At 33.8% G+C, this 144,179-nt stretch overlaps 6 protein-coding genes across 15 annotated transcripts in view; 4 read left to right on the forward strand and 2 right to left on the reverse strand.

Moving 5' to 3' along the window:
- Positions 1-12,985: 12,985 nt before the first annotated feature.
- Positions 12,986-68,990, forward strand: LOC128165856 (semaphorin-5A-like). 5 transcript variants are annotated; one of them, XM_052830748.1, is made up of 24 exons: positions 12,986-13,235; positions 13,561-13,674; positions 19,435-19,535; positions 37,616-37,806; positions 50,716-50,824; positions 51,109-51,211; positions 53,030-53,128; positions 53,656-53,869; positions 54,032-54,120; positions 54,407-54,439; positions 54,613-54,785; positions 55,030-55,168; positions 55,652-55,782; positions 56,781-56,979; positions 57,192-57,268; positions 57,377-57,513; positions 58,122-58,289; positions 58,695-58,889; positions 59,242-59,421; positions 60,551-60,730; positions 64,725-64,919; positions 65,028-65,201; positions 65,638-65,784; positions 66,398-68,990. In XM_052830748.1, the coding sequence occupies exons 4-24, from the start codon at positions 37,677-37,679 to the stop codon at positions 66,790-66,792; spliced, it is 3,267 nt and encodes a 1,088-aa protein (XP_052686708.1). In that variant the 5' UTR covers positions 12,986-13,235; positions 13,561-13,674; positions 19,435-19,535; positions 37,616-37,676; the 3' UTR covers positions 66,793-68,990. The 5 variants fall into 5 exon arrangements, with proteins under 5 accessions (XP_052686708.1, XP_052686717.1, XP_052686697.1 ...); XM_052830757.1 differs by having other exon boundaries at positions 12,986-13,232; XM_052830737.1 differs by having other exon boundaries at positions 12,986-13,674.
- A 94-nt stretch (positions 68,991-69,084) lies between these two features.
- LOC128165867 (PTB domain-containing engulfment adapter protein 1-like) lies at positions 69,085-93,433 on the reverse strand. 5 transcript variants are annotated; one of them, XM_052830796.1, is made up of 13 exons: positions 93,286-93,433; positions 89,214-89,347; positions 79,279-79,510; positions 76,934-77,005; positions 76,273-76,371; positions 75,519-75,656; positions 75,036-75,152; positions 74,077-74,163; positions 72,606-72,752; positions 71,660-71,789; positions 71,301-71,360; positions 70,822-70,976; positions 69,085-70,388 (listed from the first exon to the last, which is right to left on the reverse strand). In XM_052830796.1, the coding sequence occupies exons 2-13, from the start codon at positions 89,219-89,221 to the stop codon at positions 70,308-70,310; spliced, it is 1,326 nt and encodes a 441-aa protein (XP_052686756.1). In that variant the 5' UTR covers positions 89,222-89,347; positions 93,286-93,433; the 3' UTR covers positions 69,085-70,307. The 5 variants fall into 5 exon arrangements, with proteins under 5 accessions (XP_052686756.1, XP_052686773.1, XP_052686746.1 ...); XM_052830813.1 differs by having other exon boundaries at positions 89,209-89,347; positions 93,286-93,432; XM_052830786.1 differs by lacking the exons at positions 89,214-89,347; positions 93,286-93,433 and adding an exon at positions 84,171-84,378 and having other exon boundaries at positions 72,606-72,749.
- Positions 93,434-113,392: 19,959 nt separating this feature from the next.
- LOC128157767 (contactin-like) lies at positions 113,393-127,237 on the reverse strand. 2 transcript variants are annotated; one of them, XM_052820389.1, is made up of 25 exons: positions 127,018-127,237; positions 125,047-125,146; positions 121,962-122,056; positions 121,718-121,803; positions 121,208-121,353; positions 120,996-121,109; positions 120,478-120,807; positions 120,212-120,307; positions 119,830-120,057; positions 119,619-119,724; positions 119,173-119,357; positions 118,726-118,998; positions 118,188-118,484; positions 117,679-117,848; positions 117,116-117,242; positions 116,688-116,852; positions 116,334-116,486; positions 116,087-116,181; positions 115,825-115,911; positions 115,427-115,610; positions 115,062-115,183; positions 114,669-114,855; positions 114,458-114,573; positions 114,118-114,292; positions 113,393-113,930 (listed from the first exon to the last, which is right to left on the reverse strand). In XM_052820389.1, the coding sequence occupies exons 2-25, from the start codon at positions 125,123-125,125 to the stop codon at positions 113,809-113,811; spliced, it is 3,738 nt and encodes a 1,245-aa protein (XP_052676349.1). In that variant the 5' UTR covers positions 125,126-125,146; positions 127,018-127,237; the 3' UTR covers positions 113,393-113,808. The 2 variants fall into 2 exon arrangements, with proteins under 2 accessions (XP_052676349.1, XP_052676358.1); XM_052820398.1 differs by lacking the exon at positions 127,018-127,237 and adding an exon at positions 125,782-125,876.
- A 1,501-nt stretch (positions 127,238-128,738) lies between these two features.
- LOC128157782 (protein trapped in endoderm-1-like) lies at positions 128,739-130,499 on the forward strand. Its single transcript, XM_052820405.1, has one exon. It carries the CDS (start codon positions 129,410-129,412, stop codon positions 130,337-130,339), a length of 930 nt encoding a protein of 309 aa, XP_052676365.1. The 5' UTR covers positions 128,739-129,409; the 3' UTR covers positions 130,340-130,499.
- Positions 130,500-133,694: 3,195 nt separating this feature from the next.
- On the forward strand, positions 133,695-136,267 carry LOC128158128 (G-protein coupled receptor 4-like). The gene has a single exon (XM_052820875.1). The coding sequence runs from the start codon at positions 134,422-134,424 to the stop codon at positions 135,379-135,381; it is 960 nt and encodes a 319-aa protein (XP_052676835.1). The 5' UTR covers positions 133,695-134,421; the 3' UTR covers positions 135,382-136,267.
- Positions 136,268-141,064: 4,797 nt separating this feature from the next.
- The window catches only part of LOC128174163 (zinc finger protein GLI4-like), a 54,891-nt gene continuing 51,776 nt past the window's right edge, over positions 141,065-144,179 (forward strand). The window contains exons 1-2 of the mRNA XM_052839791.1: positions 141,065-142,406; positions 143,364-143,441. The gene's annotated coding sequence lies outside the window, so the exon portion shown is untranslated. The remainder of the gene's footprint in view (positions 142,407-143,363; positions 143,442-144,179) is intronic.

A 144,179-nucleotide genomic window follows, 5' to 3' on the forward strand; every position in this document is an offset into this window, starting at 1 on the left:
TCAGTTTATTAATTAAATTCGGGATCTGTTCGAATTTAGGATTTTCTAATTTTTTTTTTATTTTACTATTTCCTTTCAATTTTTTGTTGAAATGAGATTGCATTGCAATTGTTTAATGCGAGGAACAGTTGTTTTGGAGTTTTTATCCATAGGTCTAAAAAAAAAATCTACAATTCTTAATTTTTTACTTTTCATAGATATTTTTTCATTAAAATTATAAAGTTTATTTGGACGCATTGATATGTTGTATCGATATTTGTATTGTGCCTAAATTGATACCAATTTAATCTTTATCATTTTCGCAGCCAAAACGATGTTTTCAGTTTTCATTTAAGAATATTTAAAAAAAAATCATGTTAAATAATTGAAGCCGATATCGGTCCCATTTTTTTGACAATCATTTTTTTTAAATGATTCTTTATCGATCAGTCAAATAATGCGCTGGTGTGTCGAGCCGCCTTAAATATACCAGTCAGTATCATGCTAACATTGACCGCTGTATTTGTTTTTTGGGTTTTTTTTCAAATAATTTTATGCATTTTATATTGGAGACTACACATGTCATATACATTTTTTTTTACATCATTCAATCATACAGACGTTGATTTACGTGGATAAATGCCCATTTCAGGTGACTGAAATTTACATTGTCTATTCTTCGTGTTTTAGGTTGAATCTATTTAAGAAATAGGGAATCATTCTTTGGATAACATGAGGTGATCAAATACGTTTGGAGGTGATCAAATCGAGTTACCGGTAAGCCCATATTGCTTTATGATAGATTTGATCACACTCGACCATATTTCTTCACCTCATTATATTTTAAGAATGATTCCTTATTACTAATATTTCTTTAGTTTTCAGCAAGTATACGATTAAATATAAAAATTGTCGTTGATGATATACATTTGACATTACAACATAGATTGGTAGTGATATCACGGACATCAACATTTTGGGGAGTTGATTTGATTTTAATCAACTCCCCTATGCAGTTACTCTGACAAACCGAAAGTGAAACAGTGTTTGTACCTAAGCACAAATCACCGCTGACAAGACTTAGTTCTTGAAAATAATAGAAAAATTCGATGTAATGTATGCTGTAGCATTGTTTTTCAAGGAAACTAATCAATAAACACTTTGTAAATAGTCAGATTTTATATAATACGAACAACTAAGATATTTTCATAGTCTCATGTATCCCTACGCCAGAGTTTAATATAGCCTCGTTCAACCACAGACGCTCGGCTGTCTCCGTAAATCTCCGACAAGGCTCTCTTGCTTGTCGGAGATTATTATTATACCAAAAAAAAAAATTATTATACAAAATTTATAAAGCGCCATATATAATTTATATTAAATTACTCTATAGCGCTGTACATATAAAAAGCTATTGGCATAAAAAGCTAAGAACATAAATGATATACCTAAATACACCAAATTTACAAAAAAAAATACATACTTAAATAACACTAAATTTTGTTTACATGTTAAAATCAATGCTGTGCTGTCGGAGACAGCCGAGCGTCTGGTTGAACGAGAGTAGAGTTCGATATCAATAGTGCTTGGATCCATACAATTTTTAGAACTTACTCATAGTTTGAAATTTATCTTTAAATATTACACAACATGATTCATATGGGGTTTCTCGAAATTCTTGTCGGAAAAGTCTAAAATTCATATAATAAAAAAGTGCGTAATTCAAATACATACTAGAACTAATTGCCACACAAGGTAAGTTGATTTTAAAATAAATGATAATCGATGAAATCCACTCCCGTCAGTACTTCAGGACTTTGATTACAATTACACGTAGAACATGAATTTACAGAACGCTTAACCGATAAAAACGTATTTTGTTATTTTCGGCAGAATTCAAATTTTATTCATTCGATTCCAAGTTATTACACCTTTCTTGAAATGCACTGCAATCAAAAGGTGATAAAGAAGGATCTGCTGCATAACTGTTAAAATCAAGAAAGCCATTTTCTCAGGATCGTTGACCCTCGGTCTGAGAAAACTGTCAAGACAAAGTAACATAGTTGCACGGGTTGACTTTTTTCTTCAGTCAATCATTTCATGAATAGAGCTCAAACTAACAGAGTTTGTGTTAGACTTCAAGTACATTGCAAAATGACGAATACTTGATTTATTAGACAGATGTCCAAACGCTACTGTCCTTTTGTCAATTTAAAGCAATTTGAGTTGGAATTTTTATGTTAAAATTTTTTTACGGAAATGCTTTCTTCTACAAAAAATGACAAAAATATCATGGTTTTTAAAATTTCTTTTTGCCATATTTGTGGGGAAAAGCCATTAAGAGGCCTTAATTGGAGCAAAATTGAATTATTGTCGTCCAGTACAAAAAATGATCTGCGATATATTCCTTAGAGGAGAACTCTTTCTTCTGACAAGGTGAATGATTTTTTCAAATCTTATTTATCATTAAAGTTAAAGTTACATGCAGAATTTATATAATACTAGCATGTTTTGCAGCAAAAAAGCTCTAAAATATACAGCTCACATTGCTTTAAAGTTTTCTCTCGCGCATTATTCAAACCATAGTTCCCACACTTTATAAGTACTTTACTTATTATATAATTCACGTGACCTGGCGTTCGCATTGCTCTTTTATTTCTAAGCAGAATCAAGGAGTGTAAGTGTCTCATGACAACCTTATCGTATCGTTATAGTTGGTTTACCCACATATTTTCTCTCTTTTTGATTTCACCTGAACGGAGATTGAGATTTCCTGCATGATGACCTTTTGTCCAACATCAGTCTGTTCGTAAACTTTTTACATTTTCGACTTCTTATCCAGAATCGCTGAGCAAATTTCAACCAAACTTGGCACAAAGTATAACATGCATCTGATACGTGAAATTTCACTACTTTGCTGTTTGGTGTATTGATCGTTAAACCGTTGCTTATTTTTGTAATACTTTGTTAAACCGTTGGATTTATAATGTTATTCAATACTTATTCATTCGATCTTATTCAGTGATCATTACCCTTTCTTGAATGATGTCGGTGAAATAACACAGAGATCACAAGATGAGAAACTGTAATAACTGGAGAGAGAGAGAGAGAGAGAGAATTAACCTTTATTACTAGATAATGAAAAGGTCTCGGCCTCTATTTTATCTCATAAAGTAGTTGATTAAACATTCTCTACGGTAATGATTACACGTGCCCGGGCTTAAGGAGGCCGACTTTAGCTTGCATTGCGCATGTTTTTGCGCATTCTAATATAATACAGTTGATTTATACTTCTCATGAAATTTTTTCGATATCATTTATAAAATTGAACACAATAAACAAAATTCAGATAAAAATATTTAGATTGTTAAAGGAATTTTTTATTTTTAACACGATTTTTACGTTGTGCGGTAGGGGAGCATTGCCATTGCGCTTTTATGGCGTTATGATAAAATGAAGCTTTGTAGGAGTACGTTATAAGAAATAACATAAAAGAAAAAGTAAAAATTGTACGCTGTTGAAATTTTATGTACAGAAAGATGCTATCCTCGAGGACATTTTCCTGATTTTTGGAATGAATCCATTACACTAATCATCATTCGTGATGATCCAAATATATAGCAAAATTTGGTGCATTTTAATATTTTGAGATGGCCCCCACTAAAAACCAGACGGTAGAATTTTGTGTTTTTAGCTCACCGAGACGAAGTCGGGGGGAGCTTATGCTATACCCTCGGCGTCGGCGTCGGCGTCGGCGTCGGCGTCGGCGTCCGGACCTGGTTAAAGTTTTTGTTGCAGGTCCTGTATCTAACTTATTACTTGTCCTATCTTCACCAAACTTGCATGAATGATGCATCTGGACCTACTAATGGACTTGAGAGACTTGGATGCTGAATCTGGGCCATGAATTTCAGATGCTGGAGGAGGTTAAGGTGTTTGGAGCAGGTTAAAGTTTTTGTTGCAGGTGCCCTTTGATAGCCATTTCTAAGTTACTACTGGTCCAAACTTCACCAAACTTGCATAGATGGTGTGTCTTATGATACTGATGCACCTGACAGGCTTGAATGCTGAATCTGAGCCATAGGTTTCGGATGCTGGATGAGGTTAAGGTTTTTAGAGCTGGTTAAAGTTTTTGGAGCAGGTGCCCTCTGATGATTATATCTTACTTACTACTGGTCCTTACTTCACCAAACTTGCATGGATGGTGTGTCTTATGATACTTTTGCACCTGACAGGCTTGAATGCTGAATCTGAGCGGAAGGTTTCGGATGCTAGATGAAGTTAGGTTTTTCGAGCAGGTTAAAGTTTTTGTTGCAGGTGCCCTTTGATAGCCATTTCTAAGTTACTACTGGTCCCAACTTCACCAAACTTGCATAGATGGTGCGTCTTATGATACTGATGCACCTGACAGGCTTGAATGCTGAATCTGAGCCATAGGTTTCGGATGCTGGATGAGGTTAAGGTTTTAAGAGCTGGTTAAAGTTTTTAGAGCAGGTGCCCTCTGATGATCATATCTTAGTTATTACTGGTCCTAACTTTACCAAACTTACATGGATGGTGTGTCTTATGATACTGATGCACCTGACAGGCTTGAATGCTGAATCTGAGCCATAGGTTTCGGATGCTGGATGAGGTTTAGTTTTTTTGGAACAGGTCACATGTTTAATATATGTAGGTAATAGCACTATTTCAAACTTGCATATATGATCTAACTATAATATAAATGAATGGCAGAGGTAGCTTCAGATGCAGAGCCTGATCTCCATTATCAAGGATGCTAAAAAATATATCTTAGTTATTTCTGGTCCTAACTTCACCAAACTTGCAAGGATGGTGCGTCTTACGATACTGATGCACCTGACAGGCATGAATGCTGAATCTGAGCCATAGGTTTCGGATGCTGGATGAGGTTAAGGTTTTAAGAGCTGGTTAAAGTTTTTAGAGCAGGTGCCCTCTGATGATTATATCTTAGTTATTACTGGTCCTTACATCACCAAACTTGCAGGGATGATGCATCTCATGATACTGATGCATCTGACAGGCTTGAATGCTGAATCTGAGCCATAGGTTTCGGATGCTGGATGAGGTTTAGTTTTTTGGAACAGGTTACATGTTTTATAGATAATAGCTTGCATAATTGATTTAACTATAATATAAATGAATTGCAGAGGTAGCTTCAGATGCAGAGCCTGATCTCCATTATCAAGGATGCTAAAAATTCTCCTACCTCACTCAAACCTGCTTGATAGATGTGTTTGTTGTTAAATGATTTAACATGATTCCTATGATATAGTATTCTATGATATGATACACTATTGTTTTATATGATACAATGTAATATCATACATTATATTGTAAAAAGTTATATGATATGATATGATATTGTATCAATTTTTTTGTACATTATTATATGATATTGTATTATGATATTGTTATGTATAGTATTGTATATTATTATACAATATTGTAGAATATGATATTGTATAATATATTATTTTATCGAATGATATTGTTTCATATTATATTGCAATATATGATATTGTATCATATGATACGATATTGTATATTATAATTATAGCATATCGTATGATACAATATTGTATAATATGATATTGGTTTATATAATATATTGTTATATAATACATGAAATTGTATTATATGATATTATAAGATATCATATAATATGATATTGTATAATATGATATTGTATCATATGATATGATATTGTATAAAATGATATTGTATTATATAATATCGTACTGTATCAGATGATATTGTATCATATGATATGAAACAATGTTTTATCAAATTATATTGTATCATATGATACAATATTGTGTATCAAATATGATACAATATCATACAATACAAAATTATACTATATTATACAATATAATATCATATGTTACAATATTGTGATGTATTATGTGATATGATATAGTATCAAATAATGCTATATTGTATTTATATTAGATATTATGATATTGTATTATGTGATTAAATACAATAATGTATAACACGATACAATGTCATATTATATGTTACAAAATCATATTGCATCAATATTTATTACAGTATTATATTGTATTAAATGATATATATTGTAAGTATCATTGGATGCAATATCATATTTTATATTATTGTATTGATAAACATTGTATCTTATAATAATGTATGAAATGAACATAGGATTATCATACAATTTTTTTACATATGATATACGATATTGTGTCAAAACAGTATCCATGAATATCCAAGATCATTAACTATGATTTTCATATCATATGATAAAGGTGGTTTTAAAGGTGATGCCTCATAAAGTTGATGCCTCGTCTCGGTGAGCTTTGTAATCTGTGATTACCTATGTTTTACATATAAGGTAGGAAATGATATTACTAATCATATATAACAATTTGAGAAAAAAAGCTATTGTAGTATTTTTTTAAAACTGCTTTGATGTGCGGAAAATGAGTTTCCTATATATTCCTATAGTAAATGTACCTCTATTTTGAGATGGTCCCTAAAAAGAACCAGACGGTCGATTTTCATGAACCTTCGCAAATAAACTAGAGTTGGTTTAAATTACATAAAATAAAAAGAGTTATGCTATTGTAGTTTTTCCGCAAAAAAACCCAAATCGCCTCCTTAAATGTAAATATATTTATAATAATTCATCTTGAATTCAGTAGTACGGTTTTAAAAACGTGTCTCTTTGATTTTCTCTACATGTACATGTACTAAATTTTAAATGTACATTCTATGGTTTGGGAGACTGGTTCTGGGGTTTTCTTTCCCGATGAGAACACAGTGAAAACAGCTAAATACTTTAAAAATGTAATCGAGTTTGTTGAATTCTTGAGCGTGGCGGCAAAGTGTGGTCAGACCTCACAGGTTCATATAACATGCATCTGATACGTGCAATTTCACTACTTTGCTTTTTGATGAGAACACAGTGAAAACAGCTAAATACTTTGAAAATGTAATCGAGTTTGTTGAATTCTTGAGCGTGGCGGCAAAGTGTGGTCAGACCTCACAGGTTCATATAACATGCATCTGATACGTGCAATTTCACTACACAGCTAAATACTTTAAATGTTGAATTCTTGAGCGTGGCGGCAAAGTGTGGTCAGACCTCACAGGTTCATATAACATGCATCTGATACGTGCAATTTCACTACTTTGCTTTTTGGCGCATTGATCGTTAAACCGTTGCTTATTTTTGTAATACTTTGTTAAATTGTTGACTTTATAATGGAATTCAATACTTATTCATTCGATCTTATTCAGTGATCATTACCCTTTCTTGAATGATGTCGGTGAAATAACACTGAGATCACAAGATGAGATGGTTCAAACTGTTTTAACTGTTTAACTACCGGTACTCGGTGCATTGATCGTTAAACCGTGACTTATTACTTTAGAATCGAGAGAATACATTTGCAATATCTGCAATGCTGTTTTTAATGAATATAATCATTTATGGATAGATGGAATTAATGAAAAAATTATTAGTTGATTTAACCAGTTTGTTCGTCCAAAGAGAAGTAACTGTGGTAAAAATCGTGGTTATTCCGCTTTGTCAAGTCAATCTCGATCAAAACTTATACATTATATGGTCATGTATCTTTATTATCCACCTTTGACTTATTCGGGGGGGGGGGGGGGGGGGAATGTATAAAATTTCATTCAGTATGTAGCTAGACCGGCACTTAGAAAAGTGTGGAAAAGTTTTTTAATGGGGTGATGTGCGGCCATCTTGTACATTTGAGGATAAGAATGTAAACATTTCTTGAACTGGCTTGTTTCTGCCCGAAACTGGCCAAAAATGTTGCCAAAAGATATATAAGCATTAAATATGAAGTCCTACGTTTTATTTTGTTTGAAAAGTGGGCATAAAAGAACAGGACAATGCTTTTTTAATGACTCAGAACAGCTGTCGAACTGCGCAGCTACAGACTTATTTTGAAGATTTAAAAATCTGAAAAAATATGAAGGAGGTTCATTGGTGTCTACAACAATTTGTTGAGAAAAAGGTTGAATTTTGCTTATTTTAATGGTAACTTTGCCTCAAAATAGGGTACCCTATTTTTATCAGTCGGCATGGTATCTATTTTTAGAACAAGAAAAATCCAGTCTATACTTAGAACTCCTGTGTCTATGGAGATACATTGACGTTATATTTTCATAGAAAAAAAAATTGATATACATGTCCCATGTTTGTTTTATGGGAATTTTTAGTCTATAAGTATAAATTAAAATAAATTCTTTTTAGAAGTGGGATGGGGGTCCAAAAAGCGATTTTTTTTTTAAATTAAAAAAGTATGCATCATATTTCAATGAAAATATTCTTGCAATGTACCTCCATAGACAAAGACAATTTTTTAGACCCATTTTAAGAATAGGGTACCTTACTTTGAGACAAAATTACAACTTATATTAGCAGCAGTTCGACAGCTGTTTTGAGTGATTAAAAAGGCATTGTCCTGTTCTTGTATGCACACTTTTCAAACAAAATGGCATTAGGAAATCATATGTATTGCTTTTATATCTTTTGGCAACATTTTTGGCCAGGTTCGGACAAACACAAGCCAGTTCTCGAAATGTTTACATTCTTATCTTCAAATGTACAAGATGGCCGCACATCCCAAAACTTAAAGGGTACTGTAGTGGTCAGAAGTATTTTATTCAGAAATATACATAGCCAATACTATAGGTCATTCTATATCTCAGCAGTCACTGATCTCAGTTTTTTCAATTTGAACCCCTCACCCTCGCTCATTTCCAAAATTATTACAATTTTTAAACATTTGCCAAGATAAAGCCTAATCTGTATTCCCTCTGAATATTGTACACATACACCTACTATAGTTATAAATTAATAATATGTTTAAATGTGACCATTGAGGGGAGTCCATTGTATGTGCAGTGGAACTCTTTTGTAATGTGAAGGTAAAAAAGCATTGAAAGCATCCGGCTATCAGAGATCAGATTGAAGCTGAAAGTTTGAAAGATGATGCAGTCTGTAAGACGAGCAGTGTCCATCTCTTTATGTTCAGGTAAAAGGTTATCATGTGTTTTTACACCTGAATCAACCATATATGAGACACTCAACTCAACCACTTACTGCCCCAAAGTCACAGGCATAATGGTAAATGGGAAATAGTGACCATTAAAGTTATCTGAAGTTATTGGGACGATGGCAGCGTATAATGGGATATTTTTGATGATATTTGTATAGGCCTAGTAATGAAAACCATATCAAAATCTAATTTCATGATTTTCTTAAGATAGCAGTATTTGTGTGTAATGAATAGGAGAAAATTTTAAACAGTTAAAACTGATAATACTCAACAGAATCCGATTTTTCAATTCTGGTCAATGTTAATTTGCCATTTGTCATCTATTTGATACATTTGTGTTTCTCTGTTGTAAATATTGTTTTCTTAGCATTTTCAAGTCTTTACATATGACATTTCTATTTTTGTTATTTATTTGTGCTGAAGATCGACTTTAAAAATAATATGATATATATGTTTAGAAGATGAATGTAACCAGATCATTAGGCTAACCACATTTGAGGCATTTTAATTAAATTCTTCATTTAATTGTCAGTGTTTGAAGAATTAGACTATGCAGCAAATTTGATACAATTCTTCCGATATTTTATAAAAGCTTCATTTAAGACAAGCCTGAGAATATTTTCAGTTGAGAAGTAAAAAGTGCGGCCCTTTTTTGTTAAAACCTGAGATCATCTTGATAATCCTTTTAAATGTGAACATCCTTTTAATTGCTGGCAAAGATTAGACCAGTGATAAGTTAGACATGGGCTATTCCCACCATCAGTGTGAGGTATGTGTTTTTTTGAACAGGTAAATTTTTGAAAGACTGACATCTAAACCAGCAAGATTTTGCTTATAAATCCTAACCCGCTGTTCAACACCAAGTTTAAAGCCATTCTCTAGACATACAATATCTTTGTTTTTTTCCCTTGCAGGACTAGGGGATCCACACTCAATGTTTCAATATCTGTATAAATATATATGAGTTTTTAATCATCGATGTCTGAGAAAAATAATTTTATTATTACTAGACTTTGATAAAAAATAACTTCATTGATTTATTATTGGCAAATATTTATGTTTACTTAGATAATTAATTCTAATGCGTGAACTGTGTATAACCGTCCTTTTATAAAGCATGTTTCTTTCTGAAATCAAAGTCATTCATTTTTGTTTAAATTTATATGTGGCATGTTGGATAAGAGTATGAGCAAACGTTTACAAAATCAACTAAACCAGATATTTGAAGATCACGAGTATGTTCTTTAGAACGATTTGTACTTTCCTTACTTATTTTTTTTTTTTTTAATTTTCTTAGCAGATTAATGTTTTTTCCTAAAATGTTTATTTGCTCACAGAAAATTAAAATCTAATCTTTTTTTATCAGCTAGCATAAAAGTTTATAAAAAACCACATGTTATAAAGAAATGAAAGTGGTAAAGAATTGGCAACCCTGATGGTTATCAATGTCACACAAGACCCCCAGGAGATTTTGCATGTTATAGGCAGCAGGAATAATGAGAGTTTTTGTTTGAAGATAATTTTAATATTAAACATTATGTAAGTGGGTCTTGTTGGGGTTTTGTAGATCTATAATCAGTTACTGGGGGTGAGAAATTTCCCATGGAGAAACAGAACTTTGCCTCAATGCTGCCATTGGTACTTAATGGCAGAACCGGTTCCTCTATCTTGCTTGATAATATTTCAGACCAAGCCCTATTAGAAGGTGTGCAAAATTGACAAGAGATGGGGTCACCTGTTTAACATTGGTGCTTATAATTTGATGATCAAATTTGACTGGTAACGTATAAAAAAAGAAATGATTTGAAAGAAGTCATTTTGATTATTAAAAAAGTGATTAGATCTTTGACTTTACTAAATGAACTAACCTTATCTAATAAATTACGATATCTGCTTATTTTTCCAATGTACTTTAAGAATTAACCATACCCAATGAAAACAAAGAAATGTGTATATCATATATAGACTTCAGTAAGCAACTCTTTTAATTGTCCATTAATTGATAAATATCAATACATTTGTAAAAGAAAAAGAAAATTGCATGTTGATCAATGATGAAAGTCTTTGGGCAAGGGGGAAGGATGTTAATATTTATTGAGCTATATCAACAATGAAGCTGATTTTTTTTTTAAAACGGCGGTTGATTTATTGTAATAAATAAATAAAAACAGTTAACAACTACGGCCCTGGAGCAGGGGAAGCTGTCTATCCTCACTCCAGTATAACTATATGGTTTCTGGGTGTAGTGAGGTCATTATTTTGTCTGCTGTGCTAATGATGGGCATTACTTGGCCATTTGCTGGATAAGACAGAGATATGGGTAGAAGGATGGATGTGTTAGAGGGGCTGATCGACAGGGTCGGCTTCTACTCCCATTAGCAGGGCCGGTCAGATAAGACATTTTTACATTCCCCACCTATTATCACTCTGATTAACCCTCTGATTAACAAGCTAATTATTACTTGTTTTGTAATTTGTTGTCCATTTTATTATCCCATTAACCCCCAGGGGTGTTCTTACTGAAAATGGGAGGGGAAGGTAGACCTCCATTATGTTTACAATCTGTGATGTTGTGGTTTACCAGTATTGTAGTTTGTGTTGGTAATGTCTACATGTCTTTTTCTTGTTAAACAGGTGTAATATACATAAGTACCGACCGACAGGTAAAGGATAAACACAACTTATTATTAGGATTAACAGGTGCTAAAGAGGGGGTCAGAACTCGAAAGTACATGTAACTGTCCATATATCATCAAAGTTTGCCGATTGGTTGTATCTTCACATGCAAACATTCGGCCACCTACACCGTCTAGACAGAATAATGTGAATACTTGATACCATTTTTCTGTTTTTATAAATACTGGTTTGCATCATCAAATTGCACTAAATTTTTAAAAATGCAGGACCCACTTTTATACATTCTTTCTTTAGCTTACAGAATAACTATATATAAATGTGAATTCTTGAATTGATACCATTTTCTATTTTTATAAATACTGGCTTGCATCATCAAATTGCATTAGATTTTAAAAATTTAGATCCCACTTAAACATTCTCTCTTCAGCCTACAGAATAACTGTATAAATATTGGTGGCCTTTACTGAGCAACAATAATAAAAAAGATTGGGTATATATTATCTGAGGGTTGTCATTTTTAGTTCATTGAATATTTTTGAGGTGTGAAAACCAGTCATAGAGAATAATAGGTCACTGTCATCTATAAGATGTGAGGAATGCAAATTTCTGTCTTTCATGATAAAAAGATTATCTTTTGGGGTTTCATTGATGTTATAGACTATTGCTCAACCTTATTGATATATGCAAACGAAAAGAACTCTACCATGAAGTTGGGTTTTTATGAAAATGAAATGAGAATCATGTTTTTCAAACGTCAAGAATTTCGAGTGAATATACTGGTAGTAAATATGTACTGACGCAAGATTATGGCCCAGTTTCATTTCTTCTAACAGCATTTTTTGTGCCCAGATTTAGATGAATAAAAGAGAAATAATTTTATATTGTACATGAAAAGTGTCAAGAGTTTTACTAAATGATATTTGATCAGGCAAGTTCATTTAAAATGTAAGAATCCAGCCCTTTGTGCCTCAAGAATTCATTTTAGGTAACTTTAGAAAGCATTTGCAAGGGAGCGATAGAAATGTAATCCTAGTAATAAATTGAAGAGTTCATGAAACACACATCTATGAAACAACTTCTCCCTAGAAAGTATTGGGGTATACTCATGCAGAATGGCGTTATTCAGGCAGCTGTTGAAATGTACAACCTTTTTTTGGCAGTTTAAAATGTCTATACTAATTTTCAAATTCCGTATGGATGTTTGCTGCCAAGATATCTTATAGAAGCCCTTTCTAAGAGAAATCAGATTTAATTAGCTGGAATTAATGAGTAAGGTAATTGTGTTGTAGGATTGAAGAAAAAAAATGAAAGAACTGTCAAAGAGAGGTGATTGAGGAGCGAAGGAAGAAGTACACTCCAACTGGAGGGAGCTGTATGTGGCGGGCCGTGACAAAACGTTCATTGAGAATTCACGATGCACAACATCGACCAGATCTGCAAAATAGACCCTCTACCCATTCTCAGTTCAAATCCAGGCACATACTTCCACAGAAAAAAAATAATGGAAAAGAAAATAGACCAACAAACGATGAAACAGTAGTATTATCATGTGTTTATAGTCAAAATTTTATTATTTCAATTTGACAGATTTATCTCAAATGACTTTCTAATAAACAAGTATGGTAGACAATTAAAACTAGGTCAGACTTAAGAATTTGTTACAAGATGAAAAAGAAATGTTGGTATGAATTTTCACGATGTTGTAATTACAATCATAAAAGTGCTATTATATGTGCTATAAATCAGTGGCAATGCAATAAGATTATTAAAAACATATTTGAAGACATCATTCCTTCATAACATACTGGAATACTTGCTATGTTTTTTTTGCAGTCGACTTCGAAATTTTTTTATTTTATTGCAGTGAGTGTGGGTGCATGTCATTTGAAATTCATGGGAAGAACGAGACACTGTGTGATATTTCGTGAATCGATGATCACCAACCCCTAGCTGACCTATTTTCCAACTACCAATAAATGTATGTACATAGAATATAGACATACTTTAACTTTTATACAATTTAGTTTTAATAATATAAGGCTTTCTGTTCTTATGATTGTTATCCCCTGATACCTATATATGATTAAGAATCTTAATATTAATGATAATTAAGTCCGTATGTTCACCAATTTGTATATATCAGTAAGCATGGTTCCTATATTTCTATGCCTTTTCTCTTCTCAAGCCAAGAGAGGGTACAGTATTATTTTATTTCACAATTCAGTTGTCCTTCTAGTGAATTAAGCCAATTGATTCTTGATTAAAAACAGGAAGAAACAGATTGTCATAAACAGATGCAGTACCAGTGAATTTATATTTGTTCCTTTTATTGTGATCCTTTACCGCTATACTTTGCAGTAATGAAACTCTTTTCTTTAGCTGATTAGTTTACCATTTACCTGTAATTATTAATCATATATATTGCTTAAGGAGTTTTAATATGGTGTTAATTTTTGAAGTCACACAAAAAGGGACTGTAAACAGTATAACTTGACTGATTCTTGTCGGCGGTACAGTGTATATGTTCTAGTAGATTTTACTTCATTTGATTTTCTGAAAGTAAATGTTCATGTAAAGATCTTTTTGTGTTAAAGGGAGATGTCTCTCTAACACAGCTTATTTCTATACGTGTCTCTCTTTCATGTACATGCATGTTACTGTTTTACATTCAATGACAAGTTGTCTGTTGCCTAATTAAGGACCCTACTACTGCGTGTCCATCTCTTACAACAGACAGTATGGATGAGTGGGTCATGGTGTCAGCTTAAAGCTCTACTAGTATAGATATAATCGTAATCTTAATCCCTCTGATTTGATCATAATCTTATGTGACATTTCAATTAAATCTGTGTTAATTGAGCTTGACAATTAATTTCTGCATTAATTCATGTGTGCTTTACCTCTTTGATAGTTAGCTTAAAACATTTTTCAAATTTGAAATGCCCGTTAAACCATGCATTCATATCTGAACTTTTTTAATAGCTGTGTGGGAAAATGTTTTTCATATCATCTCAATAATATTTTTATACTCCTTCTTTATACTCCTTCTAATGAAGGTTTTGGAGTAAATAAGATTTACCATGTCCAACTTTGTCTTTTTGTCGGTCTGTCTGTCCATCCATCTTAAGTTTATAATTGGTCAATAATATTTATGAAGAATTAATATCACAGGTTCATACCTTGACGCAAAGGTTGTCTGTGACCCAAGAGAATGTCATGACCCTTAACTAAGGTCATTAACCAAGGTCAAGGTCACATTATTTTTATGGCACTCATCTAAGGAGCCCTTTTTGGTCAGTTAAATGTTACCCCTCAACAGAAATTGCCACATGATAATTTAGATTGTTGATATGAAACCTCTTCATATTATGTAAAAGTTAATGAAAATTTTCAGTTTTATTAAGTAAAAGTAATATGTATTTAGTTCTCTCTCTCTCTCTCTCTCTCTCTCTCTCTCTCTCTCTGTACTTTTGTAATTAGACAAGACATGTTTTAATATGCTGGATTACGTAACCCAAAACTAATAAAAGTTCTTTGATTTGTGTTTGATGCTTGATAACAGGACGAGATTGCATTCTTACTGCGAGAGTTTATTGACTTGAAGAGGTATGATGTTAAGTTTACAAGAATCCACAGTTTAAACAACAGGTGGAAGCATTTTTTTCATTTTACAAACCAAATTTCAAACAAATTCTAGCTTTAATTTGATAGTCTACGCAGTACTTGGGTTTTGCTGTATATATTATTTCTTTATGAAATCAAGGAACACCATTTTAAGAGAACAAGGTATCTTTGGATCAGTTTACCATTTGCACTAAATAACCGTTCTGATTTGTAAAATAATATCAGGATGAGTTTTAAAAAAAAATGTTGTTTCTGTGGTATGTAGAAATGAAAGGTAATTTGAGTGCATTTCCAAAACTGTTGATCCAAATTTCATATTATGTGTTAATACAGAACTTATTATTGTGTTTGTGTATTTACTGTTGAAATGGATCAAGGTGATGATCGAATTGAATTACATGTATCAGCATATTTCAGACAGTTAATGTTTAAAAGCTTTTAAATGTTGGAAATTTCTTTAAAAATTATTTAAATAAATGCATGTTAAGTTTATTATATGAAACATGTATTGGCAAAGCAATTTTAAACTGCCGATTCAGTTAAAAATTTATACAATGAAGATATTAAGGTATTTAGAAAACAAATGATTTGATTTCATGTTATTATTTGTAAAATATATATTTTAAATAATATTTAAAAGCTGATGTATTTTTACATCATTATACCAAGCCAAAGTGAATAAAAAGAATATTTAGGTCATACTGAGACAGGTACTTTCACTTAATTTTGTCAATGAATCTTAAGCACTGTAATATTGTTTTGGGATATTATTCTGATGCTATAAGTACCTAGGAACCAAAATAATTCGTCTGTGACACTAATTATGTTTTGCGTCATGAATTCGTTGGGGGGAATGGCAAAATGGCAGGAAGCACTGTGTGTGTACATTAAAGCCACCGTTAAAGGGCCGGTGCCCACTATCAGAGAGGAAGAGAGACTCGCTCATACGAAGGTCGGCATTGCCACACTCCACTGAGTACTTCTTACCTGTGTGTGCATATTTTAATAGTCTGACGGAGAGAGAGAAAGAGAGAAAAAGGCCAATCTACCTATAAGGTTTTTTTTTCTTGAATGGAATAAGACAAACTGGTGTGCCTCATAGTTTGAAATTTTATTGATTACTGGTGGTGTGAAATTTTGAAAAGAAAAATTTTTCTGATTGAGAATATTTGATTGGAAATAAAAAACATTTCTATTTTTGTGAAGTTGCATAAAGTGAAGAATTAGCAAAAGAAGTGGATTTTTCTTTTTACATGTGCTGTGGAATTAAATTTGTGAACACAGAAGAATGATTTTTTTTAAGTTTGGGAAGAAACAAGATACAAAGTGATTTTTTTTCCTGATATATGCCAATATTGACCAGTGATTTGTGGGGGAAAAAATTCGGACCTTAGACCAGTGCCACTGATAGACCTGTGTGTGCCGACTGTGACTTCTGCAGTTGTAACTCAGACGTGGAATGTTTACTGATTACAAATACAAGCAGATTTGTTAACGACTTGACAGGTAAGACCTCTCAGGTGTTGTAGAAAAGGTGTTCCTTTTTTCCAGCATTTACTAATGTCACTTTAGATCTATTGAAAATGAAACTTTAATGGTGACAAAGTTTACTGTGCCTGCAGACAGAATTTAGTTGTAGATCACTGCTATGATGAGACTTTATCTTGTTTGCTTAATCCTTTTGTTTTTGTATATTTTTTTCCCTTTGATGATATTTATTATGTGCTGTAGAAAATTCTAAATGTGTTGCTGAATAGAAAATTTGCTTGATGAATTCAGAGTCATGAAATGAGTTCACAGTTCAAACATGCAATGTTGATAGTACGGACTGTATTTATTTTTGGTAGAGGGGTTTTAAAGATTTGATTATACATAACACTGGTTGTGCAGAAATGCTGTAATTATTATATAAGTAGTTAAAAATAATAAAGGGAAGACTTGAAAAAATATTTAAATTCAATTCATGAAGAACTAAGTGCAATTAAGTAAGAGAAATCTCTAAGCCATTCCCTAAAGCACAAGATAGTGAAATACACAAAATATGGAAAGTGATATGTAAGGGTTAAAACAAATTTTAACAAAGGCATGCATTTTCACAAAAAAACTTGCTGGCCTCAATCTCCTAATCCTCCACATGCTGAAGTCCTTGTGAGGGGAAAAGGGCTGGGAGCAGCAGGCTTTTTTGTCAAATAGTGAATAAAAACTTTCACCACTCCTCATATAATGAGCAATTCTTTAACTACGAATAACCATGCCTAATTGAGCACCAATCACTCGTAAAATGCATGTAGAAAAGAGTTCTTGGGATGCAGATGTGCAGACCTTGATCATGCAAGGACCACTTGACATGTCTTGTATTTCTGACAGTAGACAGTGGTCAATTTGTAATGAATTGTGTCGATGTTAATTAAGCCCTTGAGTAAATATATCTTGAAGACTATATAACTGTTATCTTTAGATCAGATCTTAAGATATTTGTAACAGTATTTTAAGTTCCCTGGCTAAGAAAACTTTATGCCTGAGACATACATGTATAGTCTACAGCCCTGTTTAAATTGGATTAATTACCCTTGGTATTTTAAAGTCATTAATGGTTAATTCAGTACAAACCTTTGCATGTTATGCAAGTAGTATTTGTACAAGTTTCTGAATCTGTGCCAAATCAAATGCGTAAAGTGCTAATACATAAAAAAAACAAATGTTGAAATGTTTTTCTAGCAGAGATTTTTTTCTCAAGGAAGATGCATATTCAGTTGCCTGCCTTCTGATTTATCTTAATTCTTTTGGATCAACGGGATTTAAATCTGATGTAGTTTGCATCCAACCTGATGCTCAGGTCTTTTCATGTTTTAATTGACAGTATATAACAGATTAAAAATCGAGAAACAACCCAGCAGTTGCTGTGTTTAAAACTTCCTGTGTGATGTCTAAATGGATAAGGGGGTGGAAGATTTGTTTATTTCAATACCTTTTTTTTTAAATTGATGTGGCAAAAAATGTTGAAATCTGTAAAACCTCAAACTTTTGAAACTAGGCTAGGGGGTCTGAAAATTTATATCTTGTGGTTGATTATCAGTCGGAGATTTGGTTGAATTAATGACTGATTTTGTCCGGGTTTCTTGTGTTTGTCTCTCTGCAGTTATAATCTTTATTTTTAAATCTTTAAAAAAATCAGATTTGGTTTTTTTTCCTGAATTAAAAAAGGTAATCATTTACTGACTGACTTAATGACTGATTTTATCCTGATTTCTCATGTTAGTCTTTTTGCAGGTATAATTTTTATTTTTAAATCTTTGAAAAATCAGATTTGTTTTTTATTTTCTGGATTAAAATAGGTAATTATCTACTGGGATGATATCAGCTGTTAACCTATGAACATGTTAGTCTGTCTTTGATTCTAAGTAGTTCCTGCATGCGCATCTTCAAAAAAATCTGTTTTTTGTCTTATCCTGTAAATCACAGATTTTATAGTTGTAAAAACACTTCTTTATCACGGATTACTTGCTGAGCTTGGAACTGTGTTCATCCAGAGGATGGGCAATGAATCCTGCCTGAAAATTAAATTACAGACAACACCACATACAATGTTTGGGTCAAAACATTCTGGTGTTGTTGCAGTTAAGAAGGCTAATGAGGTTGATATTTTGTAAATACTTGATAATTCTTTTCGGTTTTGGTTTGATGTGAATTTGTTTTTCAGCAGTTGTCAAAAACGTTGTTTGGCACCAGTGGCTGATGTTTTGGTGTTAACTATCTTATCTATTTACCTGCAAATCTTTCAAACTGGCAAAATGTTGATGGATATATTTTGTGATCTGTACAGTGTTTCACAAATAGAACATTTTGCAAGAATATTCCATTCCCTTGTTCATAAGATTAAATATTCTCTTTGGAAAAAGTACAATGTCTTAATCCAGTGCTATGCAGGCTAAGTAACATGTTTGCACATAAAAGACGTCCCCCTAAACCTTTTACTATGAACTAATTTGAGTATCAAGTGACAAATTTACAATTATTTGCTTTACTAAAAATAATATTTAATAAACCTGGTCATGACATTGTTATCACTCAGGTCAATAATTGTCTATATCCAAGAACTCTTTTTCCCTTGTAGCAGTGGCAATCCACTATTCCATTCAGCCAGGGACAAGTGAAAATTGATTGGTCCATGCATCAAACCAAAGGCTCTGTTACAGCTCCAGCACTCTTTTCAAGGTAAATCATTTATAACACGGTTACAAATGCAGGTAGACAGTTATTACCTGTCGTTTATTACTGGGTTTCCTGTGTGGACGGGCCAGCAAGCAGTTGTTTTCCCACCAAGTTTTAAGTCCATCTGAATTTGAAGATCAGTTAATACCCCACCAAAGATATTTGACTTCTTGATTCCTGGTAAATTTTACCAGCCTGGAACAAATGTGTTTGATTGTGTAACATGGAATAAGGCGTAGTTTTTTTAAGGGATTTTCCCCAAGAGTTGATGGGATTTACCTTTATCTGTGGCCCTGGTCTAGTTGTTACCTGTTGGGTTCAATGTAGAGATCACTGAAACACCAAGAAATCATTTTTTTGGGGGAGAGGATAACATTGGTTGTTTTTTCTTTGTTTGGAATGAACATGTATTTCATGATTTTGAGATATTTCCCACAAATTCAGTTGTGAGAATTTACAGCCTTCACTTAAAAATATTTCATATTCATGAGGAACGGAAACTATGATTCCAACTCAAATTTCTCAAATTTAAGGGTATGAGATATACATGTATCTATATAACTATAGATATATTGTTTTGTCGCTGGTATTTTTGACTGCTTGGTATGAAAAATTGCTATATTTTTGAATACAGCATATTTTAAATTTTCTTTTTAAAGGAAGGTATGTGCTTTACTTTCCAAATAATTAAAAAACAGATTACCTTGTAAATATTCAAGTGATTTTGAAGCATTTAACTAGCCATTCTGTATAATCAGTGGTCACAAAACCAATTTGGAGATTCCAGAAATTGTGGTTACTGATTATATGCAGACCATATTTCACCCGAAATCTGAAGGAATGGCTTAACTATTCTATCAAGCGTCTGTTTTGACACAGACAGAATGGGAAGATTAAAACCAGGTTATTATTTGTGTATGAATATTAAATCTTCAGTTTATTTTCGCTATGTGAATTGGACAAAAGCTGGGTCATTAGTGATTTGTTTGGCCCCATGGGATCGGATTGCATAGAAAATATGTACACAAAGGCTTTGCTTTGATTTGTTTGTAATGTTTTGCAAGTTGCGTTTTAGAATTACACCAAGTAATGATTCCTTCATTCCTTACTTTACCTGGGTAAGGTAACTTCGAAAAGGGGGGAGGGTGGGAGGTATGGATGTATGATAGTAATGTTGTTGGCAATCCTGTTTTACTCCAGTGAATAAATAGCTCGGTCTAATTGAGACAGTTGGATGGTGGTAGTTGTGATGGATAGGCAGAGTGATCTTTTTGGAATTCTCTTGGAATAAATGTCATTCTTGCATGGAGAAGATACCTACATGTAGGTTATCAGCATGCAAGCCCGCAGTAACTGCTACAATATTTATATATACTTGTACCTGTAAGCGTTCTACTGTTGTTGATCTGTGAATGCAATAGTTGCGCAACTTGTGGCTGGTTCTAAGTAGCTGGTATTCACTCAGGCTACCTGTTGTTCTGTGAGTCATAATTATATATGCTTAAATGATTGTGAAAGTGAGAGATAATCAGTCGAGATATCTCGATACTCGCAACCGAACTGTTGAGTCATCTCGCAAAAAGGGTGAGATATGTGGGCCAAAAGGTTTCACTGGTCATTGTGCTTAAGTGCAGAATTTTTTTTGGCAGAGATTTATCTCTGCATGTTGGCATCAAGAGACTTTACTGAGATGGTCATCTAACAACATTTAGGAATTGCCATCCAATAAAGCAGGGGCATTCTTTGAACATGATTGTGCATTATGACAATTTTCCTTTCGAAAAAAAATCTTTACGTATTCAAATAAGTTTTATTACGTAGGATTTAAAGGAACTCTAACAATAAATTTTACATATGTAAAAGACAGGTAGCCTGCTAGTAATCTTTTTTCTGCTTGCTCTATGAAAAGGTTTTCTCTATGCAGTTAACAAGTGCTTCATACTTGAAATTTCTTATGTCCAGTCATAATGAGCGTGATGCTGATTTTCTTTGTCCCACTACTCGTGAACCAGCAAAACGTCTAAATACATATTAGATAAACACAGTCGGGCTTCCATTTTTGCTTGTGAACTTGCATTCAACCATGTGATTTTTATGTTTATACATTAATGAAGTGAACAAATGCTTTACATAGCCATCTGAGTAAACCCATAGATGAGACAGTAAGCCTGCACATGGGCAGTTTAATATAGGTCATAGTCAGGTAAATTAAGTAATGCATGCATTGACCTGAACTATCGGACTATATGGTAGCTTATAAGTTCACTCTTTGCTTTATTTGTCACTATTAATTCTGTGTCGTGAGTCACTGTGAGTGTTGGGAATGTTTTCAATGGCTTCATTGCATGGAACGGATCATGGTTCGATTCCAAACCAACTGAGAAATGCTTTCATGTATATCTGTTGAACATTACGTGAAGTGTTAGCTTATAGGAGAAGAGTGGTTTAGAATGTTTCTTTAAAAGAGTAAACTTGAAGCAAGTGATTCTGTAGAGGCAGTGCACATTGAAGGGGGCATTTATTGCATTCCCTCCTGATGAGGGTTTGCACAAGTTGCGTAAGAACAAGCAGAACCCTTCTATTGACTGCCATTTAATGGTTAATTAGAAAATTAAAAACGGATGTGTCTGGTGAAGAAAGGGGGGCCTTGTTTTTATCTCTCTGTCTCATCTAGGTAAAGACCCAGACACAATATGTGAAATCTTGGGGTATATCGCAACAATAAGGCGTTGTGTTGGCGGGGGATAATTTCTGTCTGGATGTCAGTGTTACAGTCTATGCATCTAAGAAGATGAAAATTAACCTTGCTTCTTGTATATATTGCATGTTTTATAATTCAAAGAGGAATTATTCTGTATTATTCATGCAGACAGTAACTTATGAAATGTCTCTTTTAATATGTAAACTTGAGAGTTTTCTACCTGTTATTTGAGAGAGAGAGAGAGAGAGAGAGAGAGAGAGAGAGAGATTGCTTCAAATGAATAGTGTCTATGTAGAATAAGTTTTAGGTTTTTTGATTCAACAAAACTTATTGTGACACAATTGCCTTAGTTCAGTCTATGAGAAAGTGCTCTATGATCTGCTTTATCTGAATGTCAATGTCTACTATCAATATGGAGCCAAGATTTTAAAGGTCTCCTTTGGACTTGCATTGTTGACTTTCATCTCTAACCAATCATTGCTAATTTCAACACCTTGGTTCTATTGACTCTGGTATCCCTTGCAGGTTATCTCGGATGAATTCAGGGGTACTTTGTATAATAACTACAATGAAATTCTTAATGGTAGGTCTAAGTATTTTTTAAGGTTGTGCATTTCGCAGGAAATGGGATGGCAAAAAGAAATGGATACCCATATTGTGTTTTGAACCACTAGAATACTACATCCTGAAACTAAAGGACTATCAGACTACTAACAAAGTAATTCTCACATTCTCTTAAGTACATTTCATTTATCAACATCCTAGTATCAATCGTAGAGGCTTTGAATTCATGAGATTTGCCATTGCAAAATAACTTGTTTGAATGTTGGTTTCCTCCATCTTTGGTTACAACATACTCGATAGTCTGGTTTTGATAAGTTGTGTACGAACATTTTAGGAAATAACTTGAGATCACACATAGAGATATGTTGTGGGGGAGTTGTTTGTAGGTTAAATCTGGATATTATTACCATATTCATACTGTAAAGCTTTATATTTACCACATGATGAATTCTCCAGAAACTTTGTAGGTGGAGATTGCAATGATGAATAATGTTATTCAATTTTGACATTTTTTGATCAATTAAATAAAGCATTGTAATGAATTTGCAATTTTATCATGGTTTCGCAAAGATGTTTTTGTTTTTGTGAACACCTTTCATATCTAGACTTCAAGAACTAGAAACACTAGAACACCCAAAGGGTTTCTTTGAGGACCATGTTTTGGAAGCCTGCAAGTGAGGACTTGATACCAAAAATAGAATTGTTTGTTTGTCATGTAAAAACTGCAAACATGCATCATGCACCTGCCATAGATATTCCACCTGATTGTCATTTTGCATGTAGAATGTTAATTTATGACATGGTTTTGCCTGTGAAGCAATATCTTTTCTGTTCTACCTGCACAACAACTTTGCAATGATTCATATTTTTTCAATAGACTATAAATGGGTATTTCTAACAAATACTTGTATGAAAAAAGCTATCAATGTTGAAAACATTTCAATATGAACACCGATCCATCAAAGTCTTTTTGAATAACTAGGTATCAAGTTTGATGTATGATTTGCTAAATCTTCATTATTCCTTTGACATCTTTGTGAAGGTGGTGTTGAAAATTCCCTGTAATTTTGGTCCATATTTTTCTCCTGCTATTTGAATAAATTAGTTTGAATTGATATCCAAAAGAATAAACTTGGGGAAAAGTTTTTCAAGTGAATAGAAAATGATAGTGATGATTTCGTATGAGGTGAAAGAAACGCCTATCCCTTAGGTGACACAATTAATGAAAATTACCGAATTTAGAGACATTAAATTACTTTGAATCCCTTCTTGTGTTCATTGATAGAAATCATGTTATTACATTAAATAAGATTATTCTGTTTGTAGATATAATTATATATGGTAACTTGATTTCTCTCTATGAAATCCTAGGAGCTGAGTGGGGTAGGTATTACAATGGCTTGACTTGTGATCATTATTCCAGATCGCTGTTCCTATACAGACATGACCATAGGCTGACTAACTCTGATAGTGTATCGTACACAACTTTATGGTCTACAACTAAACAGTAAACATATAAAGAAACTGCTTGATATTTCCTTGGACAATTAGATGTGATAAAGACTTGGTTGACGAGATCCAGACAGATATTGCATAAAATTAAACTAAGTATAACAATATTTACCCATCCCCTTTGTATCCAGGTTTTTAAAAGTGGGATAATTGAAAGCAATAAGGACCTTCATTCATAAAAAATGTTTGTAATACATTGGGCCTTTTTAGTTTAAATTGGTCTGAAAATTACCTTGGTCGCTCTATTACCACTTAGCTGATTTAATTGTTTATTATGAAAAATTGTGCCACAGTACAGCTTAGGCTCACAAGAGCAGGAACCTGCTTCAATGAATGGAAAACTGTAGAAAGTAAATCTACTTGATGTTGAAAATTTTGAGATTTTGGGGTAGGAGAAGTAATTAGAATAATTACATTAAGCATCAAGACCATTGATAATAAAGGGCTCTGAATTCAATTGTCAAAAAAGTCCTACCTATAGACTTTGAGACTACTCTCAGAGACATGTTTGGACAATTTTGTTCTGTCTGCAGACCACCTGGCTGTAAAATTATGGGATGTTTACACATGCTTAAATAGTGTTCCATCCACTACTTATCTAGAGTCATTTCACACTTCTTGAAAAATCTAGGAGCAAACACATTTTCTGTTGAGGACCAAACAACCAAACAGCTGCCATTATTTTGGCTGGACTTTTCACCTTTTGTCCAGGAAATCACTTTTTGAGATGGACCAATAAACACCGAATCACCGAAATTCTCTTTGGAATGTTTCTTTATAATTTTCAAAGGGTTTAAATTCAGTTTATTTCACACTTAATCTGAATGAAGAAAAAAACTTATCCAAGCACTTTCATTCAAAAAACAGGTGTTGAAAGGCATATTTATAAACTGTTTAAAGTATTACTGATGTACGAATTAATTTTGCATACTTGCACTGGAATGATTGTACGCATTTGTTGTTTTTGGTCAGTCTATTTCAATTCAACTGAATAAGTAAAAAAATACAGAAAAAAAGGATATTGTCATGAAAATGTTTCTTTTACTTACTTTGTATCATGTTTTATTTCTTTGTAACCTGATCTTGGATTAAGATTAAGGCCTGCAGACCTTCCTCTTTGAATGGACTGTCGGGGTAAATGGATGTGGGTGCAAACACCTCTGTCAAATTAATGTCAAAGGGAAGGCCCACTTGTTTAAGAAGTCAGCATCTCTTTAGACAGTAATTACCACTGATCAGGAAAAAAGACAGTTATCATAGCTTGTTGGATTACAACCTGGAAACGCTGATTTTAGGGGGTTTGACAAGACTTTTCCACCTATTGGAGACAGTCACTGACAACGCTTTATTTTGTAGCCAATTTCTGTGTCCTGTCTGCTTCCCCTTTGGACTCTCTGACATCATTCAGTCCTAAAGCAAGCTTTTTTACTGCTCCATCTAAAGTCACCTAGCTGAAAAAAGGGTCAATAAAATATTGTGGGATGTAAATCAGAAACCTGTTTTTTGGAATAATATGTTTCATGAATATGACACCTTATTACCGGTGATGTAGCTATTTGATGGTGTTACCACACCGATTTTTAACATGGTTCGGGGAGGAATAAATTCAGGATAAATCAGGGAGAATGAGGTCCTATTCTCCTCCTCATACATCGGCTGATGTCTATCATAAATGACTGAATTCCGTGAATGGAATCCAATCTCATATTCGATCTTTAAAATTATCATACTGTCATCATAGGCACTGGTTATAGACTTATTAAGTCAATAAAAGCATATATAATGTTGTAATGGGATTTTTAAGATTGCATTTTCAGATTTGGGAACATCTAATTTTGTTGTGTATTGAAATTTTACATTGTATGAATTCACTTTAGATGAGGTCTTCTGATAAGCAAAGCTGACACTTACGGTAAGCATGGTTAATGGACTGTGAAGGATTTGCAGTGAATTCTACCTCTTGGAGTGTAAGATTTGGAAGATTTTCTTTTGAAGTCATCCAATTTGTTCTCTACAGTTTATGGTGATGAGCAGCCCCCAAAAAACGGGGATTGAGTTGCGATGGCATGATATGAAGATTTTCGGCTTTAATAGTGGAAAAAAGTTAGAAAATTGTCTTGTTAATCTGAGAAGTTGCTGCATATCATTATTCAGGAGATTTGAAAGTGATACATTTGTATATGATATAGTTTTCTAGATAAATAGGTTCCCTTTTCAGGGGTTTGGACTAAATGACCTTCTAGAGAAGTCTCGATTATCAGTCCAGCAGACTACAAAACTTCATCCCCAAACAATGAGCATTTATGTGTGATCACCAAAGTTCAAAAGGGTCATTTCATTGTAAGAAAAAAATTTAAAAAAGGGTTATCATAGATTTTGTTTCTTTTGCTAAGGTGGTACAGTCTACACTGATATACTTGTCTTATTCCTTCTACTGGTACTGCTGATTTAATAGAGTGAAAGAGGCACGGAATATATGATTATTAAATTTCGAATTTCAAGTGAAAGTGTAAACAAAATATGGCCCCTACTGTAAAATATTAATTTAGATACCAGGCAAAAAATGTGATAAGAATTTAAACAAACTTATATTGGTATGATGTTGTTTGCATTGGCCCTTCGTCAGAATATGAATTGTTGACCAGACGAAAACTGGAGACTGGTCCATTGCAATAACCGTGCACTCGAATGGCAATCCACTTGACTGGGATTTCTGACGACCACTAGCCGCTTATCTACCACAAACAAACAAATTGAGGGCCTCTTGGTCTGCTTAGGACCCAAATCAATCATCAAATTTGTGTGTTTTGTTCTTGAGGCTTTTGTCAGTGAAAATGGAATCTTACATAACTTTTTGATACAAATGAGAAAGAATGGCCCGCATGCTTTTGCAAGTACATGTATTAACTTTCCAAGTTCTTGATGGCCCTTGAAGATACCCAGCTAAAATTAAGAGAAAAGAATAAAACAGCCTGGTAATAAAGATCTTGATACGACTATATACGTCCTAAATATCTACAGTTTTTTGGCAAATGACTGGTAGGATGATGTTGCCCCCTTTCTTGTTTTGATTTACGATGTAATCATCTTTTTATCATTTTGCTGGCACAGTCTTGTCAGATTATATATTACTTTACATTAATGAAAAACAAAAGACCAGAGATGTCTCCACTGAGTGAAATATGGATCTGCACTGACTCTTAACATCAAAATCACAAATCTGTGCAGGGAATCTATTGAATTTTATTTAATGTTTTTTCCTTATTGCTCCATTTCTGAATTACCAATGTTTATGAAACGCCTCTTGAATTCTTCAACATATCTACACAAGTTTACCTTGGGATTGTTTGTTCTTCAGTGATATATCATTTCTTATGAAGATAGGAACTCCTCTCATCATAAATCCTCACCCCACCCCCAATCTTCTAATCTGAAGATGCCAAAAATTATGATAACCATTTTGTTTATGTTCAGAATGCAACTTGCAATCAAAAGTCTTTACTGTGTACCAACACAAAAGTACCACTTTTTATTGATTTTGAACTGTTTGTAAAATGATGAAATTTCTGAAGATGGTAGTTTCTAGCTCCATCATTGTTGGAACCAATGGGCTTTCTATCCGTTACACTGCTGTAATGGATAGAAAACCTGTGAGTTCCGACGATGAAGCTGAACCTTTCATTTGCTTACTTCAGAGGAGAAATTGATCAATTCTGTACCTAAAAAATCAGTTAATTTTACAGAAGATTATCTATGAGCATTCTGATAAGGTGTCCTGCATGTACTTTCCTTTAGGTTGTGGTATAGTCTGCTACGTGTAATATTGCAGAAGACTCCGAAAGTTGATATGTTGGATACAGGAACAAGGTTTCTGGCATTCTGGCTACACCTCTCTTCGCGGTCTCTTTATCTGGATGATTAGGAAACTTGAGGTATATACCTACAACTGTTAATTACAGGCTCCTGCCTAGGTGTGGGCACTTCATGTATCCATTTACTTGTTGAAATACACCTGACATTTTTATCAGGAGGAAGGCCTTAAAATCATAAGGTTGTTGGGATTCAATTGATGTAGTTATATCAGCAGGTGTGTTTGAAAAAAAATGAAGAAAAAATAAGGTTAGGGTAAAAAAAAAAAATTGGCTGGATTGGGTTTTATAAAACTGACAGGAAAAATTATATATGTGGGATTGAACTTTTACAACTTCCTGTTCATAGCGTATAACAGTTGTGATATCGATGAGTGTCAGCTTTACAGAAAATCTTGAACTCGATCAGATGGTTGAGGTCTTGGAGAAAAGATTTGGAAAAATCAGTCATCCTATTCATTTTATATTCTTCATTTGATAAAAAGATTCTACAAGTTTTATATTTTTCATTCAATAATAATATGGTGGCAGAAATTGGGCAAGTCATTCAGCAGTGTAATCATGCAGAAGTAGGGCAAGTTATGCATTCTTTGACCAATTTCGTTAATGTACCGGTATTATTATTTTGACTGTGTGCCAGCAATGTGTGTAGTTTTGCATCATGTATTTACTGTATATAAAAATATTATATCATATACATACACAATCGTGCATGTTTGTTTACCCCTCCATTCTTTGGGAATATGAACACACCCAAACAAATTACGTTTGATTGCCAGAAATGTCAGATAGGTTCCTCCTTATGCAACATTTACCTTTTAATGTGATAAACTATAAACAGCTTTGCTGGTCTGTGACAAAGAACATGCTATCTTTAAAAGCAAAACAAAAAACAAAAAAAATATTGACCAAGTTTCAAAATGAGAGTATTGTGAGATTTTGGTTACTGTATACAGGAAAATATGAAAATATTCGCCCCTGTTTTATTTTCGCCCCTTTTGCCCTTTTTGCCAGTGGGTGAATTTAAGACTGGTCAATTTCAAATGTCTTAAATCATCTCTCTTTATACACAACTGGAACGAAACTGTTTGCAAGTATAGAGGGGTGAAATTACATGGGGCAAAAATAACCCTGTATTCAGCATGTGCCTTCCATGCTCAGGTTAGGACATATGCCTTTGGTCAGCATTAGCTCGGTGCTCTTTTTCATTGGAATGCATACATGTACAAATGTTTATACATTTACTTAATCCATATCACCCAAATCCATCATCATATGCCATGAGTGCAAGCATGAATGCATAGAGTAAACATTTGTCATTTCATGTTCAAACACTGATTGTGTTAGCAAACATAGATATGCTTTGCTGAAAATTTCAAAGCAAGGTCACAATAAGGGGAGGGGTAGAAGATTTTTGGGGTTTCTGCACACTTATGAAGGACAACCACGGTGTAATTTTATATACCCAAATTTTTGAAATGTCAGATGAGATCAACCTCTTTAAATTAATATTGGTTTATGAAAAAATTGAAGATATTATTAAAATCAATATTCAAATCTGCATGCATTGCATGCTTACATAACTAAGGGTCTAAAAGCAATTTATAAATGGTCCTACATTGAGAGGAGAACTAGATCCACTTTATAATTCTAATCTGACTAGTTCGTGGCCCTTTGCATTTCACCCTGCAAGCCTGTGCAGCTGTTAATATTTATAGACATACATTTCTACCTTATTTACACTTTGTGGTCTATAATAACCCATCAATGCAGTTCTCTCGTAAAAAGCGTCACCTTAAACCTGTTTCACTGGAGTTTTGATGATGAGGAACAAATTCCTCACACCTGAAATTTCAAGGTATTGTATTGCCATAATTATTTTTTGTGTCTCCTTTTATGGGTGGTATGAACCAGTGTGAAAATTTCAGGTTAGAGTGTATAATAAATCATAGAAGATATGCTTAGGATGGCTGCATAAAAAATGAGATTTTTTTCCCCTCTTCTTGGGACATTTCATGTGCTTGAATATAAATGTGGCTTAACGTCAACCTTGTTGTTGCAATTAGAGGAGTCTGTGCTATTGTTGGGGAGGAGAGCCGTATTAAATGGAAGGAGGGGCACCTGCTGGGAGGGGCAGGGGGGAGGGACACAATTATTTTGTCATTAAAGAGCATCACAAAAGGTGTGGACAGGTGATAACATTGTAACCTGGGTATTTCTGCATCAGTTTGTCAGAAGAAGAATTTCAGTGGACAGTTACTAAAGATTAGAATCACTGTGGGCATTGAAGAAGAAAAAAAAAGAAAACTGTGACTTCGTTGATGCAATGATTGATGTTTTAAATCTGATAGAAGAGAGAATTGTAATATCTAGACATACTTTTTTATGTTGAATGAATAACACTGCAATTAGATTGAATGAATAAGGAATTTTTCAGAACATGTCTATATGTCTGTGAACTGTTTTTTGTGTTCTAGCTTAAGTTTGTTTTTGGGAAAGATTAGCTTCTAACAAATGTTGAATTAATTGTCAGATGGTATATAGTCTCTGACAATAATGACAGTGAGCAACACAATGCATGGAAGATATCAGCTTGGCATGACCAGCCAATTGTTTCAAGGAAACTTGATAAATTTAGGCCGGAGTTTTTGACAACAGGTTTAGCGAGAGATTTGATAGATATGAATACCTGTATAAAAAGCATCAGACATGCCTGTGAAGGCGGTTGATAATATGGTTTTTTTAGTTCTTTAAAAAACATCATTATCAGCATATATATTTATATCATATAATCCTGGCAGAATCTGTATTCAAGAAATATAAAATTTCCATAAAACTTGATCAATTTTTTTCATCAATATTTCCAGACAGATTTTTTAAAAATGTGTACGTGTAGCCTGCCAGGTGCATATTCGATGTTAGTCAATGAAAGGTTGCCAATATCAAAGAAAACAGAACCAAAGACAGAAGCATAAAATGCATGTTTGTCATTCACGCTTTTCAATGACATGTCGCATGAACATTGCAGTGTCGACAAAGTGAGAATTCCTGACAGAAATATCTCTCACTTCACCTGATACCCACCATTTACATCTGACCTTTTAGTTCTTTGGCTGGAGAAATTGTCTTCTGCAGCTTACTCTGCTTGTTTGATGTGATACTGTTGATGTCTTGGGCACAATGATATTTTGTTCGTTCATGCTATGCACGTTTGTTCCCATCTTTTTTCAGCTCAAACCTTCTTTTTTTTTACGCTTCTTTTTGTGTGTTTCTGTGTGTGTTAACCCTGTGAGGTTGATACAAATAAGAAAGCAGGCAGACGCTATAAAATTGGGATCTGTCTGCAGACTGTCGGCCTTTCTGGATCTCAAGATACAGTGTGATATGTCAAATCTTCTCAGAAAAACCATAATCTGCAGCATAAAATTCAAACTCAGAATGGCATGACATGTAGCATGTGTATGTCATTTGTTGTAATCTACATCTTCTAGGCTAGGTTCCATTTGATCTGCTGTCGTAGCGGTTTAAAACTTGCTCAAGTCACAAATCGAATTAATCCCAAAGTTTAGATGCAAACAACTGATGATAATACTAATACCCTATGGGAAGATATATTCATAAACTTCATGCTTAATTTGTTGACTGTCTGATCACAGTTTAGGAGACCATGAATAGCGAAGGGAGTCATAGGCATTATACAAATATATCATCTATTCTTAATGTTGACCTTGTCTGAAGGTCGTTTAGATTAAAGTCAGATTCTACGCAGAGAATCCGATTATGATCCTAAATATCAGCTATGTCACCCGACCTACAGAAGACGCAGGCAGTAAATTTTCTCAGGTAATGAGGTATCTCCGGGATATAAAGTCAAAACAAACAGGGTGGTGAATTATATTTAATTATATAATACTGCGTCAGAGTGCTTGAACAACTCACTGCTAACATTCTAACAGATAGACAACTGACGACAGACAACTGGCAATTTCTGTTTGAAGGACCCTTCAGAATCCCCAAAATAGCATGGTTTTCATGATGAGCTGGAAGCAATGACAGGAATTCAATTGTGAAAACTAAAATTTCTTCAAATTTTTGTATACACCTTGTAAAATTTCAAAGTCAAGATTCCTCTTGCATAATAAATTTTCGAAATAATTTAACAGCCATGAATAATTACCCCAACAATGCCAAGAAATTAAGATTCTGTGAAAATTAGTGGAAAAAGCATGTTCTCCTGAAAAACGCAAGAAGCATATTATCTGTAATAAAGCTAAGTAATTTGTTAGGCAGCATTTAGCTTTAACTACCTTTCTGATGCCAGGAATGCTAGCAAGTGCAGCAGAAGATAGGTAGATACACTTGTTTTACAATGTTTGCCAAGATCATCTTGCATGTTAGCTGAAGACAGGGATGGAGACAGCCGTGATTTATTTGCGCACTAACTGCCAAAGCTTTGTTTTTACTACAGGGAAAGTCATTTACGTTGAAACACAATCACTGTTTTAAAACTGGCGATATTCAGGTATCAGGTAGTAAAAAGGGATTTACAGTTATGTACAAAATTGGATGTTACAACTCTAATTATAAACATTTCCTTCTAATTTGATTAATGAAATAGTTTCTTTGTGTGTCAAATTCAAATATGATCAATGTTATTGCTAATGTATAAAGTACGTAACTGTCATAATTTCAATTGGCAAGTAAGTTCAGTTTGATCCAGTTACCAGTACACAAAAACTTTTTTTGAAATTATTGCATTAAAATCTCAGTTGAATTTCAGGCAACACATAATAACAGGGCTATTTTTCTGTAATTTGTCATGGAGCTGTGTTTGTGGGGGTATAATAATTAGAAATGGAAGACATTTATATGAGAAAGCCATTATTTAGATACACATAAACTGAAGGATCCCTCATACTGAGCCGAAAACAAAGACAAATGACCAGCAACATGTCAGGTGCTGACCCGTAGATCAGCTAGAACCACTGCCTGCAGACAGCTTCAGTGAGGCAGCCTTCTTAATTGGAAACTTTGATTTACATCCCATGAAAAAGTTTCTGTTACTCAAACTTACCTAACCAATGGTTGCAACTTGCAACAAAGATTGTATATATGATGTCCTGAAGTGTTTATTAAGGGGGAATAAATCTTGCTCCATGGCAAGGGAGATGATGCAGGTTTTTGCAGAAATGAATGTGTAAATCTTCCTGGTTGGCATTAAAGAACTCAAATTTTAACCTACATTTGTCACTTATACTCGCACATAGCATAATAAGTAGTTGACAGATGATCCTTGATTAGGTCTGAAATAGCATCAAATCTTATTTTTAAACGTTACATAAATCAGAGCTAGGTAGGGGAGAGAACTCTGCGGTTAGGATGACATCAACATCTTGCTCATGTTGAATAATTTATAATCAACTTATCTCTTTTCCATTGACAATCGTCAGATAAAAATAAAACACCAGGTAGTATAATGCTTCAAACTGTGTACATTTGTTATCTTAATTACCAAAAACAAAAGTACAGAGTAAACATTCAGTTGGGGCATTATGAATACTGATGATAATTCCTAACCCTAACTGCGGCATTCCATGAAAGAGTAAATAGAGTCTGGAAAATGTTGTCAAGATGACACAAATTATGTTCAACAGACGTGTCTTGTAAGGAGAAAGATTTTTGTGTACTTTTATATACCTCTACAGAAAGAACAGGTATGCATATATTTTTCCCCCAATTTTCTCCATACAAGTGGCCGCAGTTTATTACCATGCGCTGTGGAACATGACCCATAAGTAAACTACATTACGTAGTTCTTGTCAGGGGAGCTACCAGGATCTAGGATGGAGTTTTTTTGGTTGAGAGGAGAAGTTTATGGTCGTGATGTACGATATCGCCCCCCTCACCCCCTTCGCTCCCACCTGGCAGATGATCCAGATGTATAATGAAGAGAAGTTGTGGGGCTATTTGTTGGGGTGTGATAATTGGTCATAAAGGTGAGATATTTGGTTCTTGAGGTGACATGTCAAATAAAGCCCAAGGAGGCCTAGCCACTGTAAAATATGCACTCAATGATGTATTACAAACAGACACTGATTTAAGAGGGATTAGTGTTACTGTGTTTCTGCGTCGAGAACATCCAGGAGAGCACATATAACCAACACCTTATAAGACTTCGTACAAAATCCCCTATGTCAGTGGTTGTCCTATATGTGTTGGTTTTGAATAACACAATTTCAAACTTAATATCCAGTACATTTTCGGATCAATGTAAAAAAGTTTAGTGCATAAAAAAAGGGGGAAATTGTTGTATAAACAGACAGTTTGTGGTTACCCAGTACATGTATAATCATAGCTGAATTCAATGCCCAGAATTTTTTTTTCATGTCAAGTAGAGATTTTCAATGTTGGACAATTTTTCATTGCATCATTTGGGTATTAAATGACCATTAAGAGATTACTACATAAATCTTGTCGACCAGAGACTGGTTAAAGATAGATTGATTGAAATGGAAACCTTTGAGAGCTGGGAACCGTCTTTGTTGGTGGGCACTTTGGGTCTGACATAAGTGTCATTCGGATTATGTAATAGTTAATGGTACAACTTAAAAAAAATTGACAGCATCTGTTTATGGAGATCTGAGATTGGGATGATGCATGGACCGGTAATCCAAGCCAATGTTTAGTCTGAATTTGTATTACATTAACGTCCTCAGTTTTTTCTGTGTTGATTTGATTCATTAAAAGCTGTTAGTCTGTAGAAGCAATAAGTGCATGTGCCTGCTGAAAGAAGTCTGGAAAATTGCTTCTACATCTGGCACACTGAGTAGATCAAAATACCTATGTACTTTTTGTTTTTTCCAAGGTTTTGATTTTTTGGGGGGGGGTAAAAAACCATCAACTTGTAGTTCTTTGACATAAATACATATAATTGTGGGAGCAGAAAATGATGCAATTGTAATGTACCTAAAGCCTTTTACTACTTTGTTGTTTTCACTCCAAAGTCTTCGTAATCATGCAGTGTACTGCATGCTATGTATAGCTCTTCATTATTTTATCAAGGGTAAGTGTATCTGACATTGAATTTAAATATTTTATGCCAAACTCTGGGAGTGGTGTACTGATTTTTCGTATTGGACAGGTTGGCGTTTGATGGCCCTCTAGGGAGTCTGGCTGGAAACAGACAGAAATAATGCTCCTTTATATTATATCAATCTGGTTCACTTGATTATGTCTGATGTCATTAGCAATAAAAAGGAAGCTAGCTGTTCTTTGTGCCACTGCTGGGGGTGGAATATGACGAAGACGTCTCAAAAGCTTGATGAAAATCGACAGTGACGATGTCTCTCTCTGAAGTTTCCAATTTCGTCACCTCTGGGTATGAGACTCAGTGCTTTCTCCAAAAAACGTGTCTGCTGAAATGTTAAAAAATTATGGATATGACAGATGTAGAAGAAATTTTTTTGGAGAATCATATTGTATTAGGGGGAAAGTGGCTGACACATCTGTTCAATAGACAAATGTGTCACAACTAATGAAGGTTTAAAACCCAGCCAGTCAAGAAATTTACAGTCTTGCTGTTAAATTTTCATCATTTATTCATTAATGACTTCTAAACATTACTGGACAATTTTATTTTGATAAAAGTTTAATACCAAGATTATTTGGACTCAAAACCCTTGGCTTTTTTCTCACACCAGTCTTCTTAATTGTAAATTTTAATTCAAACATTAGTGAGCAGTACAAATAATTGTAGTTTGAATTACCGGTATTTGTTTAAATATGTACCAGAATGTTATCATAACATTGGGTTTTATTCAATATTCTAAATAAAATCTTGTAAGCAAATATGCCAATGTAATACACCTACTAGTATGTGGAATACATGATTACCTCATAAATATTACCTTTTAACCATTAGCAGAATAAACTGAATTTTTGTGATATGTAACCTTATTTTGGATAAAATGGAGCTAATTTGGGGGTAGGTTATCTTTTGATATTGAGTGCATGATAGCCTCCAAGAGTAATGAGAAAGTTAGACTGGCTGGAACATTGGGTGGACAGGTTCAACACAGTATGATATGGAATATCAATGAAGCCCATGTCACAAATGTTGCCAAACTTTTATGATGAAAATAAGTACATGCATCTAAAACTGTAAATATGGTGTATTTTTGTATCTGGTGTATGCAGATGATACCAATTTAGCAATGCATTTTTTATGCATGCATTTCTGTACTAGAAATGTACCAGAGCTCTATGCACCGAAATGTAAACAAGCTTTGGGAAGAAGTATTTGTCAAAAATTACATTTTTGCTGTTACTGTGTCTATCTTTGTCTAAAAACTATATTGATGAAACACAATACATTGCTCCTACCCAATTTACAGTGATGATAACTCTGGTGTTAATATGATATTTTCAGTAGGTATTTTGTTACAATTAGGTCAGTACTTATTGCAATGAGTTGGCTATTTTAACAGGGCTCTGGAATTTTTTTTTTACTTTAAAATTGTATAGTAAATGTACAGGGTTGAGAGACCAATGATAAATGATGCCATATTAAGATGAATTAATAGTTTCTATTTCATTTGACATTGAGTTTCATTCGTTTGAAGAGTTTTGTATTGTCAGAGATGATACTTTAATTAAGGGTAAATATGTTTTATGTATTAAATTAGTATGACAAATTGATGTGTGTAGTGAAAACCATATACTTTCTCCTAGGATCTGTTCCTTAAATTTCAATTCAAGAATTAAAAAAAAAAGAATTTGAAAGTCTTGCACTTGAATGACCAACTGTCATTTAAATATTTCTATGCTTCTATCATAGAGGTATTTATAAAGGACAGTGACTTGTAACAATATACAAACAGCCTGATACAAGCTATACCCTTCATCTTGTTCCCAGTGTTTGGAGTCCAAATAGGAGGCTAGTTGGGTAGGCTCACGTACAGCATGGTAAATCAATTACCCTTTACCCCAAACTCTCAACTCCTCAGGTGGAGCGTTCAGCAAGGGTTATAATCCCTCGGCCATGATGCTGTCAGGATAAATGATGTACTATCCAGTTTCTTTGTTTGATATACAAGAAAAAATCCTCTTTTTTTACTCCTAAGTTTTGATAAAATAGTTGATGATAAATTGAATGTGATTCATGGTGTGTTTTTAGGAGTATATAGTTTTAAAATTTGCAAAATTGTGTTTTTCTTGGGTATATTTTAGGCATCAAAAACATTTTAAGATCCCTCTCTATTTTGCATTTTTGGGAAAAGAGTAACATTTATAATTTGTTTGTCATCTCATCTCAGGAGAATAACAATCTCTCTTGGCTGTATTTATGTCCTTAAATGAATCAGTTTGAATGAACTCTATTTATTATAATCAATTACACCATATTTAACTCAAAGAATGTGTAACTTTTTACTTTACAGGTGTGATGGAAAAAGGCACAGAATGTATCTGTGATGACTGGAGATAATTTTGTATTCCACTATGCCTGCAGCAAGGAGGGTCATTATCTTCTGTGTTCTTCTTTGTGCTTCCTTACCAATTCCATCAGCTGCAAAAGTTCAAGAGCAACCATTCCCCAAAGAATATGACTTCAGATATACTACTTTTGAAGGTATTTATAATTACGACACGCATTTAAAATAAAAAATTTCACTCAGCATAATCAAAATGATTAATTAACTTGGGGAATTTAAGAGTGTTTATTGTACATGTATTATCTCTATACACATCTGAATGCTCAAATAGAAGTTGTGGGGTCATCTTATTTTCATACTCCAAAGCAATGCAAATTTAACAAGGTTCCCATTTATAAGACTCTATTGTTGTTCTTCTGTTGATTGTCCATACTTTAATTAAGTTTGTCCAAAAGGAGATACACACAGGTGTTTCCTTCGATTGGCTCCAACACTGACTGAATGCCTTTGATACACAGGCTGTGAGGGTTGGTAGGAGCTGATTTCTACAATGAATTGATTAGCCAGTTTAACACAGCTCTGGTAAATGTCATTTTGGTCACATTCAAATTCCTCAGGTAGGCTATAGTGACCCGGTTAGGTTGATATACTTGGTCAATATTTCTTACCACTATTTGCTCAGGGCAGTGTTCTTTCATATCGCCTTAATCATAAACCGGTCTCTGGATCCATGATACAGGACAACTGGAAAAGGATGAAAATATGCAAAAATTGTCATATATATACCTCATATTGAGAGTGGAACCAAGAACGTTTGAAAAGTTGATGGGGACTCCTCGGATTTGGGGGTTTTATCTTATTTTCCTATCGAAACGAGATGATAAATGACCAAGTTGTTCTTTTTAACAGCTCTTAGCAATGACGTGAAAACTCTGATAAAATTCTGTCAGCCACTTGTACATAGATTAGGTGTCGGATTAGAGTATTTTGTGAACATGTGAATCGTTTGTTTGACGTTCCCCGCAGTGCAGTAGTTATTGATATATGCATTCAAGATTTCGGGTATCATTCGCGTTGACCAATGCTGCTACGTCTGACTGTCATATATTTGATTTGTTTTGCTTTGTGTGAGAGCCCTCTTATTAAACAACTTGAATATGTATCCAAATGCTTCGTTTATTTTAAGAGGGACCAATTCATTTTGAAATATGATAAATCATCAAAATTGTCATTTATCATATAATTCAAAATATGAGTCACAGAAATACTTCACATCAAGATTATTACTCTATCATTACCCTATACGTGTAAAACAAGCCCAATTATTGGTGAATTTTTTTGAGTCTTCGGATGTAATAGAAATTGATCGGAGACATCATCATGTCCAATTTTCCTAACTTGTCTGGACTTTTCTAGCCGAAGATGAAATCCAGCACCCCTTTCCATTATCATTGAGGAAGACCCAGTCCAATAAAAGAGATATAAAAGATAATTGCCTTTAACCATATCACCTACCCACGAGCTCGCCATAACATCCCCCTACAAAAGGCCTCTTTGTTATTTAACAGTAAAACTGACCCAAATGCAAACCATGACTCTGACCCCCACTTACGAATGTGTTTTTTATTTCTGTGTTTTGGCAATGAGGGTCGCAGTTGCTGTTGACCTGAAAACCCAAACCTAATTATAATGTATAGCTACCTTTGACACATGGCTTGACATCGACTTGTGTGGTTCAAATTGTATTAAAAGGGCTCCAGAGAAAAGTTGAAGAATGGGATGTTTTTACATGTATTATCCTTTATTATTTTTCTTCGCCAGTAATCAAGTCTGGTAATAATTAACATCATAAGGGTCTCTTGTCTGATGGTGCAATGTAAATATTTGTTCGGTCCAACAAAAAAGAATGTCTAATGCGTACAAGAGTCGTCAATGAAATCACAACTGTGTCAATGTAAATTCAGTTATTTATATTAAAGTTTAATTTCTTTGTGTATTGATGTTGGAAAAAGATTCCAATTCTAATCAATGAATTTAATCTCTACTCGCCAAAGTTTGGGAAAATATCAATATTGTACTTACTTTGTGCAAACCTCTGTCCCAGTAAAATGAATACTTTTGAAGTGTGATTGAATGTCGCAGTGCAAGGCCAATCTATTAAAGGGGTGACCTGAAATAGTGACATTTTGTTAGGGTGGAAATTGTCCCACCCCAAATTAGGGCTCAAGTGATACTTTCTTTGAAGTACATGCAACCTAAATTGGATTGAATTTACTTAACTGAAGAATAAAATCCATAATTAGATTCAGCTCAATGATTAGCTTATTTGATATTTCGTCAGTGATTGAATGTTTATCGAGTTCTCTGTTCTTTTTGGTTACCACTTGCCAGCAATAAATATCAAATCTGTAATCTTCCAGAGAATAAAGAGCAGGTACAGGGCTGATGGAAATGATATATCTCCTGTAATTTTTGTAGCTCTCTGAAATGAATGAATGTCATCTGTTTCTATAAAAACACCAATGGCAGCTATGAAATATATTCTCCAGTGGGGAATAGTCACTGATGAATAGGACTACAGTGTAGAGTCCCCATGATGCACTTGATGACTTTGAACACCTGAAGCTGGTAGGGGGGAATTTTAAGAGAGGTTGGAAGAACAAGTTACAAAGCCAATAGGGTTTTTCTTCTCTTTAATGCATTTGGGGACAGTACATGTATATGCAGCTCACTATCCAATTTGATAGTAAGCTAATAAAGCTAATAAGAAAATCTAAATCTTCCTTTAAAAAAGAGCATTGCTTTATCCCAATGGGAACAAATTTAATTTAAGTCTATAGGTTCTTGGTCCACAGCTAATGGTAGGACAATTAGCTTAATGAATCTTTAGTTCCAATGAAGCTAGGAGGTAAATATTTTCAATTGCCTGACCTTGCTACTTGTAAACTTTTAGGGTTCATGATATTGAACAAGTTCAGGACATTAAGCCACTTCTTCACCCCTGTTTTTCATGCATGTACTCATTAAAATACCTTTCTACAATGATAAATTGTCAACTTGTTGAGTCTTGACCATACAGCCCAAAACACTGTCACCCCACTATAGATAAGTAATCCATTGGTTTGTGTGCAAAGAGACAGGCATATCCTGTTGGTTCTATTAAAAGGTGTTTTAGGTCAAGATAGGTAAATACATTAAAAAACATTTGAGGGGAAATGTTAGCACATATGGAATGTTGGTGATGAAAGACAATGTGGAAAAATAAAATGCTGAGTACATGTATACATATAGGTCCAGGAGAGGGATGAAACAGAGGAGTTCTGTATCCTAAGCTTTTATTTTCTGCATGTATTAGAGTTTTGGAAATCTTTTATAATTTGAAAGACCTGTCTAGCTAAAAATCCTTGATTTATTACTCATTTATTGCTAAATAATTCAGAAAAACAAAGGTGTCCACAAAAAGATCTCTTTTTCTATGATTTTTTGTTACACTGCTAGCTTCAATGTCGGTGTTATTTGATTGATCTTTCGTCATCATGTTTAATATGTAGAATAGTTGGGTATGGTGCAAAATTTTATGCTACAAAACATTTTTCGAATGCACTTTGAAAATTACCAAAAACTAAAAATTGCAGTAGAAATAAATATGAACTTTATGTTGTTCTTTGTGGGAGTCTTGAGTTTTCTGGTGCTCAGAATAGCTTTGATTGCACCAGTCAACAATTAAAGTCTTTTTATGACATTTTGATTACATCATTCTTGTAATTACACAAGGATTGCAGCAAATTGATAATTTTAAAAATAACTTGCTGCAGAACTCACCACACCTTGCTGAATGCATCTTTCCACCCCAAATATTAATGAGGGATGCATTGAAAGAACAGTGGCAGAAATGCTTCCTGTGAGAGCCTAATTGCACCATCCTGAGAATTTTATTAATAATCTGCAGTGTTTCCTAATTTGCTTGATTACTGCTAATTATCTGGACTTTATGTAATTATTGGTGCTGTTTAGGGAGAGATTTCATCATGCTTGATTGCTAGGCTGCTTGCGCATGAAGCCCAGATTTAATCACAAAAATTAAGTCCTCTTTCATATTTTGGTAGCCACTGGTTCCAAAACTGCAGAGAATTCTTAGACTACATGGATTTTGATGCCTTTGTTCTGCAATTTTCATAGCAGATGGTTTTTAAAATAGAGGAGGGTGGAGTTGCCTAAAGTCTCTCTATAGTGTCTCAATCAGATGATGAAAGGAATTGGGATCCTTTGTATATATAAAATGTTACGCACGTAAATTGAAGCATTTAGGATAATGTACAATACTAAGGGACATTTCTCCACTGATACAGCGTCATTTGAGATGAACTTAAATGACATGTTTCCTCGTTGAAAGCTCTAAAGGGCTTTGGATCATCTTGTATTAAATTATCAAGTTTGAATTACTTAAATGTCTTAATGGGGACCACAGGTGTTTTCAACCGATTCAAAATATTTGGTAATCATGTAAATAGACACAAAAATGAGGGCAAGCTCCTTTTGAAGTGTTACAGATCTCGCTATAGATTGTACATTTTTAATATATTAGTTTGTGAATTAAATTGCCTAGGTCCCAGGTCGGAAAGCTGAATGAATTGTGTTGTAGTAAGATCCCAACTTGGCACCGATTGATCTGTCTCATTGTCAATTATTCGGTTATATGCTGTGAAGTTTTTTTTATTTTATGAATGACCATTGATTTTCATTCAAAACTGCACATCTGTGAATAAGGGCTTTTTATCTAACATACAGTACCTATCTTTTGAAAGTTCAGGACATTAGTAACAGTTCATTGCCTTAGCAGCTATCTTTTAATTGGAACATGAAAGACCAGTAGAGCATTGGTATCATCCATCCTGTATTACATTTATTTGGATATGAATTAAAAGCATCCTATGAAACAGAATTAAGAAACAATTCAATAGGACTAAGTGTATCCAGGAAGCATGTCTCTTTGCAGAATCTCTTTCACCACCTATTAATGGGGTAAATAAACCTTAATTCTTTCTCCTTGGTAACTTTAAACTTTTGACTTAGTATAAAGACTGATGACCGAGTTCTAGAGTGAGACAGAAGAATGCAGGCATATTTATGTATGTACCTGATGCCTTGGCTAAATGAAGCATTTTGCTAATTTCTTACTTCATTTTTGAACACATGGGGCTTAATGAAGTCAGTAAATTATCTAACCTGTGTACCAAAAAATTATGGCGCTTAGAGATACCAATTTCTGCCTTAGCTTAGTTTTGGTAAACTTATTTAAAATTTCATGTAGAACTTTCGGTGCATTATTCTGTTGACATAAATGTTAAGACATTTAAATAACCTATTTTGAATTGTAATGGTTTTAAAATTGATTGAATAAATATTAAGACTTTTAATAATCTGAAAGGATAAAAAAGTTAGAAAGTAAATAAGAGGGAACTACATCAAAGGGATTTGGTTGAAGATACCTTAAGGTTACAGCTTGTTTTATTTTAAAGTGAAATTTTCTTTTGTATTACTGAATTACTATTCAATACAAATGCCTAAAAGTCAAGATTAAAGTAATTTCGGAACAGTAACATGATTTTTAAGCACATTATAAAAGTCATCCTGCCCCTGTTAACATTACAATTGATGTTCTAATATTTGTGGTCATATTTGTACTTGCAAACATACTTTCATATGTCCAAGTTGTAAGATACTGCATGCTTTGGTCATAAGCATTAGAGGTTAAAGTTTCTTTAAACACTCCATTTCTATAATTGAAAAAGATTAGCTAGTGGTTCCTTTATTTTTGCGTGAGCATATTGACAGAAATTTACCTGAGATTAAGGTGCACTAAAATCTTTGATAGAAATATTGTAATGCATGCAGTGAAAGTTTCATGTCAAGAAGTGCTTAAACCATCTATACCCAGGATTCATTTCTCAAATATCTCGTAACATTCCTTCAACAATGTAAGATGAAGCCATTCATAAAGAGAAGAGAAGTCTTTATATACACATCATCTCAAGTTTTGCATGTCCGTTCTGTATGCTCAATTAAGTTTCAATACATCAGACACATCTGTCTGTCAGTAGGTATGTGTTGATTCTTATATGTCCTGAGAGAGGGGTCATACTTGTTGACCCATTAAAAGACTGGATTCCTGTGCGTAGTTTTTATTGTGGGTGATTTTTTTGACACATGTCAGCGGTATACATGTCATGTGACAGAAATATTAAAAGCCAGGCAGAAGAGGCCATGTTCTGATAGTTTTATCATTAATTATCTCCCTCGACAAAGCAGAGAGGAAATTCAGACATGAAGTAGATGTGAAATTTATGTGGATAGGGTTTGTAAATGCGATAGGGGAGATGCCTTTAAGTCTGTGCATGGAGACAAATGGAAAGTGAACAAGGTCAAAATTTGACAAATCAAATTCATAATATGGTTGCTATAGAGATGTATTGTCATCCTGGCTTCGGCACCAGAATTTTTGCAAAATTGCGTAACTTGAAATTGTCCAGTTGGTCCATAAAGGTTTTTGTGGTGATAACTTGAAACATGTTTCTCTTCACCTTTAAGGTCTGAAAGAGATTAAAATTGCTAATGGATTTCTTGGTGTTGATCAGCCTATATCATTGTGGCAGCATAAACCACTTGGGTCCTGAAAGAATGATGAAAGATTTTGTATGGCTAGCTTCTGAATAGAAAAAAAATCAGTTACTTTATAATTTCTGATTTTTCTGTTTTGCAAAAACCAATAGTACCGGTACACGTAATGCATACCTGATATTGACCTTTCAGTGTTTGAAGATGGATTATAAATGAGCTTGAAAGAAAAAAAAGTATTGTAAGAAGTAAAAGATCAAAATGAAGTTAAGGTTATGGGCACAAGTCACTGTTGTCATAAACTTGCCAGCATGCTGAGTCTCCAACTGAATGAACTTGGATTTATCAGATACATACCAAAAAAAATAATAAGGTTAAAACTGATAATGAGCAAGCCTTGAAATGTGGGGTTGATTGCTGTAGCTGGAGATAGAAGGAAGATACCAGTGGCTAATTCTGTTGATTGAAGCTCACAAACATCATCAGCATTTGAAGATTTCTGATATATGTGGGGATTAAAAATGCAGGATTCCCTAGCATTTTGATCCTCTTTGGTTATCATTTAGAGCTTTAGAATTAGGGTTCTCTAGTATTGCATTCCATGTGATCTAGTCAATCTTTGATAATTTTTCGATGATAAGTGATTCTAATTAAAAGTAAGCGAATCTGAAACTGTACAGATATTGAAAATATGCATGAAAAAGTATTGTGTACATTAGTAGCTTTCAGACAGTTCTAGCTATTAGTCCTTTGTATTTTTTTAATACTTTTGTCTTTTACTTTCTCCTAAATCAGTTTTTCCCAATAATAAGTTCAAGTGCAAGACAGTTTTCCCAATACCATGAATTCATTACATGTATTCAAACTCTTTCCACTGGTGAAAGAGCCTAACTCAATTTATAATAAGGTTTGTTAAATTCACAATCAGGCTTGAACAGGTCCCCTGAGCAATTTGTGTCATTGAACCTCAGTGGCAGGTAATACATCCGTCCTTGACCCCCGTGTTGCTGTTAAACAAATAAATAAAAAAAAAGACATGGGCTAGTTCTCAAAAACCAAAAGACTAGTAAACAATCCTTGGACATGACTTTTAATACAATGATTGATGGAGCTCTTGAGATGTTTTAATGTTGATCTTTGAATTACATAGATGTTGTAAATAAATTGGAAGATGGAGGTTAAAATGGGGAAATTTTAGAGTTTGTTTTGATGATTGTCTTTAACTTATGTATATACATTTTTATACCTTAGCTTATTACAAAGTTTTGGGTAATACTGGAATTATCTAGTTTGTCTGTCAGTATATGGGTTTGTCCATTCTATCTGTTTATATTTATCTGACTGTAATGAGGTCTGATATTTAAAGGCTTGTGTTCCCTGTGACCCGAGGGTTACCTTGCTCCTGAACTTAGGTTATGAACCAAGGTCAAGGTCACATCTCATCTAAATGTTATTTGTCCTTCTTGGACACTTCTAGTTTTTTGTTTGCAAGATCAACAGAAATCTTTTAAGGTTGACAGCTGATAATTATGAAAAGATGTCAACTTGTTTAATGAAATCTTGGAGATTAAAATGTAGACAGGGTAATTAAGTTTTCAAATCAATACAGTGATTACTGGATTAGGAAAGTGCAGTTGCAATAATGATTTATTTGTCGAAGTGTCAGATTGGAATTATGGAATAGACAGATTAAATAACTTAATTAATAGAAATTAATACCTGTCAAATTAGTACATGTATACAGATTTTCATTGTATTGCATGTAAAAATAAAGATAACTTGCATAGAACTATTCTTCACTAAGCAGTTGCTTAGTTATAAGCTGTTCCCTTATGATATATTATTTATCATTTTTTTTTTATCTGAATAACTTCAATATTACTGCCTTTAAAAGTATTCTGAATGGCAACTATATACATACTACACTCTCTGCACCCTGGAATTTCATTACCATTGCATTAATTAAGAAATCAAATCCCAAATCATTTTTATGTGTAAATTGTTGCTTTTCCAGTTTTTGGTTGATCAGTAGTTACTCATACTTCAACAACTTTCAATCTAAGTACTGTCATACAAAATACTTGAATTTATTATTCCGTCCTGCATTCTCTATCAGGTGCATTAAACTTCAGTTGTTTATAAATGCATTGATATGCATGTGTAAAGATCCATGTACACATACCATTATTGGTTTTACAATACATGTATCAATCTTCTTTGCTCCAATGAGACTGCGTATATACAGGTTTGACTGGTTTTGTTTGGAGTTGATGCAAAAACATTGGGTGCTAATCTTGCACTTGAAAACTAAATATATTAACAGGTGTCAGTTCATTTGGTGAACCATTAGGCAAAGGTTACTGGCCTTCCTATCTCTGTCTTCTATAGCTCCACCAGAAATTATCTCCTCTCTCCCTAAGTCTTACTTTCAAATTGCTAACAGTCCAATAAAATAGAAGAAACAAAAACCAAAGGGCAATGATTTGACATTAGTAATTTTATCTTTTACACAAGTACATCAAATTTTGTTTTGACAGAGAAGTCTTTTGGTGTTATCATTTCTTGCTTAAGGTTCATCGATCAGTTGTTGTCTGAAGTCTGATGGTGACTGTAGCATTCTGTTTGTCTGAGATGGACTGGCTCTTAGACCTTGACTTGTCAAATCTTGAGGTAATGAAGGCTACAGTGAGGGACTGTCATTGTTACAGACACAGCCTGTCCTTTTGGTCAGACCGACTCCGACCTGGACCGATGCCTGATGGTTTAATGACAGATTCAAACAGAAAATGAAATTTATTGCCTCTTTATTGCCATTTTCCCCTAGATAAATTCTCAAAAGGGAATGTTTTTTTAGAATCCACAGCAAGCTTACATTGTCATATGTGTGTAGTACTCATATTAGGTCTTGGAGCGGGCTTGGTATTAATATTAAGGTTTACCACAACAGTATTTGAAACCCATATTTGGTTATTATTTAAGTCCAGGTTGTCATACAGGATCAACTTTAACCAAGCTTGTAGATGTGGCAATTACAGTTGAATTCTGCATTCTTACATATATATTAGACTATCTTTTAACAGAATAATTTTTTTTTTGTTCTTCCTAGACCAACAGACATGAAAGTACTGATACCAAATTTAAATGCTTTTGATAATGTTTTGAGTATCATCTTTCAAATATTTTTTAAACAATTTACCGGTAGTTATGTGTGGTTTCTTTTTTGCAAAACTAGTAAAAGCCAAATTTAGTTGAAAAGAGCCTTCCATGAATGTTGTTCATTTTAGAAAGCTGTTGAATTGATCATTAATACTGTTCAATTGAATCCGTGAAATACTTGTTGTACAGTATATGTAATACTATGTAAAGAACAGATGCAGTTGAGATAAGACTGTAGTTTACTTTTACATTATATCTTACCAATGGTTTAACATTTGGCTGAACCTCTTTTTCTGTTAAATAGACTTGCTTGCATGTTCCAAAGGTTCAAAAAAAGTTTTAATGGGAATAAAAAGTAAGCATCGACAAATGTGCATGTGCCAAAAAAAATAAAAAAGGAGTGAAATGGAAATTAGAGCACAAATTAAAAAAGCTAGATTTTTTTCAAACTCCAGTTTAAGATCAAGTCACAGAGTTATGGTTTTTTAAACTGAAAAAAAAAAATAAAAATTTCATTTTTCCAGATGTTTTTGATTTTTACAGAGTGTGAAACTTATCTAAATAATAAATGGGGCGTTGTTTCAGTGCAAGAGTTAAATGGTATCTTATGACAATAAGATATGAAGATTACACCTCTGAAGATCATAAAGCTAGCATTCAAACATTAAAGTTTTCAAATAAAAATGTCTATGCTAAGTCATTGGAATCGGTGAAATGGTCTGTTCTGTTGGATTATCAGACTCCTGTTATTTTGTTTATCAGTCATTAAGGCTTTCTGCGGAGCAGTTTTATTTACTTGTTTTGCAGATTGTGGACTGCAAAGAAGTTGTATATGCTAAAAGTTAATGTCTGTAGACATTGCCAGATTTCATATGGTCTGGAATACATCTCAGACAAACCTTGAAGCTGCTTCTTTTAATTCCTTTAATCAGACATATAGTTGATATTGGTTCTGGTTTTCGTAGTTGCTGTAAATAGATTGGAAAGATCCCTTGGACAAGATTTTTTATGTATTATAGGAAGGGAGTAGGGCACTCTAATGAGAGAGAGAGAGAGAGAGAGAGAGAGAGAGAGAGAGAGAGAGAGAGAGAGAACAACAAACAGACACAGAGAAAGAGATAAAGACAGAGAGATATCATTCTTGCCCTCAATTTATTGTTGTTCACAACCTGACAAAATCATTGACTTAAGATCTATGAAATTGGGAAGTAGTTGTTATTATTAAGGAAGGGAAGGCTGTAGGTAGCAAAGGCTGTAGGATGTGAAGGCTGTAAGAAATGATGGCTGTAGGAAGTAGAGGCTGTAGATAGTGAATGCTACTCCTGTTTGTTATTATATTCTGCAGCAGCTTTAAACAGGTGGCTGAATGCAGTCTTGACTGATTAAGACACCTGTTTTTTTTATCTTTGAAAGAGAACGTGACTTTCTCAGTTTTGTAGGGATATCAGTAGAAGATTCCTTGCTTTAGATGTAGGCTAGCTGTGTTACAATATCATTAGGCACATGTATTAGATTCATTGGCTGACTTACATTAGAAACAGAGATTGGTTGATTTCATCCTCTACTTGTTTTATAAAGTACAAATGTACATGATATTAAACTTTTTTGTTTTAGATTTTTATTCACTGATAAGTTGGAAAACAAAATTTGATCTGAAAATCTGAATTATTGAGCTTTATGTATTCCCTAACGATTTTCTGAAATGTTTTGCCAATCAGATAAAGTTGGAGCCGTTTACGTTGGCTACATTTCTTAGAATACATTTATATTGTGATATTTTAGAAAATGCTTTTGAATTATACAGAATATTGGAACCATCTCTAGATTAACTGTTGATAAGAAGACAAAAAATTCTTTTAGGTAGGGGCTCTCATATAACATTAAAACACTGATATTTAAAAAGTGCTTCAGCATCAAATGTGGTTTGAGAGCACTCTATAATACACCATGCATTTTTTTTTTTATAGGACATGCATCCTTAAATACTAGGTAATAAGATACATGCGAAAAGCCACATCACAAAGCAAAGCTTATATCTGCTGAGTTAACACTGAGCAGATCGAATGTCAATGCCTAAAAGTCACAGAGATAATGAATCCAAAAGCTTGATTAAGGATTATCTTGTTGGCTAATGCATTTAGCTAGTTAACAGGGAGGTGGATAATCTGGTCATGAATCGAGATGAATGTGTATTTTTTGTTTGATTCGTGATCAAAGTTGTCTGGGGCTGGTGAAAAATATGGACTTGTTTTTTTTTTTTTACTGTAGATTGGGGTTGCATAGTTATCTTGAATAGGTGTAAGAAGTGTATTCATATTACAAATGAGGACGCAGATCAAACACCTACATGTGTTACTAAAGGTGCATGAAAGGTTACAGCATCCGAGGGTTCTTCTGATAAATCTCTCATACAGTATTAACTTTCTGTTAATTTAAATGTATGGCCTTGGCCTCAAAGGTTATTGAAAAAAAAGAATTTATATAATTTTAAAAAAAATGGGGGGGGGGGTGTCGATAAACTCGTGCAGTTTTTCTCCTTCATCAAGTTTGCAAGTTTTTTCTTTCAGAAGAAGACCAAAAGAGATAAAGATCGAGTTCTAAGAACAAGCAAAATAAATTATTTTTGGCATGTTAAAATTTGTTAAGTTTGTTTTTAAGCAAAATTGTAATCGTCATTTCCTGTTTCTTGATCCTGAGTTCAAGTTGGTTTTGTTACCCACTATTTTTGAATGAAATCTCAGTTGAATTTTGTACTGATGATGTTAAAAGAGGGGGTAGAAATAGAAAAAGATTTGAAACTGCTCTGCTCCTGCTGATTTGAAATGATAAAAATTTTATAGGAATTAGCCAATTTAAAGCTATCATTAGGCTATCATGGAAGTTGAATTAGATATCTCTAGGGCACTGACTTTAAATTGAAACATTTTAGCAGTACATTGAATGGCAAATGATATCTACTAAATATGGGATGTCATTTTTTGTTGAATTCATCAAATGTCAATTCTGAAAATCTGGGTTAATTGATGAAATGTAGGGAGCATTAGCTTGGAATCTGTTCATATTATCAGCTTGCCTTCATATCTTTGCCACAAGATTTATATTAACTTATCTCATTTGTTGATGTTAGATTTGTTTGCTTAGACTTTTGCTAAATGAGTATGTTAAATAGAGAATATAAGGTGTTGAGCAAATTAAAAATTGACATAAGTAAAGTACAACTTGAATTTCACATGTATTTTATCAAAATACAAAGAGCACAGTATTAAGAGTTACCTACATAAATTTTATATATTGTTCAGTAGATATTGATATAAGCTGGTTTTTTATTTCTGCAGACCTTGAGGAGGACAACAACACATTCCAGATATATACCCATCCGGACATTGTAGGGTCTGTCCAGGCCACTATAGACAGTGCCCACGACCAGCTGATAGTAGGAGCTAGGTAACTATTGAAAACATACACATATATTCAATTATTGGACATAGAGTACATATTTTGCCTTTCTCACACAGAGAGAGAGAGAGAGAGAGAGAGAGAGAGAGAGAGGGAGAGAGAGAGAGAGAGAGAAAGGAAAGAGAGAGAGCAACAAAATAAAGTTATTAAAAAATCATAATATGCACATGTTTAAAATATAAGCATGCAATATTTTAGAATTCTCTTCTAGTAATATTTTGAGAATGTCAGAGAACATTTTTTGTAAACTTTTTAAAATTGAAATCTCATAGGGAACAACTTTGGAGGTTTTCTCTGCAAGATTTGAGCCTCAAGGAAAATGTAGAGTGGAATTCAACGAACAGAGATGTCTGCGTGTGGAGAGGAGAACAAAAGGTAAACAAAATTGAAGGGGGATGGGGGTTAAAAAAAAAAGAAGGATGTAGAATATGGACCCTGAGAGGTGTGTTATTGACATTCAAGTGAGACAGGAGTGGGCCCTTAGATTTGGACTTCTTCATGATCTTCTGCTGTCATTCCTAAATAATATAAGATGACATACTGCTAAAAACTTTTGAAATGTCAGGTTTATTTTTGTGTTGGATGTACAATGTATAGGTGTATGCTTGGCTCCAGAAAGCATTGTCTTGTTACTACATGGGTGGGGGTAGGCATTGCACCTGGAAAACATGGAAATTGAGCAGTTGAATTAGGTTGTAATCACTTGACTGTCAGACTTAAAAAAGTGGATGGTGCATAATCTGATTAAAAGAACAACATAATGTAATGGAGTAGTCCGGGCGGAAACCAAATTCAAGTGTTGTTGTGTGGTACCAGCCAACATTGTCAATATTGCATCCAAATGGTACGATTTCTGGCATTAATTGGAGAGAGTGTTCAACTTGAAGGCCAGTGAAGAACTTTAGGTGCAGTTGAGAATTTGTTTACAAAGTGATGAGGAAATGGTAACCTATTTGACAGATGGGGAATGTCAAGTGCCATTCACAAACTAGCCAAGATCTGTGTTTGCCTTAAATGTACATTTATAGAAAATCGTAGTCTGTAAAAGGAACAGGTGATTGAGACGTAGTAAATTTTCTCACGCCAGATTTAAATCTACAACTATTTCCGCAATCATGCTATTCTGAAATGAAGTACATTCATAATAAATTTTGATATTTTCTCTTGGTTGTGGAATAACGTTCAGAAAGAACACCCTATTCTTTTACACTCCCTTTTCCCTCCTGTTTGTGGTTAATCACTGAAAGGATTAAACAAAGTTGAACATCCTTTCATGCAGTTTAGATCCTAATTGCACTACAGGTGCAGTTTTCTATATTGTATGTACAGAAAGGGTACTGATTTGTGCTTGAGAATCAAATTGCCTGTCTGTCAAGGTGTGAGACTATGTCTGACGTATAACTGATCGTGCTTTGACACTTTCCTGTACTACTGGAGACTGGTGTTGCGTACATTTGTTATTATAAGATATCATCTCACCGATTAAGTGAAATGTTTTATCCATAGAATTGTTGACCTCATATTGTGAAGCAATCTTCACTTAATTAATGTACATTTGTTATTATAAGATATCATCTCACCGATTAAGTGAAATGTTTTATCCATAGAATTGTTGACCTCATATATTGAAGCAATCTTCACTTAATTAATCTCTATTTCATAACGGGTAGTTTTGTTTTGGTGGAATTACATGTAGGGGGCATTTCAACAGCTAGGAATGTAATGACGTCAAAAATAAACATCATAATAATAAACATAAAAATAATCTATGGTATGCCATTACGCGCAAAAATTATGGCGCTAAACAAGAATCAAGCCAAAATATAATATTGCTATAATAATTTATTTTATGTCCTAAATAAATCTTATTAATGATGCATATGATAAGTGTAAGTATTCGACTAATCTTAAAAGCAAACTATAATTTGAAATGTGAAGGTTTTCCTAGACTTTTAACATGTTAAAGCAAATATAATTCAATGTTTAACATGGATTCAAGTTAAACTGCCCAGAACATTGCTGGTTTATGTGTTAACAATTGTGGTTTACCAGAATATTACAACGGAATTATTAGCATTTCACCACAGATTAATTTTAAAAAAAAGAAAAGAAGAATATATATTTAAATCATTTTGGTTTTATTTAAACTCACTGAATTTTGTCAATTTTCAAATTTTGAACTATATTTTTCAGAGTGACTGCTACAACTTCATCAAGATCTTGTTGGTCCACAAGGATGAGATCTTGGTGTGTGGCACGAACGCCTTCGACCCACGGTGCACCTGGAGAGCTGTAAGTATCACAGTGACAACAACAATCTCTGTGTTCATACAATGGAGGTGATGTTCCCAAAATGAAATATTACATCTCCTGCTGTTAACAAGCATATGTTTGACGTTTTATGTAAGAGGTGCAGCTTTTGCAACTTTAGAAGTGTTCCAAAAACTTCCCATAAAATGACTGCTCCTCTTATATTTTGTTAGTCGCTTTGTAATGGCAGGTGTTAAAGATTATAGAGGAAGTAGAAATAGAGAATAGAAAAATCACACAGACTCACTAACTTAAGTCTCTTATTTTCAATGCTCTCTTTTAATGTCAATCTTAGAGATTACATTTAGGTATGGTGAGGGGTATACATTTGGAACTGAACAAAATAAAAATAAAGTAAACCCCCCTCCCCACATCACAAAATAAAACTTGAACATAATGAAAGTGGGTACTTTGAAAAGGCTAAGAATAAAATAATGCTGTTTTTTTGAGCGAGGAAACTATTTGGTTTAATTTTAAGCTAAGAGTATCTGACTTTTTTTGTTTCACAGGCTGACAATTTGACCGTCATCATTGACACAATTGATAATGCTGATGGTTTCTGTCCGTTCAGTCCCAAACACAACTCGACGGGGATCATCACAAGCAAGCGCGAGTACATCAGCGCCACCTCAGTGGACAGTGCTGAGAGGGATCCGGTCATCTTTAGGATCTTACCCAGCGACTCCAGGCTCCGCACCCGGCAAAACTCTAAATGGCTTAACGGTAATCTCTCATTACCTTTACATACCACAACTCTTCTTGAAATGACCTGGTTGGTTTATCTTCAAAAGTAAAGGTTTTAGATCCACTGGAAGATGCTGTTGCTTTACATTATTGTGCCAAGAGAGATAACTCTAATTGATTTACATTATACATTCATTTCAGAACCAGATTTTGTGTCTGCCTATGAAGTGGATAACTTCATTTATTTCTTTTTCCGAGAAGTAGCTACTGAATACATCAACTGTGGCAAGGTAAATTTTTGTCAAAATTTAAATGTCGATTGAATATTGAATTTCACATTATTTATTCTTTCCTGTGTGTATGTACAGTTGAACTTGGATATTTTGAACACCAATATCTCGAATACAATGGATATGTCAAAATGATTTGTAAGTCCCAACAACTTATTTTTTAAGAATTTTACCCTTGATATTTCAAATATTCGGATATCTCAAAGTTTTTAAACAGTCCCAGCTAGTTCAAGATAAACAAGTTTGACTTTATATGATGAATATTGAATTTCTTTTAATTTTGCAGAGAATCTATGCAAGAGTAGCGAGGGTTTGTAAGGTAAATTTTTCAATCAATTTTTTTTGGAAATTTGCAGAGGATTAGTTGAACTGTTTATGTATAAAACTTGATATTGTGCAAATGATTTTAAAAGATCTGTGAAATTTCATGTTGACAACTAAGCTTAAAGATATCTAACAATAAGATGAACACATATTTGGTTTTGCCTATAGTCTGACAAGGGAGGCGACATGCATTTCAAGGATAACTGGACAACGTACCTGAAAGCGAGGCTGAACTGCTCCATACCCGGGGAATATCCTTTCTACTTTGATGAACTCCAGAGCACGTACCTCCTACAGAGTAACAATGAGTCGCTGTTGTATGGGGTCTTCACTACGCCAGAGTAAGCTATTATATATGTGGAAAGAGTTTTAGTGTCAAGTCACTGTGATATCATTTATATTCACATTACATGCTGAATGCAATTCCATGCTAGCAAAATTCTTGCTGGGGATTTTGGAATTTTGTCATTAAGAAAAATCTCTGGTTCATGAAATATATTAAATGTATAAATTATATTTGGTTATTTTTATTTGTAAATATAATGTAAATATAAAGTTGCATTGAATCCTTACATTTCTGTGTAGCAATGCCTTGCCCGGGAGTGCTGTCTGTGCATTCAATATGTCTGCCTTCACCACTTCATTTGATGGTCCATTCAAATATCAGGAGGGTGCTAGGTATGCCTGGGAGAGGCACAATAACAAGGAGCCATCTCTTCAAAAGGTAATGATGTAATCTGTGGCATGAATTCCCACCTCAACAATGACATAAAAAGGAGACTTTTCTAATGGCAAGAAAGAAACCTAAGGGATGTGGTTTTCTATTTTCTATAGATTGAAGATTTCTGCAGATTTCAAAGTCATTATGGTCATTCTTGAGATCATAATAGACATTTGCCAGGACAGATTTCCTCCTTTTTCTTCCCCTGCCAATTACATCTACTTAACACTCTCAAAATCCCAATTATGGTACTAGAAATTATTGTGAAATAGCTACATGTACATACATAATTACTACATACTAGTATAAAGTTAAGATAGAATGCATGCAGTGTCCATAAACATTTTTGTTTTCTAATCAAGTCCAATAATTCTTTATGATAGTCATGAATAAAAGAAAGGGCCATTTATGATAGTGTCCAGAGAAAGATACATTGAAGTAGTCTTACACCAGATGTGTACCATGTTTAATTTGTCTTCATGATAGTGTCCAGAGAGCAGTACTTTGAAGCGGTCCTCCCAGTCTACAGAAACAGAGAAACACAGTAAATACCAGATGATGGACAACGCAGTCCAGCCTCACACCCTGTCACCAGTCCTTCTGGGACCAACAGAAAGGTCAGGGTCACTGATATATGATAAAGTGCTCGAAATTGCAAATATTTAGGGCCCTGCATATCATATCATCTCCTTCCTTGGCCCAATCTGGCTCATACTTCACCTACAGAGTGCCTTTGGGTATAGGTAATGCAATGACCTTAAACCATGTTTCTAGGTCAAAGGTTAATGTCAAAGCAGAATTATTTGAAAAATCCTTGTGCGGATCATATATTATGATCCCTTTGACCAATCTGCCTCATAATTCACCCACAGAGTTCCGTTGGTCAAAGAGTGTGCTGTGACTTGAATGACATTCCTAGGTCAAGGGTCATGGTCATATCAGACCATGCCAAAAAAAATTCAGAGCATATTTACTCCCACCTTTAGCCCTATCTGACTCATGCTTCAAATAAACAGAGCTTTTGAGCAAAGGGTGAGCAGAAACATTAAGCCAAATTTCAAGGTCAAATGTGAAGGTCATAGCTGATTTCTCTAAAATCCAGTTTAAAACCACAAATTTATATCCCAATGGCTTAATTTTGCTCATATTTAACCCCCAAAAACCTGTTGGTAGGGGGAATTGAGTTTGACATAAAGTTCTATGCCAACCTAAAATTTTTAAGTCTTATGTCAATGTCAAAGCAGAATCCTCTAGAATGCATTTATCCTATTTTCTATTATTAAGTTGGACCCTTTGAGATGGTTGCCATCTCACTGATGCCTAGATTATTCTAATCTTATTACCAAATCTATTGGTCATGTGCTCATGGGGCTGATATTGGGTTAAAATAGTATGTTTCTGATACTTGGCTGTCAGTTTTTTTTAAATGATTAATCAAAATTATAAAATGTAGATAAATGAAAGGGTTGAATAGGAATAAATTTTAAACATTTCTGGAATGTTCACACCATTACATGTGGTTTTTTTTTAATAAATCTAGTTGATTATTGTGGCGATTGCTTCAGTATCACGTGTAAAGGTTGAAACAGTTTTACATCTTGACTGACTTCTTCAGGTGGTCCCATGTAGTGGCAGATACAGTGGTGGGGAAAACGGGAACCTTCAATGTGATGTTTCTGGCCACCACTACGGGAGTAATTCGAAAAATGCTGAATCTGCCAACAGAAAAGGAGCCTTGTCTGATCGAGGAAATCAAAGTAACTCCAAATGGAGACTTTAAGCCAATCAAACAGCTCAGAATCTCAAAAGAGCATGTAAGTATTGACCATGCAATCAGGTTACTGTCAAAGGATTAATTATCACAATGAAAATACAAAACCAATTGTATTTGCATTTTTTCATACATTAGTTGATGAACTGAAGGTCAGCTCTTTTTTCAGTTACTATAATGTGTTCATGATTTTTATGTAAATAATTTAATTATATAACTTTCATAGACTATACACTGATATCCTTTTCTTTCCAGAATGCTCTCTATGTGTTCATTTTAAACAAAGTTATGAGAATTCCATTACACCGGTGTGAGAGGTTTTCCTCAGAGGAGTAAGTCATCTCTGGATCCCAACAATTCATTTGCCTTTTTTTTCCTCAAACATTCTTATGAATTATAATTATTTGTTTTCCTCCTACCTCCTATTATCTCATCGTTAGGTTATGCCTGAATGCAATGGATCCCTACTGTGGTTGGGATTCGGGAGAGAGCAGGTGCTCTCCTGCTCCCAATGGTGATCCCAGCTTGTCCTTCTGGAAACAGGATGTTTCATCATGTCCCGTACATAAACATCCAGGTAAACAACGTTGTACTGACTTGGTTTTATAATAGGTTAATTCAAGTTTTGTTTGACAATCTTTCTGTGCGACAGATCAACCTTAATCTGTTTATTCCCTTCAACTAGGTGTAAGTTTAAGAGAACATTTAAGGTTAATTTGTTCAATGTTGCTTACATTTGAAATATCCATGATAACACATGTTGTTGCTGTTAAGGATGTATATTGTACCCTTAAGATTTAATACTTGCAATCTAGCTATGGGGCAATAAAACTTGGTGGAGCTAACATTTGGTCACATAAACAAATATGACTACTGTATACAGGGAAATGTACCCCCATTTTATTTTTGCCCCCTTTTGCCCTCATTGTCAGCAGGCAAATTTAAGATTGGGCGAATTCTGATGTCTCAAAATTATTTTTCCTTAAATACAACTGTGTCTGGGCTAATTCAAAATGGGGCGAAACTTTTTACAAGTGTAGAAGGGCAAAAATTACACGGGCAAAAAATAACCCTGTATCGATACGGTAATCATGGGAGAGTAAGACTGAGATCAACTTGTCCGAGTTTTTTGGAGCTAGATTTCCTCTCTGTTGTTTTTGACACCGATATTTCCTGATTTGACAGTCGATGGACAGTGGTCTAACTGGTCGGCATGGACGTCCTGTAGTCAGGCAGGGAACAACCCCTCCCAGGGGAACTGTCTGTGTCGGCTGCGGAGCTGTGATGATCCACCTGCTCTGTACGGGGGCAAAGATTGTGAGGGGTCAGCAGTGGAGGTAGCCAACTGTACAAGTAAGTAACAGGGAAAAATCTTAGATGAAAATCTTAGAATAAGATGTCACCATTCACCAAATTTAAGAAACAGATTGGTACATGTACGTTTTAAAAATGTGAAGGGAGTGGCGAGATAGGGAAATTATCAAAAACTACAATTTAACTTTTTTTGTATGTATTAGATCAAACTTTTATATGGTCTACAAATTCTGACTGAATAATTTTAACAGAGTTTCGTGATTCTGCTATCAGGACCCAACCAGAACATGCTCTTCTAAAGATTTTTGTAGAGCTGTTTATATGCCTACTCAAGTTCCCGTAAAAAAAACTTTCTTATAAACAAGCTTGAAATAAGATGCTCTATTTGATTTTTTTCTCGTACATTTAGTTACAGGAACAAAACATATTCTTTTGATTTTTCAGTTCATGGACAATGGTCTGAGTGGACGTCTTGGTCCAAATGTTCTACAACTTGTGGAAATGGTCAGCAAACAAGGTCACGGTCCTGTACGAGCCCGCCCCCCATGAACGGCGGTGATGACTGTAAACCGCTGAGCCGTGACGAGGAGTTCAAAGCCTCGGTCAGACCCTTCTGTGTCGGAAACCCAGCTTGTCCAGGTAGGCTTCTTTTATGTTGGAATTCATGAATTATTTGGAAAAAACTATTTTGTTTTTCAAAAGTGGTTTACAAAATAAAATTGCAACAAAAGTTTGGCGCTCCCAATTTCATGTCTCATTGATACAAAAAAGCAGACTCACAGAAATATGTGTAAATCAAGAGATCTACAGTAGATTTGTTGGAGTATTTTGGTCTTTTGTCAGATGACTGTATTCATTACATTATTTCTGTGGTGTGTGTTGTTTTTTTGGTTTACTACATTCCTACTCAAAGATAGAATTTTATAAACTAGGTGTACAGTACAATGTATAAGTACACATATATATAAGACATTTTTCAATGTATATCCAGAGCCTCCTGTGAATGGGAACTGGTCCGCTTGGACACCCTGGTCAGACTGTACGGCAAAGTGTAACGGGGGGATCCAAACCCGCCGTAGGTCCTGCTCTAACCCCCTTCCTCAGCGAGGGGGACAGTCCTGTGCAGGGAACATTAACGAATGGAGAATGTGCAATAGTTATACATGCAAAGGCAAGCTAGATATTAAAAACTTTTTGAATAATTTTTGAAGATAATTAAGCCTCAAATAATGTAATTTTGCAATCGTTTAATATACTGGTATTTGTATTACTATTTATATAATAGTGTTGTGTTGTGCATGTACTATGCCTAAATAGTAGTCAGGGTTTGATACATGGTGCACGAGCCAGAGGCGAGTGCACTATGTATCAAACCCTGACTACTATTTAGGCATAGTACATGCACAACACAACACTATTGTTATTATTATGCCGACTGTTAAATATACTGACGTGCTTTGCTATAAGTAGCTCTGACGTTCGAGTGTTGACAAGTCCCTTAAAATAATCACTGGAAAAGCAAGCCTTTGTTGTTGTTTTTCAAATTACGTGTAATCAATTGATTTGATTGTTTATTTAATCAACAAGTTGTTGTACAATAAAAAGTCAACAAAGGTTTATGTTCTTTTAAAGAAATAGAGAGACGTTTGGCCTTACCGAGAAAACTCGAAATGTTTAGCAGACGAAATCTCAGTGAATTTTTTTTTCTTGAACATTCTTTATCAAGCGTCATTTAAAAAAGCGTTTTTGTGATTCTCATGTAGAATTTCTTTGAAAAATGTTCAATCAATTTGTTCAAAAGTTTATAGGAAACTTTAACTTTAAAATTACCGTCAATAATGAAGTTTTGTTTTGGAAAAATGAATAATTTTAATTGCTTGATGTCAGTCGTAGATATCTACGTTTCATATACCTAAATACTGGTGTTCATAATAACGGCTAATTTAGCGTAGCGGTAATGCATTGGGCTTCATGCTAGAGCAATGATTTTAGCGTCGTGAGTTCGAATCCCGCTGTCGGCGCTCTACAGATTTTCGTTGAAAATATTCGCCGTGCTCTATTTCGGCATAGTATGCTTACGCTATGTAAATCCTTTGATACTATGCGAAAATAGATGAGTATTGAATATATAATGACAAACTGACAGAAGGCATAATAATTGTAAATTTAGCTATATTTATATGTAGAACTGGATTATGGAGGAGCAAATTTGTTAATGGCAATTAAACCAAGAAAGAAGTACCAATGCTATTGTGTTTAAAAAAAAATTATTTAAAAATTGATATTTGTGAATGTTGTAGATGAGCAGAAGCTTACTCAGTGGACTCCCTGGTCAAATATAAACCAAACTGCAAGTGGTTACTGGGTTCAGAGGTACCGCTTTGCCTGCACGGCAAGTGTTCCAGACCCGAAACTCATCAAGACCAGTCATGTCAAAACTCATACTCGCTTCTGTACAAACAGTACATGTTACAAACCAGGTGAGATATCCAATGGTTCACAAATTGACACAAAATCCCCACTCGATCGGGCAGTCAGAAAGTTCTGCAAACACAGACGAAAACTGTTCAACAAATTCTGCAACTGTCGGACATTAGGGGTATTCCTTATATGTACTAAGTGTTCAAGATATGGATGACCTGGTGAAAACTTAGCTACTAGGGTTTCCTTTATATTGTAAGAGTTTTCTGGACTCTGGTGGAGCCAGCTCCTTAAACTAGATATGTCTCACTGCCGGAAAGCAATGAATTGTCCCGATTCCTCCCCCTAAGCCTAGGAATGGAAAACCAGTGACTTTACTAACAGCGTTCAGTAGCAGTAGTATTAGTTTGTGTGTGTGTTTGTTTGTGTTATGTGCTTGTGACCTGAGAGTCATTCTTACAAGAGGAGAGAGATGTGAATGCAGGAAAAGTCGTCCCTCATTGCACAGGCATGAACATTCTAACCAAGTTAGAAACACAGCATCTTAAGAAGACTTATTCACTAACTTTCATGATGGAGAGAAAAGTGGCTGGGCTGAAAGGAATGTCAGATTTCAGCACTATTAATGTCGTTCTTCGAGATATCCAATCTCTATATTATAGTTTTTCAGATATATTTATTGTTTTGAGAAAAGAATTTTTGTATTTATTATTTCATGTGTCTGGTTTACATGTACTTCTTGATGTAGATTTAAGACACTTTCCTTTTGTGAAAAGATATTTGTAAAGGTTTGAAAAAGAGTCACTTGTTAATGAAAAATTCAATAATGAGGAAGTTTCATTTGTTTTGTAGGGTGTGTGCATGATCATTGTTTGTACATGTGTATTTGTCAAACATTTCATTTCATATATTTATACATGTATATATTTCATGCATCCATTCTTTGTTGTCAGAAGATTTAAAACGGTAAATTTGAGGTGTGCGATAAAAAATCTTTCTGGATCACAATTTAAAATTTAGACCAATTCTATGTAATGAACAATTAGGCTAACAGAACCCCTTCTTTTCCTGGTACAAGTATACACATATTTCTTGAGATATTAATTTTCAGGTAATTAACACAGCCTGTGTTCAACCAATTACGGAATTTTCTCCAGTTTCTGATCAGATTTATTCTTGTGCATGTAATTAATTAATTTTTTTTCGGGGTTGAGAGTCTTGTGAAATAACTTGCAATTATGATATTAACAAGTGATTTACATTATGAAAAATCCTAATATAGAAAAAGGATCCATTTAGATTTTCTTAACACACACTGAAAATTACTGCTTGAATTTGAAATTAATTAAATGTATCCATTATTATTTTTTCTTGATCGTGTCTGATCATAAAGTATGAATGTGCTACTCTTAATTGTGTGCTCTGTTTACAACTACAAAGCAAGACTTGTTATTTTAGAACTACACAGTGCAATATCCACTTCATTGAACAGCACATAATCCGTGCTATCACTTGGTTATTATGTTGCCATACTTTTTTTTTGTAAAAAGCCTGTTGTTATTATGTAGATATTTTGTTATTTATTTTCATTTTTGTTATAATCTTTGTAATGTATGATTGATATGTATTTTACACTCAAGTAGATACTTACTTTTTTATTGTAACAATAAGTACTAGTGCCTGACTTTATAGCTACAATGTAGTATTGACTTGGTCAATTTTAGCTTTACAAGGTTATTAATATTTTATTTTGATCTTGACTTTCAAATTGAGCACCAATTAATATTCCTGAGTTGTTCACAGCTCTTCTCTTTTATCCATATTTCTTTTAGACAAGAATGAAAAAAATTATATGATACATTTTTAATGCTGCATCATGATGTGATTAAGTTTTGTCAATGAAAGCACCTTCAAAAGAATATACAGCCAGCAGTTTATCATAATGTTTATAACACATGGATGAAAAATAGGGTGCAAATAAGACGATGCTACTCAGACAATCAATTAGGGTCCCTTATCAAAGCTATAGCTCAAACTAAAACTGCACCTGACTATAAAAGCAACACTTTTTTTTTAAATACTTAAATTTTAAATGACAGAGAGCGAGAGTTTATGTGACTGTTTTTAACAACCATGCTTTTTCTTAAAAATAATAAAAAAAATTAATCAAAAAATCACCAGGAAAATGTTCGGTTCTTTTGAAAACAATCTGGACAAAAATGCTGTTGCCCCAAAGATTTGCAATGTAGGGACTACCCCATGCATAAAGCTAATGAATTTGCTTTAAAATTCCAAAAGAAATTTGTTGTACTTCTCACCTGTTGACAATCACTTGAATTAGTTACATGTACCTTAATGTAAAGTTAATTCATGGCACTCTTGATCCACCTGTTATCTACAAACATTTACCTTATATATATACTGTAGTGTATGTTTTATATGATTGTATTCTAAATGAATGGCTGTAGTGCACGTTTGTGCATTATTAAGTCTCATTCATTGTATAAGGGGCAACTTTTTCTTTTTCTCACAAATTGAAAGTAACGTAGTTGTAAACAAATCTTTTTATCTGTATGGCCTTATATGAGATTTTATTTTTACAAAAAGCCAGTATAAATGAGAAAAGGGGAAATACACAAAAAGATTTTCAATAAACAATATAATTTTGTGCATTTTTTTTCTTTACTTTGTATTCTTTAAGCTGCATGAGTAGAACTTTATTCTTTTTTGGTTTCGAAGTTTCTGCTTAATATAGCAGTATTGTTCAGTCTGCACTGTATAGTGTTTAAAGGATGACAACACTATAGACAGAGTAGAGACCAAGAGATATATGTAAGTACTTGTTTTTTAATACTATCGAACATGATGGCAATGGTCTGTTTTTGTAATTATTTGTGTACATATTTTAAAAATAGTCTGGGCTGCAATAAAACAGCTTTTCCAGCTAATTATAATTAGAGTCAAGCAGTTGAGGCTAAACTAATTGACACAGGTTTTCCCAATGAAACCTTGGTATATTTAATAAATCATCTTTTTAAAATCAAGGTGTTTGACAAATTGATATTTCTAAATGTTTAATGGTTACGAGTATGAATTCAATCCCTTATCAAAGCAACTGCAATAAGTTTTATCTAAAATTAATAAGGTTCAGGTTCTTGGCGAGGTAATACATAATTATTTTCAGGACTATTTTATCACTGGTTTTAAACACAAATTATAATTTCTGTCATAGTTCTTACTTTGATGATGTACATATACACTGTAATTATAATATTCACACAAATTTGTGCTCACGGTATCAAATACATTTGGTCATTGCTATTGTGTTCAATTGATATAGAAGTAGAATATAGAAATATTCTGTATCTAGTTGAAATAGAAGTAGAATTTATGTCACAGTTTATTTAAATTAAATTCAGAAAATGACTAAAACAAAGTTGGCGCATGTTCTTTGCCTTCTGTACTGAATAATGAAATACTGAACTTATATTAACGTAGCAGCATACTTATTGTAATATTATTAATATGTTCGGATGAAAAAACGTATGAAATATTCCCTCTTCAGATCGAGTTTTACCAACATCCGAAAGTTTTGTTTTTAAAAATCAAATATTTTATAGCTTACACACTGACTGTAGACTTACTTTCGTTGTTTTTATGGAAGTTCTCTCCTTATAAGTAAAACATCAAACTAATCGTGTGAAAAACCATAAATGTTTTTGGTGTAAATTGGTGCCATGACCAGGATTTGTTCACCTTTAGTTACAGTAAACACTAAACAATGATTAGCAGATTGTGGTGCAATGATAAATAGAAAATATGATTATACTGTTTGTACTACTGCCATCTGAAAAATGTGGCTGATTAAAAATAAACAGTAAGTTTCTCGTGTAATTCATTTGTATTTTAAACACAAGTGATTATAAAGTAATTTTTTTTAATGTGTGTTTTGAAGAAGAAAAATTTATTATATATTAATTTAAAAATAAGTATACGATAATTTTAATAACATGCCCGGCACATAATATCCTATAATCTCACCAAAAACAACAGATGCATTAGTCTATAACTCTTCCGTGGATGGTGATTGGTCATATTGGAGCACGTGGTCACGCTGCTCTGCGGACTGTGGGACTGGACAACGGTGGAGGTCAAGGTCATGTGACAACCCGGAGCCCGCGGGTTTTGGACAAGATTGCCTCGGCCCTTCAACGGAATTCGCAACTTGCAACGAGCAAGAATGTCTTGGTACGGAAACAAATTTTTTAGTTGCAGTGTGGAAGACAGTTACTTTTAAATTAAATTTAAAAAAAAAACTTGACTATTTTTTATTTTGAACAAACGTTTGTGTTTAAGCTACGTGGGGACCATGGTCTGTCTATTCAACCTGCTCTGTGTCGTGTGGATCCGGTACTAGAATCCGCTTCCGGTCCTGCCAGATACCCTATGTCGGCTTCAACAGTAGTATAGACATTGCCTGTGTGGGGATCAGCGAGGAGTCCGAACCTTGTGTCCAACAAGTCTGTAATGGTGAGGCACTTTACTGTTAGTTATAAAAATTAACAGTTTATGATATTAAAGATAAACGTTATAGTAAAACATTTTATGATTATGGCATTTATCTGCCATTATGAACACAGATCTAGACATCATCTAATATCATTATGCGTTGTAAATGCAGTAAGCTACTGGTACTTAAACCAGTGCACTCGACCCCTGGACTCATTTTCTCTCTCTTGAAGCGTTTTAAAGTGTATTCACGATAAAATTTGGTTTTGTATTAAATCAATCATCGAGGTCCAAACCTCTGTTCTAGAGGTAAAATTTACTGGTTCATAGTTTAACCACTTACATAACAAAATACTTATTAAAGTTGTTCTCTGTTTCAGCCTCATTTAACGATTCTGTATATTTCTGTCGGCCTTTGTTTAAGATGAAATAAACAGTTCAATGTATTTTGTTTCAGACACAGGCCTGTGGGACGTTTGGTCGGCATGGTCAGAATGTACCCCAGACAGAGTACAGTTCCGACACAGAGCGTGTCTGGAACACACCCCGGAGGAGTGTCGGGGTCAGAGCGTGGAGGTCCAGCCCTGCTTCTTCCTGGGCGCAGGTACAGGGCACAAGAAAACCAACATCTTCCCAAGTCAAGGGTTTCTGATTCGCACCTCTCCTCTCCATTTGTGGAGAGCGGAGTAGACCGAAAAAACAACTGGCTAGCGAAGATGGGAAACCAATTAAACTGGTTTGACTTTAAACGCGAAAAACGCATTGTCGTTGCTAAGAAATATGTGATTTTTGTCACGAAGAACAAAAAAAGATACTTTTTTACATGCATTGCTATTATGATAGACTAGACGGAAATAAATTCGACATGCAAAGTTTAAAAAATAATAAGACAAATATAATACATCACCAAACAAATTCACTAGCGTAGGGGAAAAAATGGTTTAGGGGTCTTATATCTAGGGAACATACACATCCATAGTCAGGTATTTTTACTCACTTTTTGAGCGATATACGAGATGCAATGTTTTCGACCATTAGCAATCAATAAAATGACATACGAGAGAACTGTTTTTCTTTCTGAAATTTCTACAGCCTTTTCCGCAAATATCTTCGACCATTCTTCCAGTATTATACAACAGAGAAAGTACTAGTATATAATCTTTGTCGTGTAGCAAAAGCACATACTGAAACATGTAAACTGGTTCATCATTTTGTAGGAACTGTCCTGAAACAGACGTCTATGGGATACAGACGTGAGTATACAATGATCCATCTTACTGTCGTCGGCTGCGCAGCTTTCTTCATGGGCGTGGTCATCTGTGTGGGAATATACATCTGTTTCCACAACTGGAAGAGCATCAGAAGCTACGACTTACAAAGACCAGCCAATGAAAACGTCTACGACAAGCCTCGTTTTGGATCGTTTGCGTCACAGCTGAGTCTTGACTTTTTGACGGTGAACAACAAGGTGTATGATTCGTGCACCTTGTCGTCACGTGGTACAGCCGTGATCAAAGACAACACGTTTAGAAAAGACAAATATAATAAAAATTTCCCGGAGAATATGTACGCCACCATACGGACTAATCATTCCTTAAGGACAGAGGTGTAGAAAGTTGTTCATGTCCTTGCAGAGATGTGTTCGATTTGATATAACTTGAATTCACCCGCGAAATCGAATACATTTCTCTCATTTTTAATTTATGTAAAACAACTTGAATTCTTGACGTTTTTTTTTTCTTTTAAATATAATTTCCAAACGGTATTTGTTGTATGAAAATCTGATGAAACGTTAGAAACACGTGTAGCTGCCACTTCTACATGTAAAGGTTGGAGTATTGCACACAAATTAAGAATTGCGTCACATAGTTACATAATAGCCTTAAGTCATAATTTTTCAATCTGTTACATGCAATGTATTTCTTTAAATTAAAACAAAATTGTCACTGCGCAAAAGCTCTTAATATATGCATACATGCAGAAGAGTGTCGTTTAAAAGTCTAGTCTAATAGGATTATTTTTACAAATTTAGTAACTACTCTATCATTTAGCTACGATATTCTCCATCATAGATTTTTGTGCGTGTAGGGAATTTTTTCAGCGCTTGATAAAATATTTCATTTTTATCACGAATCAATACGAGAGGTTTCATATTTGTTTGTGTATTTGTTTGTGTTTTTATTTAACTTTATTTGATTATGAATTCATGTTATTTTAATTTATAAGCAATTGGTTGTGAGAATATTTGACTGTGATCCGCCATTAGAGACACCGTAGTTGACCCATGGTGTGTCTGTGCATTCATTTCATCATGTTTACATCAAGATCAGTAGATTTACGTCATAGGAAGGCACGGATGTAGTAAATAGGAACCTTTGCCCCCAAAAATGCACTTAATGAACGAGTTTTAGCAGTACGTAATCTGACAGTAAATGTTGAGCAAGTTAATGATTGAGTGCAAACAGAATTCGTGTTGATAGATTGAATTATCCTTTCTAGGTACATGTTTCGTTTGTTACTACCATACCATCTTCCTATAAGATTGGGCAGCTATATGTAGCCAGTGCAACCCAACGCCAGCCCCTTTTTTTAATACACCCATGGCTCCAGGGAATGGGGGGGGGGGTTAAATGGTAACAGTAAAGATCGGGGAAGGAGTCACAGAAAAAGGTAAAAATCGATCTGGTAAAAGACAACTGTAAACTGAAAAGTTTTAGATTTTCTTGCGGTCGTATCATTCAAAGTGAGTTTAATTTCCTTTAGTAAAAAGTAAAGAAGACAATTTTATTTCATGGAAGATCAGTGCAATGGATATCGCCACCGTTTCCCTTCTTGAAGGGACGACTACATTGGTTTGACGAAGTCGGAATATATTTTTTGGTATCTTATAGTACATCCGTGATATCATTTTACTTTTGTTTATGTTTTATGTGTATGTTGCTGTATATATACGAATCAACGTTGTCACTACAAATTGTTAAATTTGCGTTCTTGACATTATAGAAATGAGAAATATGAGCTGCAATTTTTCATGTCGTATATTTTTGTTGAAAAAAATGATTTATTTTTTTAAATGACAAACAATATGATTTAAATAAAATTCTGTTACTCAAATTTGTGCAAAAACAGTAAATTAGATGATTTGATTGAATTTACATGTAAGTGAACTTTTTTGTTGCAAAAATTGGTTTGCTTTATAAACCATAGCAGAGAAATCTTTCATTAAATAATGTGATAAAATATAACGATTTGTTTAGATCTTGAAAATCATAAAGGTTTATGTTTCATGCAAAGGCATCATAATGGCACAATTTTGCAGCAAAAATAAAATTTTGAAGAAATACAGCTCATGCTACTATATAAAGGAGTGATATATTGAATGTTTACTTTTTATGATTGTGTAAATGTATGAGTGTATTTATCAATATTTATCAACAAGTTACATGCATCATCATTTTGGTCAAATAAAAAAATTGTCAGAACTTTTGTTGCTTTCAGTCAGTAAATTTAAAGACTTTTAAAATAACACACTGGGAAAACATCACTTGAATTAAAAGTAAGTTATTTAATTATGAAAGATACATGTAATGATTAATAAACTGTACTTATATGAAATAAGGGAAAAATTGGCAGTTTGGGGATAAAAAACAACAAAAGCTCCTGCAGGATACCCAGCTATGGAGTATGAATGTTGTTGCCGTTGATAAAATTCTCTTAATAAAATGAAATGTCGTTTCGATCAGAGGTCAGCCATTTTGTGATGATATGTTAATGGAATGAAGTATCACCCTATAAATTACTTATCCTTCAGCATGAGTTCCATAGGCTATACAAACAGTGATGCTCTGGTGAGCATTCAGGTCTGCTGGCCTCACGTCAAGAGTTTTCAAAGAATAAGTTATCATTGCAAAAATGAGTTTATTTGGCCACTGAATCTACAAGTACATGTATACAACTTTGCATTTCATGCATATCCACATACCTTAAGAACAATACTACTGGAAACAGCGACTATTGATAAAAGCCTCATGTTATATAATTATATATTGCAAGTACATGTAAACAACAGCTACAAAATACACATTTATAGTATTGGTCCCGTATCATGAATAAGTTGTATCAACCTGCAATATCTTGAACACTTTTGTTTTAACATCTTCAACAACTCTTTATCACAAATACATAGATTCGTTGGAAGGAAATATTTAATTAACTTGGAAAGCAATGCACAGCAAACCAATACCTCAGCTCCATACTATACCGATTATGATATTTTCATTTTTCAGTGACAGCACCGTCAACTGTGAGGTTTGCCTTGCTTGGGTAAACATAGAAATATATATAAATCTGTAATTGATAAAGCTAAGGGATAGAATGCCCTTACATAAAAAGTGAGAAAAAAAAATACCTGAAAAATAATCAGAAAATAAGTAAATACTAAGTAAGAAAAAATTGCATTCATAATAAAATGGAAATGTAATTGTGTCCACTCTGACCTGGAATACATATAATGAGGTTCCCTTGACAATTATCAAAATTTTTTCAAAAAAAGTGATATATAAAATATTTGATGTGTTTTTGAATAAAAAAAAAAATGTGTGGTACCCTTGAAAATTAATCCACAAAGTTTTTATTAACACAACATGAAATTCTTACAGTAAACTAAGTCTTAATACATGTACATGTAAAGTACTTCATAATGGCTAAAATAACAACATGTGACATATTAAGTACGGTGAATTCAGTAAATTGTTGAAAGGATTAAATTTGTGTCAGTTATGATAACAAACTGTACTGGTACATGGACTCAGTGAGTCAGATAGAAAGATAGAAGACAAAAAAAAACCCAAATCTCCAGATGTTGGGATATACAAGTTTCACTGTTAGTATCATAGCAATCAAAAGTTGACTGTATTGTTCATAAAGGATTTTGGTGTTTTTTTTCTTTCTATATAGATTTCTGTGTATGAAAATAATGAGTTTTATTATGAAGCATAAACCTTTGGTTATATAAGAACAAATGTTAAGATTATTCATTGAAATGATAGAAATCACAAAGGACTAGGGCACTGACAGGTTCCCATCAATGCTGAATATATCACATCCTGCTCTGATTGGCACATTCCATCATGAACTTTGATTCAAAGGGTCAAAATCAGCCAATGAGAAATCTTCTGTTCCAAACGATAGCCCTGCACTGAATCCCACCTAAACAAAATAGTAAGAACAAAACATATCATATCCAGTTGAATACAGCCAGCTAGTGACAATATATAATTATTATGTTTATCATGTTATGTCTGCTAATAGACCCCTTCTCAGTAACAGCGGTATACTGCTCTTTTGCAGGGCAGACCGCAATAGTTTGGTGAAACATGACAAATCAACAACTGTTCAATCGAGGTCATTTAATTATCTGCCAACTAAAACTTCAGCCAAATTTATTTGTTTACCCTACAAGAGAGCAGTTCTGCAGTTATCATGAAAGGATCTGAAATCTGATATAATTTTGAAAAAAAAATCTCCTCATACAATGACTGAAGAGGATTTGAACTAGTGCTGTTATGTATTCGAAATCCGTATAAAAATGGATTAACTTAACCAGACAATATGTGCCATAGTATCTTCATGTATATCTGACCTGCATGTCCATAAGTTCCCTCTCACTACTGCTGACCGAGGGTCTCGAGGTCGGGGGAGGGGATACAGCAGGACTTGTGGGGGTGAAGGCAGGCATTCCAAATGGGTCGACACTGGACTGGGAAGGTCCCGGAGAGGAGAATGGATTGGCAGACACTGCAAAAGAAATTACTGTTGTATGTAATATATATACAGTAAAACATGGTTATAGTGTACACATTTATAATAAATTGACGCTTACAGCACAGTGATTTTTCATTCCTCGTGACTATATAACATGTTGTAGACTTTACAGATAAAAAAGAATTTTTTCAACAACCAACTGAATAATGAATTCATTCCCACTGATTATTGAAATATCAATTACTAAATTTTTAGAATGTATTGTCATATGAATATATGATGATCAGGGGTTTGATGTGATAAAATAATATTTAGAATATCTTAAGTTTAATTGCATGGTTTCAATTATGGCAATACCTGACTTATTAGAAGATGGTGTCTGAGGTTGTGACCTTGAACTTCGTGGTGGTGGGGACACTAGGGAGGAAAAAATAACAGCTAAGTATACATTAAACGGTGCTTATAAAGCAATAACAAACACTTGATTCTATCTTAAATAATGGTATAAATGATTGACCTGTTTCAAGCTGTATTTCAGATAAATCATAATCAATAAATGTTTATAAAAATTTATACATATAAATGCTTATGCCTTTCCCATTTCATTTAAGAAAAAACATAATCATACAAACACTTCCAAATTTGTGCCATATATATAGTTTTAAAGGTATTCTAATTCTGCAAGTAGCTGAGTATAATTCTAACTGTACACATACACAGGCCTAGTTTGGCTGGGGTTGTAGGAGCCGACCCATTGCTGGTACTGGAGCTACCATTGGTCTGCACAGGCTTGTCATCCAAAATCAAGTTCTCCAACTTACGGCCTACTGATGGTTGAGGAGCAAACTGGCAATCAGAAACACAATACAATTACAGTAAATCACAGTTGCAGCAAAACTTGATAATAATGAATTTATACTAACAGTGAAATCAGTTTCATTCCCCAATCTTAAAACTGAATTATAAACTCATTGGCAAATTATTCATGCTATAATACAACAAATCTATATGGAGTGAAAAATAATTTCTTTGTAGCCCCCCCCCCCCATAACCCCCTTAAAAAAAATAACAAATCAAAAGAATTCAACATTTCTGGTTTGTGTTTTAATTTTATCATACTGGTTTTAATTCCAGAAGTTGCATTATAAAAGTTAATTAAAGTACATTTACATATTAAAGAAAATTAGAATCTGTTGTTATGAGTATATACATATTGTAAATCATGTTAGTATAAATTCTAATACATCTACTAACTTTAACATCTAAATATAGAATATACTGTCCCAATAATCTCTCTCTATATATATTAATTATATATACTACAATATATTGGACTATGATCATGCATGCATAAAAAATAAGACATTGATGAGTCACGTATAAATATATATGTGTGAGACATAGGAGTTATTTTTCATTAAACTACCACTGTCCACGATAATGTTAGATAGAAAGCAATTCATTAAAAGGTGCAATCATCTAAGAAACCACATACACCAAACGTCAAACTACACACCTGTAAGCCATCAGTGTCAGAAAGGGACATGATATGGAAAGTTATCAGAAATGTGCACTACTTTTTTTTATTTCACTACAATCTACAGTGTTCATATTAGCTTGTGTGCCCTAAAGCAGATTTCGAAAGCATGAGTGACTTCTTACACCATCGAAAAAGAAATGTTCAGTGGAACTATCGTCTTGTGGGCTGGAAGGGTCCAATGTGACACCTGAGGGGTGTTCAGCATTGTCAGAGGACTTGGTGACTGACCCCTCCACTATTTCAATGCTACGTATATTTTCGTAAATCTGCTGAAACAAATATGCAATAAATTGTCATGAAAATTATATGTTTAGAAATTCATATTGGCAGCTCCAGAATTTAATGTTTGCATGGTTATTTGGAACAGATAATACCAGCATTTTTTAAAATCACATTTCATTTGCTTTGTGAATTTAATCACTAATACATATTCTTTTGTTCAATGTTCAGTGAGATTTTTAGTCAGGTTAATTAATTGTCCATAATATTATGAAATTTAGCAACAGGTTTTTCTCGCCTGCCTTAATATTTTCCATGACACTCTGATAGCTTTAACTGCCAAAATAAACATGCTATTCAAAATATAGTATGTTTCGAGTCAGAATTTGTGAAATAATATGGTTGTAAATATATTTCAGCACCACTGGTATACATATACATATATAAAAACTGAACAATGAAAATACCCATTTCAACCCAGAAAGTAAAGACAACAGCCACTAAATCTGTAGACTCGGTGTTAAGAATGTAAACGTTTTAATTACCCAATATGGTAAATTAATAGGTTAGTTGGCAGCAGGATTGTGGGTTAGCCCAGACAATTTTTTTAACTGGAATTTCACCTACTTGTTTTTCACCTACTGAGCACAGCTTGTACTATTATTTTGATAGTCTGAATTTTATCAAATTATGCCAACTTAAAAAAACATAAAAATCTATGAGGGAAAATACTGTATAGCCAGTTTTTTTTGGCGGGACACAAATTTGGTGGATTTAGTGGATGTAGTATACCATTAAAATTTTGGCGGATATAATTTTGGTTGATCCTTTTCAATTCATCAATTAAAGACACTGTTACAAGGTGGTAAAATTTCTATGACTTTACAATAAAATTATCTATATTCAATTAATTTAAATATCTATTTTTATTAAAATATCTGTTTACTTGTGTATGTAAATTTCATGGGCATGTCAAGTTTTATATTGTAAATATTCATTGAATGAGAAGCATTACACCCATTAACTGTATATTGTATGTTTCCTATCATTTATAAATATTCCTCTGCATGCAAATATATTCAAGCAGTGCTGGGTGATACATTGTCCAAACATTGTGAATGACATCAAAATCAATGCATTTATCAAAATCTAAAACCATTACATCCTTGTAAGTCGATCTGTGTGTCGAATTCTTACATTCTAGTTTGCAAGATACATGTAATATATTGCCATATAAACCATCACATTACTGATGTCAATCCACTGACTTCATATTTATTCTATTTAATGAGAGAGTGACACAAAGCATTTTTTTATTACATGTGTAGATCCATTTCTACAACATTCCTATAAGTCGTTACAAAGTCTACGTACCTGTTGACTAGGCTCCACACCTTTCATTCTTTCTAATTCTTGAATTCGCTTTTTTAAAGCTGCATTTTCTTGTTCTAAGGTTTGAACCTAAAAAAAAAATACATTGTACATGTACGTGTACAAAATCTTATATAGCTCTTTTTTCTAAAATTATTATACCACAATTAAGTGTTAACTATAATTCTATGTGTTTACATGCATTGCAAAGATATGATCTACAACAGAAAAAATCAATTCTCAATGAAAAACTTAGCAACTTATTTATATGTTTTTTAAGTAGGGCATTCTTTGAGATGTGCTCTTGATTGGCTTTTTTTCATATGTAACCTTCAGTACCAAAATTGTCTATTCAAGTGTGATAACTTAACCAGCATTTTTATACCTCACTACGCTGATGTGCACTTGGGCAGCTAGCAATTCAATGCGCTCTTGAATAACTCTTGATTTTCATTATAGACTGTATTTAGATGTGCACTTGATTCATTATTCAGATGAGCACTTGAATAGCTCTTGATCTTCGTTATTCAGATGGGCACTTGAATTATAGCTCTTCATTATTCAGATGTGCACTTAAATAACTCTCAATCTTCATTATACAGATGTGCACCTGCATGAATACAACTCTTTACAACAGCCACCAGTTTTCACTATCCAACTGTAAACTTGCACAGCTATACTTTTTACTATTCAAAAATACATTTGTGTTGCCATTTTCACAAATGCACATTCGCAGGCAATACATGTCTGACTATTCATATGTACACTTGAACATCCATCTTACAACAGCACACTTGCGCAGCCAGTTTTGCTCTTTTCTTCAATACATGAAGAGCCCATTTCAGTATTTGTGTGTTCAAATGAGCAGCACTTTTTATTGTAGGGATCAATATATGGACAAGCTCACGTCTTGCATTACATTTGAGGAACATTTTAAACCTCTAGTGTAAAAAACAACATACCTTTTTCTGTAACACTATGCACTGTTTCTTGGAGTCCAGATCCTGGCCTGAGGTCTCTAGGAACCTCCTGTAAGCCAGGTCAAAGGCCTGCCCGATGGTCAAGGTTATCTCTTCAGCCTTTAATACAATAACATTGCATTGCATTAAATATTAAAAACAATTTAAAGAGTTTGAAATGAGATAAATGTGCAATACAAACACACTTCACATAGATTGGTGAAATGTATTTATATGATAAGAGAAATGTTGGAAACTGGCATCATTCAATAGCAATATCTATCAAGTAATTACCAATATACAATTCAATGGTGTAATAAAAAATTACACACAAACAAACTTGCTTAGTAGCATAGTAAAATCTACATACAGTTGTCTCAATTTTACGTGTTACCGGTACTTTAATCTCTTTGAGTACTAAATTTTTATGAAGAAAACTGCACTGTTCTATAAAGATGTAATAGAGTGACTTCAAATATAGCTTACACATTTTTCACTGTCGAACACATAACAGTAATGTGTGTTGGAGTCAGCTGCTTTGGCGATGAACGTAAACATGCGTTTGTCAGTCTTGTCGTCAGCACAATACGATATCCTGTGTAGGGGGTACTGATGCATACTTGCCTGAAATTGATAAAACTTGAGGACCATTCAATTGCAGACATCAGCTGTGTACGACAGCAGTGAGGGAAATGGATCTAAAGATCTATATTTGTTGAGTTCTATACAGCTTTATATATATAAATATATACCTGGTATATATATAAATTTGGAGGAAATTTACCAACTGCACTCAAAATTAGATATGGAAAGAAATTTATTTATTGAACAAAGTAATTTCAAATAAAACTCTAAAAAGAAAAAGTACTTAAACAATATACCGGTATGTATATATATGCCCTACCTAATATTTCATTTAAAAAAGGAGCTATTTAAGGTGAGAACATCTGAGAGAAAGACAAAATAGACACAAAGAATAATTATAGAGACAGAGAATGCAGGAGATACTAGTAAAAAAAAAATACAACCAGAAAGACGAAAAGAATCAAAATGTATTAAATTTTTCAATAATTAATTGCGAGAACAAAAATAACTCATGGTGATTCTTTAAATACATCAGAATATAATACCTCTGATCATCAAAGAAAATTTCTTTTCACGAGAGAGAGAGAGAGAGAGAGAGAGAGAGAGAGAGAGAGAGAGAGAGAGAGAGAGAGATGGATGGTAATTGTGGACTAACTTTGGTTTTTGGATCCTGAACAGTGACTCCATCAGCCGAGATGGTGAGCTCTACTCGGGGCGTTTTCTGTCCCTCAGCTTTCCTAATGTGTTTGTTAAACTGAAAAGGAAATATCCATAATATATTCTTTTATGTTCTTTTTATATACTTCACATCAGAACAATTGCTGCACAAACAGGACATAACACATATCTTGTTACATCTGGTTTTTGATAAATGTGTTGATAGTGCATGAAAATCAATGCATTACCTTTAAATGAAAAAATACTTCACAAAAAGAGTTTTTGTCATGCAGAAAATGCACATTGAATACATAAGACACTTTTTTTGTACTGCTTTTCATATCTTTTAAAAAAAAATTTCATGTGTTTCTTCTGTACAAGATCTTATGATTTTTTTGCATTAGCTTAATGAAGGAAAATTTCTCTTGAATTTTAACATCCTTAAACTTTTAAAGCAACAATAACCAGGGTTGTCTCTAAGACCCGGGAAGCGGGGAATTTGCCTGCCTATGATGACCTAATTACCCGGCTATTTTTGCATTTCAAACACAATCTAGCTATAAGCTAAACCCCTAGATCCCCCTTCTACTTTTTTTGGTTCTTTCTTCTACTTCAATTTTTAGAGACAACACTGAATAACATATATTACACATACGCACCTTTCGTTTCCTAATAGCATCTTTAACAATATCTGTTCCTTTTGCATTGTCAACCACACATTCACCCAGAAACTGTTTAAAAAAAATAAACGTTTTACTATATACATTTTGCACTGTATAATTAATGGACTGCATTATTGCACTACGCACTATACATGCATATTTATTGAAACTATACACTCACTACTGAAATTTTTTAATTTAAAAAATGTTGAATGGATTTATTCAAATAATTATTTCTTGATAAAGCAAAGTTATCATTTGAGAAATAGTTTTCCTGTCAGTATAATATTAGTATAAAAGACATATCACAACCTAGATCAAAACAAACAAAAAATTGCTATTAAAATACATATATATGCAAGCACTAAGACACACCTTGGCCAATTCGTATCTTATCTAGAGACTTGATGTAGGTTACCAAATTGGCCAAGGTTTACGGAATGTACATATGCAAATTACAGAAAATTCAAATTGCACTGCACAAGTTGCAATCCTTCATTTTCAATTTAAGCAATACTGCTAAACACTTCTGCTAGTAAGCAAGATTCAACACAGCTGCCAAAAGGTCATTTTTCCTTGATAAATTATATACATGATGCTCAATACAGTATATCCTGTTTTAGGCAGGATTTCCCTGATTTTAAGCATGCAGCTAAAGAGGCAAATCCCGCTATCCTAAGATTGTGCAAACAAAAATTGAAATAGTTTGTTAAAATAAAAAAAAGCTGAATTTGAATTCTAAATGACTTCAATTATTTTTTCTGAATATCTGTTGCATCAAACCTACATTGTAGCATAATTTATGTATAATAAAAAAATCGATATTCACATAAATAACATAAATATCAAGGCCCTGTTTATTTTACAGTTGTTAAGCAAAATATTTGGATAGTCATTTCCTTATTGACCATTTTTTAACAATATCATTTGTCATTATGATAAATTGAGCAATGTATTACAGGTTATTGATGAATTTTATTACTAATTCTTCATGACGAATACATATGTTCATACAAAACTAAGACAAGTTACCATAACTTTCATATTTCTTATCCAAAGGAAATAAACGGTTAATTAACTCCTATCTAGTAGACCTTCCTTAATTAACAGTGATATTGTGAGTATAGTATGTAAATAGTTTCATGGATTTTGAGAAGGAAAGGTCCATGTCTTTTACCGGTATTTAGATCCAATATAAACTAATCTCAAATATTAGTGAATTATTAAGCCATAATCTTTCACAACATATAATACATCAAAATATATGTATATGGAATCCTCTTGAAATTTTTAATCGGCTTGCTCACTCGCATGATGTAATTTATTTGATAACAATTCCATGACAAACATGATTTTGAATAGGAAATTATACACTTAATTAGGATAATGCATACTATTATCAAAGTAGGGAAATTACCATAATTTGTAAACCATACACATTATTAGCTCTTAACATATAACCTTCTATAGTGTCCTAATATAGTACACTGCAAGCTATCTGTATCAGAAATTCATGAATATATGGTGTTAGAGGATTGTTAATTCAAACCATGTCACAATATTAAGATGATCTCCTAACCAAGCCAAACACTTAAAATCAGGATGATGTTTAAGGGTAAATAAAATCAAAATCTTTCCAAAATAATAATTACGTATGCACAAATTGACCTTTTTTCCTCTTTCCCACCTTTCATTTTTCTTATCTACATTGACAAATGTACATTCAATGCCCCAAGCAATACTGATATTATCATAATACAGTTTTCTATTCTGTTAAAATTTTTATAGGACCTACTCAAAAACCTTTTCCAAACTGAAACACATATAGGTACAGGTGTTTAAAACCATGACATGAAACTTTGAAACTTAGCACTTAGTACGATACTTTGGACTTTGTTGATGCAGTTGATCTGCACGCTACGCAGATGTGCTGATCTCAATTCAATTAACAAATGGTTTCTGGTCTAGAGTAACTTCCTATACATCTGACAGATTGGCAAGTCCACACAGTGCATTCGTAAAAAACCGCAATGAGCATTTGTATACACATCTAGATAAAATACTTTCTTTTAATCAGGCAGAGGCTGCCATTTCCTGTTAATTAGATCTACATTAGAATATACCTAATACATTTGTACATCTAGCTGCCTTGTCAAATCATTGATTTTGAATGAAAAGGCAAAAATTGCTTAGAATTTTCATTTATCATGTCCATATCACAGAAGATGAATACAAAAGAAAAATGTATCAAGTCTAGCATCATGTACATGTACCTCATAAAAAATAATTTGACCCTTGCAGTTACAATATATGTAAAGAGCCTTGACCTCTAACCTTCTTACCTTGACATTGTACACAATGTGTCCAGTGAGGAGTTTGTCTGGGGGGTGAACCCACTGCTTGAGAGCCGACTTCATGGTCAGAACCTGGGGGTTGCTGTCCTCGGGGGAAGATAAAATGCCCTCTTCAAATGATTTCTGTTTCCCTGGAGATTTCAGGCTTCCACTGCTCCCAACATGGATGAACTTCCTCTTCCCAAAGTCTTTGGTGGGCAGGAGCACAGTATTCTGTTTACTAATGAAATAATCACGAGCAACTTTAACATTAGCTGTGGGATCCATGATAACTAGTTTATGATATTTATATTCCTATTGTTTGAATTGTTTACAATAAACACTTGTTTGTAGTATGTGGCCTGGCTCTCGAATCAGTGTTTAAACTTTTATCTCTCTGATGAGATAAAACTTTCCTTTACTTGCTCACAATAAATAATTAGGCAGGAACTACTGCTACAAGGCACTTGACCCTGAATTATTAATCCCACAGTCACTTAATATCAGTCACTTTAGCAAGTCCTGATCTTCATACAATGCGCAATAACCAACTCCATGCATGACCAGTTTGTCAAAATAAATAAAACACATAAATCTCCCAAAGCTATCGATAAAGACACACAATATATCCTGGCCTGTTGCGAGATGATATTGGAGTTTCAAAATAATTTCCCGTTGAAAAATGACAGTACAGAAATCTGACAATTAAATGTACAGAGAAAACCTCTGGAGCTATTTTTAACTTTGCCACATGTACACCTAGTTCTGTGAAACTCAGCTGTCACTCAAACCTGCACCATGAAACTTTTTAAAACAAAGTCAGCAATTTTTATCCCCCTGACTATTTTGATGTCAGATAGAGTCCTTTTCACAAAATCCACAGTTGTCAATATGTATCAATTAACAGCTACCAGTATACCGGTAGACACAAAACCTTCTGTTGAATTTCACACACTGCATGCACGTAGGTATATATATATATGATGCTATGTGTCAATACATAGAGCCAAGAGCCGGGCTGTATATAAACAATGAATATCCCTTCAATCCGGCAGTCTATCACTTGACAATACATGCATGGAAGTAAAAATAATATCTCCCCATTATTAGGTAAAGAGATATAACAACACAGCTATAGGGTTCAGGGTCACTGGCTGATTAGTTGATCAATACACAAAAGCGGGGGCCCACACAACTCAGATTAAACCTCACAAAAGTCAGCTGTTATATGTAAACAATCCTGAAATATCAACTCAAACTTTTCCTGGTTTTGTCGGCCATGTTTATACATTTGGCATGAGCGCACACAGTTAAGAAGTTTATATAAATAGATAAATGTATTGGAGGATATTTCCATTTTTTTTTTTTACACCTGAGTGATTTAAAGTGCCACAATATCTTCAGGTAATTCTCAACTACCTTGAAATGTTGGGATGACTGTTTGCATTCCTTCAGGGCCTCTTTTAACACATCTCATATTTTCCTTGTTCTAGCTATGTAGCTAATTTCATCTGTGTTTTAAATATTTTTTTTTGCAATTTTAAATGTATATTACTCTCTGTAACTCCTCTTTCTCTGATTAAAAACATACAGTAGTATGTTAATTAAAGTGCACTAGGTATCAGAGCCCCTGAAACCTACTTGCATATGGTCATCAATATTTTGTCAGCAGTGCTAGTGCAGATTTGATTAATTAACATACACACACCTTTTATAAATATATGTAAACACTTAGGCATCCAAAACTGGTCCACAAAAAAATAATAAAACTTGAAATTTTACTATCTGTTTTTGCTGAAATTTAAATAAGTTAATCCACAAAAATGTTTAACAGTTAACAGTTGCATTTTTAAAAAAATTAATTGAAGTACATGTATAAAACAATGATGAACAATCATCTAAGACAGGACAATTTTGAATTTTATTAAGCACTTTCAAAAGAAGATAGTGTTTAATTATTTACTTGTAAGTGAACGATGTTAAAAAAATTCCTAATCATTAATGGATATAAGCTATATTCAACTAAATATTCACTCACTCTCTCTCTCTCTCTCTCTCTCTCTCTCGCTCTCTGCATTTTCTGTGTAATGGTCAGACAGGTTTGAATTCCTGCTCTTGACAGCTCAAGTGGTAGAGCACATGACTAGAGATTCAGGAGTCCTGGGTTTGAATCCTGGTCTGGTTCATCATTCTTTCTCAAAACCCTTTAAATCTGGTGACCTGGCAACCAATGAAACTGACAGGTTAAACCCTGCCAGTGGAGGGGCCTGAGGTGAATGTGAAGGTCAGACAAGTTCATTAATACCAGTGCCTGCCAGATAGCTCACCTAGTAGAGCATCTAACTAGAGATTCAGGGGGCCTGGGTTCAAACCTCAGTCTGGTCCATCATTATTTCTCCTACCCCATTACTTCACACTTTACACTAAGGGGGTAATATTTTAACAGTTAAGTAAAAAAAAAAATCAATAATTTGTAATTCAAACACAATAAAGAGAGAAATATTTCTGAAAAGACATGAGGAAACATTAGTTATCATTTCCATCTAGAAAACAGGAAATAATCTTAAAGAAAATTCTCAAATCTCATATCTTAAAGTAACAAGAGCAATATCAAGACATACTATATTTGTGTTATAAAAATATACTACACAAGTGCTGTGTTTGTCCTGAAATGAGGTGTAAAAAATATGACATATGGCTAATGTTTTTTTTCCTTTTCATTATGTTTTTATTCAGGATCTTCTTAAATGAATTTTATATTAAGTTAGTTAAGTTGTATGGTCCAATCTTAGCAATTGGAATAATGTTGCTGTCATATATAAAAAAAATGTGATTTTTGGCAAACTTTTGGAATTTCTGAAGACGTGAAATTTTTTTGAAATTTTTCAAATTTGTCTAATTTCTAGGAACCAAAAAAATTAAATAGATTTTTTGTGAATCCTCAAATAGAATAGAACACTCATGCATGTAACCAACATAATCCACAAAAATATACAATTCTAGATCTGCTTGATGAGTGAATTTTACTTTATATATTTTATATACTTTATATTTTTATATTGGTGTTGATTGCATGAATAATGTAAGTTATCTCTCTTTGTAAATGCAACTTCAAAAAACAAAAATGGATGAAATTCACAAGTATGACTCTGTATTTTAGTGAATTAAGGGTTTGGTTAGGGTCCACAGTTTCAGCAAGGTTGTGTCTGCATGATCAGTACTGAATACATTTCACTTCACTATCATTACCTGTAGGAGACAGGCACACATATTAGTCATATGTTTTAAAGTATATCACTGAGTTGTAAATAATAAGACCTTATATGGCAAATATAATTTTTAAACTTTGGATTTTTCTTTTTAAAATGCTTAAGTGGATAAGTTTTCTGAAATCAGACTTACATTTCTTAAGAGGGACCCCAACAGAACCCAGATTTTGCTAGCAATGACTGCTCTGTATTCGCTTTGAATCTGCTATGGATTATCCACAAGGATATCGAACCTTGAACAAAGTTCACATTTGGGTGTGCAAAATTGTACACTGGTCTGAATCAACCTCAGAGCAGACCCCTAGACCAAGAGAGGCAAATGCAGAGTGGAGTGGACCCAAAGTTAATGAATAAAATTTTAGACCAAGACACAGAGTGAAGCCAGGGGTCCACTTCAGGGGTCCATTCTGGTGTAAGGTTGTGCACATTAGGTACTGTATGAGAGTGTTGATCAGCCACGATCAAGAGAGTTAACACGTCAAAATTTGGTCGCGCCATTCATGCATAAAACAGTCTTAACAGGTTTCAGGTTGTGGCAGACGGAACAAAATTTTTATACATAAATTTTTTGACTTGAAAAAGAAAAGCACATGCATGTTTGTAACCAAATGTTGTTATATCAAACAATAAAATATAAAGTGGACAATTTTGGAGTATCGAAAGAATTTACTTCATCAAAATATATATAACAAGGTGTTCAGATGGTCAAATTGTATGGACAAATAAAGAAGTTGCCTCCTCTTTATCTTGTTGACTTAATTATCCAACCTTAAAATAATTCAAATCTTTACAGCAAAGAAAGATAAAAAAAAAAAAAGAGACTTTAGAAGATATAAAAGTGTAGATTTCTTAGAAAGCGTTCTTATCCTAAGAGAAAATATATGTAACAGGAGATCCTATATAAGCACTTTTCATTTTCCACTTGACAAAGCAAACTTAGCCTTTCCTGACAAACAATTGCTGGTTACATGTCACCATCAAAGATCAAAAGCACAATTGTTCTGAAGTCACTGCTACTCATTCTTTTTTGTTCAGAAAACAGGAATGATATTAATACCTACTTAAGTCATTGTACCGGATGCAAATAAAGCAGGTTACAGTGCAGATTTTGAAATAACGTTTTAAAGACAAAAAGGTCATGCATGATTAAAATAAAGAAGAACTTATTCCATGGTAATCTCATATTACTTCAAATTTAAAACCTAGTTTATAGTTAAAAGCATAACTTACAAAAGATGAATTTCTTATTTTTACCACAAACGAACTTCATTTTTCAATCCAAGCAAAATAGCCTATATATATTACCGCAATAAATATTCAAATCACAAATTATATCAATGATATATACCGGCTGTTTCTTTATATCTGTATTCATATATTACACAGTCCAAGTGATCAAATCATTCACAAAGATCAGGTTGGCATCACATATTGGTGAACTATGACCAGAGAACAATCTTTATAGTCTTAACCAAATAAATTACAGAATAAGTATAACACAATTGACCATCACAGACCACTTTTAATCGTCATATCTTGTAACACAATCCCATTATAAATCTACTGCAGATTTTTGATTCATTGAAAACATCATTAAAAATTAGCCAGTGTAATGAAGCTCTCTGACAGTACCTGAATTCCTCATTGATATGTTCCTCCTCACAAATCAGGGGGGCTTTTGGCGAGACTCCTATCATGACCAGGGTTTGGGCCGAGGAAATCATGATAAGAGGCAGAAAATCGTGCACAGTTCAGTTAAGAAAAGACTCTAGTATTAACACACTCCATCCCTCGTCTCATTAGCTAATCGCAGCCCCCTCGTTACACACACTGAGGACTCAAGGAGGGATCGAGCATGTTTATATAAGTACTGCACTATTCAATGTGTCACATCCATCTGTGTCATTCAAAAACCACTTGGGACTCAATATTGTGCAAGTTGGGATTCAATTAGCTTTAAGTATAGAGTAGTCAGTGCAGACTGCATCAATATAGGATGGTTTTCCAAATAAAGCAAGTGTACATGTTAAAACCAAGAGCTGGTATTGGGGATTTTTTTCTATGCTTGAATTTGGAAAAAAGTCTCGTTATATTTTTCAATGATAATGCCTCCTTTTACTGGGCCCAAATAGCCCTTATACATGTATTATACCTCGATCAACTTCACCAGTGAGTTAATTACGTTTTTCATCCATAATCGCAATTTCTCCCATGAAAAGTTTAGGAAAGATTAAAATATTAAGTAGTAAACAACATTTTTTAGTGAATATGGCATTATGAATTACAACAGCTAGCTGGTGCAATATATATTAACCAGACTGCATCAATCTAACCTGCTTCATGGAATAATAATGTCAGACGAGGCAATTCATTAATTCTACATATATTTACTGAAAACATAGCTCGCGTAGTATATGCATGTTGTTTATCTAAAAGACAATACAACAATAGAATATAAAACCAAACACATATTTGTAGATCAATACCTGCAAATTTTCTTAATCATTTAAAAACACTAGCTATTTAGAACTCTTAATTAAGAAGAAAGTGTGCCGTAAATGTTCACAATGGAACATTGTACTCATTCAATCATATAGGCCTACATGATAATATTAAATACATCTAATTTTCATTTACCATTTTATCTATTAAAGTAGTCCGAGTATCGCACTACGTCATAATACGGATTTTACAATATTGGTTCGACTTTTACAAAGCGTTTTAGATACCCGGTATTGATTTTGCTCTACATCGCTGTTGTAAACAATGGCAATAATGAGCAATTAGAACAGTAATATATGTATTCTATGAGAGATAGAAATGAATAATGTTGAGAAACTCGATTGTGTTAAAATGAACAAGAGGCCCATGGGCCACATCGCTCACCTGAGGAACAATAGCTATGATAAAATCAGCTCAAAGGAGTCATAATACAAACTATCTGGACAATTTACAATAATACATGTAGATCCTGTATAAATAAAATCCATTTTCCCCTGGATATTCTTATGTTTATAATCATTGGTCCCTTTTCTAACAGGATGATTTTATAGTCATATCATATGTTGAGTATTGCGGTTCTCAAAAAGATCCCTAACAATAGTTTATATATGGGATATAAACGTACATCAAACTCTGAACCTTCTCGTGAGGCCAAAGAATTGTTCTGGGGCCAAAGTCTTAACAATTATAAAGAATTATCTGGCTGATTAGTTTCTGAGAAGATTTTTAAAGATTTACCCTATATATTCCTTTGTTAAACTTTGACCCCCCCCCCCATTGTGGCCCCACCCTACCCCTGGGGATCATTATTTTCACAACTCTGAATCTACACTACCTGATAATGCTTTCACACAAGTTTCAGCTTTCCTGGCTGATTAGTTTCTGAGAAGAAGATTTTTAAAGATTTACTCTGTTTATTCCTATGTAAAACTTCGACCCCCCATTGTGGCCCCAACCTACCCCCAGGGGTTATTATTTTCACAACTTTGAATCTACACTACCTGAGGATGCTTCCACACAAGTTCCAGCTTTGCCGGCGGATTAGTTTCTGAGAAGAAGATTTTTAAAGATTTACTGTATATATTCCTATGTAAAACTTCGATCCCCCATTGTGGCCCCACCCTACCCTCGGGGGTCATGATTTTCACAAATTTGAATCTACACTACCTGAGGATGCTTCCACACAAGTCTCAGCTTTCCTGGCCGATTAGTTTCTGAGAAGAAGATTTTTAAAGATTTACTTTTTATATTCATGTTAAACTTCGACCCCCCATTGTGGCCCCACCCTACCCCCGGGGGTCATGATTTTCACAACTTTGAATCTACATTACCTGAGGATGCTTCCACACAAGTTTCAGCTTTCCTGGACGATTAGTTTCTGAGAAGAAGATTTTTAAAGATTTACTCTATATATTCATTTGTTAAACTTCGACCCCCCCCCCCCCCCCCATTGTGGCCCCACCCTCAGGTGAGCTAAAAAGGTTATGTTTACAATTCAATAAGTTGGTTTCTGGAAGAACAGACTTTGAAAATTTTCGTAATAAATTTTGACAATTTTTTTTACTTGTTTAATCCGTAGCTTTTAAGATCTGTGTACAAACATAGAATTGTGAGCAAATCTCTGTATCTTGCTTATAATTCGAAGCTTAACACTCAAATATGGTTAGTAAATAGAAATTGTAGGGTAACAATTAAACACAAGAAACATGCACTTCATGTATAACAAATAAAGAACACAATTTATTTTTTCTAAATGAATCATATATATACATGTATATACCTACATATTTCCGTCAGAGATATCAAACTCTATTTGAATAAACTCGAGAAAATGCCGAGCATCTCAACAAAACCCATTGCATTAATCTACCATTACGCAAAAGATAATGCCGAATTACCGATAGAATGAATTGTACTTCAGTACCCCTACATCAGATATTGCTTAATTTGCGCAGGTAAACTGTTAACTGTTTGATTTACCGAAGTCTCTGTTTTATTTGATACGTAAAAATCACGAAATACAGACGATAGTTCCCAGGTTACAAAGCATAAATAATGAAAACGAAACGAAAATCAGAACAAGCTAACACCAACGTCATGTGTGAAAACTGTCAACGCATTGAAATATTTAGCCTTAATTTACTTCACAAAATCGGCCCCAATATATTTTGCATGTTTCAAAAATTTCCCTTCATACGCGAACGGTTGCATTGCAAGTAAATTCATCATAGTTAAACAAAGAACCTCGTTTTAGAAGTATGGAATACGAGTCTTGATAAAATGGGTATGCAAACCCGGGCCGTGGCAAAATAAAAGCCGGGGCAGATCGGCAATCGTCAATTCCAAATACGCATTATTTTGCAGCAATATTTACAGCGAATACAAATATACTGGTCCATCAAATATCCCGAAATTTAAATGAGATTGGCAGATTAATACCTGCCAATCTTTTGTTTTGCTCAGACCAAGTCTTGCCTACCCATTTTACCGTAGGTAATTCTTACCGTATGCCGAGCCCGCTATTAAACTGATTGAAACACGCATTTCCTTTATTATTATTTTCGTAATAACTCAGATTTGAATCAGAATTAGCACTTAATTTTTGCAATTTATATTTTCCTTCCCATAAGGATAATTCATGCTAAACTACGTTGAATTGAACTAATTAGTTCTTGAGAAGAAGATTTTTAAAAATGCACCCCCCTTTTTCTACAGTTTCAAGGTTTTCTCCGCTTTGAATACAGATCGGACTTTTATTTCTGCAATTTATATTCGCCCTCACATAAGGATGCTTTGTGCCAAATTTGGTTGAAATTGGATAAGCGGTTTTAGAGAAGAAGTTCAAAATGTGAAAAGTTTACAGACGGACAGACGGACAGACAGACGGACGGACGGACGGACAGACGGACGACGGACAAAATGTGATCAGAATAGCTCACTTGAGCTTTCAGCTCAGGTGAGCTAAAAACGAAGTTTCTGATTAACCAGGATCTCAGGTATGCTCATATCTTCTTTGTTTTGACCCCCCCCCCCAAATTTTTCTTTTTCTTTTACTAAAACCGGTTTAAATTTAGAGACAGAAGCTATTTCGAATTTAATCAATCGTCAATTAATTAATGTTTAAATGATATCTAACATTGTTGACAGATTTAGGCAGAAAACTGTAGCAAAATGTGATTTTTACGGATTTTTTCATCCGGGTCTACTTGGTTTAGAGCTTATAGCGTGAAAAGTAATCCATCAACATATAATTTATTTTACCAAATCCTTTTTCTAAGATGTCAATCTATAGAATAAACACCATGAATTTAAGTTTGAGTCCATAAAATAGTGAAAAAATTACCAAACGCGATACTAGCATTGCATTTTTTGTATTCTATTTTGATATATCAGGTCCATAAAGCGTACTTACTTAAAAAAATTTGCGCAAAATTATTGATGAGATATGGCTTAAATGAATATTTATACTCTATTTTGTATGTTCAGTTCTAATTTTCCCAAAATTGGTAATTCTTTTTAGGAAAAACGGACGTCTGGCAAATTTCATAATTGTCAATAGTTTTCGCAAGGGAGTACACCCGTCTGAGAGGTGACAACAAACAAACTAGCACGTAAACATACATATTTTCTTTTGTATATGTATATTGCTAGAATGTATATTTATCATTTAAAGCTAAGCTTTTAATGATTGAGCCCATTTAGTGCCGAGTATAGGACTACCTTAATCAATAGTTTAATTCATTTTACATACCAGTGAATTTTCTTGAAATACACAATTATTTACTCGCAAATATATACATGTAAAAAATTAACTAAAAGAGAACAAAATTCAGAATTTCATGTTAAGGTACCTCACGATACCTAAGCTTATACTTTTTAAGACGCAACATCACAAGATGATGATTCAAATGTTTCGTTGAATTGTTTGAATTGATCAAATTAAACACCATCATAATTCAGTGGTTAATTCAATGGGCTTGTGAACAGCACCTCATAAGTTTGAATCCGTCTGATTTTGAAACCATAATTTAATTCTTATCCATCATGCTATCTATCATAATCAAGTACATGTAATTTTCTGCTAATTTGAGAAACTATTTCAAGGTTTAGTGAGCCATCTAAACCAATATAAGACAGCATGCAATTGTAAGTATGGATGTAATCTTACCTTACTTGTTCATGCACCTGCGCTGTTTACGTTGGTTATGGTTTTCTCTGAATTGTCATAGACGTAAAAGATCCGTGAAGATGACGTCAAAAGAAACTCGGATGCATAAATCTCCACAAACAAGATTTTCTTCCTATACCTATAAAGTATTTAGAAAAAAGTTTCTAAACCTCAAGTACAGAAACTCTTCCATCAAAATCAAGGACATTAACTTATTTTACCTATAATTTGCAGGTAAATAATTTTACACAGGGAATGTATACCTGCATGAAAATAACTCGTATTTGTTTAAATATTTACTAGCTTTGAATGAGCATCCTCTAGCTAGCTTGCCCAAAGAGTGAGTAATGTAATTAATTTCTCTAGTATTTGATGACTTCATTAAGTGATACCACAATAAAATCAGCGTTTTACATCTTCAGACATCAAGATTTTACCTTTACATCGGAATGAAAATCTTTTTCATCAATTAATTGTATTTAACTGTCTGAAACAATTAGCTCCGAGTGACGGAAAACTTGACGCAAATAATACCTGAGTTTGTAAAGCCTAGCTGTACGGGAAATGTAAAGGTTAATATAACGTATATCTACTGCTTTCCTGACCTCATACATGATGAATTGAGCCAGTTTTCATTTTTATGCAAGTACATGTTTCTAGTTTTCAATGCTCATAGTTATTCATGCATAGAATATTTTCTCCCTCCATAGTGAAGGAAAGATTGATACTGAACATATATCAATCTAAACTAAAACAATTTGAATAACCCGTACTTTCATAACTATGAATCTCATAACTTATTTTATATTTAGCTTTTGCTACTACTTTAAATAATAAAAGGGTCACTTGCAATCAAATCGCAGACCCTACATGTATTTTATGGTGCTTCAGCATTAGTATAATGATTGATACATGCCCGAATGGTTTGATGAGGGCCTGAGGCAACTGATTTAACCATTCTCGTACATGATATTTGTTTCTTGATTGAATCATTAAATTTATTAGGTATGAATTGATTGATAGGGCATAAAATTAGATGAACTGTTACTGCCCAACATTTACTGGTCCAGTGATGGTTAGTAGAGTACATGGACCAATGTAGCAAAGACAGGTAAAAGTTCTTGAAATCATTGTCAAATACATGTATACAATCATAACCAAAATGTGAGAGTTATTGCATGCATGGACTAAAGACCTGCAGCCAAAATCCTAATATACATGTACCTTGACTAGAGAAGATAGGGCATAATACTCAATTATGTTGATGATGAAGAAATTGTTAATGCATGCTCAAAGTATAGTCATGCTATAATAATGAAATTTCTTCTGACTGCATGGGTGCAGATTAGCTGAAGAACTATAGCTCAATCTCTGGTCTTGTAAGCTAGAGAACATTCAGATGGATGATAGTTCCCTATAGTCATGCTATAAAGTTGCAATTTACTTGGCAACATTTTTGTTTACAATGCACAATCCATATTTTTTTATCAGAGAGCTACAGTTCTACATACAGCTAGACACAGAACAGAATGTTCAGTTAGATTCGCATAGTTGAAACTGATATGTTGAAAATCGTAATTATTATAAACATACATGTATAATATGTTTATAGCATTCGCCTAATCCCAAATAGATAAAAAGCATCATTCAGTAAAAGCAATTATCGATAATAAAGTTTTGATTGTATTTGCTTTTTGGGGAATTTTTTTTTACATTTTTTTTTTAGAATTTAATAAATAAACGTAACAGCAAAATGGACCTTGAACATATAGGACATGTCATAGACAAGCACTGGTCCTAAATTCTCATGTTCTCTGCTCATAAATGAAACAGACAGCAATAAAATGGCAATAGACTGAATCACATAACAAGGTAATTGTCCCATAGAGAACTATTGATGTGTCAGTGAGGACACAACATGTATAATTAGACCTGACCCCAAGATCATACACCAGAATGCTCAGTCAAAAACTCTAACCCGAAAAAAAAAAATGGAAATTTCAAAGTTCAAGCAAGGCTTCCACTTCTATTGTAAAAGTTTTTGTTTAGCCTTTTGAAGTCATCTACATTAATCAGATCAAAGGCACTTCGGTCGAGTATTACAAGAGAAGCAACTCAAGAGCTAAATATTATTTACAGTTTCACAACTTGAAAATGCCTTTCATGTTCTGTGGTGCATCACTTATATTTAGTCTCTATAATTCAAGTAAAACAAATAATGCAAGAACTTCTCATAATTATGTTGAACCATCCCCCCTCCCCTCCCAAAAAAAAAAAAAAAAAAAAAGTGTTACATTGATAAAAAACCCAGAAGAAATTTCAAATCCAACTGCACAGCAGATTTTGATATTTATAAGCAACTATCATGACACCTGCACTACTATAGTGCATACAAAATTATTCCTGCCTTGTGTAATTTTTGCCCTTTTACACTTGCAACAGTTTTGCCCCGTCTTAAATCCGCCCAACGTAAAACAGGGGGCGAATATTTCCCAATAAATGGTATGGCACCAAAATCAGTATGCCCTCAGAAAACAAAAGAATATAAGTGTTAAGAAAATAAACAGTTTCTCCAGGATAAACTTTCAATAAGTATCACAGTTTATAAGTAGGCAGTGTGCCATTTCATGTGCAGTATGCAATTTACAATAATAGCACACTTATCTGTGAGCATTTTTTGAAATTGATATAAAAAATAATTATTGTACCCAGGGCTTTCTGGCATGCTCAGAAAAACACCTCGAATTTATTAACATTACAGAATGTTAGAATTTTATACAAAATGGAGTTGCTTCCCATTAATATAAGTATTGACTAGGCAGCCTTGTTTGTCACTTTTGTTGTATATTTTAGGGTATATCACTGACTTTAATAAACTCTAACTCACATCTCAACAGATCGCAAAATGTGTTGTATTTATATTAAGTTTAATATAAAAGGGGGGTTCCCATGGACGCCTATGTAATACATTTGAGGTGTTTTTCAAAGCCTGTCGGAAAGGCCGGAGAAGCTGCGCTTGTCATTGTACCATTGTAATTAATATCAAATAACAGTATAATATGAAAACAATATAGTACTGAAAATAATATAAATTTTCTTTGCTCAGAATGTCAATTTAATCAATTTTTTTTTTTTACAGTGCATGGTGTATGACATAATGAGATAGCAATGATTTAGGAATAAATTAAGGAATCAATCTTTGAGTATTATGAGGTGATCAAATACAATCAGGCATGATCAAACCCTATAAAGCTGGAAGGGCTTTATGATAGATTTGATCACCCCTGACCATATTTGATCACCTCGGTATATTCCAAGAACTTTCAGCATTTGTTCCACCAGATACCCGGTTTATTGAAATAGTCATTGAAAAACAATATTTGACGATAGAATACTTTATGAAAATGTTTAAAAAGGTAAAAATTTGAAAACTCATGACTTGGTAGCTGATGCTTTATCCTTTGTATGCACTAAAGTGGTGTTAGACATGGCCAATTTGAAAGAAAATATTTGTAAGATTCTGCTGAATTTTGTTGTTTATTTTGAAAGAAAGTGTGTCACAACATGGAGGCAGTTTGAATTACTGGAGTGTAACAAATCAGGTTTAGGAGCAAGACCTATTGACAGTCATTGCACATCTGTTCCTATGAAAGAATACCAGATTGTATAAGATGCCCAGACAGCTGACATCCAATTAGTTAGAGATTAAGTAAGGGGTCCATCTACACATGCACAGAGTACATATGTGTACATATGTACATACAAGTGTGATACTCTCGTCAAACAAATGTTACCTGTCATTTGTACATTCCCAATCATACCAGGTGAGTTTAAGGCAAATAAACAGGTAATTTTGCAATCAAGTTGTTGTAAATACACACATCATGCAAGAAGATGGCAATCATACTTGAGGCATGCGTAAAATTTTAGTTGTAAAATTAAAGTGGTTAGTTCTACCGCCACTAGCAATATACACCCCAAACGTACAAAAAAAAAAGAGAAGAAAGACGACACGCTATTTTGTAACAACGTGGAGAGAGAGAGAGAGAGAGAGAGAGAGAGATTGAGATTCTATACCTTTTCGGCTGCAGCCGTTCCCTTGAATGATATTCATGTACACCAGTCCAGGATGGACAATGTCACACAGAGGGAAAGAGTCATTTATTTGTAAACAGGACAGCGCCGTGCCTCCCGCGCGAGCATCCGCTACGGTCGTAAAACGTCAAGGCGTATGGCCAGCCAAGGCCAACAACGATATTTTATCATTCATTTATCCCACGTGATAGGGGTATATCTCAAAATAAAGTGGCTAATTTAAGGCATATGAGATCTAATTTCGTCTGTACGTGAAACATGCTGTACGTATAGCAATCTCTTTAACAAAGACGTGACGTAGAGACCTTTCTTTCCCCGTCCTCTTGGTTTATTGGACTTTCTATCGAAAATTTTACAATCTGTATCTGTGTAGAATGTATTCATAAACGACACATGCAATAGGCCTAATAGGCCTAGTTATAAGTCTGACCCAATTTATTGCTTCCATCGCTTTTTGATGATTTTTAATAAAACAAATTTCTTACGGAGATTTATAATGGGAGATGTTTACATCTTTTCTCCATTCGGAAGTACTCGGGGCACCTCGCGCAATTTTTCAACGTTATCATCCGGGCTTCATAATGGCTGATGAAATGCTAAATCTCCGTAGACTTTCTATTTTGGGACGTGTATTGAAACCCGAAGCGGTAGATGGGGCGTTTCAAAACAGATAATCTGGAAATTTTTCATATTAGTGGATGAACGTAGTTTGCGCACAAAGGTATTTATGATTATCGAAATATCAAGCAAAAAGTGGTGGAAGCAAAAACTCGGGACAGAGTTATAGTACATGTAGCATTCTATAACGTCTATGTAATTTATTATTTATTTATTATAGTCTGTAGTTTTAATGTGAGGACATGTATGGTTTCCTCTAGAACATAAGGCCACCACCTGCTCATCTGTAATGACTTTACCATGTTTACTATATCCCAAAATGTATAAGGTTAAGTAAAAACTTTGGTGGACTTTTTATTGTATGAGTACGTGTTAGTTGAAGTAGGCATATCGTGTTATTGTAGGCGTTGGCACGATAAAGATCCACCTCAGTTCATTTGTCTTGACTGTGGGACAAAGACCTGTTTTCAACATGACGTTATTGATGTATTTCATGGTTCTCGAAATGACATGAAGCAAATAAAATACTGTATTGTCTCAGTCTGAGACAATATTTCAAAACAAAATCACGCTAAAAGAACAAAACGTAATATTCAAATGAATCCTTTATTTTGAAACAAATTTTCGGTCGGCTCTTTATTGTTGTAAAGCATTCACTCACAAATGCTCCTGCATCCGGTAAAACATTCCCGCCCTTGGACCACTTCAGTGTTGGGAATTACGTCACAATGCTCAGGGTCAGGGTTTACGCAGCTTTGAATATCAAAGACGACGGAGTTGCAAGGATTCACGCAGTTTTCTGAAGTAAGTACAGTATGTATAAACAACTATCACAATATAAAAAAACAACAAACACAAAAACAACGAGAAAACCAAAAATTTTAGTGAAGGTTCGATTTTGGAATTCGTTTATTAAGGTACATAACGTTATCGATTTTATACACTGCACAGCACGACGTAAAGCATGGGCGCATACCCCTTACTGAAAAATATGTACATTTTCAACTGTCTTTGTCTGCGAAAACATTACAAATGAATTTTGAAGCCTATAACCCATAATTTCATAAAAGATGATCGACACAAAATGGGCGTGTCTTAAAGCATAATCGAGCAAGAGGCCCATGGGTCACGTCGCTCACCTGAGGAACAATAGGTATGATAAAATCAGCTAAATGGAGTCATAATACAAACTATCTGGACAATGTACAATGATACATGTAGATCCTGTATAAATGAAGTCCATTTTCCCCCTAGATATTCTTATGTTTATAATCATTAGTCCCTTTTCTAACAGGATGATTTGATAGTCATTTCACATGTTGAGTATTGCAGTTCTCAAAAAGATCCTTAACAAATGTTTATATATGGGATATAAACCTACATCAAACTCTGAACCTTTTTGTGAGGCCGAAGAATTGCCATGGGGCCAAAGTCTTAACAATTATAAAGAATCATTTGGCTGATTAGTTTCTGAGAAGAAGATTTTTAAAGATTAACTCTACATATTCCAATGTAAAACTTTGACCCCCCCATTGTGACCCGCCCTACTCCCGGGGGGGGGGGGGGTGTCATTAATTTCACAACTTTGCATCTACATTACCCGAGGATGCTTCCACACAAATTTCAGCTTTCCTGGCTGATTAGTTTTTTAGAAGAAGATTTTTAAAGATTTACCTTATATATTCCTTTGTTAAACTTCGACACCCCCACCCAATTGTGACCCCACCCTACCCCCGGGGGTCATAATTTTCACAACTTTGAATCTTCACTATCTGATAATGCTTCCACACAAGTTTCAGCCTTCCTGGCTCATGAGTTTATGAGAAGAAGATTTTTAAAGATTTACTCTATATATTCCTATGTAAAACGGCACCCCCCCCCCCATTGTGGCCCCACCCTACCCCTGGGGGTCATGATTTTCACAACTTTGAATCTACACTATCTGAGGATGCTTTCACACAAGTGTCAGCTTTCCTTGCCTAATGGTTTCTGAGAAGAAGATTTTTAAAAATTTCTCAAAATTTTTCATTTAAAAGGGCACGGTCCTTAATTTTCACAACTTTGACCCCCCCCCCCCCCCCTTAGCCTAAGGATGACTTGTGCCAAGTTTGGTTGAAATCGGCCCAGTAGTTCTTGAGAAGATGTTGAAAATGTGAAAAGTTTACAGACAGACGACAGACAAAATGTGATCAGAAAAGCTCACTTGAGCTTTCAGCTCAGGTGAGCTAAAACGGTATTGGCTGCGCCGTGTAGTAATACATGAACTACATAACATGTGCTGCATGAAAAAATAGTGGTTTTAAACTGTTGTTTTAAGGTGTAGAAATTGGAAATGATATACATTTAAGAAATAAGGAATCATTCTTAGAATATTATGACGTGATAATTTCGGTTGAAGCGTGGTCAAATGTATCATAAAGCCCTTCGGTCTTTATTGGATTTGACCACGCCCCGACCGAAATTATCACCTCATAATACTCACAGAATGATTCATTCTTCCTTAAACAGACCGAACACATCAACTTGGCGAATGTTTAAAGTCTGTCCCAAGATATTTATGCAGCACATTTGGACGATTTTTAATTTAAAAAAAATAAACAAACTTGTAAAAGAAGTGCAACTGAAATCGTTAAATTAAAGGAAAATTTTCCATGGGAAATATCGAGTAATTAGGCAAAATGTGAATCGAGGTTATCTTGGGACAGGGTATAATCCATGAACTTTTACCGAGTTACGAACAGGATTAATACTTTAAATTTTTAAAAAATAATCACCCCTGCGAATGTTATAATTAATTGTCATTTGAATTTAGACCACGTGGTTTTAATTGACCCTTTCAGCTTCGCAGTAAAAATTGTTCCTCCTGTTTATAGTATATTTTCCTAGAATCTAGGTACTTGTAGTCAAATATAAAATCTAGACGTTTATTGATTGTAAACTTTATCTCCATTTATTGGTGGATAAATCGAGTTCTAGAAATAAATACGACAATAGAAAATATAGGGGTTTTCTGCTCTGCAATAATTAACATGCTTAGTAACGATCCCCTCTAGGGATTAATTTTCTATCAACGCCTGGCCTAGTAATAGCATTATTACTCAATAGTGAAATAGACTATACTATTTTATGCAGAATGTTCCTTGAAATTAGCTCAACATTCTAAGTTTAAATTCAAGAGAGACACCAATTCATTTTTAAAAACCATGGTAATAAACACCAAAAGCATCAAACATGGCTATGATTTTATTAAGCAACCAAATATTTATATTTTCAACCACGTGTAGAGTGGTTGAACACGAAGATAACTCTGTTCTGAATATCATCGTTTAGTTTAAATAACTGCTAGATGATGAAATAAGGCATATATCTTAATAAATTTTCATCTTTTAACATAAATCAAAGTACGATATTACACGAAAAACGACCAGTAATTAATTCCGCTCGAAATTTAACAGGAACTGAACAAATCTCGGGAAAGTCTCGTGAACTCACATTTGAGCACCTCTGGATTTATTACATACTTAGCAACAATGAAGAAAACATTCCGAACACATTTGCAGGGGTGTGTATGCAGCGGGGATACATATAGTGTGTTTGAATACATTGTGAGTCACGTGGTCATAGCGAATAAATAGTAAGGCCATGCGGCAACACCCTGAATACAAGACTAGTTTGAAAATATGGTTGCCGCTCACTGAATAAAAACCAAATTTTTGCAAACGTTAAAAATGGCTATAACATGATGTCGGGGGGGGGGGGGGGGGGGGGGTCAGTCACCTTTGAAAGCAGTGTTGATAATTTACATCATTGACCATACTAAAGGGGATGTGCAAACATCTTTGAGGATAAGAATATAAATATTCCTTGAACTGGCTTGTTTCTGCCCAAAGCTGTCTAAAACTGTTGCCAAAAAATAAAATAAAAAGCAATTAATATATGAGGTTCTTCAGGTTGATATGTATGCAAATTATGCCTATAATTAGAACTCCTGGTTGTAGAGTGGACAACATCAACCTTCTTTCATATTTTTTCAGATTTTTCAGTCTTTAATTCAAGTTCAAAGTGATTAAAACATGCATTGTTTTGCTCTTGTGTTAATAATTTGCATACAAAACAAAATGTAAAACCTCATATTAATTGCTGTTTTGGGGGGTGATTTTTAGCCGGGCTCTGCTGAAAGCAGAGTCCTGGCTGTAGGCAGGCAAATTGCCAATGTTACTATAAATAGCACAACTTCAAAAGTAAACAAAAAACCAAACAGCGTCAAAGTAAAAGCTTGCGCTATACCAAATAGTTACAGAGCCACGTTTTGTCAAAAGTGTTGGCATTTTGTTTCTTTTTTTTTAAGTTCGAGAAAATTGTCTTTCTGTTTTTATTTTCATATGACCCATACAATGCGCATGAATTTACATGAACTACTTTGCTGCGCGTTGAAGAAATGGGAATTGAATATATAACGCTTGTTGCAAAATTCAAGGCAGCAACTGTTGAACTTTTTTCTACTAGACAGACATATTTTTGTTTATAGCCGCTTACAAACTTTGATCGCTCTCTGACGCTGTGCCGACATTAAAAGCATGAGAGAGAGAGAGAGAGAGAGAGAGAGAGAGAGAGAGAGAGAGAGAGAGAGAGAGATTTTCAGTGTTTACTACACAATATGCATAAAGACACACCAAAAGAGCCCGGCTTTCAGTACTTCAGTACTTTGATTATCAACTCTCCTATGCAGTTACTCTGGCAGTGTTGGACCTAAGCACAATCATCACCGCCAACAAAACGTAGTACTTGAAAATAATCGATAAATTCGATTTATTGTATTCAGAATTATTGTTTGTCAAGTAAATTTATTTATAAATACCTTAAAAATAATAAGATTTTATAAGGAACGAACAATATAGATATTTTTGTAGTCATATGTATTCCTACGCCAGAGTTTCATTACTGCCATGGCGTTTGGGATCAAGCACAGACCAACCAATCTAAAGATAGAACCAGTACTGACGTAGACTAGACTTTACTATCACATGTTTGCTTAATTTGCTTTGACAAACTTTTTAAGAAATGTTCCGATTACTGTCAGATATAATACGTTGTAGAGTTTGATGGTGTTAATTCTATCTTTGATAATTACACAACGTGATTCATATAAGAGGTTTTCCGTTTTTGTCGAAAAAACCCAAGAATTCATATTTAATTAGAAAAAATTGTGCTTATTTTTTAAATTGACCTAAGAAACTATTTGCAATGCAAAATAACATACCAGTGATATCAAAATAAATAATAATCAATAATCTACTCCCGGCAGTACTTCAGTACTTTGATTATCTTTTGGCAACAGTTTTGGTCTTCTTCAGCCAGAAACAAACCAGTTCAAGAATTGTTTACATTCTTATCCTAAAATGTACAAGATAGCCGCACATCCCCCTTAAAAAATTCATGGTTACTTTTGTCGATATAGCATATTCTGGTGCATCCATGAAAACATCTATAACCATATTGGTCTACGGGGTAATTCGGTTCCAAGAAACAACAGTCCTCAGGTTTCTGGCACAACCCCAAGTCTTCTTCCTTAAGTAGAGGACAATCCCCTAGTAAAATAAAAGACATAATGTAGATCAGAAATGGCTAAATATTTTTTTTAGATTTAAAACTACTATACTAGTATCTAAGTAGATTATTAATTAAAATACTAGTATTTTTCGTATATTGATTCGCTCATCAGGAATAGTCAGATTACGTACATGTATAAAAGTTTTCATATTTCTCTTCAAAGATTTTTATGTCTGCTTGCCTTACCACCACCATCGATATATAACATAACTCCTCTATAGAGAATAGAAATGACCATTTATTGAATGAGGCAATAAATGACAATGAACAAAAGACACAATAAAAAATATGTACAAAGAAAAATAAGTTACATGTAGGTACATAAATATCAAAAGAAAGGAGACAGATCATAAAAAGTCAAGCTTGTGCCTGAGAGCAACAATAAGTTGTAATGAAAGACTAGAATACAATTTCGGCATAATTGACCTAAAATATCTAGTCAAAATTAAATGAGCCTCAAGAATAATGCATATCTAGAGAAAAAGGGGGTGAATTTGAAATCATTTCAAGAACGAGACTGGACTTGTCTGTAATACCAATCAATGACAACAGTCAAGTGCCAATGTTAATTTTCATAGAAAATATTGCTTTTAAAAAAAAAACTTCAAAGGTTTTATTTTACAATGATATTCTAATGTCTAACGTCAAAATAAAAATGCTTTATTTCAAAGACATAATTAAAACACTTTTAATATTACATATACTTGTTAATCGTTAACAGGAAAACTCAAAGACTTATACTAGTATAATATTTAAAGTAAATAAATTAAGATAATAAGATGGTCGGTGGATAAGGCGTGTAAAATGCATACATGTATAACAGGACGGATTAGATATTGTATTTTTTTTTAATCATTCAAAACAATGTATATTTAACAAAACATCGTAATCCTTCACTATGTTCAATACTTGGAGTATGTTGCTTTAATGTGGGTAATGCATATCAAAACCTCCAAATAGGGTCTTTTTTGGAACTTCAATGCTTTTTATTTTATAGAGTGGGTCTGTGCTCCATGCTTTTGTCATAGTCTAAATAAGGTACAATGGAAAACCAACAAAAAGATAAAGAGGAGACCTACTTTTATTAGAAATATCATTTTGTATCCCAACAATTGAACGTTTTATAAAATAATACGTTCGTTAATTTAAAGAACTTAGTTATGACTGAAAAGCCTCAGTGGTTAGAGCACCAGCGTTAGCATCGTCGGTGACCCACGTGTGATTCACATCGATTCTCTCCATCATCATTGAGGAAACTTGTGGTGGTTTGCGACGATGCAGCGTTAGGTAACGTTCGAAGACTAGACTATTTCGGTTGTTGGTTAGATGTTACCAAAACTTGAGGCAATATTTTAAAATATTCAAAACTGAATATAGTTAGAAAATGTGCTTTTGCAAACTTGTTAAACATTATAGAAATAGTGCCTGTTTGGGAGGGTAACTGTTGAAATTGACACCCCGAGAAAACCATTTTCAACCGACGCGAAGCGTTGGACCAATCACTCAGGTCAGCTATGAGAAAGCCTTTTTTCATAAGGTGTATGACAGAGATCACATATATTTGAAGTAAAACGTCAATTGAGAACATTTAATAGTGATTTACTGAAATCAACTTTGCAAGTGCAATGAATTGAAAAAAAACTTTAATTTTCATTCCGTTACTTTTAATCCACATACAAAACAATGTATATATCTCAAAACACTGTTGACTTTTTATCTTATTACAGTTCTATCCAATTAAACCATGGTAAGTTTAAAAAAGAAAACCATGCGACAAAATGGTTGTTACACGGTTGCCTCGGTCGCGGATAGCGCGCCCTCGTCAAGCCGTGTAACAATCCTTACAAATATTTGATTAGGAAAAATAAAATTTGAAATTTTTTTTGTTTGTCTTTTATTGTATTTTAAGACCAAACCAAATGGGTATTTGTGCGATCTTATTCCCCCATCTTCTTTGATTTAAGGATATGAATAACCAACACCAAGATTGCGATAATAAAAATCAACAAACCTAAGCTTTGATGAACCAGGCAAAGAACCACGATAATGCAAAGACCGTTTCTTTTGTCCTGTTTTGTCGTCATGTTGGTGAAGGGTTTGAGCGTTAGTAAACGATATAACCATATTTATACCCAGCTGCTGTCATTTCTATTGTAATAATTGGAATAGAGTAGCCCATATAATAACAATAAAAACCCCATTCAAGGCAATAATTATGTGTCTGAAAACTTTTATTCTCGACTAATTTATGTCTGTGAACTTTTATTCTCAATAAATAAACCTATACATGAGCAATTCATTAGCTAGAACATGTATGCCCCCCCCCCCTAAAAAAAATAAAAATAAAACTAGACTCTTGTTGCTATGGCAACAAAAATGTCTTCCGTTCCTCATGTATTAATCTGCACAAAAAATCCAGTTATCTTGTAAACAGAAATTGGATATAATATATACATTTTGTTTTTCCTCAAAGGTTGGATGTTCCAAGTTTCTGTTACCTTTAGTAACTCGTTAAGAAAAGAGTTTTATCTCGGGACCGGAAACGGACAAACGGAAGTGATTAAGGAAATTAAAAGTAGATATTTTTAGTACATTTACCTACGGAACGTTACTGTTCTTCACATTGAGTAAAATGTTAAAAAAATCTAAAGTAAAAAAAGTCATCTGCTTGAATGCTTCAAGTGAGAACCGGAAGTGACGTACGACAAAATGAAACCCGTTAAACACATGTACAAACAAATGTTCATCATCCATATAAGTTTGTTGTCTTGATCTTTCACAGTTTCTGAGATCTTGCGAGTACTTTATGTTTTTATAAAATAAGGCTATTCGAGATATTTGAGATATCTCACCGAAAGTGGATTTTTTTTTTACCATTTGAATATGACCTTTTATATTTCTTTAGCTTAAATGTTACTTCCAGGCTAAGTAAACAAAATAATTTTTAAACAATCAAAATTTTTTGTACTTCCGTTGACGACCGGAAGTTACGCCGGATTAAACAAAATAGTGGTAACACATGAACATACATTGGTCTATCATTCCACAAAGTTTGGTTGTTCAAGTCGTTACCGTTTTTTAGATCTCGTCAAAATAAGAATTTTTGACTCGGGACAGGAAACGGACAAACGGAAGTGCTCAATGAAAATTAAATTTATAATTTCTTGTTTACTTGCCTATCTTACATTATTATTTATCGAAATAACTAAAACTATCAAAGGAAAAAAGTTAAACTGACAAACAGCTCGATTTGTTTGAACTCTTCCGGTGTGGACCGGAAGTGACGGAAGACAAAATAAAAGCGTTTAAACACATCTTCAATCAAATGTCTATCATACGTGAATGTTTCGTGCTTTGATCACTTTTAGTTTCTGAGATATCGCGGGTACAAAATGTGTTTTATAAAAGCTACCTGAGATAATTGAGATATCTCACCGGAAGTAGAATATTTTTGTTGATATTACATCGCAGAGATATCCTATGTAGAGATTTATACCTTTATAATTTTTCTATGGACAAAACAATTAATGCCTAAAAATAATTATTTTTGAAGTGCTTCCGGTGACGACCGGAAGTTACGACGAACAAAACAAAAGTGTTTAAACACATCTACAGCTATAGGTCTATCACCCCACAAAGTTTGGATGTTCAAGTCTTTACTGTATTTGAGATCTCGAGGTGACAAGCTTTTTGTCGCGGGACAGGAAACGGACGAACGGAAGTGAATTTAGAAAATCTTTTACTAAAAACCGCTAGATGTTTATATTTTCAGTCATTCCTGAAAATTTAATAAAAATTCATCAAGACATCTCTAAGAAATTCACAAGACAAAAAGGGGGAAAAAATAATAATAATAACTAGACTCTTGTTGCAAAAGCAACAAAAAGGTCTTCCGTTTTGATATAGAAGTATCAATTTAACTGTAAGACATTGCTTCTCTAACATAAATAAAAAATGGATACGAAAATTATTGTGAATGATAAAAATATCAAAATTAGGTGTACTTCCTGTGACGACCGGAAGTTACGCCGGATAAAACAAAATAGTGTTAACACATGTACATACATAGGTCTATCATCCCACAAAGTTTGGTTGTTCAAGTCGTTACTGTTTTTGAGATCTCGTCGAAATCAGGTTTTTGGTCTCTGGACAGGAAACGGGCAAACGGAAGTGTTAAATTTAAATTGTATTCAATATTTCTTGTATACTTGCCTTTTATACATTATTTTTCATTTATCTAACTAAAATATATCAAAGGAAAACAGTTAAACTGATAGACAGCTCTTTTTTTAACTCTTCCGGTATGGACCGGAAGTGACGGAAGACAAAATGAAACAGGTTAAACACATCTTCAATCAAATGTCTATCATCTATGAAAGTTTCGTGTCTTGATCGCTTATAGTTTCTGATATCTCGCGGGTACAAAATGTGTTTTAAAAAAGCTACCTGAGATAATTGAGATATCTCACCGGAAGTAGAAATTTTTTGTTGATATTACATCGCAGAGATTTCCTATGAATAGATTTATTCTTATATATTTATTCTATTGACAAAAAAATTGATGCGTAAAAAAAATATTTTTTAAGTGCTTCCGGTGACGACCGGAAGTTATGACGAACAAAACAAAAGTGTTTAAACACATCTACAGCTATAGGTCTATCATCCCACAAAGTTTGAATGTTTAAGTCTTCACCGTTTCTTAGATCTCGAGGTGACAAGCTTTTTGTCGCGGGACAGGAAATGGATGACCGGAAGTGAATTTAGAACATTTTTAATTAAAATCCTCTAGATCTTTTTATTTTCTGTCATTCCTGAAAATTTTATAAAAATCCATCAAGACATCTCTGAGAAATTCACGAGAGAAAAAGGGGAAAAAAATAATAATAATAACTAGACACGATCTCGTTGCGAGCAACGAGGAGGTCTTCCGTCCGATTTTTAGAATATGCAATGACCTTACTCTTGACCTTCATCAACGAAACGAAATCGGAAAAGGAGGCGGGATCTATGAGTAATGGGTGAAAGACTATCTATTCCTTTGGTGTCCCTTATTTGAGGGATCAGCTCCTTTTCATTCATTTTAGTCAAAAGGTATTTTTTTGTGTACCACTAATAAGTATTTAGAAATTGGTTACCGTTTTTGAGAAATCTGGGAAAAATTGTTTTGATATCCGGTTCTAAAACTCCTTTTAGGGTCCAGATAAAAACAATATATATGGTTGTACATTGTTAAGCTCAATATTTTGATCATCTTTTGTTAAATATTGCTTTCCAAATGTTTCTTCATTTTGAGATATTATGCATTAAAGTTTTGGACTTCTGGCCCCTTAAAAATTACTAATTACGTAACATAGGAGTAAATGATTGCCATGTATAGGTAAATAACCTTAGAATGAACATAATTGCTTCTATAACGCATCACAAAATATTTCACGGTAAAAGGTTATCATTAAAAGACTTCAGAGCTCCCTCAGTCCCTAATTTGAAGGGCCAGCCCCTTTTTCTTGATTTCAAATGAAAGCTTTTGTCAATTCAAACACATTTTGTTCAAAAAGCGTTTACAAATTATGTACCGTTCTCGAGATATCTTGAGAGGGTCGTTTTAGGGGCCGACCCTGTAACTCCTTTTAGGGACCGCATAACAAGAAAATTATGGTTTCAGGTTGTTAAACTCTATATTTTGAGCATCTTTTGTTCAATATTGCTTATCCAAATGTTTCTTCATTTTGAGATATTGAGCATCAAAGTTTTGGACTTCTGGCCCCTTAAAATCCCTAATTACGTAACATAGAAGTAAATGATTGCCATGTATAGGTAAATAACCTAAGAATAAACATAATTGCTTCTATAACGCATCACAAAATATTTCATGGTAAAAAGTTATTATTAAAATACTTTAGAGCCCCCTCAGCCCCTTATTTGAAGGGCCAGCCCCTTTTTCATGATCTGAAATTAAAGCTTTTGATTCAATTAAGTTTTTTTGTTCTACATGTTTTAACAAAATGCTTTGAAGAAAAGAGATATTCAAAGAAAACCAAGAAAAATCATGACGCCTTTTTTATCCTAATTTTCAAGCTCGGGCGAGCTTCGGCGCTCTTTGAGATAAAGATGATTAATGGCCATTAGACACTATTTCAGTCTTTCGTCTATCAGCCCTGAAAAGTTCAACATCATATCTTAAATGGTAAAAGAGGAGTTCTCGTGACAAAATACCCCTATAAAAACCGATAAATCCATGATATCTGAAGACAGGAAGTGACGTCATAAACAAAAAAAATTTCCAACAAGGTTCAGATCAATACCTATCAGAACTGAAAATTTGACGTAAATCAGTTGAGCCGTTTCCGAGAAATCGCGTGCACAAAATCGGTAAGAAAAAAAAAAATAATAATAATAATAGGGAAAAAGAAACCTAAGAAAAACAATAAGGTCTTCCGTTGGAAACGGAAGACCTTAATAAAAAGAAACATTACAATCACTATAAGGTCTTCCGTTGGAAACGGAAGACCTTAATAAAAAGAAACATTACAATCACTATAAGGTCTTCCGTTGGAAACGGAAGACCTTAATGATCGTTGCATCATTTATATATATATATAATTCAATATATAATTTTTATTCACATACATTAATTTACAATTCTTATAAAATAAGGCATCATTCTTATGAAGTGATATTTTATTTTATATCGTATAAAGAATGTTTAGGACATTCCATTCAAACGAAAGTTTTTACCACTTTAATGCGCTTCATTGTATAATGGCAGCTCATTCTGTTATTATTATTTGGCATGTCATCTAATGCATTCTCCAGACTGGCAATTCAGAGGCAGCTCTTCTCTGAGAAGAGATCATCAAGAAGAATATTAATACTTTTGAATAGGTAATGTGGGTTCATTTATTGTTATGACGCTTCAGTACAAGATCTACAGGCTTGCTTTTTTGGTGGTGCTAAAATGGAACACAACCTTTTTGGCACTGTGTGGAGTTGGCATCAGGTGTTCCTTCAGTTGACGTCGTTTGTCGAAACGAATGTTGCATGATATTCCAAATCAACTTTCAGGTTGCAACAGATTGTCAATGAAATACTGTAGAAGGAAATGATTAATAGTATTTACAATGTATATTATAATAATAGTATTACATGTAAGCAAATCATTAAAATTACAATACAACTGTAAATAAATATGAACTATATAGTGATTTTCATTACATTTTTATGAGTTAAAGTTACTTAAGATTAAATATGTTTATCAAAATCAATAAAATAATATTACATGTAAGTAAATCATTAACTATTACAACAAAACTGTACATAAATACATGTATGAAGTATATTGTGATTTTCATGAAAATGTTATATGAGTCAAAGTTAGTAAGGATACAAATGTTGATCAAAATCAATCAACCAATAACGTTAAAAAAAAAATTTAAAATCAATGCAGTCCTACAAATGCTCTTCTTGTGGTTGCTGGACAAGCATTTTCGAGCAATTTCAAAGGCATCGCGCTCAGTATTTCGGCAATATATTACTAGAGGCAAACCTGCATCATGGGCTAGGGTGGCCTGCTTGTCAAATACCTCCTTCTTTAGGACCCTCAGCCTAGTGGTGTGCCCATGAACGTAGTCCTATCTGCACTTCCCTATTTTCACCCTTTTTGGTTTCTTTATCAGTGATGCCAACTCAAGCTGGTGAGATTGGAACAATGGATCATCTTTTGGATGAACCCCACTGGCAAACCTTACCCTTTGGAAGAGCGAGTTCATCCCTTAATATTATTCTCGATGCTTTTGGAAAATTAAAATTGGAGATGGCTCTCTCAAAGTGTAGAACATGTACAAATATACGCCATTCTTATTTACATACAATCACATTTTATACATTATGGTCATTATTGTACATGAATTGCTCGTTGTCTTCGTTTTCACGCACTGTACTGAATCCCTTACTTTATTAGTTCTCTAGTCATTTCTTTTAGCCCAAATGCGCTTTTCTGATAACTTTTTGTTCGGAGTGATTATGTTCGTCTGTTATCTGTACTTTTTACATTTTTGACTTCTTCCTATCTAGAGCCACTGGTACAAAGAATCCTTGGGTAAAAGGGACTCAAGTTGGTCAAAATGAGTTTGTTTTCATATGAATATAAAAAGAAACATTTTTTAATTTTCATCAAATTTGCCCCCCAAAAAACTGCAACTTGTGTGGTGTTAATTTAAGTTTATTAAAATTATGATAGTCGGGAGTACAGTGAAGCCCAAATTGGGGGATGGATTTTTGCAAAGCTATAAAAAATTTTAATACTCTAAAAATGTGACTAGAAAAACAAACACTTGTGTTGAAACATCCCCGGGTCGTGAAGATTCAAATATGTTCAAAATACAAACTCTGGGATTGGTTGAGAGTTGAGTTTTCACTGAGGTGACTTTTGCAATTGGTCTTCGTCCGTCCTCGTGCCTCGTCCATCTTCTCTTAAATCATTTGACCAGTAAAAAGCAAAAACTTATAGGGATGCATTCTCAAGTTGTGTAGATTAGAGTCCAAATCATGATGAACCCGGGATAGGATTGGAGCTACAACAGAAAATTCATTTTCATTTGTATATAAAGAGGAAAGACTTTAAAAATCTTTTTCTTATTTGCCCAGAAAAGCTGCAACTCGTGTGTAAGCATCGTCAGGTAACATTGATTTAGGGTTGTTCAAATTAATGTAAATTCTTTTTCGAAATTGGGTAGGGGTAAAAAAAATGTGGTTGTCTTAAATCAAAAAAGTATACATTATATTTCAATGAAAATATATCTTCAATGTACCTCCATAGACAGAGACAAATAAATCTTGTGGGAATTGATTGTTTTTGAGGCCCATTTTAAGAATAGGGTACCCTACTTAATTGAGACAAAGTTACAACTTAAATATTAAAACAAGCTTGGATCTTTTTCTAATCAAATGGTTTTATTTTTTGGCTCGAAATCTCAAGATTTAAGGCAGGTTTTTGGCGAAGGCTTCCAGATTGTTGAATCGGCTCGCGAAGCGAGCGAGTCCTTGTTATCATAGCCGTTATTGCGAAAATTTTGCACTACATTATTCATGCGCTAAAGAAAATAGTGCATGTATTTAACTCTTTTGTTTGTGTGATTGCTAATTTGAAATGGTTAAACAATCTCACCTTCATTTACACATATATTTTTAAAGGTTTTCTTGATGTTTAAAAAAATAAAACAAATCAAAGTAGTTTTTGTTCAGTCGCTGCCAATGAATTCGACAACTTACACGGGAAAACCTTGTTCCGTATTAATGAATGTAACGATTTGAGAAGTTCCGAATGGAGATGTGCATAAAATCTATTTTTAGAAAAACCCAGTTTGTTTTTCAATATTGAGCTCGTGAAGCGAGAAGACCCTCGCTGTCATCGAATATCTTGGAGTGGATTTTGAGCATAAACGTGAATTGATAATGTGCGGTATAATGCAAATAGTTCTTGTCCTTTGACTCTATCCTACGATATATGCATTGCCAGTCTGACGGGCATTGCCAGTTTATCATTCAAATATCAACATGCAGAACGTGTTAAATCAAAGTACTGAAAGTATTGACACGAGTTGATGATTCAGGAATCAGACATTTATTGACCCTTTCTGCTTTCAACAAGCAGCATTTGATATAAATCATGAATTAAGTATATAAGTATCTTATTATCACTGGCTACAATATATCAAAGATAAAGAAAATCACGAATCGTGAAAGATCATTTTTTAAATAAATAATCGATAGTGGATGATATCTAAATATTATTATCATAAAATTTAATATGATAAAGGTGGTCTCATAAAGGTGATATCTGCCACAACGAGCCCTGTAATATTTGTTCATCTATGTTTAATTTATTTACAAAAGACAGAAATTTTTTATGTATTACTAACAATGCAATAAAAAAATTCCATCAAAATATTGACAACATGTTCAAAGCGAGTCGACTCTTAGGCCCTTTAGGCCTTTGATTTACAACCGCAGTCATAGATTATGTACTTGAATCCTTTTTAACTGGATGTTATGTAATTGCTCTTTGGGTTTCCTTTTGTTCTACTTTTAATAATTCCAAAATTTTGTCGTATGTTTTTAGCATAGCTTTTTCTCAAAATAAACGGCGAATTACAATTGATAATTGAAGGTAAATAATTGACATTGGTAAGAGCTAATCCTTCTACGACAAATAAAGCCTCAACCACGAGCAGTGATTTCATATAATTGAACATCTCAACATCACTTGAACTGATATTTTCATAAGTCCCAGAGTTAAATGAAATAAATGTGTTATATAACTCTACGTTATCTTATTCCAAACTTTCGTCTTCTGGACCGTTAGCGATGAAGAAAATATCCCCTTAATGATCCTTCAGCGCCCAGGGTCCGTCACAAAGTCCACTAATAGTGTTATGTTGGCCTCTGAACAGTTCGCTTTTCTGAAGGTATCGGCTTCCGTTGTCGTCTGTCAACTATGTTTACCTTCCACTGGTGATCCAGACTATCTCCTCTGAATGAAGAGTTCCGCAAAGTTGGACGTAACTCGCAAATCGTAATTGCTACGTTTACGATAGGTTTAGCGAAACGCTCTTATACGTGAACGTCCGGAACTCGTAAGTGTAGCGTTTACGATCTACGAATTGTTAGTGAAACGGTCGCCCGGAGGGCATTGAAACAGTGTAATGAACAATTGGAACTGCTCTTTGATCAGATAAAACTTAATAGTTTTCATGATTGAATACACCACATTTATCATTTAACTTCATGTTTAAAATTTTAAATCATGTTTTTCTGTATTTTAATTTTTAGGGCTCTCTCTGTGGGCGTCCAATAGTGATAAGTTTGTCCCTACGTCCGAGAGCATCTGTCTGGGGAATTCTCTCCCCTTTGCCCAGCCTGGCTCGTACTTTACCTACAGAGTGCATTTACGTTAAGGGTGTGCAGTGACCTTGAACGAAGTTTCTAGGTCTACGGTAAATTCATAACAAAAATATCCGAAAAATCCTTGTCCGGATCAAAAATTCTTATTAATCTGGATCATACCTCACCAACAGAGTGCCATAGGTCAAAGAGCGGGCAGTGACCTTGAATGGCGTTTCTATATCAAGTGTCAAGGTCATATCAGACTACGCAAAAAGTAGGGGTAAAGGGTGTGCAAAGACCTTAAACTAATTTTCAAGATCAAACGTGAAGGTCATAACCATAGGTTAACCATTAATTTCTGAATGTGTTTGGTAGATCTGATGGTTAATGTTTTGACATTCGAGCCTCCTTAAGGACGGAGTCTTCTCGTTATCAGACATACTTCTTATACTAAGAAAATCAAGAAATTTTGACAGTCAAACAGATCATATTACCAAATGATTTTATCAGTTTTATCACATTTGGCCATCTTGTTTTCGCATTAAGGTCATGTCAAGGTCACTATCTTTTCCCTCATCTTAAAGGATGATAAATTTGCAGTTATGTAGACATCTGTTTAAGATATGAATTTTCTGTTTTCAAAGAAATTATAGAATATCAGAATGTCTTAATATCAGCTTATAATACCAAATTGGAATAAAAAGTTGAACTGAAATTGCTATTGCTTACCCTGCATTTCTTCCAGTTTTCTTAAATTTTGAAGATATTTTGATTATTTTTTCATGCTTCCAATATTAAACATTTCTGATTTTACATATAATGAAGGCGTAATAGAAAAAATATAAATTGACAGAAAAGCTAATGTGCTGATGTTTTAATAAGAGAGAAAATTCGATTTTAGTGGTTTTTCACACAACTATATATAGAATGAGAGCTTAAAAAGCTAATAAAATGTAATTTGATAGGCAAATCATATATGAAAAACGTATTCTGAAACTCGCGTATCTGATCATTAGTTCACATTAGTTTAAAAAATCCAATTTTTATGTTCTAAACTTTGATTGCTATTTGTATGCCAAGTAGTATAACAGTTTAAACAGAGAGAAAAATATGATATTTTAATTTCCTTTCATCTTGATTTAACGAACATTAAATCAAATTTACTTTTGACAAGTCGAAAACCAGAAAAGACTTCTTCCTTACACGGGGCCTTTTGAGATGGTCACCGTCTCAATGATGTCTAGTGTGTCAATGGTTTCTTTAAAACGCCCAATTTATTGTCTAACTCAGTGTTACACTGATTTGTTACAATGATTTTAGCCTTGATTTCCACCTCTTCTGTTGTTGATTCAATATACTGTATGTTCAATCAAGAGAACAGCAAATTGTTACACAAAGGAATAAAGGATGTTGTTTATTCGGGCTTTGAGTTCTCAAATTCGGAATAGGCGGATTGTTATAAAGTTCAATGCCATGAGTAAAATATGTTCTGAACACGAAATGTATTTATAAAATGAATTATTATTGACATAGCATTCGATATTTTTACTATATTATGGAATTAGGCTCAAACACAGACTTTTAGCAAAACAGAGGAAATCTAAACTAAGTTTTCAGCTAAGGCATTTTTGGCAGTACTATAATATTAAAAGTTAAGATTTCATTTTTAGTCAGCAAAATAGTAATTTCGCATATTTTTTGTTGGTTTTACCTCACTTATTCGGTAAGATAATCTTATGGCACACAATGCGAAAAGACACCATATCTGAAAATTTTAATCATTAACCTGATATAAATTTATTGCCAGCAGAATAAGGTCAGTATAATAAGTGTAATACTTAGATTGAAACAAAAATGAGTAGGGATATGAAAACTGATTGAGGAAATTCGGACCAAAATATATTCAAAATTTGTTTAAAAATTGTCTAAGATTTCGTTTTTAGTCAGCATAATAGTAATTTCGCATATTTTTTGTTGGTTTTACCTCACTTATTCGGTAAGATAATCTTATGGCACACAATACGAAAAGACACCATATCTGAAAATTTTAATCATTAACCTGATATAAATTTATTGCCAGCAGAATAAGGTCAGTATAATAAGTGTAATACTTAGATTGAAACAAAAATGAGTAGGGATATGAAAACTGATTGAGGAAATTCGGACCAAAATATATTCAAAATTTGTTTAAAAATTGTCTAAATATTTTGTGTATGATATATATATGTATAAGACAATCTAAAGCATTTGTTGGCTATTGTTGCTCTGGTTAGCAAATTATATTAAATGTGTTCTTAGAAACACGGATACATTTGATTTGATAAATTCTTCTTCTTATTCTTCTTCTTCTTCTTCCGGTAAGGGGTTGACCTCATTAGGTGAGTGATGATAACCCCGGCGTGGATTTAAAAATTCAGTGGTTTTAGTTTTGTTTTGGTTAATTTTTATTAAGGGGTGTGCATTTTGTTTTTATTGTCTCTTTCCATAGATACAAAAATGTTAATGTGTCGTAGCTGTGACAATGTACGTTGTATGGAGTATATAGAGTGTAATATTAATGCGGATGCAGGGTAGTATAAAACTACTATTGATTGTATACGAATACATTTATTATATACAAGTTTTACTCGTGAGTAATTTGAAGAGTTACTTGCGATAAATTTACAACATAGACTTTTTTTTCAAATAGCTTCTACAAACTCCCGCCAGATTTCATGTCCACCAAACCAAACTCTTCTCTATGTGCGGAGACGCAGAGGACTAAGGGTATTATGTTGGTTTCTATTTCTAAAGTTTAAAATTCAATTCAATGTGTTTCAATAACAGGACACTGCAGGCTAGACAGATTATTAGGAATTATGTACATGGTGAAATGTCAATACATATTACAATTCTAGGCATAAATTATGTCATTATGTGCCACAAACCAAATAATTGCGGTTACTTTTGGAGTCAAACCATCCCTATGATAAAAACAAGCAAGGTTTTCAAAATTTAATGGATCGTTAAATATTGAATATTAGTGTCAAATACACTGTATACAATGTCTGTATAAAAGTATATGGATATTAAATGGATTTCTAATTAAATTTATACGTAATCAATATGCATTTATACACTGTCACTGTCAGTGTGATAAAAATGGGACTTTATAGAAGTGTAATAATCAATATTACATAGAGGCATTAAAACAACTAAAAGGAAAAAAGTGTATAGAAAAAGATGTACAAAATTATGAAAAATGATGATTATATAAAACACAATTGTATAAACATGTAGTATAATAAATGGATTTCAATATGTAGTATAATAAATGGATTTCAATATGTAGTATAATAAATGGATTTCAATATGTGGTATAATTAATGGATTTCATTGAAATATTATGGCAGGATGTTATGACCACACAAAAAAGAACTGTACTAAACACAAAAGGATGACTATCATTAATGATGAAGTGATGGACGAAGCAGAAAGTTTTACGACCGAAATCCTCGAATCAACGTGTACACGACCTCCTGTTAGAAAGAAAAACACATAAATATACATGTATATGTATAATAAAATTTAATTTACTAAGCATTTAGCTTACTAAGAAAAACATCAATGCATTTTACATAAACATGTAGTTTAACCATGAAGCTCATAAAGATAAAATGCAAAATTATTGCCTCTATAACTGAGAACAAGCGACATCGCACTTACCTAGAGTGAAATATTGCGTGGGACTCATTTTACCATCGCCTCCTTTGCTGAAACCCAGGACGCGGAGAGCATACACATAACCTTTGGATATTCCATAGACCACCCCGTATGTTTCTTTGCCAACAATCGTATCATTTGCGGATTTTATATTTTCACCGACGAGCCACCATCGAATCTTGAGAAAAGGAAAAATAATGACCAAAACAGAGTTAGCAGTTTACTTTGAGCTGCTCGGTTTTTTTGTTTACTTTTGAAGTAGTGCTATTTATAGTATCATTGGCGATTTGCCTGCAAACAGCCAGGACTCTGCTTTCAGCAAAGCCCGGCTAAAAACCATTACCTTATAACCCCTCAGTGTCTCTTCAAATAACCCTGTGGACACGCCCCTCCATTCTACGTACACACTGTTTGGGCCATGAGAATGAATGGTGACGAACTCCGGGTACAGCAACGGCGCTAGATGACACAAGAAGCTTACATGTAATAATGTTCAACTGTTGTCTTTGTAAAGCTCAAAATGTTTTGATTATTGAAAATAAGAAATATCTTACGGTTTAGGCAGGTCCCCAGAAGCTGCTTCTCGCTGGGATTGCTCTCTCCCGCCGTGTTGAATATCTGGACGGTGACCCAGTAGTCTGTGTTGGGTTCTAAACCTATGACGTTGTTACCCTCCATGTAGCCATAGTGGTAGGCCGTAACAGACTTCCTGTTTGCGTCATTGGCATCCTCAACGTTTATCTGCAAAAGAGTGTCCATTGCTAATCAAAACCGGATTTTATCATTCTTTACAAAACATCAGTCTTATAATTCATCGTTAATTTTTTACTCTATTGGCCACCTTATGAAAGAAGCCAACATATTTTGCCAAGACTAGATGTAAAAAAAGTAAATGGAATTGTTTAAGTGTGTTTGACGCAAATGATATTAGAAGAGGAGAAGCCCACCTCAAAGCCTTGAATTACACCTTTGATGGCATCTCGTGTGTTTGGTAATGGATCCCATGTTACCCACAATGCCGTGGAGTTGATCTCCCAGCCATTGACATTGGTCGGGCGCAAAAGGGGAACTGTAATGTTATAATAAAAACAGCATTTACAGAAAGCACCGGAAACAAGAGTATACATGTTTATTTCCTCAGCGAGAATATTTCGACCATAATTTGTGCACAAAGTATTCTACATGAGATAAATATTCTGTGTAAACTTTAAACCTACAAATTTAAGTACGATTGATGATCAGTTTTTAAATTTTAGTGCTTGTTTTCTATAAAATTCAATGTAAAGCAGTTTCTTGGTCTTCAGTGACTTACTTCCCTCGGATGAGTAGACTACGGTGGATGTACTATTGGGCCCTCTTCCGTATTTATTAAACACGCCAATCTTGACTTCATACGGTAAGTAAAATAGCTTATCGCTGTTCAAGTTCACTGTATAGGACACCGAATTTCCAGAAACCATCTTTTGAAACATGTGATCCGTCTCCAGAAGTGTTTTCTGAAACCAACAAGCTTAACAGTGTTAATACGCGTACTCAGTAAATGTTTGAATGCATTTAACTTCAGACAACATTGAACAGGCGCATTTCATTACTGAGAGTGTTGAAACTGAAATTTTCGTAAACGTATGGACCAAATCATTAATATTCCAATTTAAGGTGGGTCATATTTTGGTACTTAGATTAAGTATGGTTATACAGTAAACAGAATACCATTTGAAACATTTCTGTCGTTCCGTTCTTTCGCCAGTACACGTTGTAGCCGATGTTAGGGCCACACCTCTCTTCTTCTGCTAACAACTACAAATTATCATAGGCCTAGGGTTATCATTTGATATTGGGGACAGCAAACAAAACATAATGAAGTCCATCAATCTTAAAAGTGATCATGTTGACTTGTCGTTACATATAGAAAAGTGGCCTTTTTTATTGCTGGACATTCTTTGAAACGTTTTTGCCGTTCCCTAAGATTTACCCGCCATGAAATCGTCAGCACGCCTTCACTTCCGCCCCCTCCCCCAACGTTTTGAACGGAAACAACTGGTACGTCCGGCTTCAGTTGAATATACTCTGTACGGATAGAAGTATCCTTTTGAACAAATCAAACTTAGTAAAACTAAACAAAGAATGGAATATTTGATATTATTTTATTAAGCCTGTTACTTAAAGGAAATATCAATGAGAGCGCAACCACTCATCTAGAGTATACAATTGTGATATACCTGAGGGTTTGCTGTATTCTCCAAGCTGGGGAAATCTATTACGGGCAACTACTCTGAACTGGTAGCTGTTGAAGGGAACCAGTCCAGTAACCGTGTACTGCCGTTTGTCAGAGTCCAAATTTCCAGGGATCAAAACGTTAAAATCGGATAAATCTACAATTAAAAAAAAAACCAAAAGTTTCAAACAGCAGAACCAAACGTTGCAGTGCCTGAAATATGTACATATACTGTATTCTTGATTTTAATCTAGGAATTAGGTAAATTAACTAATCAATCCAAATTTCAAAATCAACGATGATCTTTTGAATTAATATACGATGGATATACTATTAGTATAATAATGAGATAACGAACTCGTTGCCACTGGTCGCCATTTTGGATTATCCATCGTTCGTGCCTCGATGTTATATTGTTGTATCTGAGAGCCATGGTCCGGAGGTTCTGTCCATTTGATCGTCACAGATCGGGTAGTCTCGGATCCCTTAATACGGTACACATTACCCGGCATTCCTGGTGGACCTGTGAGAAAGCATTGAAACAAGTTAGGTTAAAATTATGTCTGCGTGTAGATTTAAACGAAGTTTTGTTAACGTGGGTCAGATTGATTTTAAACATATATTTATGTTATTATTGAATAATCTAACCTTTGTCATGATTTGCTAATAACCATACCATAGGATGTTCTTTATAATAATAATAAAAATTTTGATATGTTAACTTAAACGCTATACTGAAAAATAACAAAAGGCCAAAAAATGTAGAAATAGAAGCTTGCATTATACCTTGTACAATAACGTTTGTAGATATGGAACTCTGGGTAATGGTTGACATGGCAACACACTCATACACCCCACTATGGTAATAATCTATGAAGTGAATGAAGAGACCAGAGATTCCCATTCGAGTACTCTGAAATAAATGTACAAACAAATATAGAATTAAGGTAATGTGAAATAATCATTGTTTGTGAGGAACCAATTTTCGTGGCTTTCGTTTGTATCCCTTGTCCACAAATTCGCATCCACACAAATGTAAACTGTTTACTAGCATTTAACATTTAACCCAAACTTGCTACCAACAAAATTACGTATCTGATTTTTGACTACCTATGAACATTGATCCCCACGAATAAAATTGATTCCACAGTACTCGTTCATTCAGTTTCTACGTCTTTTTTTTCTTTTGATATACTTCTAGCTAGTACTCGAGAGAATTCTATATTATTATTATGTTTTCCACTTTCAGTTAGTTTTACTATAAACTTCCTTGTTAAACCTGTCAATAGCCTTAATAGTTGTTGCTTTATATTTTAATTCAAATTTAATTTTCACGATTAAATCAGCACCTTTTCGTAGAAAAAATCCTGTGTAAAGTCAATTATTCTTCCATTGAATTTCCAGACTAGAACGAGATCTACTCTGAAGATATCGTATGACACCTGACACTCGATGAACACAGTGTCATTTTTGTTGACTCTCATCTCCGGAAACAGTTGTGTGACTATCGTTACGCCACCTACAAAAATAGCAACAACACAAAACCAGTTACTATTGTTGAGCCGCAATATTGCTTGGTCTTGATGATTTGTTTGACACACAGTTCATAAAGCCCTGAGAATAATATTACTATACTTTTATTTTTGCATTTCAAAAGTAGATTATGATAATTCAACTCAAATTGTATTACCTTTTTTTACTAAAGCGAGTAAAAAATGGTGGAAAAAATAAAACGTGCCAAAACATGACATAAGAAAAATTCTTGCCAAATACCGTTTTGCCCCCCCCCCCCCAAAAAAAAAAACCCAGCAAAATAAAATACATGTATGACTCTTTCATCAACCAGTAATATACTTACCAACGACGGTGACGTTTCCGGTACTCATGCTTTCTCCGTTCTGATTGGCTGCCACGCATGTGTATAGACCTGCGTCCACCATGCTAACTCCGACAATTTTCAGGTATCCATTGGACAACAACTGAGCTCCTTTCTGATTTCCATCTGTGATTGGAAGACTAAGTTTCCCGCCGTTTTTCAGCCAGCTGATCGTTGGGACTGGAGCAGCTTCCGGTATGCAGGGTATCGTCAGGTTGCCATTGTTTGCCGCCAGAATCGTCCTTGGGAGAGGGTTTTTAGCAAAAGATGGTTTGAACGCTACAAAAACGTACCGTATTTTATCAATGTGAAATTCTAATTTGGTTGAAAAGTGCTTTACTTCTGGATGACTGTTTAACAATCCGACGCTTGGACTAATGTATTTATTCATGTAAAAAAATGCATATATACAATATATTATGTATTAAAACTTTATTAATAAAATGTAAATGTGAATGATATGACTTTATTATGAAACTAAAAAACTCGAATTAAAAGAGATTGGGAAATAGCGGCATACAAAGAACTTTGAGCTGGGCGCTAGATACAGACGATCCGTGTATATTGGTGGCCTCACAGCTGTACATGCCATCATGAATACGCTTTTGAAGGTTCTTTATCTTCAGGACATTTGAATATATCTCAATTCCATCAGTTCCTGAGGTAATGAGTCGAGCGTTCTTGTACCACACGTACGATGCACGTGGACTGGCGATTCCTTCACAACGCCATGTAATGTCACTGTTTTCGTCCACAATGAGATCTTTCAGCGGGTATATAAAGTAAGGTTTTGCTGCAAATTCAAAGAAACACAAGAAAATCCCTTTAACAATTGTTCGCATTGTATCGTTTTCAAAATCGTTCAGTACAAATCAAATGTAATATCATTTGTTGCTCAACTTTCTCAGTTTTCTGGAAAAAGATAATTGTGAAAAATCGATTAAAATTCTTTTTAAAACAAACTGACCATTAATGGTAAGCAAGAAATCCTTTGATTCTGTCTGCGTTCGCCCTTGTACGTGACATGTGTATGTCCCCTCATCCGTAAACTGTACGTTTGGGATCACCAGTACTCGGTCAAAGTTCTGTGTGTACGCTTTGGAAGGCAAATTTCCGTTTCCAGATTTTGACCATCGATATCTTAATGGTGTTCTGGAATTTATATAATTTATAAATTTATTCAACTCAATAAAAGTAAAATGGTTACAAGATCATGACTGAAATTTATTAGCAATTGTTAAAAGACCAGTATTTTTCTTTCTTCCGTGTTACAATTTTTCAGTTAAAAGGTTTTAAACTTTAACCATTAGAAGAATATGGATTTCTTTAGTTTAAAACAGCTATTTATTCTGTTTACTTGGGTTTTTGGAAAGGATGATATAATTGCTAATTAGGGAAAAAATCATGTCAGACCTTCCGTAGGCTAAACATTCAATGGTTATTTTCTGACCCAGTCTTGGTGATTTCGGAAACACTGCCGGGAAATCGTCGTGTATCTGCGGCGGGTAGAGAGCGGCCGCTGAAATTTATTAATTTTGAGTGACTATCAATGTATCATCTGAAGTAATAGCCCCCGTTCTTAAAAAGCGCGAACATTGCGATGAAAAATCAACAAAATATTTACTATCTCCGAGGACATCTAGCTTGATATCCAGGCTCGTTTCAGTCGGCGGTTGGTCAGTTGCTAGGGTGTCGCCAGGGAACGCCTTCAACGTCACTATGCAATGGTAGTTCCCCTCGTCGTTTTGTTGGACCTCAGAAAAATATAGGTTGCCGTCCGCCGACAGAAAGAAGTAGCTGTTTAAGGCCTGTATCAAAAAGCTTGTTCCTTTCATCCATTGATAGGACACAGCTGTGGTTACAAAAGTATAAAATTTAAAAATTATATTACCTGTTTTTCAAACATATCAGAAAGGTAGAGCAGACGTTTAACACATTTTATGAAAATAATGAATTCCCACACAAGATGATCTTCAAATATAAATTAGAGGTTGCAAATTCCAAACCTGGCTTGTGAGTTGGTGGGTTACAGTTGAGATACGTTCCTTGATAAAGTGCAACCCGATTAACACCGGGAGCAACATTTGGGAACTGGGCCAAACCTGAAAGAGAGGCAACGGATACATATTATTGCATGAAACATAAAATTGACCAAAATATTAGCAGGAAATAAAAAGAAAATTCAAGAGTCTAAAGATTTATTTAACAAATTATTAGAGTTAGTTGATTTGTGCTTCAACTATTCCTATATACATTTCCGAATGGTACTCACTTCCAAACGTAATTTTTGACGGGGCACTTCGCACTGATCCAAACTTATTAGAGGCCTCGCAGTGATATATCCCGGCGTCACGTCTTTCGTCAATTCTATTGAACGTCAGTTTTCCGTTACTGATGGTGTAGAATTCAGACTTGCCAATAACCTCCTCACTTCCGGTGACGTCAGTTCGGTGCCAGACGTACCGAGGCTGTGGGATTCCGGTGGCTTCGCATTCAATGCTAGGTAAATGAGATCTGTTTGTAAGAACCATATTGATTGGATGCATCGTGAAACGGGGTCCTCTTGGTGCTAATGTAGGGTCTGTCAGGTTTGAGCCGTATGCTGAAAAGATAGTTTGTTAAATTGCACGCGGCTTTCATCGTGTTTTTAAACTGGTAAAATGAACTCAATTAATTTTCACACGAGTAGCACAGATTTTATATATCAGTTTAACTCGCAATATCATGGTTAAACATTAGGATATTTGTTTCATATAATCATCAGTATACAATTTTCACAAAAAGTCTTACTGAAATCGCGATTCTCTTGTAGAAGCCGCTGGGTTTCAGTTATGGGAATTTCACATATAAATCTGTAAGCTTCTCTGCCATCAGTTGCTCCCCATGCATACTTTTGAAGTGATGCTGCAAAAACGAATATGAATGAACAATAAACACAGTGTATATTACCCCTACGAAGGAATGTGCATGTGTTGAACTTGTGGTCTTATATTGTACTTTACCTGAATATTTGTATACAATGAATTTTGAGAAACCCTGCAAGTCGTCTGGGCTTGCCCAAAACATGACGTCATCACGTGACACGGTACCGTCTCCACTCCACTTGATGTGATTCTCATCCCTGTATCCACTCGTGTACCAGAAAGATCTAAACAAATGAGTGGATATCTATTCAATGTTTCGAGAATATGTACTTGCAATGCTAACAAAAAAATGAAAATTATAAAAGAGATATGGATGGTCTTTCATGGCAATTCTTAGACCAAATGAATCTCGTTATGAAGACATGTGTGGAATTATACTTTACCAAATAACAGCTCATAGCTAAACGAATAATAATTTTTAAAACGTTAAGGTAGATATAGACCCGATGGGTAATTTGTGTTGACCAGACAGCCTCCGTAAGCACAAAAATTGGAAAGAACAAACATTTCATTATAATTAAAAATGCTAATTGATCGTATGAGTAGCTGTAAATATTGGTTGTAAACGTTGGTTGAGAATGTCCGTACCTATCCCTGTCTATTCTCTGTAGTGTCGTGTCGATAAACTGGTGCTCTTGGGCGGAATTGACGCTTAACAGTCCGGCTCCTTGGGCCTTGGATAAAGAATTTAAACGGTTAATGCTGAACACGTCTTCATAAAGCGGTTACAAAATATGCGAAATGTATTATTCTTTCGTCCGAATTATATTTCTAAATTGAACAGTTCAAATATTTCATTAATTAAACTCATTAGTGCTTCTGTTAATTGTACCTCGCATGCTTTTGCTGCCTCGTCATATATTCGTAGTGGGTAGACGTTGAATTTGTAACAGTTGTTTCCAAAGGGATACCAGTTAATCGGACAGTCTAAATTCACAAACGTTAAAAGTCAAAAATGTTAAATAAGCTGACATGCGTAAGAATTTGTATGTATTTTAAATAATTAAATTCTAGCACGTAACCATGTAAACGGTATCCATGTAGTTATTGAAGTAAAGTTTAAACACATCAGCAAACTCTAGATTTGATGCAAACGTAAATGCCGATAAGTTGTTTTATAAACTTTTTTAGACTGGACAAGACAAATAAAGTCTGAGTGTGTAAACCGAGCGATCATACTCTTTTTTGTACAATAATTTTTATCAAGTGACATAATAGGCGAATTCACGATATATGCATTGACCTACCTGATGAATTTAGTATCATACATGTACATGTTTATAACCTAAAATGAAATGTTGGTAATCTACAAACATCTCTTAACAGGTGACGTAACACAGAATTAAGTACCGTATATGGAGTGACCTTACAGAGATTAAGGTATCCTACATGCAATGACTTAACAAAGGATAAGGAGCCCTCTGTGTGTAGTGACACGGAGTCTGGAGAATTTGCAAGTAAACATTAAGTGAAACAGGAGACAGTAAATGTTGTGGAATTTATAGATATGGGTACTTTACATGTATCGTTGTAGTGACCTAAGACGATAATTAAATACTCTGAACAGTGGCGTCGAAAAACTAGCCCCATCCCCGGTTCCGACGCATATGCTGAATATGCAATAGATTTGTGAAGACACATTTTATGATTCTGCAGTTTTCGATCTAGGTTGAAGACATGCTCGTGATATTGCAGCTTTAAGAGACTTCTAAGTACTTCTACACTGGTTGGAGATTTGTTGTATCTTTAATCATGCAATAAATCTTTTGTCAGTAAAAGTAGCATCCAGAATGTAGGTGAATATTTGGTTGATATATTACAATATTTTGCAGGTTTTCGGTGGTTTCAGCTCAATACCGGTTTCGCGCAGACGAGATATCTCTGAAGGATTCAAGTACGTCTGAGTGGCACCGCACTTGTACTCGGGGTTAAGAAATAAAGCGTAAAAAAAGTGTCGGTCTTACATTCAATTAACATATACCGGAATTCATTTCAAATGTTAATAAATTTAAAAGCAAGTAACCAATTATGCTTGTAGATATTCATCTTACAGATGAATAGAACTTGTAACGATTTATTATCATACATACATCTATATACAGGTGTTACGGGACTCTTTCTGACATTGGGCCAACCGTGAGCTTACTGTAGACGTATTACATTTGGCTGTGTATACTATTAGCGTTGTTGGTGGAATGCGGCTTCCGCTAAATCGAGTACACCGCTAATTGCAATACATACATGTATATGAATTAGAATAGCCACATACAGGAATACGTTAATTCAAATCCACGCCAATTGGTTCAAAAACTATTTTCCGCCAAATATTGTACACGCCAAATAAAATACGTTTACAGTATTCTCTTGTTGTTGGACCTAGCCTTATGAAACCTCTAACAAGCCAACACGTGCTTTGGTTCTAAGGTTTTTATCTAGACTTTGCATGAAATATACTTTTACACGAGTTTTGTATGCATCAGCACCGAAGGTCTGATTCAAACTGACAATAGTTTACAATTTATAATCATATACATTGAACAATCGAATAACACAATGAAGGATTAACATAATATGTACAGATATAAAGAAACCAATTATCAAACGGCTTTTGAGTAACTTGTAAAATTTTAGCAGCATGCACGTCATTAAAGGATTAATAAGGACTAAGTGTCAATAAAGATGAACAAAAGTCAATTGAAATATTTCAAACTGTCCACCTCTGACTGTGCCTCAGGTGGGATTAAGGCTGCGCGGAATTTAGAACGTTTTAGAATAGTTGTCGATATAGAGGGAAAGTTTTTGTAACAATTAACGCGAAGTCCGAAAAAGGTAATTTACACAATAATTAAAAATAGTCCGAATAATTGAATTTCACACCACGACACAGGTATAATAGTAATTACAGAGTTTGTTAAGGGATGTGTGCTTTCAAGCGATTTGTCCCCACTAGTTAATACCCTGTAAATTGTGAAAGGTTTGTTTTGATAAGTGAACGAAATAAAATAAATCACTTGTAAGCCTCCAGCTTTGGCTACTGGGTGATGTAAGCCATTGGTTTAGATTAAGTAAAGTGAAAGAGTACGAATGTCCATTGTTTACTTGATTGCGAGGTAAATCTTAGAATTACTTATTTACATGTACTATTAAATGGATATAGACACTATCATTATTATTTCAAAAGAACCATAATGCATGTAATTTTCACTTCATGTCAAGACTAAGATACTTGTATTCTCAGTATATTCTTGACAAATTTAAACATCAGTTAAACAAATTAAATTTAATTAAAATTATAACAATCGCAGATCATTAAATCATTCTCTGTACAAGACGTAATAATTGATATGAATATCATTTCTTGCTTAATTGGGTGGTCTCCTTATTACACACTGCAAAGTGAATATTGCACATATTTTGATTACTACATGAATATCATTTCACTAAATTATTATTTAATAAGATTTTTAAATCAATTGAAAAAAAATGTTGAAACTACATTCGTGTTGTATTTAATAAAGGAAAATAATTATTTTATAATATATTTGTGACTATTTATATTCATTTTGTATTGTATTGTTTATTGGTCAACAGCTATCATATATGTGTAACAGTGTAACACAGATCATATACATATACAAAACAATTGATACAATTACTAACGGATTTCTTGAAAAATAGGCAAGTTTAAGGAATTTTCCGATGACTTAATCATTCTTAATATATATTACCTAAATTGCACATTTTTATTTATACTTGCGGAACATGTGGCATTTAGTGAATAATTTCTTGAAATTTTAAATTCTGTTGAAAATATGGAGATGTTTTAAAAATAAAACCATGTACTTCTAGAAATGGGTTTAACATAATATTGTGCGTGAGGTCACGGTGCACTGCAATGATTGCGTAATAGTACTCACTTGAAGTCGGTATCAGCTGGGAATAACTAGTAGAGAAAACCAGTACCAAACCAGTCAATATCCGGAAAAGTCTCTTCATGGTGGCATTGCGTTCAACAATCTAATAACGTTAGAAGTAAGTAAGAATATAGATCTGTCAAATTGACCAACCCATAATGCATCAACTATACACATCTGTATATCCCAAAGATGAGGCTTCTTCCTATTTGATACTGATACAGAAATAATAATTAAAAAGTCCATATTCTATAGTTTTGGCTTTTTCTTTGTAATTTAATTTTGGACTATAAACGTGTAAAAAAAGTCATGAAACTATTTTAGTGTTTTTAAACACTATGAATTAAAAAATGTTTTTATCCAACGATAAACGTTTTGCTTAACATGAACGTTAAGAATGGTAATTGATGCACGAAAGTGCATAAAATTGGATAGACGCAATACAAATTCTAAATTCTAAAAAAGTATCCTTTTATTTATTAGCCTTCTGACTTATTTATAAACTATGGAAATAGAATTGTCAGAATCACCACAACGTATATTAATTTTATCTATTTCAAACTCTGTCGTTTATTTTTATACCTTATAAACTTTACGAAAAGTCTCTTTTTATTGCCTTGTTCATAGTATATAAATAGTTCATGAAATTTACCCTTTTTTGAAATTGTTGCATACAAGTGCACAAGTGAAGCTGTAATTTAATTAAAATTGATTTGAAAATAAAGCTATATGTCTTACCTTGTCTATATCTCAGTTAATCGTACATTTTGTCGTAAGTTACGTTACAGATGCAATATTAAAGTCAAATAAAAACCATATTGAAAAATTGATTAGATAAGATTAGTTGCGCAAAAGTTGAAGGAAGTCTTATCAGTGCGTTTGTTGACTTAGAATCTTGTCTTCGTGTGACGCATGTACTTTGTGTAATAGTACATCTAACACTGAGACCCCCACCCCATTCAGTATCTCGGTCTCTCACTAAGAACACGGGGTCAAAAAGTATAATGACTGGTTCACATTCCGTGTTCATGATCGCCTCGTCCTCAGTGAACACTGCTGGGCTTAATTCAACAGTTCATGGAATGCTGACCGTTAAAGGGCGCTCTCTCGGGCTGTTTGTAAGGAAGGGGTCCAGTAGTAAATTTCAAATCATATAACTAATAAGTATTTACTATCTGAATAATTTTTAGGTTGATCGTGATTGTGTTTCTAAATAAATTCGACCGTATCATTTACATATCTCTATTATTGTTTGTTTGAAAACACTAGTTTTCGCTTAATGTTCAAAAATCTGCATGTCGACTTTATATTCGATGTTAAATTAACGCTATTAGAAATAACCTGTAACACATATATATGATTATATTATATTATTAATATATTTATTCAAATATACTTTATAATTAATTTTTAAAATCCTTATCAAATACTGTTATGCACATGTATGCTTTATTAATAAGTTGAGGGCATTGTCTCCACGCCATGATTTCATGATAGAGTTTCGACTCTTGAACCGTTAATGAAATCTACTCCAAAATATGTATTAAAAACACAGGATCGGTAATGGGTGATAGGGGGTATATAATCGGAAAAACAAGCCCGTTTTTGTATCTAATCTTTCTTATTAAAGACCTTACATATTACATAAACCGGCTGACAATATAATGATATAAAAATTCCAACACATATTTTGAAATGATAATGTTAAGGTGTTTACAACGGTATTTGTAACTTTTGTAACTTTATAACTTCAAATATACAGTTTAGACAACTTGTCGGTACTTTTGTGTAATGACATTTTAAATTCTTCCGATAATATCGAAGAGTAATAAAAGTAACTTTTTTTTTTGAAAATTCTTTTCGTAACAAGAACTTATGAAAGTTCTTCGAGGGTTTATTGACATGTTCCTTTAATCTTATTATCTATATGTACATGTACTAAAGATTTTTTTTTTCGAATGCAAAGAAGCTTACCTTATAATTTCGAATGGCTATCGGTACAGTGTGTGACTAAATCTACTTCATAATGCGCAACTCTAAAATGGGTAAATCTCTCAAATTAAATGATCCACCGGCCGTATACTTGGAGTCGCATCCTACTTAAAATGCATTCATCAATTTCATTTAAGTATCGTGATGGATGTTTTACATTACGTCAAGTCATTTTTCCTCATATGCATTGAAGGAATTTTTGGATAGCATATACATCCGGGGATATCATAAATGGGACCTTGATAACACGGCCTTTTGCCCTGGACATCGCTATCTTTGCGATAACCAAGGCATACAACATTCCCTACAGCGATTTTCTTTGTTGACTCGAGGATTTCTCTTTATTTTCTCGCCAAAAGGACACTTTTATATATACCAAAGAGATTAAATCGGGAATGTGTTCTTTATTCAGTATTGTGTGTTGTTACACAATTTTCTCACGGTCCACTTCCACTGGGTAATGGTCAGTAATTAAAAGTCAATTTAAACAGTGGGTAGTCCATGTCAAACAAAGGTCATTTCTTATCAATCTATACGACAAAGACGAACCGTGTGACAGAGTAAACAAGATTAACAAGCATCTGTTTGGCCATCATGGCCGAAACCAGGATAGAAACTTTATTGAAATTATCGATGTCGGGTTTTCTTTTATTAAATATAAAATGTTCACTTTATGTGACCATGTGAATATAGTGCTATTTTAGTCATCCAAAGAAATAGCCTTTCATTATATATTGTTTCATTGTGATAAGAATACATCTGTCCACTATATAAAATGGGATTTAAGGAAGAACTTCAATTTGTGACGTGCATTTGGAAATTAACAAATGAATAACAACAGCTTGAATTTGATACGTGTTTTCTTTCTCGATTGTAACAGCAGTTTGTTTAAGCTCATAAAGTTATGCGTTCTACGCATCTTGTGTTTTTAAAATGCTTACCTTTGCAGGGGCGGATACAGGATTTGTAGTTAGGGGGGGGGGCGTGGATAAAATTATTGAGGCAGGGGGTCTGGGGGCCGCCTTAAGGCCCCCCGTGGGTCCAGGGCAAAGCCCTGGTGGGGGCCCCGGGGGCGAAGCCCCCGGAAGCTCCTGGGTTTTCGTGTATTTTGAAGGTAAAACCAGGCTCAAAATAGTGATATTTTTATTTAGTAAAATACCTAGAAAAAAAATTCAAAAAATATGCAATACTTAATTAATGATTGCACATAGACCATCTGGTTTTAAATGCTGTTATATATTTACCTTCTACCAGCTTTTAAATATTCAGAAATTTTTGCTTGCATCGCAATAGGGAAATGACAGCGCAGTCTACACTTGAAACAAAACTGCTGGAATTTCCAGTCGATTCTTGGTCGAAGCCCCAAGTTCAGGGCCCTGGGGAATTTAATACAGCCACCATAATGAAATGACCAACTCTGCTTGTTTTAAACACAGTTTAATTGGTTTGAACCTGTCAACATGCATTAGGATCAGATGTTTATAGATGTTTATAGAGCAGCAGAATTACAGTCAGCATAGCACAGCTGGTGTATCAATGAGGTGTAACATTGAGTCAGGCATAAGTGAAACATAAAATGCTAACTTTTCTATGTAAAATTTATCAAATCATCTATCATGTATACAATCGTGCATACTTTGAAAATTTTAGGGGGGGCGTGCGCCCTCCACGCCCCCCCCCCCTTAAATCCGCCAGTGCTTTGCAGGTTATTTTGAAACGAATACCATGGTAAACGATGGCAGCATCTAAAAATCATAATTTACAGTGATTTTTATTTTGAATATGATGAACTTACATCCACATTAAAATTTCTAAATGTCCAAAACCAACTCACACTGTAAGGTTTTTGAAGATTTGAAGCCATTTTTTAAAATTGCTTCATCTTTTCATACCAAGAATATATGTTAATTACAAATTGTAAGGTTAACGAAAATGGCTTTTATGTGTAAAGATTAGTTCGAGCGTATGGAAGTTTCCGTAAATTAAATATACATGTTCTTTAAGCTGATCTTTCTGCAGAATATTTTTATCAATTTTGGTACACCGTTTTATTTGTTATATCAGTGGATTCTTCCTTTATTACTAAATAAAAAATGAGAAGATAAATAATTATTGAAATATTGATAATCAATATTTATCCTTGTTATGGTCATATTGAAAGGTTTTAACTATATTGCATGGTTATTCTCAAGTGCAAATGATTAAGGAATTATAAAAAATGAATTTTTGTACAATTTGTGGATAAATCAATTACTCGCGGTATTAACCGCATTTATTTAAAGCAAATAGTATTAGAGTTAACTCTGAGAACACTTCGAAAAACTAAGTTCGTTGTTTCAGACCAGGTTCACTTGACACTTGAATTCAAAAGAAAATGGTTGCATTTGAGAATGTTTCGGAGCACAGCTCTGGTAGCGATCAACCATACTGCATGTCTTACTCCTTGTTCATAATTCATATCGCCTGCTCCTCAGCTATTTTTGTAATCGGAGTCATCGTCAATGTTTTCAGCATCAGGGCCATCATCCGACTAAAGTTGTTTCGGGATACCTCGGTCATCTTCACTCTTCATCTGATGACCGTCAACCTCGTAGCATGCACTTTAGGGATGGTCGTTGCCGTAGTGAACTCGATCCGCTACACTGGAATAAAAGATACTTCGTGTAGAGTAAGTGGATACATCATTTTCGTCCTAATTGGAGTCAAAATGTGCAATATAACATTAATTTCCGTGAGTACATACTTAAACGTTGCGCATTACGTTTCTGTAAAATTATTCTTTTCTAAAACTCGTAATGTTGTACTTTGCCTTGTTTTCACGTGGACCCTGCCTCTATTTAACCTTTCTCTGCCTTTGACGGAAGTCTGGGGTGAGTTCATTGTGATGAAACATGCGCCGTGGTGTTTTCCCTTGTCGGGAGGGTACGGAACATACCTCGTGTGTTTTTCACTCGTGGGCACTATGTCGACGCTCTTTATTTCGTACATAGGAATTTTGAGAACTGTTTTACAGAGCAGGCGAAAAGTTGGAGGCAAACCGGACCCTACGAACAAGAAAAAAAACAGTAACGAACGACAATTGATTATCTCCGTCATCATCATGGTGACGTCATATACCATTCTATTCCTGCCGACATGTTTACTTCCAGTTGCAGACCCAAATTACAGTCTTGGCATTTACGTACATGTAATTTTTACGTATTTTATGTCATCATCTAATATTATAGAAACGCTAATCTATTCTATTCTGCACTCGAAAATAAGAAATGCAATCAAATTGATAATGATGTGCAGAAAATTATAGTCATTTTATGCTTTACTGATTTGCTGGTTTTTTTTTTTATTTCATAGCTTTGCGCATAGAGAGAGAGAGAGCGTTTAGTTGAACGAGACTAATTATGAACATGTTGATTTAAAAAATACAAATTTAACGTAGAATTTTAGGAAACTAAATGTTATTGATGTTTTTTATGCATTTATGAACACATTTTCCAAACAAATATAATTCAACAAAACAGGGAAAATATTTTCGTTTGCGTTATGAAATCATTACGGGATAGTAATGTGTGTATTTTAAAGGGACTTAGACACGATTTGACTTAAAATTTTCAAATTTTATTTTTCCATTTTCAATGTTTATAATGATAAATATAGAAGTTTATAATGTTATGTCCAAATTTGAAAGTCAAATATCAAGTTATAAGCAAGATACAGAGTTCATAATTCTTTGTTTTGTAAACAAAGCTCGAACATTGTCATTTTTACATGTGCTGTATTGGTGTGAGTTTCAATCAAATGTATCTTTCTTTTGTTGATAATAGCATTTATGAAGACTCGAGCTTTGTTTACATAACAATCAGTTCCTACCTCTGTATCTCAATTGTAACTTGACTTTAACGTTCAATATTTTGGTCAATCATTTAAAATGCACCAGTAAACCATTTTATACATAAAAAATGAAAAATAAAATTTTTGATCTCAATTCGTTTCCAAGTCCCTTTAATTCAATGTGTAATACAGAATCACCGAAGTGTGTTTTTATAGTCGACTCATATTTTTGTGTTATATTTGATTTATTTAAGTTTTCAATAAATATTGAAAAATAATATTGAATTTGGCACAATAAGCCAACGCAGAAAATACGTGTTTTGCGTTATGCAATTGCAATTTTCTTTCAAATTTGTCGACCAGGACAAAACATTACTTCGTTATTTCCATCAGAGTTACGTTTTTCATAACTCTTTACTGATTTTCTGAGATATGACAACTCACCTAATTCCATTTGATGTTCTTTAAGTTTTCACGTAAGTTCTTACGAAACAAGGACACTTAGAGAACTTTCTTTGTCGAACTCTTGTAAAGAAATAATTTTAATGATCATTATTTCGAGTTAAGAACAATACGAAATTTCATAGAAATTCATGTGTATTGTAGATAACTCACCAAAATGTATTAATTATATAATTTTTAAAACGAATCTCAATTTAGAAAAGTACTTCTTGATTTTACCTACAGATCTACGGATCACGTTTACAAAATTACGAACATGTAATCATCGATTCCCCATTGAAACAGGTAGATGGCATAATATTGAAAAACATTTAAGAAAATGTACAATGTGTGATTCTAATAGTATTGGGGATGAATTTCATTATATTTTAGAATGTACATATTTTGTAAACGACAGAAAAATGTGTTTACCCAAGAGATATTATGAAAACCAAAATATTATAAAATTTAACGAGCTCATGAATACTTTTAATGTAGAAAAACTTAAAAACTTGTCAATATTTATTAAGAAAATTTTCAAAGTCTGTTCTTCCAGAAACCAACTTTAACAACCTATTGTATTGTGATTTTAACCTTTTTTTGTCATTATTACTTCTACTGTACATGTGATCCTTGACTGTATTCGTGTACATTTGTATATACTGATTTTGAACCTCAAATACCAGTGAACTGGTCTTGAGCGAATAAAGAATTGAATTGTAAATGACTGAATGATACATGTTTAAATACATGTATGTAGTTTTGGGGTTGACACCTCTTTCTTATATGTCAGTGAGGGAATTTCCATGTAAAGCAAACTTGATGTTTTTCATTTTGAATACACGTAAATTAAGAATTTAGTTTTAAAAAAAGACCAATTAGTGCGCGGGCGTTCTCAATTAAATCAATTCGCGTTTTCTTATTGATACTAATGTGCAAAAGTTACACGTGGAACCAACAATCTACAGGCTGTTCATTTCATATCTCTGTATGGTCCGAAAAATGACAATCGATAAATGAACAAAAAACAGTTAGCTATTAATTAACGATAAATTACTAGAAAATATGACAAAAACAATAATTTTAACATTAAATTATTAGAGCATACATGAAAAAAAACCTCAAACCAACAGACAATTAAAAAAAACCCACTTTGCCAGATAATTATACCATTGTTAAGGTTGCATTTTGCGCACCCGCTTAAAGGGGCATGGTCACGATTTTAGTCAAAAATTATTTTTCCGATTTTAGTGTTTAGAATGCATGAGAAAGACATTTTTAATAGGCAACCAAAATTTGAATGTCGTTCGTTGAGTTATATGCGATTTACAGAGCTTACAATTCTTTGCTATGTAAACGAAGCCTTAATTTGTTTAAATTTTGAATGTTAAAGTGAAAATTCCAGTTTTTAACTTAAAATGAGTATGTTGAACGTAAGGAATTTTTTTTACGCTTAAAGTGAACAAGAATATAGACAAAGCAGCCTGATTTTTTTTTTACTGGTATATTGAACCGATGTAAACAAAAACAGGACCCGAGCCTTGTTTACATGACCAAGAATTTTGAGCAGTGTATCTTGCCTATAGCTCTACAACTGACTCTCAAATTTCATTTTATCATTAGAAATGCATTGAATTTCCTCAAGCATTGTAAATAATAAAAACAGAAAAACAGAATTCGACAAAAATCGTGATCATGCCCCTTTAAGGTCGGACGACACGTTCCTTAATTTTAGATAACTTTTTCCTGGAATTTTTTAATGATTTACTACTACTTTGACAAGCTTTCTTGCAAAAAATTAGGGTACCTTACCGGGCATTTCTGCAAAATACTAGAGTATGCATTTTCCTATATAATCTTCTTGAAAATATACTTGAATTGCTGATATAAAAATAAATACATCTACAGCACAGCGAAATTCACATATTAGAACTATATCTCCGCCGGGGCGTGGCTTTGAACTCACGACCTCTAGAAGCTATACACTTCTGGCAGTGTGCGGCCACGGTTCAGTGTGCGGCCACGGTTCTAACCACTCGACCATCTAGACAAATACCCAAACCCAAGTAAATTTTGTTCATTTTTAAAGTAATTATAAAATTAATATTTTTTATTGGAACTCTTTATTACGAGGAGATACAAAAAAGATTCTCGAGGAACGTGTCGTCTGACCTTAAGATGCAGTTTCGTTAAAACCCATATACCAAATGATAGACCATTCCTTAAAGAATGTATAATTCCTTTTGTTTTGACGTGTTTATGCACACCCCGCTTGTGCCTCATCACTACGTCATTTGCGTCACTGGTGATTTGATTCGTAGCGTTATCACAGACAAATACACTGAAAAATATAAATATGATATATACATATCTTTTAATTTTGAAAAAGCACTCCAAAAATGCGACACTGACACTTGAATCATATTTGTATGCTGTCGATGACTCCCATACGAAGTTGTTAACAATTGATATATTGGACAGGTGTACAAGATCCTTCACATGCAAACTGCAGATTAAAATCAACAACTCCTTTTCGCCTTAACTGTCTTCATATGGCTGGTTCATCCCAAAGTTTGTTTAGACCTTCATTATAGAATAAATCTAACCTTCATTAATCAATCACAAGATGGATTCGCATGAAATTTAGAAACTGCTGAAAACAGATGAAAATGGGTCAGTAACAGTTGTTGGCTCCAGATGTACCTAGTGATTCCTCTTTAATCCTTTTCTAATAGTAGGTCTTTTCACCATTTAATTTGCTGTATGATTTATTTGTGGTTAATTGCATTATCGAGAGTCTAATTAATACTAGCCGTTTTCAGGTCTTATTAACATGTTTGATGCTGCATGGTTATTTTTGGTCTTTGTCGTCATCTGTTCCTTTATTGTTGACAAAGGCTAAAGCTGGGATTATGGATATCCGGGAAACCAAATAACATCGAAACAAATTAACTTCTTTCCATTATAAATGATTTTTCAAGTTTCAGTTACCGAACCATTCTCTTAAACTGCAATATCTAACCAGTAACAGCTGGATTTTTTTTTACAATATCAATTTACTATAGTCTTTCGTTTTCCACAATCCGTTTTAATTTTTCTTTTGGTTGAGGACAAGAAATGTCTTCACTTAGAAATATATCGGGAAATGATGGAGAATACAAGATGTCACATTCTCTATTTGTCATCCATGTTGCTCTCTCCACTTTAATATTGGTTGCAGGAGTCTCTGTGAATACGATCAGCGTTGGAGTCATAGTCAGGCTAAAGCTTGCGCGAGAGACATCCGTTCTCTTTACTCTTCATCTAATGATTGTAAACCTTGCAGCCAGCATCATCGCTATGTCCGTTTCGCTGGCGAACTCGTTTCATTCATCCGGAAGAAAGGACATGTTTTGTAGGATTACAGGGTTTGTCGTATTTTCTCTTATCGGTGTACAAATGTGTAACATTACTCTTATTTCTATTAGCGCATACCTGAAAGTGTCCCACTCCACGCTCGGAATAGGATTTTTTTCAAGAACTCGGAACGTTGCTCTTTGTCTGGGTATCATTTGGATCATACCATTATGTATCATGTCAATGCCTGCAACTGAACTATGGGGAGAGTTCTCTCTCTCAAACCACGCGCCTTGGTGTTACCCATTCACTGGCGGATTTGGAATCTTTGTCGTCTGCTTTGCACTGATAACTAGCCTCTCGGCCCTGTTGTTTTCCTATGTTGGAATCATAAGGACCGTTTTACGAAGCAGACGAAGAGTCGAAAATGCAAACCAACTTGATAATCAGAGGAAAAAGAAACTGCGCAACGAACGACAATTAATATTGACCATCATCATCATGGTGACGTCATTTATTTTCCTTTTTCTTCCGTCAGGGATAATTCCTATTGTTGACCCTAACGTTAAGCTGGGTGTTGAAACCCATGTCATTTTCACTTATGTCATGTGGTCGCAAAATTTTCTGGACACGCTGATCTACTGTGCATTAAATTCTAAAATCCGAAATGGGATCAAAGATTGTGTGTTTTGTACTAATGTTCGTCGGCCAGACGCCGAGCGAAACGTCAGCATTATGTAAAAAAAAAAATATGAAACTGACGATTCAAAGCGTAGTTACTAGGAGACGTGCTTGAACTCAGGAACTTTATATTGAACGCTGTATCATTTTCTGCTGTACTATGGCCAAAGAAAAAAATTCGAACGGACAAAAATTAAAATAATCTAGACATAAAAAATATTGACAATATGGCATTCTGTAGATTTACATGCATACAGTGTATTTGACGGGAATATTTCTTGAACAAGTTATTTACATAATTTATGGTTATCTTACAGAAAATAAGATTTACAATAATTTGTATATACATCTATCTTGTATTGTAAAAAACTATTAGATGGAGCTCTTTATTAGGGAATAGAAAAATGTTTTATCCTATGTTTAAGTACATATTTATCTATAGATTTTGACAAAGTATCAAATAGGGTTAAATAACAAATAATAAAAATTAAAGATTAAATCTTATTAAGGAAAATTATATGATTTTTGAATCAGCTTTTCTTTACTTCATATGTAAACGCACTTCGTACCTATCTTTCAAAACTTCTTTTTTCGTTCGTTTAATTTTTTTTGTATAGAAGATTGGCCTCAGCTACGTGTAGTATAGTGACACGTGTAAACTTTCTTGACAGTAAAAAATCCCTCTCTGAGCTGTAATTTGTTATAAAACCATGATAGTACATGTATTTTGTCCTTGATTAATACAAATTTTTAAAATTTCATATGTGAACGTACTCTGTCCCCTATCCCCTGTAAGTGTACATGTATCAATAAATGACATTTCCTGTCTAGTGCAATGCTCTCTACTGTATGTCAAGGTGAGAAATCAATCATAAATTACATTTTCTAATCGTACACCTGTACGTTCTTTAGTTAATTCTTATTTTAACAGTGTACATGTACAGCAGAGAGAGAGAGAGAGAGAGAGAGAGAGAGAGAGAGAGAGAGAGAGAGAGAGAGAGAGAGAGAGAGAGAGGATGATTATATTAATCAATGTTTAAGCCATTGTTCCAAAAATGTCAATTTTTAAAGAAAGGCTCTGGTTTAATGAAGGACGTTCAAAAAATGCAACGATCGAAATACATAAAAATCTAGTATTATAGATGGATGAACATAGAAAAGGATTTTCTATAAATAACTGCTATGCTTTGATAGATATTACTGTACAAGTTTAAACCATTTTAATATATTCAATAGACCATTATGAAGGAGTTATATAGTTGTTTTAAACAATGGGCAATGCTTTCTTTTGAGGTACGGTATATTTACATCTCCCGAGTATGTTCTCCTCTATTCCTTATGAAAACCGATTATGATTCATGACAGGACTGAAAACTACAAGATCCTGTTCTAACCAGTTAATCGATCGACCGAAGCCTTCAGCAACCTAAGAGAAATCACGGATTGCACGAAATAATCATGATAGCCGACTCAAACTTCCATATCAAAATAATTGGTTATTTCTTTTATTTAACGTTATCTGATCTGTACATAAACAATAGTTATAGGTCTAAAACTTCAATCATTTTTGCTTAAGAAAGATGTGAATATAAACAATAAAACACTGTCTTTGGTGATTTAAAGCTGCTTAGTCTGATTTTACATCAAATTTTGTGGCCACTTCTAAACGATGGTTATGCTAAGTATGTATATAATAAAAGACATATCAATAGTTTCCATGGTCAATATTAAGCCATATTTTTATGGAAAAAAGGATGTACAAAATTAAAAAAAAATTAAAGCAAACGCCACAAAAGGTTTCGCTTTATTTCGCCTCATATTATTTGCCCCAGGCGGCTATGATTGTATTGTGACTGACATCACTTAATTAAATTTAACTATATTATAATGTTTTGGCAAATCAAAAAATAAACCTTTGTACATTTTGTTCACTAATATTTCTGAGGTTTTCTTTGTCTACAATCGATGCACAACGAAACATGCGGGCTGAATAAAGCTAGTCATTCGGGGACGATAAAAGACGCCTCCCTTTTCTAAACATTCCCATGATGCAGTTTGGTTTGTTTGCCGTTTTTTTTTTTTTTTTTTTTTTTTTTTTTTTTTTTTTTTTTGTATATCCAGATTGTAATTATTTTATTTACTTAGAATATTTCCAACTTTGAAAGGAAATTGATTCTGCTGGAGTAATTAGGCGTTGCTGGAGTAATTAGGCGTTGTGATTACAACGAGTTGAACGTATCATCTGCAAAAATGTTTCACTGGCGAGCAGTGTGGTTCATGAGCCTCGTCTATGTTTTCTTGTTAGAGTTATCTTTCTTCACGTGAAACCGCGGGCAGCTGTGGGCTCTCCGATACCAAAATGTGGACTGAGCGGCAGTGCCATCATGTTCATGTGACACAATTTGTATTGATACACAGGAGAAGGCAAGATTTCAACATTTTTGTTTTTGATTGACCCGGTATTTCTGAAAACTCGTCTAGCCTATGATTTTTTTGCATGCATTTGCCGTAAGTATATATAAATATCTTGCGCGGATCTAAATTTAAGGGACGCCACCCCCACCCCCGAAATACATACATGTACGAGACTTGAGAGCATTTGGATCCTCCTGGAAAACCTTTTCTTATTTAAAGAGATGAATGCAGGAGAAAACAAATATTGAAAAGCCCTTTTTTCTGAAAATTTTGGAGTTGTTAAAAAAAATTGTTTGTTTCAGGTTGCTATTCAAGATTTTAAAAAAAATAAGTAGGTACAACTAGGCCTAAAGGTGTATGTAAACAAAATGATAAATGGGGTAAGATTTTGATACTTATTTAGTTAACATTCAAATTCACTTGCTTTGAAACATAAGGAATTTTATTACATACAACTTTCAACACCAGTAAAAAAATGAGGATAAATTCGATGCAAGTTAACATATATTCTATTTTTTCCAAATGTGAATTTTCATTGTACTTGAAGGTTACCCTAATCATGATATCCTAAGGTTATGCATCATGTATTTATACCACTATATGAATAATAAAAATCATAAAAATAATCAACGGTAGCTTATAACAACTTTTTAATTAGCCTATCAAAAATTACATTTTGAAACATTACAAATATTACTGTACATTTTTTTGAGTGAAATTTCCTTTCTGGATTTTTTTTCTAAATAATATTGCCTTGCTTTTTAAACATCCTGAAAGAATACATTGTGGTTCCGGAAAATATATTATATTCCTATGAGGAAGAACAAATTTGTGAAACATTCCATAGATGTAATTGCCGTTAATTTTAAACACCAGCCCCCCACCAGATGTTCTTGAGGATTTCCTTTCTGTAACAGAAACCAGACACATAGACAAACTCTGTTTCTTTCTTTTTTACCCCTTTATTCTGCAACAATACTGGGTAATTTGAAGTAAACTCATGTCTTATCTTTTTTTCTCCCAAAGAGATGAAAACGAGAAGTTAATATGTAGGTTAACCCTTGCCTCGATATCTGATATCGTGAATGCGATGGTTTAAAAAAAAAAATTCCACTTGCGAGTCTCGGAGAGTTACATGCTGACATGGTCTTTGGCTGAACTAAACTTTGGTTGCTGTGCAAACGGTAACACATTTATGTTTTGGGATGCAATGATGTCTGGAAAAAGATCAAGCCAAATGGCATGTCAATTTGGTAAAGCAAATGTTTGATGCTCATTTTTAATAACATACATATGTATTATACATATTATGTTATGTGGTAAAATTATTATAAAATCAAGACATTTTTCAACATTTTTACTTAGCATTTATAGAAGGAAGGGTTTATCCATGAAAATTAGTTTTAAAAGATGATGCTACAACTCTAACAACAGGAAATCTAAACAGGTACATTGTGCATACTTAATAATTAATTTACAACATTTTAAAACTAAAAGCATGCAAATCTACAAAGTTAAAAATGGTATATGTAACAAAAAGAAAATAAGTTAGGAGGTAGACACTTGTAGCAAAAAAAAAAGTACTATCAAAATGCAAACTTAGATCTTTGAAGTCAAGGCAACTTATATAAGAGCTAGGCTCATGCAAACATATTATGTTGCAAATACATAGAACAGACATTCTTTATAGATACCGGTATTAGGTTTCTCTTGAGTTTTTTCATTTTCAAAAACCATGCAAAAAATGTGAAAATTCCAGCAGTGATATGGTAACAGCAGAAATTCTGGTAATTGAATATGTAAATCTGTTTTCAGCCACAAAGAGAGGGGGTTGAGGGTCGCAGTATGAGAATTATGCTTTCTAATGCTTCTATGATAAGTTGTCAGGGGGGAAATGATTAATGTCGAGTTAATGGCTTGACTGGAAGCAGTGGTGCTAGTAGCATATTGAGGAGAAGAAAATGTTCCAAACTGTGAAATGTCACAGGATATTCAATTTTTTTATGAAGATATATTATATGAGATTTTTAAAAAAAGTTTTTACATTTTATGCATATAAGAGTGCATATATACATGTATATAATAATCTGATGATCAAATTGGGGTACCTGGTATGTCAACTTTTAAATTTTGATCTTTATTCTGTCTTTGATATGCTTCAGTTCTATATTTTCATTTTCAGACGGCTTCAATCAATAGTAACTATTCATTTAACCACTGCCAGGGGTTCATGATAAATGAGAGAGAGAGAGAGAGAGAGAGAGAGAGAGAGAGAGAGAGATTGTTTGTTTGTAACGTTGAAATTTCATGATTTAATTTCAATCAGTCAACAAGTCCTATCACATCATTGCATTTCATTTTTTTTTTTCAGACCATACCCTTTTCAGTATATGAAAGTTAGGCCACACCAATATAATTTCTTGTTCGTCAGACATCAAATGAAAAATAGTACGAGCGGCAAGCGATTAAATAGCAAAATTAATTTTTTTGTAGGCAAGTTTTTAAGCATTAGATAGATAAATTTGTGCGGACAGTTATATATTTTCTACTAGTTTCTGGTTTATGAAATAAAATACGAAAAATAGAGCAGAAATAGAACAGAAAAGAGAGCAGAATTTCCTGGTTGCGGGAAATTAATAATTACCGGTATATTATTTGTATAGTTTAATTTAAATATGAGCATGCAGGTTCCGATGAACAAGAAGTTATATTGATGTGGCCTTATAAAATTATTTCTAGTGGCCTTATAATCATATTTCTAGTGGCCTTTTTGACTTGTTGATACATTTGAGAGTTTAAGGTAGCTATCCATGTACTTCTAGTGTGTCAAAGACTGTGAGTCATACAATGTTCAAGCATGTTAGTGTCTCCCCTCGAACACAGACAAAGGATGTCAGAAATCCAAACCCATCATAAAAACTCATTTTCGCGACCTGCTTTCCTTTCAAATACCTTGTACTTATGTTATACCTTCGTGCAAGATTCGTTTTTTATTTGGTCAATTTCTTTGTAAAAACCACAGGCAATTTGTTGGAGAATATCCCACACACAACTTCTTTTTGTCAACACAGGTTTTTTTTTTTACGCTGATGAAGGAAAACATGACTGGAATCAGACCTTACATGTATAATGGAATGGATTTTCTTGTTGGTTTTTTTATGGTGAATGATCTGGAATTTTTTGTAAGAAAGATACAAAGAAATAAGAACTGAAAACATTTCTTATTTTAATTCATCTTTATTTTATGTTTGGAGGCAAAGATCAAAGTAACGTATATAAATGTATATTGTTTTATGATGTTGGTCACATATGTATGCATGTTTTAATTTATATAGTCAAAGAGTTATTTAACATAGTTTAGAGAAATGTACAAGCTACATTATGGCAATTGAAAATGATTATGTAGATATTGATTATAAATCTAATGCACATGCATTAGAAAAAGGTGAAGTAGATAACTCTTCATTAAAGTGTGTTTACCATGAATTATCTAATTACGCCGGAAAAAACACATACATTGTGAGCTGTGGAAGATTTCTTTTAAGATTGCATATAAATTCCGGGTTTTAAATATTTTATGAGAGAAAAATAGCAAATAAACATAAATCTGGGCTATGAAGAGTTTTTATGTGGTATGTTTATAGGAATATAAAGCTAATAGCTACATGAAATTTGATGAACTGATAAAAAATGGGGTGGGACCGGGTTGAACTTAGTACTTAGAGCAACAAGGCTCAGATGTTGGTTAAGGATAATTTCCGTTTATTCAATACCATGACTGACATGGGAATGAATCAGCCCGCGAGGTCTTTGTAAAGTGATGTAAGTCTTGTGAAAAGATCATTTAGTTGTGATAATTGGATCTTACTTTGTCTGTTCATCTAGCTTTAGTCTAATTTTGGAGGTGTTTGTACATAACACAATTTTTTACAGGTTTTTGTTGGGCTTTTTTTGGTTCTGCAATATGGCTTTCTAATTGGCATATTATTCTCTGCTGTTTTTGGTCATCAGATTTGCAACATTTTCCAGTACTTAATAGCTTGTTAACATTTACAACCTAGGTCTTCCATAGATATTTGACCCAGGTCCTAAAAGCATATTTAGGTCCTCCACATCATCAGTTACTGGACATATATATAGGTCTAGGACAGGCTCATGTCTCGAACATTTACTTGATTACATGTATACCCAGTTGGCCTAATTGCATAGCAATACTATATCAACTTGTAAAGGTCCTTGTAGCAACTTGATGACATATTAGAATATGATATATATTTTATTTTAAAAAATGCAGGGTATGAATATCAAAACTTAGAGATAATGATTTTGTATAGTTACTGGTACTATTAGACAAAAATCCTAAAAATGTGGATCCAAGTCTGTGCAGTTTTATAACCTTCCAATAAAAGGTCAAGATCCAATTCAAGTTGACATAGGGATAAAAAAGTAAAACACATCTTTAACAAGTAAGGTGAAAATGTTCAAATAAAAGCACCACAAAGAGAATGATGACAATGTAAAACATTCTAGGGAACACCCACATGTCGGATTGGAGGGGATTATCCTTTCAATTTGTCATAGTGACCAAATCCGTTGACCCTCAACAAAGTGGCTGAGCCTTCACAAAGGACTTTGGCTGGGGCAGTAGTGGCCTAGGACCACTCACTGAGGTACAGCCAATTTATTACTAATTTAGGGCATATTAGTGGACCATACACCCTGAGAGTAGAAACTTCCTCTCCAGCTTTGAGGATTAAAATCTTTACAAAAATAAAATGCATGAAATGGGTAAATTTACTAAAACTGCTTAAAACTAGGATTAGGATAAAAAGCATTTTGGTAGAAAATTATTTCAATTGATGAATTTTAAGGATTTTCGAGAATTAAGTTTTCTTTCATTTGTGACTCTGCAATAGGAAATCATCTGTTTTGTTGAACTCTGTAGAGATTTAAATGCCCGCCAGATAGAATGAAAAATAAATATAGAAAACTTATTATGTGACACAAAAAGAGAAAATCTGAGATTCTCAGGTCTTTAATAGGAAAAAATGATTAGAATGAATGAATTGTGGTGGTTCTTTTGAGAACACCTAGCAATTACAGGCTATCTGCTAGAAAATAATGGCTAGCTTCAATTAAGGGTGTGAAGTTTTGCGGTTCAATGTTTGTAAAGCGTTTTTTAAAATATTTTTGTAAATGTATTGACGAATTGTGATTTGACTTGCTGTCTTGTCAGATTAAATGTGTGTGTTCTGAATGGGGTTTTAATGTAGTTGTATTTTAAGGAACACCCAGGGCTTTGCTTAAACCAAAGTTACACTGACTTTAAAAGCCATAGGAAAATGGCTGCCTTTATTTCGAGTGTAGGGGAAAAAACAAGAGACTTGTAGTAAACTGAATACATTGTATTATTTCATGTCCATGTATCAACTATGTCCCTTTCATATGAAGCTTAATATAATTGCTCTTAATTAATCTAGACTTGCTTTGCTATGAATCTGGTCTGACAGAAGTGACAAGCAACGTCAGAACAAAAGCAACAGCACATGTATTCTAAGACTTGACGCTTTGTGCTATTAATTATAATGAATTTTGTTCTATTTTCAAACGAAACTTTTGTTTTTCAGATATGTACAAGGTTAATATGCTTTACGGATGATGAAACTGCAATGATCATCATAGATGCTAGCTGGTATTCCATGCAAGTAAGCAGTGCAAACTTTTAGCATGCTTGAATTACAAAGCATATTACATGTACATTATCATTTGTTTTACCTAGTAAGTTACCGGGTATGTTGTTTCATTATGTTCTTGAAAAAATAAAATGAATTGACCCCAGATTCTTCAATTCACTGTAATAACCTGACTCTAGTGGACAACTTATACTGCTCCGAGATGTATATAAAAGAGTCTGTCCATCCATCTGCCTGTCTGTTTGTTTGTATGCTGTCACTTGTCTGGAGCAAATCTTCTCTCCCCTTGGTCCAATCTGGTTTATAATCCACCCACAGTGTTAGTTTAAAGGGTGAGAAATGACCTTGAACCACAGACCTGTGTCGAAAAATCCTTGTCAGGACCATATTTTTCTCAACTTATTCCTATTTGGCTCATAGTGCTTGTTGATAAAGGGTGTGCAGTGACTTTAAACCAAGTTTCTATGCTCAAGATGAAGGTCATTCCAGACCCCTGTGTCAAAGTCTTGTACATGTACGTATCATCTCCATGTCCTTACCAACAGTTAGCCACAAATTCACCCATAGACTAGTGCCTAGGGGGTAAAGGATGTGCAATGATCTAATTCATAGGTCAGAGATTAAGGTTAAAGCAAAGTCCTCTATAAAAAATTCTGATCTTTATTCAAACTGGACCCTTTGAGATGGTCACTATATCATAGCTGTAACTTTGATATTGAAAGCTCAGTTTTGTGAGTTTAGTTTTGTGGT

Source organism: Crassostrea angulata, chromosome 1, assembly GCF_025612915.1.
Source record: "Crassostrea angulata isolate pt1a10 chromosome 1, ASM2561291v2, whole genome shotgun sequence".
Taxonomy (NCBI): Eukaryota; Metazoa; Mollusca; class Bivalvia; order Ostreida; family Ostreidae; genus Magallana; species Magallana angulata.

Excerpts from the sequence above, each read along its gene's own strand:
- LOC128165856 (XM_052830737.1), top strand. The coding sequence starts at position 37,677 with ATGCCTGCAGCAAGGAGGGTCATTATCTTCTGTGTTCTTCTTTGTGCT. Across the intron at positions 51,212-53,029 it reads TGTGGAGAGGAGAACAAAAG|AGTGACTGCTACAACTTCAT; the intron begins GTAAACAAAATT and ends TATATTTTTCAG. Across the intron at positions 53,870-54,031 it reads AAACTCTAAATGGCTTAACG|AACCAGATTTTGTGTCTGCC; the intron begins GTAATCTCTCAT and ends CATTCATTTCAG.
- LOC128165867 (XM_052830779.1), bottom strand. The coding sequence starts at position 84,262 with ATGATTTCCTCGGCCCAAACCCTGGTCATGATAGGAGTCTCGCCAAAA. Across the intron at positions 75,657-76,272 it reads TTCAGGATCCAAAAACCAAA|GCAAGTATGCATCAGTACCC; the intron begins GTTAGTCCACAA and ends TATCAATTTCAG. Across the intron at positions 74,164-75,035 it reads GCATAGTGTTACAGAAAAAG|GTTCAAACCTTAGAACAAGA; the intron begins GTATGTTGTTTT and ends TTTTTTTTTTAG.
- LOC128157767 (XM_052820389.1), bottom strand. The coding sequence starts at position 125,125 with ATGAAGAGACTTTTCCGGATATTGACTGGTTTGGTACTGGTTTTCTCT. Across the intron at positions 121,804-121,961 it reads AGGCAGCAAAAGCATGCGAG|GCCCAAGGAGCCGGACTGTT; the intron begins GTACAATTAACA and ends TCTTTATCCAAG. Across the intron at positions 115,611-115,824 it reads CGACAGAAATGTTTCAAATG|AAAACACTTCTGGAGACGGA; the intron begins GTATTCTGTTTA and ends TGTTGGTTTCAG.
- LOC128157782 (XM_052820405.1), top strand. The coding sequence starts at position 129,410 with ATGGTTGCATTTGAGAATGTTTCGGAGCACAGCTCTGGTAGCGATCAA.
- LOC128158128 (XM_052820875.1), top strand. The coding sequence starts at position 134,422 with ATGTCTTCACTTAGAAATATATCGGGAAATGATGGAGAATACAAGATG.